Source organism: Zeus faber (genome assembly GCF_960531495.2).
Source record: "Zeus faber genome assembly, chromosome: 12".
Classification (NCBI taxonomy): domain Eukaryota; kingdom Metazoa; phylum Chordata; class Actinopteri; order Zeiformes; family Zeidae; genus Zeus; species Zeus faber.
The window spans coordinates 2,564,353-2,708,531 of record NC_137196.1 but is presented as its reverse complement, the minus strand read 5'-3'; the positions used below and the strand labels follow the sequence as shown (position 1 = coordinate 2,708,531).

The 144,179-nt window shown below is 41.8% G+C and overlaps 2 protein-coding genes across 2 annotated transcripts; both read right to left on the bottom strand.

Moving 5' to 3' along the window:
• Positions 1 to 53,396: 53,396 nt before the first annotated feature.
• Positions 53,397 to 54,359, bottom strand: ptf1a (pancreas associated transcription factor 1a; the record flags this gene model as incomplete). Its single annotated transcript, XM_080011708.1, has 2 exons — positions 53,397 to 53,599; positions 53,756 to 54,359. 2 exons carry the CDS (start codon positions 54,357 to 54,359, stop codon positions 53,397 to 53,399), a joined length of 807 nt encoding a protein of 268 aa, XP_079867834.1.
• A 14,424-nt stretch (positions 54,360 to 68,783) lies between these two features.
• dlgap1a (discs, large homolog-associated protein 1a) lies at positions 68,784 to 135,206 on the bottom strand (the record flags this gene model as incomplete). The annotated part of the gene is made up of 14 exons (XM_080010344.1): positions 68,784 to 69,011; positions 85,005 to 85,157; positions 89,703 to 89,794; positions 90,404 to 90,527; positions 94,996 to 95,280; positions 95,817 to 95,862; positions 99,554 to 99,636; positions 100,161 to 100,337; positions 100,932 to 101,057; positions 101,466 to 101,590; positions 108,675 to 108,981; positions 123,482 to 123,677; positions 130,300 to 130,514; positions 133,833 to 135,206. The coding sequence occupies 14 exons, from the start codon at positions 135,204 to 135,206 to the stop codon at positions 68,784 to 68,786; spliced, it is 3,531 nt and encodes a 1,176-aa protein (XP_079866470.1).
• Positions 135,207 to 144,179: the final 8,973 nt, after the last annotated feature.

The window sequence follows — 144,179 nt, the reverse complement described above, 5'->3', positions numbered from 1 at the left end:
TGGACTATTCATAACTTATTTCACAAACGTATTCGTACTGTTTAAGGGTTAGGGTAAGGGTTAGCGGAAAGCATCAGTGTATTATTAATCTATGTATTATTTTTATTTATGTGTTTATTTAGTTATTTTATTTGTTTGTTTGTTTGTTTATAATTATTAACCGTATGACGGATTGTGATCTGAGGTCACTGAGCTGTTTGAAACTTAAATAACTTAATCAGAAATATGAAATCACTTAATCAGATATTTTAGGAAAATCTGTCGTATACACCCCAAGCCCCTGCGATCCATTCAAAATGAACACACCCATGACCCAGTTTTGGACCGGCACCTAAAAAATTTAGAGGGTATATATTTTTTTACAATTACTACCACAAACTGTACATTTCTGTTCATATAAATGCAACACCCTCCCTCCGCATGCTCTCAACCCCCTCATCCCTCTGTTTAAAATATTGCGACATCATCATTGTTCCCTTGGTCACAGATGGCCCCATTGTTTGTATTAGTAGTTTGAGTAGCCCTATGCACCCCCCCCCCCCCAACACACACACACACACACACACACACACACACACACACACACACACACACACACACACACACAAAGGCAGATTTAATATTCGTTTGATACCTCTCATCTTGCAAATTTATTAGAAAATGTTTTACATAGAGGACTGACAATGTTCTAAATAAAAAATAGACTTGTGCCTATATGCTGAAGTGTGATGCTGATCTAGCGCTGTTGGAGTGTGGTGCTGACCTATACTGTAGATCTACTCTGTATTTGCTGGAGACCTAGTATATACCTAGTATATGTAAATGTCCCTGGCGGAATAAACTTTCTGATTTCTGATTTCTGATCCATACGCTGTATGTGATGCTGATCTGTCATCTGTTTATAAGCCCCATGGCTATCGCCTAAGTATACATATAACTATATATATATAAAACGTATGGAACAACAACAACAGTGAGTGTTTTATTTATTGTTTAAAAAAAAGACAATCAACTTAAATTAACTTAAAATAATCAACAGTACAATACCAACATACAGTTAAAATAATATTGGAACAATGGATGAAAAATAAATATCTTGAAGTTGGTTGCTGTATTTTTTGCAGGAAGCATTATCTGTAGTATTGTGTATTGTGTAGTATTGTGTAGTATTGACAAAAACATGTCATATTGAAAATACATTTTTGCAAAAGATTGAATCTATAATTCACCTGTTCTATAGGCCTACTTGCCCAAAATTGTATCTTTTGGAACAAAATAATGATGTTCTTCAAGAACCATTCTCAGTTTGTCATAGACATAATCCAGTTTGAAAGTGATAACAAGGCCAACTGTTTTATGTTAACCCTTCTCATACAATCAGGGAAGTTTCATATACATAAGGCAACATAGGGCGGTCACAATCATAACATCAATTTTTATTTTTATAAAAAAAAATTGAATTTGAAATGTAAGTCAGTGGAGTTAGCACCAATATACAAAAGGTCTACAAACCATGCAAATTTCTGAAGACTTTTTGTTTTGGATTTTTTTTGTATTATAATTTTTTTTTTTTGTATGTATATTGCATCATTGACATTGGCGATTTGTGTTGTCTGGCTGAAAATGATGCCTGAATGTTTGTAATCTTCATTGTATTTCAATTAAATAAACAAGCTGTCTTGTTATTTATCGATCTATCGATCTATGTATCGATCGATCGATCAATCGATCTATCTATCTATCTATCTATCTATCTATCTATCTATCTATCTGTCTATCTGTCTGTCTGTCTGTCTGTCTGTCTGTCTGTCTGTCTGTCTGTCTGTCTGTCTATCTATCTATCTATCTATCTATCTATCTATCTATCTGTCTGTCTGTCTGTCTGTCTGTCTGTCTGTCTGTCTGTCTGTCTATCTATCTATCTATCTATCTATCTATCTATATATTATTATTATTTTTTTTTTCATAATTCACAATATCACCAAAGATCGAACGGACCGATGTTTATATGGTAGAAACAGACAAAAACAAAATGAAGATTAAAAAAAATGAAATGTAATTTTTGCCCAGGTCCTAATTAAAAACAAAAACAACAAAAAAACCGCCATATTGTGTTCCCCCCGAGGGCAGACTCTTTACAGTGAAGCTTCATTTACAGCAGGGGGACTGGCGGGAGAGTCCCAACATTCTGATTGGCTGATCGCGAACCAATCAGGGCGCCGGATGGGGCGGTCTATTTCCGCATCCAGGGTTTATGCAACTCACTCATATTGACAGATTATGTCTGCACGCGAAATTAGACTCAATTCTCGGGGGAAGGAGATTAAAAAAATAAAAATATGTTCCAAAATGATTTAGGTGAAAATAATCAGCTTTGCGATTATAGGGCGAAAGCAACAAGTATCGGACCCACCCCCACTCTTCACCCCCCTCCAAATACACGCAGATGTAAAAGCGATCGTTTTTCAAATATAAATCCCTCTCGGTCTAATCTCCAAAACACTGGTTTCAATATGTTTGTTCAATTGTAATTGGCCCTATTTGACAAATCCCTTAACCTATCGCTGCAACTCCTTTCGCAATACGGAATTAGAAACTCACTCGTCGTGTTTGTCTGAGGCGCGTTTCCAACAAAACCCGTGTCGATGTCAGATTCGCGTCTAATCTCATTACATTTCGAAATGAACTCTTTTTATCTTTTAGGAAGTGTTCCATCTGCCTCACAACTATGATGTCTAATAATCCTCAACATTTCTCGGAAATTCGCTAGAGGTAGGATGTGGATCAAGTGTGAATTTGTGGAAATATTTAAATATAATTTAAATTGAATTTCACGATATTTTTTTGCATCGATGAAATAGCCTAACACGTGCCATGATCAAGTAATCTCAGAATCTGTAAAGTTACATATCAAATAAGACAATTCAATTAGCCTACGTCGTGATAAACCGCGTAGTGATAACTACAATTTAAACACATATAATATTATATTATATATCATATTATAATTACAATAAACAGGGAATATGGATATTTTATAATCGAAAAATGTTCAGTACTGTGTAATGTGTACACAGTATCGTCAACAACTTTAACTGTCATTGGTCGGTGGTGGCCACCGGTGCAGCCGTTACCATGACAACTACCTCAAAAGCGAGCGATGCCTAGGTCTAAACAGAAACAAATGACAAACAGTAATCAGGCAGTATATGGGTCTGAAATAATAACCACCTTATCATTATAATCACAACAATCACAATAAGTCAATAAGGTTTTGATGTAGTAAATACGTAAATTTTAATTCTTAGAGCACTACATATATATTTATATATAAACCAAATACTTCAAAGTGTCGGAAAATGCAATCACAATAGATAATAATTAAAAATAAATTGGCAAAAACATATTTCAACAAAATGGTCATACCAACAGATATGATTGTATGCAGAAAAGCACAAATACAATGTAAAATGGATTCAAACAAACATATTTGACACAAAATATAAAACAAACAAACAAAGTATTATAGCTATAGGAAAAGAAAGCCGACCTTTATTCTGATCATGGTTTTTAACCAAATTATGTGATTTATAACAAATGTTGTATTGCGATATATAACATATTGTTTTTTAATTTCACACCAAAAATACATTTTCCTTGTTTTTGTCATGAATAATCATATTTGATATTTGGTGAATAATTACATCTATTTATTAATTGATCAAAAATGGTACTATTTTTTTTTAATAATCCAATGTACACACAATTTTCAACGTGAGTTTAGTTTCATTTCAGCTAAATCAACAAGTTATGATCTGTCGATTTTTTTTTGATTCATGTTTATGTGTTCAATTGAATCTACCCTCGGAAACATAAAGCAACATTAATGAAAGTGACATTTCAGTGAACAATTACAATAGAATGTGTGGATTCAAATGAGACGAAGATGTGCATTCCACTTGCTCAGGCAGGGTGGGAGGGTTAAATTCACTGATGGTTTCCCCTTTTCATCTCATTAGTTGGAAATTCCTATAACTGTGTCTCTGAACGCATGGGCCCCCACATCAGGGCCAGCTCCCTGCAGGGAGGGCATATGGGCCCCTTTGTTGTGTATAAGGGTGTGTGTGTGTGTGTGTGTGTGTGTGTGTGTGTGTGCATGTGCAGGGTCCACCAATCACTGCCCTCTCCTGGGGAGTTAAACAAATTGATTGGCAGGCTGGTAATAACGAGTTACCAGCCTCACATTTACCCCTCCACAGTTTGGAAAAGTGATGTACACATCCATTTTCAAAGTGCTGAATGGACCAATTTACAGGGAGGCATCTGCTTCCACACACACATTTTAGTTTTCAAATGTCAACATTCGCTAATGTGTTATTCTCTATTTATTGGTGTACCAATTACTTGTAAAACCCCATGGAAATGTTGTCAGATGTTCTGCATCTAAAATTTCAATTTGAAAAATTAAAAAGTACTTTTCTAACTGAATTTTTGATGACATGGTGTGCTTCCAGTGTTGGTATCCAGGGGGACACAAGCTGGGGTTTTGTTTGACAACTCTGGGCTCTCCACTCCTCCCTTTGAAACATTTATGTTCTATTCTGTTCTTTCTCTCTATCTCTCTCTTCTCTCCCTCCCCGCACCTTTCTACCGTTTGATTCCATGCTCCTGCCATGCACATAAATGTGCACATGTAAATACACACTTATTCACACTCCTCTGAGGGTTGAAAAATAGATAAATAAAGAAACGAACTAACCTTTTGATTATCAAGTAGTCTTGGACAGGCTTATGGTCATGATGTAGTGCAGGTACCTACTTGTTTTTCACTCTGCATTGCATATACCCACTTCTAAATGCCCTCTTATGCGAACAGTAGTGTTCTGTCATAACTGAATTATGACAGACAGGCCGAGCACATGTTTTTCCCTTAAAAATGGCCACTAAATAGATAATCTTGACATATGCAGTAGCTAATCATGTAGTTGTCTTACCCTATAGGCTGTGGGTCAGTATAGATTGATTGCTCTTCTGGGGCTAATGTTAATTCCATAATGATCTTTAGTCAAGAAGCAGAAGTTAATAAAACATTTTTCAAATACTACTGGCCCATTTTTTGGTGAACTAAAAGTGCAAGAGTTGTCTTACATGTCACTGTTAACTGTAATAACACAGTGAGTTCATCCTTTGATGGACAGGCCGCTTCAAAAGAATAAGAATACTTTTTTGGAGAACAGTAAGAGTATTAACCACTTATCTCAACACCACTACACCACTTATGGTAGTGAACACAAATTGCTTTAGTCCCAGACCTGACAAATACATTTTCTCCCTCATTTCCCTGTTCATCTTTAATGCAGGAGAGGGTCAGCAGGTTCATCGATTCACTAACTCACAAATGAAGATTGATTCAGTTTCAGCACCACAATGTTGAACTATATATGGAGCACACATTTTGAACATGACTGTAAATTTGTCAATCACAAATTTCCTTCAACAATGCTGATGAGCTATGTTTAATACTAATTGGGTCGGTTTGCAGGCGTTGGATGTTAGTGGTGGCCAGTGAGGTGCACAGACACTATCAGGGGCAGGCGTCAAACACCTAGAAAGGGCATCTTCGTTGTTCTTGGAAGCACTGGGGCATAGAGGGCCAGGAAGGAGGCTTATGGCTGACATGCCACAAGGGGCTGAGAGGACCAAGGCAGGGCCGGTAGACAGGCCACTAGGGGCAGAGAGGACCAGAGCGGGGCGTATGGTGAGACAGGTCACTAGGGGCAGAGAGGACCAGCACAGGGCCTATAGTGGACAAGACACTAGGGCAGAGAGGGCCAAGAAAGGGCTTATAGTGGACATAACACTGGGGACTGAGAGGACAAGGATCAACAGACAACACTACATCTCAATCAACAACTGCCAATGCTCCACCACCTCAGTTACACCCTGGGGTGGGCATCACCTAGGGTTCAGTGCTTGGTCCCCTGCTCTTCATCCTGTACATGCTTCCCCTTGGTCACATTCTACACTGCCATAGCCTCCGATTCCACTGATACGCAGATGATGAGTCTGCAAGACTCTGGTCTGCAGATGCCACCCTCCTCCAAACCAGCAGGACCAACCACCTGACCTGCGATCGTGCCTTCACTGGTGCCTCTGGAATGCGCCCCCCAAGCACATCCACCAACACCATGTCCAGCTTCAAGAAGGCCCTCAAAACTAATGCTTTCACCGTTTATTGCATATTTTCACTTCTAAAATCAAAATTATTATTTTGTGTCTTTGTGTCTTGACCTGTAAAGCATCTATGGGTACTTAGAAAAGGACTATATAAATCCAATGTATTATTATTATTATGTTATTTTTATTATTATTAGTATTATTGAACTTGTAAAATTGTATTTTAAGTTATTTATTGTAATTGCTTTTGGTATTAAGCTGTTTCTAACATGAGTACACAATAATAGTATTTTTTGTTAGAATTGAAATCGTAAATCACCTGTCCTGAGACAGAACACAAGGCAATAATGAAGATGCTGTGCTCGGAGGGCGCTCCCGGAAAAACGAAGAGCGGATTCGAGATATTCAAGTACTGAATTTAAAGATAGTGTTCAAATACCTGAAGGAATAGAACAGATCGGAACAGGTTAAAGCAATTCACAATTAAATGAATTTAAACCTGTGCTTAACTTTGCAAAGGTATGGTAGTGGCATAGAGTGGTATCTCACGTTGCGGTACAATCCAATTAGGGTGGCTTAACTGGAAAAGTGCACGTACCATATAGGCAAAACTCCTGTTGCGACTGGGTCGAACCCCAGTCGCAACAGGAGTTTTGCCTATATGCCTATATATCCAGCCTGCAGCCATTGGCTGCGTGTCTCTACCCTCCCATTTCCTGTCTCTCTGTACAATTATTTTTAAACCTGTGTTTTCCGCATGCTGGGCATAGAACATGGAGTATTTGTATGCTATTGCATCTAGGACAGAGATAGTCTGCAAGTGGAGTTCAACTTCTCAACCTACAATGCAACTCTTCATTAATTCTTAAAAGAACTGCTGCAATAAGGAGTGTGACGGGCAAGATCGCAGCCCCCCTCCACATCCCCACCCACATAGGTAGCAACCTGCCTGTCCCGCAAAACATCAGCCTAGTGTGTGGTATGCACTCGTATGTACTGAGTTTGAGTTTTGGTGCTCGGAAAGACAGGAGAAGTGCAACTAGATCAACGCAGGGGCGCAGCAGGCTGGGGAGCGGCCAAGCGGACACCCCCCCCCCAGACCCGACTATGCCAATAGCACGCCCACCTCCCATACCCGGAAGCACCCAACCCACGGCAACCAGCCACGGGCGCAGAGCGGCCTGTCATGGACCTTCACCATACCGAGCAGCTCCGCGCCCCCATCCAGCCCCTGGTCAGCGCCCCCAGCCAGGAGCGCCCCGCGCACCGAGAGTGCCAGAAGACAGATACCCCGGCAGCCCGGTGCGACGACAGGAGTCCTCCCCCCACCGAAGGAGACCACATGGGCACCGAAGGAGACCACGCCAAGCACACTGGGCCAGGCTCAGGTCCCCACCCAAGTCGCTCTGTACAATAATTCTTTAAGGGCCAGCTATAATCAATAATCTCTGTACAATAACACTGTCCTAAATAAATATAACTTGCTTGTCCTGTATATTACAGACCACACGCAATACATAACTAAACTGTAGACGCTAATCGTGATTACAGTGATTATTCATATCATGATTGATAGTGATACAGTAGATGATTTAGATCTACTCAATGACAGTTATCAATGCCTTTATTAATGTATACTGTACATATGTATTCATTTTTACAGAAACATCCCATCTTTATTTATATTTATACCAACACCCGTACTAGCAACCATCTAGCCCCTGCCATAACCTTTAATAGACGGTTCTAGACATAAGACAGTTAATTACTGTAATTGTCTGTTCAGTAACGCACCAACCCTTACCATGACAAATAACAATCAGATCCTAATTCTGATTGATTTCCTGAAGCTGTTTACACTACTGATGTGCGAGTTTGGACGAATCATTTGAAACTAACGACTCTTTTTACTGCCTTGGGAGTGACGAGTCCTCATCTCTAATAACTTGTTTGCTGTCTCGCCCCTCGTACCTGATAATAGCGAGACAATGTGTCACTCACACTATTCTTATAATAACTGTATTTGTGGAAATGTATCAAGTTACTGTATTAACCTTGCCCTGTGAGAAAATACACCACTTTGGCGCTTCTTTCATCTCAGTACTCGCTTACCCTGTAACGGGTGTGGTTAGGACCCAATTGCAGCACAAAGACAGGCAGGGATATTTGGTAATGCCTTTTATTTGTAGAGCGGACGGAAGACAGGCAGGGGGCAGGCAGGATACATCGTCGGGTACAGTCAGGTTCGATAACGAGGAGTGCAGACAGAGGACAGGCGGAGGGGCAGGCAGGATACGTGGTCGGAGTGAGGCAGAGTCGTTAGCAGGGAATCAGTCCGGAGAACGCTGGAGAGTCTGGTGCGAGGATCGAAGACAATCTGGCAATGGGTGACTGGTGAGAGAGGCATATATAGTGGTTAGATTTCAGATCTGGAACAGCTGTGTGCACAGGTGAATAGAGTTGGGCTAATGGGACAGGTAAGGAGAGGGAGGGGAAAGTAGAAGAAGGCGGAGATCATGACATTCCCAGACCGCCACTTGCCCTGAGCTCGCTCTCCCTTCCTGCCAGGAGCTGAAGTCAAGGTCTGACACCGAGTCTGAGTGAGTTAGTGATTCGTGCAACCCAAGTCATTGACTGTTGTGTATCACTCACTCACTCAGTACACGCTCGCCCAGCCCGGAGCTGAAGGTCTGACATGAGCTGCAAGAAATCACTCACTCACTCATCCACAAATTCTATGCCACAGTGACAGTCAGTTACCGTCCATGAATTTTGATTAGTCTCTTTTAAGTAGTTTACTACTACTCAAATCTGATTGATCATAACAATTAAATTATTTTTTTTTTTAATTAAAAGTACTTTAAAGATAAACTCAAGCATTTGAGAACTCTTGGTCTTTCAGTCTTTTATCACAATGATATGGATTATTTTTGCAAATAGCAAATCGGTGGCCTGATCTTGTGAATCAGCAGGGAATGGGAGTGGGTGGAATTCGTTGGTTCAGTGGGTGCAAGTGAGTGACTGGATGACTTGATGCTCGGCTGTCAACTTGAGTTGAGCAGCTCTGACTTGTGAGCTTGTGAGTCGTGAGTCAGTGACAGTAGCTCTGATTGGCTGAGTGCTTCTTCTGAACAAGCCCTCAGGAACAGCGCCGTAATTACAATCGATTCCGACAGGGGCCAAAGAAACATTTTTCTGTAAAACGGTAGATCATTTGTTTAGAACGCCACCCCTATGAAATGACTCATTTCACGATCACAATTTGATCTATTCCGTCCGATAACACTTCGAAAGTCTAGAAGAGCGACACCATGAAGGTATTTTATCCCATTCAAGTTAGCGGAGGGCTAAACTAGAAGTAAGCCAGCTCGGCCAGTGGAAGTCTCTGGTGCACATGCTCTATGGACGCTGGGGCCAGTGGGCAATTTCCCATGCTCTTGGTGACTGACTTGGTGACTTGAGTGACTCGAAAACCCAGTCAGTAAAAAGAGTCGAACCTCCTATCACTAGTTAACACACTCAAAATGCATCCATCTCTTCATAGAAAATTATGTAGTTGGGCATTAAGCTTGAACTGAGTAAAATGGAATCTGATGGCAATTCGGAAGATGAGTTCATGAAAACTTTTCTATAAGGCTATCCTTGAGGTTTATTCGAAGACTCCGTGAAAGATGCATAGCAATATTCAATCAATACATTAAACCTTGCTGTAAAAAAATACCTTAACAGCCTGCAACACTCATTGTTCGCTGCAAAGTGATAATTATTGTGTTTGTGATCTCATGGGGAGCATGCTGTGATCTCGTGGAAGACGGAAGCGGAAGTGAGTAGTGAGTGGAGATCCAACATGGCGGCGCCCTGCTACACTAACTAACGCACCGGTAGCTCCACCTCAGACAAAATAACAAAGCGAATTTCAAATAATATTTATATATATATATATATATATAAAAAAGGGAACACGGCGCGAAACCAAGGTGGAGGACCTCGAGGATTATATCGATTTTTTTTATAACGCATGTTTTTATAACGATGGAAGATGACCAGGACCGCAATAATCCCGCGAAAAGGAAGAAGACCGACTCAGCAACGGAAACAGACGATCCCATACCAGGTGCCGTAGAGGTTAGTGTCTTGGATGAGCTTAACAAGAAGCTGGACATGCTCGGTCCACTTCTCCGAGATATTACTGAGATCAAAGCCAGTCTTGATTTCCTGCACCGCACGGTCGGCGAGATGCAAAAAGACAACGCGGGCTAAAAACCTCCACAATGCATCTCGCAGCAGAGATGGAAGTTGTAAAAAAAGAAAATAAAATAATGAAAGAGACTATCCTGGATATTTAATTCAGAAGTATGCGGGACAACCTCATATTTTCTGGGGTCCCAGAGAACAAAACCCGAATCCCCAGAAAATATGGTGAAAGACTTTCTCCGCACCGCCTTGAAACTCCCGACGGACACCGTGAAGCAGATCACCTTTCACCGAGTTCATCGACTGGGACACCGCGTGGGGAACCGTCCCCCCTCCATAATTTCTAAGTTTGAACACTTCAAGCACAAGGAGCTGGTTGAAAGCAAAGGACTGGAGATGAAAGGAACAGTGCTGGTTATGAACGATCAATTACCCCGGGAAATCAAAGACTGACGGAAGGTGCTGTATCCTGTCCTGAAGGAGAACTGGCAGAAGGGTAAACGCGTATTGATGGTTGTTGACAAATTAAATATAGACGGTCTGTTATACCGAGACTCCTCCACCACACCCTGGTTATTCTGATCATAATGTATGTTTTCTGGTAATTCCGGTTATTATATACTGCAAAATGTAGGAATAGGCATGCTATCTATGTCAGGATTTAAAATATCGCTAATTCTCATCTCACCTTCCTAATTCCCCCTCCATACTTCTTTCATCATCTCACCTCCCTAATCCCTCTCTTCTTACTTCTCCTATCACTCTCACTCTATAATGTCTTTCACTTTATGTATGTCTAATCCGCCAATGTTCTGTGTTTATCTTTGTCTACTTGTCATTTGTTTGTGTAGTTATGTATCCCTACAAACTTCCTACAATACAATGGCAGTGAAAATGAATATAAAGGAGGAAACCCCAGACTTATCTATGGGAAAGCATGGGAACGGTAGTATAACTATTGCCTTGGATGCACTGTGCCATCACCCCCTAACTACCTTCAATGACACCCATTAAGTTTGTTAGTTGGAATGTGAGAGACTTGGGCTCACATGCTAAACGTAGCAAAATCCTAACTCACCTCACCAAGATGAACCCCAGCTTCTGTCTACTGCAAGAAACCCAACTCACTGCATCTAGCACCTCAAACTCAAAGCTAAAAGGGTTAATCAGATGTTTTCCGCATCATGCAACTCAAAAAAAAGTGGTATATTAATATTGATCAATTAAAGTATGCCATTTCAAAATAAAACCACAATATCAGACCCAGAAGGGTGTTTCATAATGATTCATGGGATTTTAGGTAACATCAAATAAACCATAGCTAATATTTATGGCCCCAATGAGGATGACCCAAATTTTCTTTCACAATATATTTTCAAAACTTTTAGAATTCTCTGAATCAATTATCATATTGGAAGGAGACTTCAACACGGTACTGGATCCAAATTTAGACCGTTCTCAAGCCAGAAATATTCCCAAATCCTGGCGTTCATCGGACACTATAAATCAATATATGAGTGATCTTGCACTTGGGGATTGTTGGCGATCAAATAACCCACATTCTAGAGAATACACATACTATTCATTACCCCACCAAAGTTTCTCCAGAATTGACATTTTCTTGACAAGGAACTCCGCACTGTCCAAAATCACTAATCCAGAAATCCAACCTATTGTAATTTCCGATCATGGGCCGATTCGTTTCAACCTGATAAATAAAACAAAGCGGAACCCTCCAGGTGGGTGACGGTTTAACACCTCACTTTTGACAGGTTAAGAATTGAACCATTTATTTTCAAGAGAATGGACTTCCTTCATTGAAATGAATGACTCCCCAGATATATCAACATCCTTACTTTGAGAAACAGCTAAGGCAGTTCTAAGAGGTAATATTATTTCATCTTCCACTCACAAGAAAAAGAAAGGACAAGAATGCCAAAATAAACTCGAACAGCAACTAAAGGAGTTGCATTCCCAAGAAGCCCACTCATCTTCTGAGCAAATCCGAAATGAGATCAGGACAATTACAACTCAACTTGAAACTATCATCCATCAAAAGACACAATTCCTTATGCAACGAACAAGAGCAAATTATTTTGAATTCAATGACAAATCAGGTAAATTTCTTGCCAAGCAATTGAAACGTGATAGAGAAAAATCTTTATTACAGCCATCAAAGATTCGTAGGGTAGAATAACATACTCTCCGCAAGACATCAATAACATATTTTGATGACTCGGATAATGAATCGAATATATTAAACATTGACTCATTCCTTGATGATAATGACCTTCCTAAACTTTCGACGGAGCAGGCTACAACCTTAGATCAACCACTTACTCTTGAAGAACTCAGGAAAGCTCTCTTCTCTATGCCCAACAATAAATCACCTGGATCAGATGGCTACCCAGTGCAATTTTATGAACACTTCTGACCACTTATCTCCCCAGTATTCATCAGAATGGTTACAGAGGTCAAGTCAACCTCCACCATGCCTCCGCACATGAATACTGCTCTCATTTCAGTTTTGCTCAAACCCAAAAAGTACCCAACCCTCACCTCCAGTTACAGACCCATAAGTCTTATTAATTGCAACCTTAAGATTATAGGTAAAACACTAACCAACAGAATTGGAAAAGTAATTTCATTTATAATTCTCCCAGATCAAACAGGCTTTGTCAAAGGCAGACACTCATTGAGTAATATGCGTCGTTTATTCAGTCTGATGAGCATATCTAAAAGGAACAACTTTAATACTATTATTGCCTCTTTGGATGCCAAAAAAGAATTTGATAGAGTTAATTGGACAAATCTCTCTTCAATCCTCAATAAATTTGGCTTTGGAGAGTCCCTCATTCAATGGATCACAATCCTCTACAACTCTTCATCTGCTTCTGTTATCACCAATGGTTAACCTTCACAGCGTTTCACTCTACAACGTGGCACAAGACAAGGATATCGACTCTCCCCCTTACTATTCGATGGATCAACCTACCCATCTCACTAATTGGTAGCATAGCAGCATTGAAAATGAATATACTTCCAAAAATAAACTATATATTTTCAATGACCCCAGCGCAACCAACAGTACATTGGTTTAATACTCTCGACACAATATGGAAATGGAAATACAAGAAACCGAGAATTAAACTAGAAACACGACAGAAAACAAAGACTGTTGAGGCCTAGCAGCCACAAACTTTAGATACTACTATCTAGCAAACCATCTCCAATTTATAATTAAATGGTTACAACCAGAGCAACAATTGGCCCATGGATGGCGAAACATTGAAAAATCTGAATGTCAGGAGTAATCATTATCCGATCTCCCATTCCTTACTGAATCTATAAAGAAACATAAGCCATAAGCCATAAGCCATAACACATTTATCGCAACAACTCTGTCAGCCTTTTGGAAATTCGTCAAACTCAGTGGTCACACTCTATCTCCAAACAAATTCATGCCAATCTGGCACAACCCAGATTTCTTGGTTAAAAAACAGACCAATAATCTTTAGGTCTTGGAAAAGACAAGGAATTACTCATCTGGAACACATTTTTGAAAACAATTCGCTTTTGTCCTTCCCAACCTTAACCCAAAGGTATAACATCAGTGGCCACGGCTTCCTTCAATTCCTTCAATTACAGCAGTCTCTAAAAGATAAAATCAAATTGATGAACAACATCCTACAACCCCCTCAAATGATTAAACATCTCACTCATATCGGTCACTTGAAAAATCGCTATATATAATATATAAAATATATAATATACAAACTTTTATTAAAACAGACGACACCTTATCTTTACCTACAATGAAATGGGAAAGAGACCTTGCTGTTCCCACCGATATCAACCTGTGGAAGCTTATTTGCAACAACACCTTTTCTATGCCCCGCAACTCCAAAATGCAACCAATATAAGATTTTGCACAGAGCCCATATCACGGAACACAAAATGTTCAAAATGGGTTTTGTGGATGAAGACATTTGCTGTCACTGTTCCCTTGATACCAAAGAGGACTACTTTCATGCCTTCTGGCTCTGCCCACCTATCCTAGCATTCTGGACCAGGGGATGTGGTCCCGGGAAGTACCTGCAGTTGGTGTCCGTGTGTGGGTTCTGTGTGTGGTTGTGGGTTGGGGGCGAGGGGTGTGGGTTGCTGGTTCGGGTCTCGGGCCCTGTGGTCGGCGGGCCGGCGCGCCGCTGGGGTCACAGGGGTGGCTGGGCCTATGTGTGCCACATAGTAGACCCCGGGTTGCCGACTTGCCTGAAGGACCCGCACCCCCAACCCCGCAATTTTAACTGCAATTATCAACAGCACACATTGACTGGTTGCCGTTGTGGGTGTGGGTTGTGTGTGGGGGGCGGCTGTTGGCCTTTTGCCTCCGCGGCGCGGCTTCTCTGTGGCGGGTGCCCATGGTGCTGGGGGTGACAGAGGGGGGGATGTAACATCGAGGTGCACCGCGCTGGGTACACGCTGCTATGTGTATGGGCACTTGGCACTCACGCTGGGCGGGGTGTCTGGTCGGCTGCGGTGGGGCGGGCCTCCCCTTGTGCGGGGCGTGGGTGGGCGTGGGGGTCCTGTCGGCTCGCCCTGAGGGTGGGCGTCTCGGGCGGGTTGTTGGTCTGTTGCTGTGGGGCCGTGATCCGGGCCTGCGGTCCGTGCCTTGTGCCCATGGCCCCAGGTTCGGTGCCGCCGGCTGCGTCTTGTGCCTGCACCCGGGGGTTGGTTGTATGTGTGCCCCTGGGGTGCGGGGTCTCCTCGTGCTCGCTTGGACTGGGTTATGCTCCTCGGGGCTGGGCGTGAGGGTTGCGCCACGGCCCTCTGGCTTCTCTGGGGGCCGACATAATACCAACCTTTTACACCAGTACCAATGGGCATGTACACTCACTGGTGGACATCTTACACAAACACAAACACACACAAACACACACACACACACACACACACACACACACACACACACACACACACACACACACACACACACACACACACACACACACACACACACACACCTGCTTCAAGTGCAGCCCCAGCACCCTCCTGGTTGCATTCCTCTCCTTTCCTCCCTCATTTGCTGCCATAATTATGACAGGAAGAGGCCACGTGACCAGTTGTAGTTCCAGTTTTCCTGGACCTAATTCATTGTTTTTCAATACATGTTGTCATCCAGTCTTCATGTTTTTGTGTAAATGTTGTTTGTTTCTATCTTTATTTGTCTCAATGTGGTGAATCTCCCCCTCTTGGAGTAGTGGTCAGTTGTTTATAGACCCAAACATGATAAATGGTTCCCCAAAGAGGGGGGTTGGTGGTGGCTCTGCATAACCAAAAACTGCGCTCTTGTCATTCTACAGGTCGTCCACAGGACAGTGTTATTGCAGCAGTTCTTGATTATTTAAAAATTAATAAAGAGTTGCATTGCAGGAGAACTTGAACTACACTTGCAGACTAACTCTGTCCTGAATGCAATGGCATACATTTTGAGTCATCATGGTTTCAGCTTAGCCCCCTCTCTGACTGTGCCGATTGTTCCCACGCCACGCCGATGCAATGGTGCACACATGATCAGTGCGCATAACAGTGGGTTTTTATTTCAGATGTAGGATATTATATTAAATCAGTTTGCTTATGGAACGAAACATGCACCGTGCGTAATGGGGACACTTTATCTGTCAGTTTCTTTTACCTCCCCCTTTGACAGTTTGCCCAGAGCACTGGTTGGGCTAAGACCCTGATGTCTTTTCATCTTGGCCCCTAGTTTCAGGATTTTTTTTCTTCATAATTGTGAATTCGTACGGAGCTGATTTGGAACCAGCCTGATTATCAGAAATTATCTTAAGTTAGCTCGGACAATAATATATTACGGAAAACTGACCCTAGATCTGCCATAAATGATCCAATCACAAACTCTAGTTTCAGGGTTTGGTTTTCAACATCTGACAGCATTGATGTATGTGAGTGTGTGAAAAGTTTCTACACATTTGACAATTAGACAATTCCTTTGTGCTTTGTAGCCAAGTAACCGTCCAACATAGCTCAGGAAGGGGGAGGGTGCAGTTCAGTTGATCCGTAAGTTTGTAAGTGAGGTTTGGACAAATTAGGATATACTTTATTGATGGCATTCTAGTATCATGGAAAAGTCTAGCAGAGAAATTATTGCTCTGTAAGAGCAGTAATTGTCCAAATAGTATGGTTGCGACTGTAGGACAGCTGTAGCACTCATTTTGTGGTTGATGATGAATACAAAGACATCTAGACAGACGGACCCAGAGAGCCAGATAGAGGCCGTCGTATGGTGGTGCATTAGCTGTGTCAAGGGGAATGGAACAATGCCCACACAAATTAAGCAGAGCAGCAATTAGCTTAGCGCCGGTCCAGCCCTCAAGGAAGCCAATACATGCACAACAACAATAACTAGCCAAGTGGGCAGGGCATATAGTGGACAGGATGCTCTGACAGACACATACACGTTCAAATACATGCACATTCAAGCGTGGACATACTGTAAACACAAACTCAGAGACGCAGGGGTGTGGGTGAGAGTTGGTCTGCAATGCACAAACACATGCATAGATGCTGAACTGCTAATTCCGGGATGATTATTGCTTTTTGCAATATTTGCCTTTTTCTTTGTGGGATTATTTACGGCGTTCTGTCAAGCCTTGGCCTTTATACAGCCAGTCTCGTGAAGCATGACTTTTGATGCTGAATGAGTTGATTTTAGTTTTTTGTTTTTTTTTTTAATCCACATTTCAGTATCATTTTTTAAAATTTTAATGAAGGGAGGTTGGGAGGGGTGTGTATATGGGGGGGGACTGAAGCCTTTGTCAATTCCCAGAAAACTGCCCTGAATTGAGAGCTTCCTGGACGCCTTCCAGTTCAAGTAAGAAAGCAGTCCTTTTAAATTGTTTATAATGATAAAAAAGATTACTCCTTTTCTCAAGCAGAAATCTCCACTCGCAAAACCACTCACGCGTCCCGCTAAAAGGAGTCAATGAAAGAAACAAAACTGGTCTCGGGGGCAGAGGGCTGCACAGAGTCCTTCCTTCACGCTTAAACACACACACACACACACGCACGCACGCACGCACGCACGCACACACACACACACACACACACACACACACATGCATACAAATGCCTATCAGAAGATCAGGGCTTGTGTGTGTGTGTGTACACAGTATGAACACTGTTCTGTCGGGTTAATGTCCTCCATGCAGCTTTTGGCACAGCGCTCTGCAGTAGCCTGACGTGATGTCATTTACACACACACACACACACACACACACACACACACACACACACACACACACACACACACACACACACACACACACACACACACACACACACACACACACGCATGCACACACTCGCAGACAATTTGACATCTTTAAAGAAAGTCAAAGTCCACCAATATGTTAATGCAAAGTTCTGGATTTCGTGAATCGATTTGGTTTTTTCCCACCAACTACTTGACTATTAAAAAATACACTTAAGCACAATCCAACTTGACAGCTGCATATCCGTGACTATTTTGTTGGTCAAGATGGATCACGGTAGTCGCTTCATATTTTAATGCTATACCTACTATATAGTATGTTAGTGTTATTTTACTGATCCAATGGCACAAACAGGTATTACGTTATGTGAGGAGCGCCTGCACAAAGAAAACAATATGCAATGCAATACACACCAGACACCAAGTGGGTGTGCTTGTATCGGACTATCTGTGGGTGGACAGGCCCAGCTGCCTGCGTTGGCCTGCCTCAAAGCGCTGACCTGAGTGACAGCAAGCAGCCCAAACAGTATGAGGCGCATTATCCGCCTCGCCACAAACAGACCCCTTGAATTATGCTCTTTGTATCTAATGTACTGCTTTGATTTGAAAAGAAGAGCGAGACAGAGAGAAAGTGAGAGAGAGGGAGAGAGAGAGAGTGTAGAGGGAAAAAAGAGAGCTTTTTATTATTCATTGGAAGTGGTGGGAGGCAGAAAGTTGTACAATTGCTTTGTGCCAGAATAGAAGTCATATTTGCTACACAGCTTGAGTGGCGTGCCTTTTGTGGCTGGCATTAAAGGAAAGTTATAAAGGCATTGTGTGTGTGTGTGTGTGTGTGTGTGTGTGTGGGTGTGCGTGTGCGTGTGCGTGTGCATGTGCGTGTGTGTGTGATTCCAGTGGTCAGTTCAAGTGTCTTTGCTTGCATATGAGCCATGCATGCCAGATAAAGAAAAGAAGAAAAGGCATAGTATGCTTACTAACAAAAAGCCTTTCAGCTATCAGCTTCACTTCACTTTTGGGTTGAACGTGCGCAACTTCAAAAATTCAAAAAAGGTTTTCCAATTTGTAATTCTTTGTGCGTGTGTGTGTGAGAGAGAGTCAGGATATGTGAGATGATATTGATACCCTGTATGTTAAAATGATGCGGATTCAACATTTCTTGGACGCTGAATAAGTGTCAAGCAAAGTACCTGGAAGTAGAACAAGTAGAACTTGTCCTGCAAAGTACCTGGGTTGCTTTCATTTATTAATTTCATTGTTTTATTTAGGGCCGACTCGAATAGTTGTCTGGAAAGGCAAATGTCAGATATTTGTTTGACAGCGCAATATACACTCGACCTATCACCTATGCTAACATTATTTGTCATGTATAACGGTACTCCTGTCTGCACAATGCATTGTGGGACATGTTTGCCGGCATAGTGTGGATTGTTTGCATACTAATACCATTTTTACACCAAAATTATATCCAGGTTTTTTTAAATGCAGGTACTGTAGACCCGCTAAAAGCAGACGATTGACGCCTTTCCCATTGCCAAGACAAATGCAGTTATTTTCGTTTTTTCTGGTGTGTCATGTTCAACTTCACAAACATGGCTGAAAAGGGCCCTGTCATGGTTCCGCTACTGAACAAAACAATAGAGGAGACAGCAAATTAAACAAACAACTACATAAAACTGTAAAACTTGGAAAAAAATGTCTCCCAGCGAGACTCGGTACCCTCCGTTCCGTCCGTTCCCACAAAATAATCTTTCATGATCATTCATGAATGACCAAACACTACAGTCGAAGCAGCATAGAGTATCCATGCCCGCACCTGCGCATCGGGCTCGCACTGGGCACCGGCAGGAGAGACGCTCCTCCGGTTCGGAGACCGGCTTGGGGAGGTGCTGGAGTGACTCGGAGCCCGGCAGGACTATTCATGGTTTGCCAGGATGGAAAGAAGTCATTAACTTCTAATTTTGAGTTTGGATTCTAAATCGGATATAAAATGATTGAATGATACATGGATCTTCCTATCTATTTATGCGCTAACATCCGGAACTAGTGTGTCTAACTGGGTGTCCTGTTTCCATCAGAGCTGATCAAAGCTGGAGTGGATAAAAACCTGTGTCTATTGCAGTATCATTTCACCAGGGATTGAAACCCGGGCGTTACCTTTCCAACTAGTGACAAATGCCAGATGCGGGTTCTTCCGGGTTTTTGCTGCAATTAGAAAGGGGTTTACTCTTCACATACTACTTGAGCATGCTTTGGTTTCGGACACACTACACCAATTGGGCGTACTGAGTTGGATGCTAGTAATGTCATTTCAGATTAAGGGCTTGTCTTATAGAACCTAACAAGTTTTGATTGTACAGGCTTTTCCTTGTCCATCCACTAGATATCTACTGTAACAGTGGCTCTTTTCCCCACTTGGTCAATCAATGGCAAATCTACAAAACTAAACTCAACACTCAAAACAAAGAATACATTTAAAATAAATAAAGAAGTACTGAGTTAGTTACTTAGTTAATTTTCACTAGGTTGGCACAATGAGTTTATATTTAGTTTAAAAGATTAGTAAAACATGTGACTTCATATATTGACATGCTATCAACAAACCTTAGGCCGATTGGCTCATAACAAGAAACTTTTTTGAAGTGAAGTGAAGTGAATGTGATTGAAATAAATAAACTCAGAAATAAGTGAGACTGACATTTACCAGTTATGAATTTAAACGCTGGACACATGCAGACACCACTCTAAACGGTGTGTGAATATACAGTAAATTGAGTTCAAAATATTACCAGTAATCAAGCATATGACTTTGTAGACATTGGCTCAAACAGGAAGCATGGGAAGAACAAGACGATATTCACAGAAATGCCTGCCCCTTCTAAACTGATCCTTTTTGTCTGATGGCGTCCTAAAGGGATTCCGTTTTGAACCATCATCAAACCCAGACTGTTTTTACAATGAGCTCCACGAACCTCTTGTCACAAAGAGTTCCCTCAACTCGCAGATGGCGCATGCCTGTGTAGTGGACCTAAAAGTGACGCTGTAGTTCTGAGCAACAGTCCTCTGCAAGATGCATGAAAAGAACATGGACAGTGTTAAGGAAATAGTCTCAGTAGTCCCTAAAACTCCCTTTAGAATCTTGAATGTATATCGCCACAATTTAACTATCTAACCATTTAACAATCTGCTATTTTGAGACATGAACCAAACACCCTCACAGATCACATTGGATGTGTGATTGTGTATATATGAGTCCGGGCACAGTGTTTGACATCACTTATTGTATTTGCCTGTTGTCAGGCAGCATGTGGGAGCCCATTGGAGAGGAGGCAAACACCACACAGGTGTATTCATAAGGTTCAAGGGCTTCCTTATCTAGCACAAATGTTTGACTGCCATTCATTGTCCTTATGTAATTTGGTCACACACCTGAGTAGGCTCCACGACATCCAGTTCAGTCACTATCAAGGCAAATATACATTGTATCTTGGTGATAGATGGATTATTCACACCAGAGCCAGTGAGACAATGTTTATCAAGGTCTTCAGCAAGAGAGTGTTGATCTTTTGAGAAAAGTAATACATGCGTCTTACTAGCGTGTTTAGCAAATTTTCTATGATGCATTGTCTTCCAAAATGAGACCCAGTGCTAGTCATATACAACATATACAACATATTGAATAGGAATTTTCTCTCAATAAGCAATAACTATTTCTGTGCCATTTTAATTTCTTGTATGTGCTTGATGTTCGATGTTGAATAGAAACAGTATTCTGTCCATGCAAACCATTTAATAACTGTTCTGCACATGCTCTACAGCAAATTTTTATCAGTCACTTTGAATAGCTGTAGACAACCACTTGTCTGGAATTATTGATTATTATAGCTTAGAACTTATTAATAGCTAGAACACAGCCAGGGTAAGATGTTCAATTAACTGATGAACTCTAGGTTGGGGCACTAAAATGACCAGTCATAGGTTCCATTGGTGCTCCCTCATGGGTTATACTGTAAGTGAAAACTTAATTTACAAATAAAAGCTTGACTCAAAAGCTTTGAATGGTGATGGTGGAATTTTTCCATCAATTATTTGAGGGGTGAAAGGACAGACCAGCTCACACGTGTTAACTTTGCATCACAAGTGCCACTGCATGTTCAGCAATATTTCTGTTTACTAGATAGTGTCAAGGGGTTGCTTTTACGAGAGACAGAGCCGTTTATAGAATAGCGTACTTTCCATGGAACTGTGACAAACGCAGAAAATCTGGGTGCAAACATACAACAACTTTGAACCCCGTGGTCTGGAGGTCAGGCCAGGACGCCTCCCAGCTTGGAATACCAGGTCAGAAGCCCGGTCAAGACTCTGCCAGGACAAAGTGCGCCACTCGTGCTTCAAGTCAGGGACAAAAGCACCCTCAAAACACTTATTCACTGCAAGTGTAGGAACACACACAGCCAAACGTAGTGCACAAGTCCTAAAGTTTGGGGTCATTATCGGGTGTCAGTTTAAGAAAAAAAAATTGTATGCTTCATCAACCCCCACGATTTTTTTTTGCAAAAATTATTTTTGGCAACAACAAGAAAACTAAAGGGCACAGTGTTAAGAGTGAGTGAGCTGAGAGTGCAAACTATTACCAGTTCCCAACCTGGACATCTATCTGTCCCCCCATTCATGCCTCAGTAGACTCTCTGCTTTGTTCTGGGAACAGTGTTAAAAATACAGGGCATGCGCAGAATGGGGGCTTTTGTGTTGTTTTTCTTCTACACCAGGGTTTGTTAGCCGATTTTATCATAGTGCATTTGATTAACCTTTTGGGCAGTAGTATAGTGGTGCGTATACTAGGGGTTTGAATCGCCAGGATCTCACAATACGATATTGAGATTATAGGGACCTGATACGATAGTATTGCGATTCTTTATTGTGGTGTGGAGATGGGATGGTTTAAGCAGCCACACCTGACCTGGATCTAGATGATTGGGTCAGGGTGGCTGCATACCTGTGGCTCATTGGTTGGGCTAATGAGCGACAGGTTAAAACCCCCATCTTCACACTCACTCAGCATTGGAGCCCTGTCATGACATGTTCCATCTGCTACTGGCTAATTCCACCTAGCCTCCTCTCTACAATAAACTGATGTCTACAAACCATCGTCGTCTGTGACTGTGGTAGGTAGAACTGCCACATTTATGTTTTGAAATATACCACTTATTATGATACTACCATATATTATTAATGCGTTTCTCATTTCACCTCAGTAAAATGTTTAAAGCGCAAAGTTTAAAGAGAATTGGTCGATATGTGAGGACCCGTGTTATTTCACGGTAAGGGGGCGTGGCGATTGCGAACGCTAGTGTAGTGAATACTGACAGACTGGAATGCGACTATTTCTGAGAACGGTGATGTGCGATGGGATGCTTGACGCTGAGAAGCTGTGGTATTGTACACAGCACATAATACAGACTGGTCAGACAACTAGTCTGAACGGCCGTTAAACAGGTAGGTTGTTAAGTGAGGAGTACCTGTGTAAAATATATGCTAATATATCTCCTAAATACAGGGAAACAAACACTGCCATGGCATATGGTAACATCGGGAAATGTCATTGTGTACAGCCTCAGTGACAGTTCACCTCAATGGCTATGTATGTCTCTCTCTCTCTCTCTCTCTCTTTCTCTCTCTCTCTCTCTCTGTCACTCTCTCTGCCTCCCTGTGTTTGTACAGCTACCCCCCTCAAATAAAATGGATGCCAATGCTGTGGATTAAGGTTAGACTGCATTATCTGTAAAGCCAACAGGTGAGTGACAGAGAGAGAGAGCCTAAATTGTTTAATAGGGTGTTATCAGTTGTTGGAAGGGAGAAGAGATGTGGTTAATGACTGATGGACCGGTGCAAAACACATGGCGAGTGGGCAAAAAGTTAGATGGAAGCTTAGCAAGTGTTGTCTGTTTGCTTTGTGGCCCGTGCCTTTATGGTGGCACTTCTCAAGGCTGCCGGAAAGGCAACTGCAAATATTGATAATGGGTTACATTTACGCTATCGTGTGAGAACACTGGCAGTCATCAACAATAATTTGGTTATGGTAATGATGTTCCTAAAGGAATCTTTAGTTCCTTTTGAGCAAAACATTTAATACCAAATAATGACATTTTCAATAGCTTGACATTCCGTCATTGCACCTAATACAGTAGCCCAATGAAGACATGCTTGTGATTGACATGAAAAGATGAAAAACAAGGAAGTGAAAATGGCCTCTATCAGAAAGTTGCAGTTTGACAAAAAGTAGCTTGATAATAAATACTGAGCATCGTGTACCTTTTCAAAGAATCATTTCAAATTCCACCTGTTGCAGCATTTGTTGTTACGTAATTTAACTCCGTTTATATGAATGCACAATCCTTCAAACAACTTTCTCTTGTTTCGGCTGTTGCATGATGGTTCAATGATTTCTTGATGTAAAAATTAACATAAGTTAAGGTAATGTTAACATTACGAATAGCTGTCAGCGTTTTCGTGTGTGCGTGAGTGTGCACGTGTGCTTGCATACTTGCCCTCCCCTTCAATATAACCAACCAGCCGCCATTGCATTCAACCCTATACATTTATAGATTTGACTATTGTAGTCTAATATTGCCATTATGGTTTTAAATAGGGATGTACCGATCCAATATTCAGAATTGGTATCAGGTCTGGTATTGGCCTATATGTTGGAATCTAATACCATCATCTGATGAGGGTTAGGATTAGGATTACACCAAAATGCTACGGTGAAATGCGTTTGTAGGTGTTGCATTGTATACAAAGCTCATTCACAACATGCCGTAACGTTGCAGCAACACATCGCAACGTACTGTAAAGAGAGGCCGTGTGGTAACCAATAGCAGTAATATCATTTTTTGGGCGATACATGTCTGAGGTCAGGAATTATTTCAAGACGGAGTGCAAAAGCAACACAGGGCAATGCAATACAAGCAACGTTAGAGCTTCGAGGGGTGGCGAAGTCGTTGGAAATTTTAACACAACATGATCAAACACTTGCAGATATTTGTTATCTTAATTATTAATTAAGCATACTGTTTATCTTATTTTAGGAGTCCCTAAATAAAAGGAAGCAGTATTATTGTACAAGTCATGTTGTGGACTTTGTATTTCTTTCTTTGGGGGAATTGAGAGAAGTTTGAGAATGATCTTCTTTTTAGTTGGCTATCATAAGCAAATTAACAGCTTAGTAGTTGTTTGAGAAAAAAAAATATGGAGTGGAATCGGAAATGGAAAAATGGTATCATCCCAAAACTATTTTTATACATTGCAGAATGAACAGAAATCCTTTTGTTTCCTTTCCAAGCCATCCCTTGGGCCAGTGCATTTAAATTGAGTAAAGGGTTGTGATGTTGCTTATTGAAGGGTTATCACAAAGCCAAAGCAGATTGTGCTTTTTAATCTTTTTTTTCCCATTTTTTTCATTTTCAGCTGGGTAAAATTGAATGACGCCGGTGTCAGATGAGTCTAAGGCATTGTTCACAAAGCCTCCTTTGCAAACACACACACACACACACACACACACACACACACACGTTTGTGAAGGAGAAGAGGCCACTTCAACTTTACAAAGTGTCCTGACCTGACCCAATGTCTTGTTGCTAAGAGACAACAGAGCGACATCCTCAAAGCACCAATGTTGCGCTGTCGCTTCCTCCCAATGAGTATTTTTTTTGTTAGAAATACATTAGACTTATTAGACTGATATATATATATATATTGACCTAAAGATGGTGTTACTAAAATAAGTAAAAAATTTGAGCATTCAAAGTCAGCAGCTCTTTTCTGAATCATTCCACTTAAAATCCCAGACTTGTTCATTCATCTCAAATGAACCAAGTAAAGATCAGTTGTTTATTATAAATTATTATTTAAGTTTTTCTGGCTTGTTGAGATTTCATCTTCAACAGTGTGTATTAAGGTGAAGATTTCTTATCCATACGAAGCCCTCTTGACACCAGTGTGCGACACAAAGTGTTGGATGGATGAGACATGGTAGCAGCATGGTAGCAGATGTTTATAGCAAGCGTATAATGAAAAGTGGCCGCCCCGCTGAAAGATTGCCTGCTAATAAAGACTTTGCCACGACCAGGTCACTGCCACCCACCTATGAAAGCCCTCATCCATATTTTGTCTCATTAATTCAGTCACACTCCACCGCCCCAGCCCCCCATGCCACACAAATGCATACACCATGCTTCCCATTACTTTCATTGTCGTGTTTTAGATATTTATCTCTCACGTCTTTAACTTTGACACAGTGTCATCGGACTCAACATGTGAAAGGATGATAAAAAAAGCATAATTTGGGGAAGCTGGCTGAGAAGGACCCCCAGTGGGAAGGCCAAAGGTAGGATCTAACAGTGGGGAGGTGCAGATATGTGTAGGCCTATGTGACTTTAGCCCTCTTTAACACATTGAAAATGACTTGCCACCACACATCACGCCATTCATTGTAGATAGGTACATTGTCACCAGGGCAAAGCAAACCTGTTAGACATTCCTTATACAAGCATGCATGTGATTGTTCTTTGCAATGGCACTAATAAGGTATTTGTAGTATTATTAAAGGGCCAGGTTTTTCTCTTGTTCTTTTTGTCCTTAATCATTTTTTCAGTGTAGAGCACAGTTTTACCGGAAAAGTATATTTGTAGTCATTAACAGCAGAGCTGAGGCTGCTGCAAACTGTGTGTACTTCCTCCATCTCCTTATAGCATTAAATCCAAATTGAAATATAATACGAAGTAACAATTGCACAATTAAAAAACGAACTTCAACCAAATTGTTTCAAAATTGTTATTTTCACATGAAAATTGAAACATCAAAGATCATTTGGAAAAACAAAACAAACAAACATGACATAACATTAAACCATCGGAAAGTTAAGGTATAGGTCGGAATGACGGCCAACTCATTGAAACAATTTTTTCACACTCCTTCGGCCCCTATTGTAATTGACCAAGTGACTGAGGAGTGACCCACTGTATATATCCATCTCAAAACATATGTGTCAGTGGTCACTATTGTTTGCTATCAAAAGTCATTAATAACTAAGCATAGCAGTCAAGTGTCGGCGAGAATCTGCTTTGTTAATCTCTGGTTGATGTGGTGCTGCTAATACAGTACGTGACAACAGGTAATTCATTCACGAGACCCCTATTGATGATTTGGAGAGCAATTAAGGAGAGGGTGGTAGGGTGGCTGGGGGGGTGGAGTGAAATTTGCTCGAGGCGGCCTTTAAATGTGCATATGCTATACTCCAGTGTCTTCTTTATGGAGGTGCAGTAGGAAAAGCAGGTGCAGATAAAGCTCTGGTCACTCTCTCTCTCTGGCTTGTGTCTAACCGTAGTATTGTGTTATACCTTTGTGTCCACTCCCGGTGTCTTAATGATGTCTCTCAGTCGCTCCTGCACACATGCACACTCATGTCCAAGCTACCTGCCATATTAAGAGTTACAACAATAGCACTTTGAGCATAACCACCCCTTGTTGAATAATCAATGCCCCGTCTTACTTCTCTTGTGCTTAAATTACAACCTTTTCTTAATTGGATTCAAATGGCCCTCTCAAGGAACCCTTAAAGTAAACTACCACGTGCCTCAAGATCTTTGTAACCCTGTATACTTAAGGAGTATACAGAGGGCAATGTAGGCTTTCCTAATAGCAGTGCCACCTAAACAGAACCAAAAGGAAAAAAATAATGGAATGAATCAAATGTATCAATGGGGTGAGGACATTATCCTTTATAAGATTTCTTAAACAATGAAAAACATTTGGTGGTAGAAATGATCTTACATTCTTATAAAAAATTGCATTTTTACAATAAAGAAAAATGTGTGAGAAAATCGATATAATTGGGTACCCTTTTGATACAATATAGTATAACACATATTTTGAAGCCAGCTGCATACTATGCATGCATTTTTTGCAGTGAGAATGATGTTTTTTTTAGGGGTGGGGGTTCAAATTATGAAGTGAAAGAGAAACTATGTATTTCTTACTGCAGCTCAACAAAGAAAGAAGAAAATGTGATTAGGCGATTTTTAAGGTGAATTTAAGAATGTGTACACTATATGTCATAATAAAGACAAGTACAAAACAAAATAGACATCCAAAAATTATACTTACTAGGCATATCAGAAGAAATAAAAACAGAATAAAAATGCAAAACATAAAATATAGTAAGGCGGGGGCGGTTCTGAGCATGGACATTCTATTTTATTTTGTCCTTGCCGATTTGGCCAATCATTAACATGCCACATCTAAATTATCAAAATGTACTTAAATCCAGTGCTCAAAGTGGGCCCAAACTCATCAGAACGCGGTGCCAGGACTTCTACATTTAAATCTTTGCCATATTGTGACTTTTTCTTGTGCACCGGCACTTCTCACAAGCTGCCGGTACTCTGTTCTTCCCTCTAAAATGGACAAATCAAGACATATTGTAAAATATATGATAATTAATTGAGTCGGAGCTCTCTTTTAAATAAATATTACTCATGGCCATTACCATGACATCATTGATTATGTATGGGCACAGACGGGGGATTTCTTTAGATTGAGGGCATCTGTGTTTGCACGGTCAGAACAGCTGGTTTCACTCATTATCTATTCCAACAGTTTTGTATGCTGCCCACAATTCCACTGGTATTAGGTGTATTAGACTATGGTTTGATCTGCTGGAGGGCTGTTGTAGCACAGAGGGAAACATTTAATTTCATGTCATAATGAAAATCCACCAATCATAACTTCAGGTTCTTGTCTTGAAAGTCATAATGTCATTCTTTCAGGAAGCACTAGTTTGGCACATGTGTAGAAGACCTTGATCGGCATTGACATTCGCTCTCTATTACTGGAGGCAAGGATTTAAAGATGCTAGTTACAGGAGAAACTTATATTTTATGAAGTTTTTATGGATGGACCTTTTTACTCATACTCAGAGTGGTGGCAGCTAGTTATGTGTTTTAATGGGCCCTGCCTCACCCTGAGATGCACAGGTGCATTCGCACAAACACATACTGTATAACCTACATACACAAACACACATCATTAGTGTGTATGAACATGAAGCACACTCATACACATGATTATAACCATGTGTATATCATATAACATTGTTATAAGAATTTTGTATTTCTGTTTATTCTCAATTGAACTTATGAGGAATTGTGACATTATGTCCTAACGTGTACGTGCAGAACAACATGAACAGTTTGTAGTTGAACTAGTCACAAAAGGACATATGGATCACAAGAACTGTTTCCAACCAGAGGCGCTTCAGCAAGCCAATGATGCAACAACAGTCTCCATCCTATGAAAGTCTCAGCTCTCCGGTGAGAGTTGACCATTTCCGCGGTGACAGTGTTTTGTGTTGTTGCTCTCCTGTGCAAGATGTGCACCTCTTGCATGAGGTTAAATACTAAATACTAACCTAAAGTATTGGTCTCCGATTTACTCTGTAACGATTAGTCTGTCCACAAACAAAGTTCATAGCTGTTTAGCTTTAACAAACATAATTCATGTTTTATGCATGAATTTGTTCTTTGGTACTTTCAAAATGTACATGCGGGAAGACCTAACAGTAAGTGACATCTCTGGAGAATTCTTCATGCAAAATTGATTTTATTAGTTTTCCAAATGTGCCCGACCTTGTGTAACGATATATAAATAGATGGCAAGATAATGATAATCCCTGATTCTCTTCAAGTATAAGGGCCTGTGCAATTACAGTATGAAGCTAGTGACGTGTGGCGACCAACTGAAAGGGCACCCATTCGGTTGCTCAGGCCCGAGTTCAGCTGCCCGATGTGAGATGCCTCCTCCACTGATCATACTTGTCCAATTAATTTCAATAATTTAAACTCAAATCAATATTTGTACCTGTAATTAGGCACAATATTTGACAGTAAATCGTATTTGAGTATACTGTAGATTTTCAAACAAATCAAACAAATGAACCCACTCAATCTCTAAGGAGTCTGTCTCTCTCTCAATACCTAAAGACATGCATTAGTGGTAGAAAAAAAAGACAAGGGCTTACAATCTGACACACACAACAATTGTCTCCATTGATTTTCCAAGTTAATGTACACCTCTAGTTTCAGTGCTGTTCCAACAGCAAATTGCACTCAGGTTTTGTCCACTAAAACAACAACAGGAATGAAGATGCATGTCACCCAGTGTTAGAATGCAACAGCAGGATCAAAAAGGGTTGTTCCATACAGAGCTCTGTTGTATTAACAAAACTTAATTAGACAAACAAAACTGCAGTTGTCTTGGTGTTGAGGGCCAGGTTGTTATCGGTGCACCACGGCATCAGGGGCTGGAACTCCTCCCTGTAGGCTGACTCATCATTGTCACTGACGAGGCCCACACAGTCGTTTCATCTGCAAACTTGATAATAGAATTAGGATCATGTACAGGCGTGCAGTCATAGGTGATGAGGGAGTAGAGGAGAGGACTCAGCACAAAGCCCTGTGGGAGACGTCGGTGTTCAGGGTGAGGGTTGAGGAGGTGTGGTTGTCTAACCTGACAAACTGGGATCTGTTGGTTAGGAATTCCATTATCCAGTTGCAGAGGGAGGTGTTGATGCCAAGGTCACTGAGTTTGGTGATCAGTTTGGAGGAAATTATGTTGTTGAATGCTGAACTGAAGTTGATGAACAGCATTCTCACATAGGTGTAGTTGTTGTCCAGGTGGGAGAGGGCGGAGTGAAGCGCCTTGGAGACGGCGTCCTCAGTACACCTGTTCTGGAGGTAGGTAAATTGGAGGGGTCCAGTGTGGGTGGTAGGCAGGTTTTGAGATGAGCCAGGACCAGCCTCTCAAATAGTTTAGGCGCGTGGTGCAGGAGACTGTTAGTGGAATTTGGGGAGTACAGTCTTCAAGTTGAGGTGATTGAAGTCACCCGCAACAATAAAGGCTGCCTCTTGGTGTAAAGTCTCTTGTTTGCTAATGGCAGCATGCAGTTCTTTCATTGCAAGCTAAGTATTTGCATCCGGGGGATATAAGCTGCAGTCACAACAGTAGATGTATACTCTCTGGACAGACAGAGAAAGGTCGAAACTTAACCATGAGATACTCTGGGTTAGGGGTGCCCAATACATCGATCACGATCGACCGGTAGATTGCAAATGTAGTGCGAGTAGATCGCGCGCCATTCAAAAAAAATTATTTTTTTTTTAACCGATCTGACCAACATGTTGAATGAGCTTAATTTAGAGCTGCAAGGAAAAGACAAAACTGTGGTCAACATGATCAGTTCAGTTAATGCTTTCAAATTTAAAATGCAACCTCTGTCCTCAAAGGTGCAATGCTATGATTTGGGGAACTTTCAAAACCTTGCTTCAGAGCTGGAAAACCAAGGGAAGGCATGTGCGTAACGTGACAATGCGCAGATTTAAAATTGTCTGTCAGACTTTGACAAAGGGTTTCAAGACTTTGCTTTACTTAAGCCAATCGCTACATTTATGTGCTACCCATTTAGGGAAGATATTGAGTTTGATTCACTTGCATCAAAAATTGAAACACTGTTTCACCTAAACTCATCTGCAGTGGAGGATGAGATGTTGACACAACAGGCTGACATTCAGCTAAAGTCCAGGGCTCATGGACAGTTTTGGAGCTTACCCATAGAGGAAAAGTACTCAAACATGAGGAAATATGCTACCTCCTTGACTGCATTATTCGGCTTTACTTATTTATGCGAGTCAGCCTTTTCCCACATGAAGAATAAGTCCAAATACCGTTCCACCATGACTGATGATCATTTGGAAGCCTGCTTGAGGCTGGCTAACAGCAACTACTGTCCGGACTATGCAACCCTGGCCTGGCACTCCATTCGGTGCAAGTCATCAGAGTAAAGTAGTGACCATAAATTAATCAAATTGTATTGTGATGCAAGGTACGCCAACATATATTGTATATATACAGTATACTCAGTATATATATATATTAATAAATATATTTAGCATTTTTTAATGCAGGTAGATCATTTTGACCTGGTCATTTTAAAAGTAGCTTGCAGGCCGAAAAAGTGTTGGCACCCCTGCTCTAGGTTAACAGACTCCCGGTAATAGTAGTGTCAGTGCACCAAGCTATATTTACATAAAAACACCAGGAATGCTGCCGTTGAGCCATGTTTCCTTGAAAAGCATGCAGCTGTTGCAGTCCATAATTCATTTATGAGTGGTGATATGCAGCCACAGATCAACCATTTTGTTCGCAAGAGACCGAAAGTTTGCAAGGAAGATGCTCAATAGAGATAGTCGTGAGGAGTTAGCTCTAGCCCGTGCTTAGAGGGCCTTACTAACTAGGCAGATGATGGCTTGTAACCTATTATGATTGATTAACACCTACACATTTACTGTTCTGTCTTAACAAAGCCCATCAAGGATGGAAAAAGCAGGAGGGCTGCCTTTCTTTCCGTCACCATTTTCCCGCTGCCTATTCTGTCTTTTTTCTCTCCACAGACAGAAAAAGACACTGAAGGCCTCATTTTGACAGGGTTGTCTCAGCCAGAGCTAAACACACATCAGTAGAGATGCCCACTACACGAACCATGGCTAATCTGAAGGCCCTGCCTCCAATTGATCAACTGTCTCACACATTTACACTCCAGTGTGGGTGTGAATATGTGAACTTGCATGCATGTGTATGCACGCACACACACACACACGTTCTTGCTTGCACAATTGCAACACACACAAAAACCCAGATACAGCTGGCACTCCCTTACACAACTTTTGGTAGACACTGACTGCCATGTTGACAAAGGCAGTCATGAGCAATATTGCTGACGTGTCATGTTCTTAACACTATTTGTCAAAATTCAACCAGAACTCATTTGTAGTTGTGCATAGTTGTCCAGGTGATTTATAGCACTTACTGTAAACAATGGGGTTACAGTAAGCCTGCCTTTGATATCTCTTATGGATCAACCATGTTCAAACAATGATCTTGAAATAATGGCTTATGCACTTTGGCTAGGAATTTAATGAAATGTCTACAATTGATGTGTTTCTCTTGTAAACCTAGGAACATAGTGCTTATTAATCAATAATAATATTGGAAATGTGGTTTTAGCAGTTGTTTTCCCAATGGATTGACATGTGCTTTTTCTCACTTGCTAATTGAAACTTACAATATTCAGCGTCAGCAGCTTCAATGGCCATCTTTCCCTTAACTTATATTACATTACATTTTGTGTCATTTAGCAGACACTTTTGTCCAAAGTGACTTACAAAAAGAAGATTATGTCGGTAATATCAAACCACTGTAATTAAGGTAATTAAATGCAGCTCTATCTGCGGCTCTGACAGGCCGCTGGTTCCACTGGCAGCCCTCTTATATCCTAATGGTCATTACAGCTCCATCTCTTTGACTGTGGGCATATTGAAGTTGAGTAAATTGGATGTTCCAGGGTTGACCTCTGCTGCCCTGACTTTAACCCCCCACCTCGCCACCCCTCTGACCATAAGCTCTCCATCAGCCACAACAGCCCCCATTCATAGCACTTGTCCAACATAAAAAAAAAAAAAAAACACAGCATGCCCATTCATAAAACAATAACCACAGGGCCTGAGAAAAGGATGCTAGTAACCACGTCAAAGCAGGCCCTTTGTAGGATCCCAGGCTGATGGCACAGCAAGCTATAAAACTACACACAACATTATTCACTGAGATAGCGATAGAGGTCAGGATGCAGATTTCACAGGGCCACAAAGGAAAAGATGTGAGGTATAACTTCTATCATTTTTTTACATTCAAAGAGGAAATTTCTACAATCGAATTTCTACAGTTGGTAAGGCCATACGAGGGAACAAAGTTTTTTCAAAAGCGTGCCCTCCTCCTGGGAATGAGTGGGGTAAAGTGGGGATGCTATCTGGGTCATGTACAATTATGTGTGTTATGGCTTAGATACACACACATACTGTAAATATGTCTATGCTTTAAACCAGTTTGGTTTAAAGCATAGACATAGCATAGTTTTAGCAAAAATGCAACCTTTCTCTCAGCATCCAGATCTCACCGTTTGGTTTCTCACTTTCTCACATCAAGTCCCCAATCTGTCTCAATGTCAGACACTGGCAGTAATGCGTCACACTGAGAATAGGCTTACGTTGAGGGAACGGCAAAATCAACAATCTACGATCAAAGAAAGCTTCATCCCAGAAGGACCGACAAGCCAAAGCAAAGCAAGATGCATCGAAACCCATCCTGGTAAGTATAGGTACAAGTAGGTACAACCCTTTATCTGTGCACATTTAAAAAACATTTAGACTTTAAATCCAGCCCCTCAGCATGTGATGGCTGACTACAAAATGAGCAAACCAAAATCAATTTTGGGACACCGACATATACTCAGTGGACTCTTTATAAGGTACACATATGCATATTATGCTAATTGCGATACAAATGTCATCAGCCAATCATGTGAAAAGTCATTGACAATCATTGACAGTCATTATGCAATGACTTGAAAAGTCATTGCATAAAGTATTAGCTTGTAGGCATCGTCATGAGGTTATATTGCTGTTCAGACTAAACATCAGAATGGGGAAGATATCTGATCTAAATGACTTGATCGGTGGAATGATTGTTGGTGCCAGACGGGGTGGTTTGAGTATCTCAGAAACTGCTGATATTCTTGGATTTTCACACACAACAATCTCTAGAGTTTACAGAGAATGGTGCGAAGAAGAGAAAAACATCCAGCCATCCAGCTGTTCTGTGGGTTAAAACATCTTTTTAATAAGAGAGGTCAGAGAACAATGACCAGACGGGCTAAAGTAGACCTATCAAGCTCCTGTTCACGAAGTTAATATATGTCTCTGTGGGGATGGTAGCTCAGGAGGTAGAGCTGGTCGTCTAGTAATCTTGCTGGTTTGATCCCAGGCTCCTCCTGCTAGCATGCTGTAGTGTCCTTGAGCAGGACACTTAACCCCTAATTGCTCCTGATGGCTGCGTCCGTCTGTGTTTGAATAATTGTAAGTCACTTTGGATATAAGCGTCTGCTAAATGCAATGTAATGTAATCTGTGGTTCCCAAAACATGTTTTCAGAGATTATTGCTGAAAATGCCACTCAAATTATGCATTCGAGCCATTGAATGTTGCAAGATTGTCATGACAAACACACCTTTCCAACATCGCAGGAATGTTAGTAACAAACTGGCAAGGCCTATGCCAGGTTACTGTAACTGCGATAGTGTGACCTCAGTTTCAGGAGGAACAATGCAGATTCCATCCTGGCCTTAGCCCAGCAGACCAACTCTTTATTTTCTCACAGATCCTTCAGGAATTTCCATGGGAGTTTGTCAGACCAGTCTATATGTATTTTGTGGGCTTCAAAAAAAGCTTATGATCATGTACCTCAAGGGGTTCTGTGGGAGGGACTACGGGAGGCAGCTGTTGCATGCCATTCGGTGCTTATACAACCACACAGAGTTGGCATTCTCTGCATTAAGTCAAATCTGTTCGGCGTTGTGCCTTGTCTCTTATTCTGTTTATAATTTTCATAGACTGGATATCAAGGTGTAGCCAAGGAACAAAGTATATCAAGTTTGGGGTTGTAAGGGTGCCATCTCTGCTTTTTGCAGATGAGTGTGACATGGTAGGGATGAGAATCGCACCTCTAAAATTGAGGCCACGGTTGTCACCCAGAAAAAGGTAGCTTCCCCATCTGGTTCGGGGAGAGAGCAGCTGACCCAAGTGGAGGAGTTTGGTATTTTTGGGTGGTATTAACGAGTGAGGGTAAGAGGGAGCGTGAGATTGACAGACGGATGGGTGCAACATCTGTAGTATTGCAGGTGCTGTACTGGACCGTCTTGGTAGAAGAGAGTGCTGAGTCAGGAGGCAAAGCTTTCAACTTACTTGTCAATCTTTGTTCCAAGCCTCAACTATGGCCATGAGCTTTGGGTTGTGAGTGAAAGATTAAGGTCTTGGATACAGGGGGCCGAAATGAGGTTCCTCCACAGGGTTGCTAGGCTCAGCCTAAGAGATAGGGGGAGGAGCTTGGTGATCCGGGTGGACCACAGAGTGTAATCGCTGCTCCTCCACATTGAGAGGAGCCAGTTGAAGTGGTTAAGGCATGGGCCCTGGGCACTCCCTTTGGAGTTGTATTGGGCATGGCCGACTCTGAGCCGGGCAGACCTAGGAGCCGCTGGAAGGATTTTAATTCTCAGCTTGCATGGGAACAGCTCAAAATCCCCCAGGAAAAGCTGGAAGAAGTTGCTGGGGACAAGGACATCTGGGTCGCTCTGCTAAACCTGCAGCCTCCACAACCCAGATATCTTTCTTTCTTTCTTTCTTCCTTCATGTACCTCGTACAGACGCTGCACTGTTCTGTTACCATTCTGCATCCTAAAGAGTTTTTGTAATTGTGCACTTTACAACAAATTGTTACTCATTCTTCATTAGGTTCAACATTTTCAACCAAGGAAAGCCTTGTGAACATGTTGCTTCCCATCATTTATCACTGTTCATAGCCCAACCTCACTGAACACTTTATTATTGAGAAAATGACCGCTCTTCTGCAGTTTCTAACTGTGCTTAAATGCAGTCCAATTTGGCAAAGGTTTAGGGCTTGAAAAATTATGTTAAATCTCCTTTTTGTAAACCATGCCGCTTCCTACTGGCAACCGACTGCATCTAACATTAGAAGAAGAAGAGAACAATCTTTATTTGTCACACAGCACACCACATGCACACACATGCTTTTGGATGGTGGCCGGTGAAATGAGGCCTCTGCGTTTAACCCATCCTGGCTTGTTCTTCCTCTGGGGGCATAGCCAGGAGCTGTGGGCAGCATACGTGGACGCGCCCGGGGACCAGGTGATGAGTGTCCATCGCTGGTCAGACAATGATGTGTGCATGTTTTTGGAGGGGGGTCCTTACTGACGTTAGGTGGAGGAAACCCCATGTGAGCACGGGGAGAACATGCAAACTCCACACAGAAAGGCTCCTATTTGGGAGATAACCCACCAGAGCACATGCCAACAGCGCCCCAGGCGGGAATCGAACCCAGGACCTTATTGCTGTGAGGCATTACACTTTGGATGTATTGCAAATAGCAGAAATCCAATTCCAAATAGCAAAATGTGCTTCTAAATAAAACATATTATTATTGTTATTCAACATGCTCCAGGGACTGCATTTAAACACAGTGATGTATGGCAGCAGAGCGGTGTGTTTCTCAATAAAGCGTAAAGCATCCGGCATGGTCATTCTATGAACGGTTAGAAATTATTTGAATAATCAATCACCTTGTCTTGATTATTTTCCATAACTAGCTAATACGCTCCGCTTCTTTTGGACTTTCCCTCATCTTTCACAGCCTGACAGCAACACAGAGATTTTGACACAAGCAGATCAAGGTTCAACAGGTGCAGGTCTTATTAAGCCCTACTTGTCTCATCCAGCCTTTCAACCATCCTCTCGCTCATCGCTAATGAATATTCATACCGGCAGCTTAGGTTTTGTTGGGCCCTTAATTTGTCACCCTGGACAAGAGCAGGACACTGTTTTCACGAGCATGCACACAATCGTGCACACACACAGACGCATACAAAAACAGAAGTTGAAAGTGTGTTAAGGGTGCATGTTTAAAAGCTCATAGGTTTCATAAGCAACCAAAGGGAATTCTGTTGTAACAATGGAGAAGTGTAATTTAAGCTCCATACTAAACTGTGAACTACAAAGTTTAGTTGCCAAACCACAAAAATTCCAAGTCCCCAAGTACATATTGCAAATTTAGCTGTAGCACATAACGTATGCACCTTAGACATACAAACAAAAAAGTTGGGTAAACATTTTGTTTGAGCTGAAAGACTTTTTGAAAAATGGCTGACACACAATTGGTAAAAGCTGAAATATATATAATGTAAATAGACCATGCTCATAAACCTCAAGACCTCAGAAATAGTTTGATTTTTCATCTCAAAGTCAAAGTTCTTCATCTTGTTAACCTCCATGCAAATATCAATTAATTAATTAGTGAATAAATAAACCAGCTTATTGATCAAATTGAATTGAACATTTAATGTAATTGAATTAATTAATGAACTAAACATATAATTAACCAATCAAATAGTTAAAGAATTAATTGCAATGTAAGGACAGACTCAGGCTCAAAAGCTCAAAATACATCACAAAGGCAGTCTCACAAAGTAATTTCTATTTTTTATACTTTCACTTTATGCTCCTCCAATGTGAAAAAAGTTTCATTGAAAGTTAGTCATGAACTGAAAGTCCACAATCCTGTTCAATTGGGTTAAGTGGGTTAGAGAGGCCCATATTGATTGCACAGTGCTGGAAGAGGCTGCACTATCCTTCGCTCACACTGCCCCTGGTGGCAATCTCGTCACACATCCTGTTTCACAGTGCCTTTTATCATCCACTTTCCAAAATACAATACATTTGGAAGTATTGTTTATTCAATTTAAAATCACAGTGAAACAGGGATGAAGGCAAAAAAGAAACACATTCGAACACATTCAAAAATTTTAACTTTTTAATTTGAAGTTCCTTAAACTAAAGGTTTGTGGCCACTCACACAATTATACTACTCGCTGTTTGCGTAACTGTAATCCCTTAATTTTCCATATAATACATCCAAATACGTCAACCTTTACTCATGTCACTATTGTAAGATCGATTGTAAGACTGCTGTTTGGATTTAATAAAAAATAAATGTAACTTTAAAACTATTTCACATTTTTAAGTTGATATACACTTAAAATGGAAAAATAAAACATTTAGTCCTATGAGAAATAGAGCTTAATAATGAGGTATAGCAAGCTGCAAGTATAACTATAGCTTAGTGTAACTATAGCACCTTTGTATATTGGGCTGCACTGAGGGAAAACAGAACTGAGGAAACACTGTTCCGCATTTTCTTGAATTATTGATTGTGGGGAAAAAGAGCCCCAAATTGACAGAGAAGGCATTAAGGGCACTCTAATCTTTCTTTGTCCCTGGCTAGAAATCTTGCTATTGACTTTGTGATTATTAGTCTGTGAGCTTAATGAGCTTAGCCATGATTAGCACTGATAAGTCTAGAGGGGGGAGAATGATGTGGGGGTACCGGGGGCTTAATATCACAGCTCTGTCAATATGAAAGCTGGCAATTTGACGCACAGAAGCCAGACCATTAATCTGAGCAAATTACGCCATTGTTTGTTAAAAATTAAAAGAAATCAACAAGTATCATGATTAGTCCTGGCAAAAGTCTGCTTCCTCTTTTTTCTTCCTTAATCTCTAGGTTTTGCAAAGATAAATGAGCACAGGAGAAGGGTGATTAACTATAGCCTCTGTTTTTTACCTTGAAGTTCTGCTGGGGAGAACATTCAACAGCAATCAATGTAACCATAATCAAAAGTGATTTATTATATTTGGATTGGATGGTTTCATTTTTTCTTACGCCAATTTTCCTCTGGTGATAAATAAAGCATCTATCTTATCTATCTATCCATCTATCCATCTATCCATCTATATCTATCTATCTATCTATCTATCTATCTATCTATCTATCTATCTATCTATCTATCTATCTATCTATCTATCTATCTATCTATCTATCTATCTATCTATCTATCTATCTATCTATCTATTTATCTATCTATCTACATCATTACCAAACTGGACAAAAATCATTAGATAGATCTATCTATTTTTGTCCAGTATGGTAATGATGTTTATGTTCTGAGTGTACACTGGGATACATTCCAAGTGTGTGGTTGGTGAATTTGTAAACTCTTGTCTTTAATTGCTCAACTGAGTCAACTGAAAAAAGTCTGTGATAGCTGCATATACGTCCGATCATCTGTCCATTGACCTACCATAGCTTATTGTATGTCCAGGCCTGTGGTTTTTACTGCTCTGTTGCCTACTGGTCTGTTGCTGCAATCAAACAAAGTCAGCAGTGTTGACGGGAAGCGTGCAGGTCTAAAAAAAAAGCCATCGGCTGTCAACTGCTAAAGGACACTTAAGGTCACACACTTAGACTGATCGCCCACAACTCTGGACCCCACACTGGGACCCTAAGATTTGCCCTCGACCCCCCCTTACTGCTTCCCATGTACCCTCAGAGCACATACACATTTGCAGCCACTGTGACTTAACCATGTGGATGTAGGCCCACCTTCAGCCCGGCCCCAACCTCCTTGGCCTTCCAGCCTGACCCTGGGCCCCTCCTCAGATTTCGGCACAACCCATTAGAATTTGGACCCATACATCACTGTTGACATGTTGGTAATTGAGCCAAGACAGATAAATGTAGTGGTCAGCCATAGTGCAACTGCCAGGGTCCTGATACACCAGAAAAAGACCTCTTCAAACATTACCATGTATCACCATACAAGAATCTCTATGTTCTGTCATTTGGTTCACGTGTTTCGACTATTCCATAATAGCTTGGTTAGCACATTTTATCAGGTTGCAGGCTTAGTGCAGGGTCTCAATACTCTTTTTAAGAATGTGGCAGGTGTAGTGTAGCTGTCGCATAGAGATGCTAATTTTGCTCCAGTTCGCAAAAATAGAACAATTGTCTTGTATTGTCACAGTGCAGGCTCATAATTGTAACTTTGGGAAATTGTGTAAGGCGAGGGACTGGGAAATGTTGGCAGATGATGCCCCTCAACTCCACTTGATAACCAGTGGCAGTGATCATGCATTAACTGGTTTATCACTTTGCATTTATACATGGAATAATGGTAGGCTGAGGGTGCCAGATGTAGGTATTGATGGGGGTGGTTCTGGGATGCCAGAACTCTTGAACTGTTGAGCCCACTGGATTGTAGTGAGCCTAATTCAATGAAACATCATTTAAAATTGGGTACCCATGGAATAAACTCACCGGTTGTCACAGCTCGGTAATCCAGTAAGCCATTTGGTGTGAAGTAATTTAGCTAAACTGTGTGACTACAACCAAATTATAAGCACAAGGGAATTAACCTCAGATCCTGTGTATGATTAGATGGAAATGTAATATTCCTTAGATGAAATACAGCCCATAGATCTCTTTTTCTGGCAATCTTCATTGGATTTGTGTTAAATGAGCAACCATTTGCCTAGTTTCAGTTGATTGCCCTTTGTGAGAAGATGGTCATGGAAGTAACAGATTATGTCTGTACCATTTCTACTGATATCTACCCTAGTCAAAAGGATATTTTCCCGAGCATAGGGTGAAAGAAATGCTCTGTACAAACTCATTCCATGTATATCCAGCTCTCTCCTGTGAAAATAGCTTGCAGTTTGCTCCTAATCTGTAGGAAACTATTAGGCACAAAGTTTGACATCAGATATAATGTTCAGGCTTCATTTCCTTTTAAATTCAGATGTAATTAGATCCATGCAGTGAGGGTTCTTGTCACCCACTTGTAATGTTTATTTAACTGAGTGGAATTTCTCCACAAACACAGCCACCATTACATTATTGATACATTTTCCCTTCAACTTCAGCATTTAAAAACACAAATTAAAATGAGAAGGAAAACACGCAAAAAAGGACACGTTGTTAGCAGGACGTACAAGCGTGATAAATTTCACTTTGCCTTTTGTCAGTGAATACGTCTGGGCCCATATGCTTGACTACAAAGGTACGTGAAAGCAACATTTAAAAAGCCAGGCCTACCACATTAAAGCCTATAACAATCTCTGTTCATGGTGAGTTATCACTCTCAATTAATCACCTCCCACAATAGGATTTCTGATGCGTTCAAGCACCCTGAAAGCTGCAGGTCAGGGCGAGGGCAGACTGAGTCTTTAGTTCCCTATTCTCAGCCCTCTCTGCCCCTTTCACTTCATCAGATCTCTTGAACCCCCCCTCCCAGTAGAAACCCCCTGGACGATTTCTCATTCCCAAAGGTCTATGAAAGAAAGAGGGGAGAATCAAGCATCAAGCAATCCAAAAAGCAAACATGGCCAGATAGATGTGGAGGTAGGAATCAATGTTTTCAAGAAGAAGGCTGGGCCTGGGACCGACTAACTGACTGACTGGCTGGATCCTCACCCCTCCCTGGTCATTCTGCCAGGGCTGTGTTGGCCTGTGAATAGTATTGTATTGTCATTCTGGCTCCCCGTTCCAGCACTGCTTGAATGGGTTTAACCACTGGTTTAGATTTCGTTACACGGTTTCGGTTGAAAGTATCCCCCTCCCACCACTTTGGGATCCTTTGGTTCTCTTGGCTGACCTGTTAAGAAGCCACCGTGGAAATGTCATGTCGCCCCTCCCATGGGCCGGGCCCGACATTCACATTGATAGGTAACAAAAAAAAAGACTTGGGATGGGATGAAACCAGTGTCCCCTTATTGAAAATTGAATTGCCCATTTATTATGATAGAGGGCTAGCGAATAGAAGATGTGGAGATAAACAACACAGATAAGATACGGCATACGATGCATTCTGGGGAACAAAATGTACTCAAAGTGAGAATGAAGGGTTTTATGAAGTGATTGATTGGAAAGAAATTGCTATTTTATTTAGAATATACAGACATGATGTGATCTTCATGTAACCACAGATTACAGAGAAATTATATACTCTAAAACAATTGTACTTGAAATTGTAAATTTCAAAAAAGACAGAGCATACATTTCTAGAGTTCTTCCTCCCTTCTGAATGTCCCTAGGTACTAACTTATGTTATCCTACAAGTTTAGACCAGGCAAGCCAACCAGCAAGAGATGCGTTTCATAGATAGCTTCAATAAAACTATTTCCAGTTATTTTAAAAATCAAAACTCTCAAAGAGCTTTTAAATTCCCCTGACTTTACTCATTTGTTTGTGTCCTCATAACACAGAGGTTATAACACCAAAAGGAACAGGCTCTTTTGTATTGTGATGATGGGAAACTTCAAATGAATACAAGGCACAAAAACAGCACAGGAAGCCACTTTCTGACAATTTAAAGTCAAAGCGAGCTTATGTAACTTGACTTACAGAATCACACCTGTCTGGCAAAGATGAGGAGGATGACATTGATGAATTTCCCGGCATGCTTCCTCTTCCTCACCCACCATCCCACATCAGCCAACGTCTGGATGCCAGTCAACTGGATCCTATAGCCATTTTAACATTGAAATTTTAAAGTTTTATCATCTGATCTTTTTACACATCTTTTACAATTCCTCTGGGTCCTCATTAAGCTTTGCTGCTCCTTCCCCACTGGTGGAATCACAGCACACCAGTATGTCGTTCATAGTTATTGCACCTTAGGGTAAACAGTTAAATGATGAGATATCTATTAAAATTGGTAGAACCGTATCCTAACTTACTCTTCCACTGGCTGTTAAAGGTGTTTTGCACTGAGAGGAGAGCTTATCCAAGAGACGGCTGCATGCTTTGTAGCACACACAACACACAAAGGAATGCCAACTAGCCTGTTTGAAAGAACTTGCAATCAATAATGATTGCAGTCCATAGACTTACAATTAGGGGTGAAGGGGTAGGATTGCTGTGGGCCTTTATTTACATTTAGCCTTTTTGTTGGAAAGGAGTCTATAACAAGACCATTGAGTCCCACCTTCCCTGAACTAGAATGTATCTACACCACTATAAAAGTCGATTTTTTGCCACAGCCCTGGCTAGCGCTGGAGGATTATTCAGTTCTGAATTGCCACATTGACATCCAGTATCATACACCATCTTTGCAATACATTATGTAAATGCCACAAATGTATTGTAGTTTACTTTAGTGGGCTGGGCAGCAAAACCAACGCTACACAGATTTGTTGTTGTAGTATCACATAGTGTACCGCCTCGTGCTTTCCCCCAGTCTACTTTGCATCAAATCCCCCGGGTGCGTTCAATGGGACAAGCCTAAAATCAATTACCTAAGGTCTTCATGCAGCTGTCAATTAGGTTGGTCAATTATTGGGGATATGACCACTTTATTAACCAAGACTGCTGCCCTCCTCCTCTGATTATTGTATTAAGGGCTGTGTCATTTCACAACTGTTGATTCTCTAGAAACCTCATCAGAACAGTTTGACTTCACAGTTATGAGACAAACACTACTATGTCTAGATAATGGCACAGCATGATGGAAAAAGTCAATAAAACATTATACTTGACATTAATACGATGTGTTGTGACACTTATAAAGATTTCTCTTGGCATTCTGTTAGTACCCTAAAGATATTTTTTGTGAATTGTTTTCCATTAATACTGATATTGACAAATTGTTGGCTATGCCTTGACTGCTTTAGTGATAAATATAATTAATTATGAAAGTAACTTTAGTGATAAATTAACAAATATTGTAGGTCTTTAAAGTAAATAATATCATAAAACATTTGTAAGAAAAAAAAATAATGATAATAATAATAATAACAATTTAGAATGTATATGTGTATATGTATAAAATTATGTAAAAATAATTTAAAAGAACGACATTCTTTAGACGAGGCCACCTTCCATTGCTCCATGGTCCAGTTCTGACGCTCACATTCCCATTGTAGGTGCTTTCGTCAGCATGGGCACTCTGACTGGTCTGCAGCTACGCAGCCCCATACACAGCAAGCTGCAATGCACTGTGTGTTCTGACACCTTTCTATCATAGCAAGCCTGAACTTTTTCAGTAATTTCTGCTACACGGCTGTAGCTCTTGTGTGGGATCGGACCAGAGAGGCTAGCCTTCGCTCCCCACACCCCTCAATGAGCCTTGGGTGCCGATGACAACAACTGAACAACTGAAAACAGAAGTTTTAAATTAAACAAAATATTACAAAATATTGTTGTTGGAGTTCAAAATAATAAAACATTAACATCAGCTGCACATATTATTTTAAAGTCAACTGACTCATTTGCAGCAAACCACACTGGAAAACGGCTGCCAGCGTATGTGTGTTTGTATAGACACACTCAGTCCACACAGAGCTCATTACTGTGTGGCTGTTCAGAGTGTGTGTTCTGTGTGTTTGTGTGTCATGTGTGCATGTTCAGAGCGTGCCGTTCAGAGTGTGTTTGTTCAAAGTGTGCGTGTTCAGAGTGTGTGTGTTCAAAGTGTGCGTATTCAGAGTGTGTGTGTGTTCAGAGTGGGCGTGTAATAGCGCTAGCGCCTTCGTCTATCTTCCCGCCAGTTTACGAGTTGTCTTTCCTCGGACCACTATTGCTATGTACTAACCACTACATACCGGGAACACCCCACAAGACCTGTTGTTTTGGAGATGCTCTGACCCAGTCATCTAGCCATCAAAATTTGGCACTTGTTAAAGTCGATCAGATCCTTACGCTTACCCATTTTTCCTGCTTCCAACACATCAACTTCAATAACTGAGTATTCAGTTGCTGCCTGATATATCCCAACTTTGACATGTGCCATTGTAATGAGATGTTATGTTGATGAAATGTTATTCACTTCACATGTCAGTGGTTTTATACATATAAATAAATACAGTATATATACAGATACAATATCGTTTTAAATGTTCATCAAAACATGCTGCTTAGATGTTATGACAATTAATTAGGAAGTCTTCTTGGCATGAACTGCATGCCAAGAAAATGTAGGTACAGGACTTTCTAGGCCTATTAACAGTACCTGTCTGATGATTTCCAGGGTGTTTTCACTGGCATTCAGCATATAGATTCACATTTAAAAGATTGTTTGTATATTTATGTCACATGTCATTGGCATGTATCAAACACAGACGCAGTTTTCAATCGGCCACATGCATTGGAACCAAACTGACCCTCCCAGTCACCATAGGAACGCGCTTAGGGTGTATTTTACAGCCTGTTGAAGGAACGCAGGAGGGCTTCCTGCTCGAGATGTCTCCCCTCTCATTCACTGGTCCAGTCACACTATGGCTCGCTGTCTGCAAGTAATTGGTTTTCATTGGTAAGTGGATAAATAGCAGTGGCTGGTTGGGATCAGGCTCCTGTGGAGTTTGACGGCATTTGGGTTAATCACATTGCTGGAAGTCATCCCAATCACCCCTGGCATACAGCCACCTGAACAACGGAACTGCCAGTCGGTAAAATGGGGAGATGCCGTGATGCCATGGTCTCCTTCATAGTGTCGGCCAGATTTTAATTTATTTATTTATTATTTTATTATTATTATTTTAAGGTGAACATAGGGTGCTCGGTTCCATTCATATTATTACTATTATTATTATTATTATTATTATTATTATTATTATTATTATTATTATTGCTCTATTATTATCAAGCTTTGTCCTTGGAAGTCATTTCCCTGCAGCCACTTGCAGCATCTTGACAGTTGTGGTGGGCAGATCGATACCAAAAGTATTGATACTACCTACGCTACATCTCATTTTGAAGATCGATTGTAATGTCAATATAAATAATACCAAAAACGGGATCAGTTTCTTTCTCTAAAATAAGTAAAATTGTAGGAAACTCAGAAAACTGTCACTTGTGCTGCATTTAACAAAACTCCGAAAACTATTATGTTCTAAGAAGACAGTACACACCGCAGGAAGTCCAAAGAACCATTTCAGGAACCACCTTTTCTTTTTTCTCCGCACTGCATCATCCAGGAACGATCACATTCGGAGAGTTGCGCTGTGTAGAGCACATAGTGGTTGCTCTGCGAAACGAGCAACCAGGAGTCTATAGTGAGCTGAGTTCAAAGCAAACTCAGAAAATCGTGCTGCGTTTCAGAGAACCTGGAAAACTGTATTACGTACCATTCACGACTAAACTGAACCCTGTGTATTGATGCTTGAAGCTATATTTATTATTATTATTATCATTATTATTATTATTATTATTATTGTTATTATTATTATTATTATTATTATTATTATCTCGCACATAAGATTAGTGGTTTTCAGTATGCAATGGTGTGTAGGCAATAATCATCATGCACTGTATTTTAAAAATGTGCAAGTTTCAATTCCACAAAGTAGGGGTTTCTGCCGTTTTCTCTTTGATTAATTAGACGACCGCATAATACCGAATTTCTCCAGCTTAGTGCCACTCGAGTCCTTCACACGCAGCTGCGTTTGTCTTGCAAATCCATTCCTGCTGCGCAACCGTTTTTCAGAATAGGAAAAAGAGAGAAGCAGTCGGACATCAAGTGAAATTCAAGCGAGAGAACAAGTGAAGAGGGCTGTACCATAGACTGCCCCCCTTTTTGTGAATAATCAAAACGGGGGCCCCGCTGGTGAAAAATGATGCATGCTATTACACCTCTGGACCCTGGCAACTGAGGACAGGATGGATGGGGATAACACACAGAGGGAGAAGAGTGGAAATACTGTCCGGGAGGAAAGAAAATAAAGAAAGGAAATAACGTTTATTTCATTGCTATGAAATAAACTTTATTTTCTTTCCTATATATAATATGTTTTTCCATGCCTGATTTCATTACATTTAGCAGACGCTTTTATCTAAAGCGATGTACAATTATTCAAACACCGACGGACACAGCCATCAGGGGTTAAGTGTCTTGCTCAAGGACACTACAGCATGCTAGCAGGAGCAGCCTGGGATGAAACCAGCAACCTTTAGATTACCAGACGACCAGCTCTACCTCCTGAGCTACCATCCCCTGTCAGTTTTGTAGCCGTTTTTTGTAGCCGTTATATATATATATATACATCTATATAGATATATATATATATATCTATATATATATATATGGATATATATATATAAGGTGTTTCTGGGGGCGCGCCTGGGCGCTTCAGGATTCACCAGCGGGCACTGGCCTGCCAGGCCCCGAGACACACTTCCAAACCCCATGAGTGAAATTTGCATATTAACAATTTATCAAAATAGTCATTGAGGAATATCTGCTTTTTTAATCGAACACGGGCTTTTTAACCAAATTACACAAAAATGTGACAATTTGGAAGGATCTCTTTTCCTTGACTTGATCCTTTATATAACGTCAGGGGGAGGAAAAATAATAATTATAATAATAAGTCATCGTCTTGAAAAGACACAACGAAAACAGAACAAAAAACCCTAATATTTCATTTTGAAATAGCTGTGCACAATACCCCTCACATCCACCCTCCACTCATGAACAACAGAGATCATAGCACGACGTCTTTGTGGCAAATTAATTCAAAGGCACATCTCCCGTTCTCCGGTGGCGAGGTCAGCCCGCAGTGTATGGTCGCCGAGGGGGCTTTTCCAAAGCTCAGCACCGGACAGCTGGCCCTGACAGCCGAACTACCGGGAGACAACACACCGCTCGGGAGCACATTGTGGATGTGTCTCGTTTTCAAAAAAGTGAGCAGTTTTTCTCCACAACTGTGGGATTGTAATTAGTTAATTAGATAGATAGATAGATAGATAGATAGATAGATAGATAGATAGATAGATAGATAGATAGATAGATAGATAGATAGATAGATAGATAGATAGATAGATAGATAGATAGATAGATAGATAGATAGATTAAAAAACTCAGAATAACTTTATATATTGCTCATGCATGTGTTGAGTTTTTCTTGATATGGTGTCTTGGGTTTCTCTTTATTATCGTTAATGTTTCACTGCGACTGAGATAAACTAAGATCCAAGTTTACACGACGACTGCACAATTGTGACGAATTGCGCACGCAGTCGCTCCAAGCAACGGCCGCGCCCAATTGGTAAAAATGAGAGACGGTTGTTATTCTAAAAACCTACTACTCGTCGTCGCATGAACCACTTACTCCAACAGGCAAGGTGTGTCGTTTAGAAAATGTATTTTATTTCCCCCCGTTGCTACCTTCACATAAACGATCGAATTAATCATGTGCCATGGTCCATGTCTTTACAGATTGTGCTATAGTTTGTGTAAAACGCCTGTATTTTATATTATTTGGTCCCTTTGGAGCCAGGGTCCTCAATTCAAGTATGCGCCCGCACTCGTTGGAGGCCAACTCTATCCGTGCGTTATGGTGAGATTCCGTGCGCAAAATGGACACGCCGTTTGGAAAGCATGCACTTTTTTCCTCGCAAAAAAAATATAAAATAAATTAATTTAAAATTATTATTATTATTAATAATAATAATAATAATAATTTTAAATTAATTTATTTTATATTATTAATAATAATAATAATAATAATAATATATATATATATACATGTATACAATATATATCTGTATACATCCCTTTTCCTTTCGACTGTGTGTCAGCGTGGAACATATGTTTATTCGTTTTTTTATTTGGTGGGGAGCGGTGGGGGGGCGTTTTGCTTTAATCAACCAGCTTTTTATCAATGGAACTCCTTACCCGCGCGCACCGGAGCCACTTGTTGTCGGAGCCATTGAGAAGTTAAATATCCAGGAAAGAACACAAGTTACCATCTCAAGGGCTCCGTCAGAACAAAGGACCAGCGCCTTAGGACCATATGTTTAATGGCCACAGCCGTCCAGCCGCTATTAGAGGTAAAAACGTCGCCCTTTAAAAGTTGGAAAGGCTCCTTTATTTGAGTTAGATGGAGCACTTGCGCACAAAACCAGACGCGCGCCTCGCCATTGATTCGCTCCTTTTTTATTTCTTTCAGGAGTCTGGGGGCGGTCGCCGTCATCCCCGTTTTCATTACAACATAAGCTTTTCATCACCCGGCTTTGTTCACGGTGAAAGTAATGCTGCGAATCAAAGAGATGACAATATTTTCAATCAGCTTGGAGACCCTCGCACAAGGGCCCTCGAGCTTTGGCAAAAATCGGGGCCTGTTATTCATCTTGTCACTCCGCACCTGTGGTCCCTGCATTCAAAGTATACAAACCTGTCCCTATTAACATTAATTATTCACAAACAACACAAAGGCTGAAATAGAGCAGGTTGAAGTCTGTTTATGGCTCCAAAATGCCCCCCCCCCCCGAAGATGTGCCCAAAGCTTTTCCCCCTACTAAGTACCTGTCCATCTCTTTCAGACTGGAGTAGCCCGAGATTTTCAATTTTCAATCACGGCATCTGCTTAATCCTACCGATAAAATATGACACAATATATACCAAACGGGGGACGTGTTAAATCCCGGTAAAGAGTAATTAATGCTGGAAACAATGGCGCTGAAGAGCACAGCGCGGTGACTGGGGACTGGGGACTGGGGACTGGGGACTGGGGGCGGGGGGGCGGTCTCGGAGTTTGTTCTGTTGTGGAGAAAACGCCAGGTGATGGAGGAGCAAACAGCGTCCCAAGGAGGAGGACAAACTGAGTCCTTTCCCTCTTAAAATAATTTGCAGACATAAATTCAATTGGCTTACCAAGGCTCGGCAAAAGACGCGTTAGTTAATTGGCCGGGGGATGCGCTCAGAGAGGGACAAAACAAACCCAAGTAAGTAGACTGGCTCGACCCAGCTCCGAGTGTCACGTCAATGACAATATGTTTTATTTTTGCTAAACGCCCTGCTCTACAGTTCCCATATTGTGCGCCGGCACAATGGCCGATGGAACATTAAAGACGTAGAAAACGGTGCCAACTCGTCTGGAAGACACTGAGGGCCGGGGCCTCACTCTCTCTATCTCTATCGCTCTCTCTCTCACTTTCTTTGCTTGCTCTCGGGCAGCTGCTGTCCAGGGATTGAGACGCAAGGAAATGAAAAGAGGCAAAGTTTGCAATACCAGGTGCACGCCCGGGAGAACGGCGCGGGAGATTGATCTGTTACGCGACGGGAAAGGGGAAGCCTTGATGAAGATGTAGTTTATATTGCAGGGCGTTTCCAGGGACCTGAAGTGTTAGAGATGGCGCGGCGCCCGAGTATATAGGGTAATGTGCCTGCCCTGACTGCCTTCCCCTTTTTTTGTGTCTCTCCATCTCCTTCTCTCTTTGTGGAGCGTCTCCAATTTAAAGGTCTCAACTAATGCGCTTTCGAATTGTTAGCGTCCAACATATATATATATATATAAATATATATATATATATATATATATAGACAGATTTACCGACAGATAGATTGGTAGATATACAGACAGACAGACAGACAGACAGACAGACAGACAGCCGGACAGACAGACAGACGGACAGACAGACGGACAGACAGACAGAAGATTGATTGATAGACATACAGGCAGACGGACTGATAGATAGATAGATAGATAGATCGATAGATAGATAGATAGATAGATAGATAGATAGATAGATAGATAGATAGATAGATAGATAGATAGATAGATAGATAGATAGATAGATAGATAGATAGATAGATAGATAGATAGATAGATTTAAAAAACATACTCTGAAGTAGACAGCATCGTGGGCATTATGTAACTGCCCCAGGGGAGCGATAATCAAAGCGCGATAATCTAGGGATTAATCCGATTACCCATTAAGCCTTCGTGTGAATCCTGTTAGCTCCCTTAAGTTAAAATGTAGCTTTGATAGTTTGATAGTAGCACTGTAGCACATCATTGATCAATGAAGCGCCTGATAATTTCACGTTTGCGTTCAACATTGATATGTTCGATATGTTTAATGAACAATCGGACAATAAAAAAAAAAAGTTTTATATCTTTTCATCTATTTCAATTTGTAGTTTAAGGCATTGTTATACTTCACATCGATTTCCATTCACCGTAGACGATTATATACTATCTTATCATCGTGTTTAAATAGGTTGTATAGATAATTTTTGTTCTTCATTAGAATAATGCAGTATAGGCTGGAATTTGCCATTCTGTAGCGTGTTGTGTTGTATTTCTCTCATACACCCGGCTACACTTGACTGTCGGGTCTATGAGAGAAATATCCCTGCACTATGCGTGCATATAGTCTACTTGTCCGGCGCAATTACGAACCAAAGTTGGGCGTTCCTTCCTCCTTGTGTGCCAAAAGCGTCTTTTTCATTCTGCGACAGGTATAGTCAAGGGACGCCATGGGCTCCATCCAGTGCATTGACACCCCTTTCAGCGGCACCATTATGAAGCAAATCGCTGGTTTGGCATGGTCCCCTTAAATGTTAAACCGCCGCTCAGAGGAAAAAAAAGTAAATAAAACCTGTCAAAGAGAGTAAAATGTTTTGTGCCCTTTAAAGCCGTGCCAAGCCTGGGAGCGCAGATTGACAAGATACCCGGAGTTTTTCAAGCCTCCAATATGCCTTTCCATTCCGCTTGGCTGGTAACGCACCAAAGGATGTCAAAAAGTTGTTGTTGTTGTTGTTGTTGTTGTTGTTGTCTTTGTAAAATGTTCTTTTCACACAAAACCCCCTATTATCACAATAGCATGTAGGGTGCGTGGTACTGGTTTTTTTTTTTGTTTTTTTTTTAAGAAATCCCTTAGAAATAGATGTTACTAAAACTGTCGTTTAATAACAGAAGCTATAGTGTCTTATACGCGTCACTAAATATATAAGAAATAATAATAATAATAATAATAATAATAATAATAATAATAACTATTATTATTAATATTATTATTATTGTTATTATTATTATTATTATTATTATTATTATTATTATTACATCAAAATAAGTCGATGCATACCGGCCGGAGATTTAGGCTACTCATATATACTATCCAGAGCGTATAGGACTAAAATACAAACGTCCTTGGATAAACTTGTCCAGTCTGTAGTTAGTCCAGTATATGGCGGACTGTGTTTGCTCTCTGATGACACCCATGGGTTTGGTCTATATTTGTCCCAGTCTGTGGGCGGGCGTAAACGAGTGGCACGGGACCATGCCACGGGAAAATCTGACGTTTGATCACCTGGCTACATATGGCAATGGATGGCCAAATAAGCCTACACACACACACACACACACACACAAGTACACCCAACTCTTACATGGCATTTAATCATTCAGCCTTCAAACACCTTCAGATATATCATATTGCATATATATTAGTGGAAATTTTAAACTTTGGCCCCCACAGGCCAAACCAATCTTCTTTCTTTTTGATTTCAACGGTATAGGGCTTTCTTTCGAGAGTAAACTAATAACAACTAATATAGTAATTATCCATCACAATTACAGATTTAATTAATTAAATACACCTCCTTATGTGGAATTATGTAACTTAAATTATCAACCGTTTCATGTTATTCCTGTCGTAGTGAAGAGGCAATTGAACTATTAACTAACTTTCATTTTGTCATCGATGAAGAAGCATTTTTTCAAACAAAACAGTTTATTGTTTGTCATATTAGAACAATCCAGGGGCTCGAATAAAAGGTTTGTCGCAGGCAATGGAATGTGCGTCACTCAAATCTTTTTCATAAATGGGAGCTTGACAATGTAGACATGTATAAATATAAAATCACTGTACAAAAATATAAAAAATATATATATTTCGCACCTTGCGTTCATTAGTAATAAATTAAACATACATTACACCAAATTAAAAAATAAATTAAATAAATGTCTTTATCATGATTGCATGTTCCTCAAAATATACAATCACGTAATTTAAATATTTATTTTTTCTTTAAACAAACAAAAACACACCGAATCCACGATAAAATAAAAATATCAACGATATGCTCACACGGTGTTCACATTTTACAATGTGTGTTGAAACGACCAGAGGACATTAACAACCTGTCTCCACATTCAGTGAAAACTATTTTCAGATGGCGGTGGTGGGGGTGGGGGGTCGCAGTTAAATGACTCCATAACTGATCTTTTAGATTATCTTTTTTTTTTAAATGTATTCATTTGTTCAACCGAAGCTTCTCGACACACTAAGAAATACAGATTTTTACAATTAAAGGCATGTTTGGAACTCATAATGATTCGTTTCATTCATCTGTGTCAGTGTCTTGTTCTCTCAGAAAAATGTTTTTTGTATTTTTACGCCACCATATTGAAAGGGGGCTCATTTTCAATGTCGGTGAAAGACGATTTGATATGCAGTTTCCGTGGATCTTCCGGAGTCCAGACTTTCGCCGTCCGGATGACGTTCTGTTCCCTCAGTTGGTTCTCGTCTGTCCAGGACAATGAGTGACCGGCGAGAGGAGGTAGGCCGTAGTCCGGGTCGCTTGGAGAGGGAGACCCTGAAGAAGAGGAAGAAGAGGAAGAAGAAGAAGAAGAAGAAGAAGTCGTCAAGACAAACGACCAATTACAACGAAACAAATCGGTACCTTTTGTTAATCTATGTGTCTCAAAACGAGATGACGGGTTGGAGGGGGGAGGTGAGAAAATAGACTTACTTGTGCCTCGGTGACAGATGATTACTTTCTTAGGCTGTAGGTCCGCGTCGCTGTCGGAGCTCCTAATGGGCGCGTCGGACCGCACCAGCTCGGCGAGGAAGTTGATGTAACCGATCGCCAGACGCAGAGTGTCCACCTTCGATAGGCGCTTCTCGTAGGGCAGCGTGGGGATGTGGGAGCGGAGGCCCTCGAATGCGTCGTTGATGGACTGCATCCGCCGCCTCTCACGGACGTTGGCCGCCTGCCGCAGCTGCTGCATCTCCCCCTCGGAGCGCATCCGCCGCCTCCGCTTCAGCGTCGCCGCCGCGTCGTCGTCGTCGTCGTCGTCGCGGCGGCGGCGGCGGCGACGCGGTGAGAAGTCGGACGCGCTGTCCGCGCAGCTGTATGAGTAGGGAGAGGACGAGGAGGAGATGGACAGGTCGCTCGCATCGTAGTCTCCGTCGCGAGGCGTCTTGTAGTAGTCTTGCAGGTGGCTCGTCAGGAACTCGACGTCGTCGTCCAGGAGGTCGTCCCTGGACGACCCGTCGGTGAAAAACTCTTCGTCGTCGAAATAAGGCGACGACGAGAAAGACTCCAGCGCGGAGAAGGGGTCCAGGTCCATCATTTACGTCGTCGCCTTCTTCTTCTTCTTCTTCTCGCTTTCTTGCCCACTAGCTTACTTGTCCTCTGAATGGGCAACAGTTTAGTGTTGAGTGAAGGAATCGGCACGCGAGGCTCCTTTATAGCGACAACTATAGTCGCGTGCCTTTTTCCCCGGGAGAGCCGACCAATGAGAGCTCAGTCCGCCGCGAGCGCAGCGAGCTGGAATCCCAACAACAACTCCACGTGGGCCCGCCCACCTCACGCTCTGTACAGGAGGGAAGTTCTAGATCATGGGCCACAGCGTAAAAATACAATGTCAATCAATTACTACGACGACGCCTTAAAATGTATGTAATATATAAATACTGAAATAGAGGTAGATAACTGAAAAAATGCACACTATTGTGGATGCTATCCAACATATAAGTGGTCAAAATCCCTGAAATGATTAGATGCTCAGAGAAAGCCTTAATGCACACCTGTAGCCAATATTGCGGGACTAGACAACAAGAAGTAACAAGGCGGGAGTATGTGGTAACTGTGACTAAAGTTTAAAATGTTTTTAATACTTTTTTGGAGATTTGGAGAAAACAACTCTAGCAGTTGAATCGCTATATCTTTAATCAGTAATAATGAAAGTAATTCATCGCTTAATCGTCTGCATATCAAACGTTATGAGCTTTTTGTTTTATTTATAATCAAGCTTTTAAAAATGTAATCGACAAAAAAGTCTGTTTTTTGTATTGGCTAAATTAATGAAAATAAATTAGATAAAAGGCAGTAGTAGGCCTATTTTCTCTTTGAATTAACTCTTTGAAAAGGTACCTGTTGCTGTCAATAGCCTAGCCCAGTTCCCCAAGGGTTGCACACTTTCAATGAGCGACGGACAAAGAAGCAGCCCCCCCACACAGCACCTTTTGCAATGAATGACACGCACACACGCACGCACGCACACATTTTATTATAAATGTTCTTGATATGTATAATAATAATAATAATAATAACAACAAAAAAAACATTAATAATAATAATGATAGCCAGTATTTGTATCGCACCTTTCAGACACGACACGTAAGTCAAACTGCTTTGCATTAAAGATTATGAAATCTGATATTGTGATATTTCTTTAGGGCTGGGGGTGTAAACTTACTGACTATACACACACTTTCAGTTGCAGATGACAAAAATACATATAACATTCTTATGATGAGGACCACCAGGGATATACGAATATCACAATGACAGGAAAATGAGAAGGGAAAAAAGTAATAAATAATACCAGTCCAATGCATCGGCAACCATGTGCATTTTTCCTCCTCATAGAAAATAACACTGTTGATTGAATGAGTTAGGTCGATTTGGATCACCTGGAACACCTATATAGCCTGTGTTATAGATTTTCTCAACATAAAGCTTTTGAATTGTGAACGAAATAAATTTTCAGAAATTATCCAATCACTAACTTTTTTTAAATGTAGACCTGTACGCCCGTAAAGCTTTATTCTTTGAGTATATACGTTGTTTTGCGTCAAGCTTATATATCCTATCGTGGGAGGGGTCGACAAGGACATTATGACCATCCCGTCATTTTTAAGAGATTGGTTTAGCCGCGACAACACAAACAGCAGGTATGAGAGCATCACTTGTAAGAAAAATAAATAAATAAAAGCACAGTAGTGGCCCGTGGGGGTTGGGGGGACATCTCACCCGAGACAAATTCATTCCGCCCGGTACCTGAAGACACAAACCAGGTCGTACCAACTGGTCTGCCGCGTGTGAGCAAACAGCCATTCACTACACATAAAGGTATAAAGAATGGTCCCCGTGAGGGACGCGTGAGTGTCGAGGATGTGTGTTTTGTGGACGGAGGAGAGACGTGGCTGCGGTCGTGGGAAGGACACCACCTGCGTCCCCATGCGCCCAGCTAACGCAACACGCCGCGATATAAATTATGCCACTGCTGCCGTTCCACTGAAAAGACACCCCCCACGGCTGCATTGATGTAACCTGCTGGGATCGTATTGTAAAATGTTCCATGAACCTGTTTCCAATTTTACTTTTCTCCACAAACTCCGGTCGCATACGCGTGTCGTGTCCACGCTGCAGCGTCTGCGAACTACCTGAGAGTCTTAAAGCGCAATAGAATTGGCCGTCTCGTTCATCAATCCACCCATACATCCACCATGATCCATCCCTTCCACCCACTCATTTCCCGACTGAGTGTGAACCGTGACGGGTGGGTCGCGGTGTTTAAAATTCACGGACCCAGACGTGTGACTATGGGGCTGCCTATATATTCGGCCTCAAGGGGCCAACAAGCTGCAGAGCGAGGGGATGCTTGGGAATTGCACCACTTGGTCCTCCCGGCGCAGACGGCCGCCGCAGAATGGGCGCAGCAAAGTTCCTGAATGGGAAGTCGTGGAGCGATCGGTCACGGCGCGTTAAGGAAATAAAGTTGGCACGCACACACATACCTAACTCACGCGGAAAAAAAAACAAAAACTTGGGGGTCTCTTTTGGACCGGAGAGGGGGTGGGGGGGCCGGTAGCGGGTGGGGGTGCAGAAAGTGAACGGCGCAGCCAAAACGTGTTGCATTAATCAGAGATAATCCTCGCACAGCGGTGATCCAACTGTAATCCTCGTGATCTGCTGATTACACGGGGATTAAAAGACTGAATGACCGAGAGACAAATTAAAGGGATTTGGCGAGAGAAACAACTTAATACACTTTCGAATCTTTTCACGGACGATTTTGTAGTTCGCAATTTAATAAAAGAGTTGGTTGACAGATATGTCGTCACTTTTGGGAGGTTGTTTTTTTTCCTTTGTTAGAATTCTTAAATATTATTTTCCTGGATAACCCAATATTTAGTTACGTTTACCCCCCAACAATAATTAAATAAATACATATATAAACAAATTAATAAAGACACAAATAAATAAATAAACGAATAAACAAACAAACAAACAAACAAATAAATATTTAAATGAACCGTACTACCACTGATCTGTGTGGGATGTATACCAACCATGTATCCGGGGATCACTTGTTATGAATCTCTCACACCGCTGGCCCGCCACTGGGCGCACGGCCGGCCACAAGTTTTTCTTTTCTCCTGCCCACACGCCTATTTACTTTCAACCGTTTTCCATTTTGAGGTGAGTGCTACCTGAAAAGGGAGTCTGGGGTCGAAACAAAACTAAACAGAAAACTCTTGAGCGACACACAAACGCGACCCCGCACGTGGGTCGCTCGCACAATAAGCTCACGCAGAGCGGGTCAAAATAAAGGCTACGAGTGGTCCATCTTCCTTGCGCACATCAATATTCTAAATGGCTTGATTGAAAATGGGGGGGGGGGGGGGGGGGGATTACAGGGCGTCCGTGTGCAACTTGCTGGAACTCGAGGGGAGCCTGGGAATTCTGCCACATGCGCGCATGGACACGGATATCTGAAGGGAGGACGACACTCGCCCTCCATCTTGCAAATACAAATTAGAGTGGGTTCCCGTGGCGACTACCAACGCTAGTAAGGTAACAAAACAATGACGAATGACTGGAACATGTATACATATTTTTTTCGAAAACTGTGACTATTCCTCTAAAGAAGTTGACAGTGCAGTTGAGATGTTCGACGTTTCCATCCTCCTTTTTCCGTATCCCCGACACGAATGACCCACGCACTAGATAAGCTACATGGGCCGAACCAGAGTCAATTAAATATCAATGTCAATTATAATATTATTTCACGAAAAAAAAGAAAAGAAAATACCGCATATTTGGTACTTTACTAAACTGGCACTGCATAATAGCCGTTCATTGTTTATGCGCCTCTATAGCCCTATGTGCAGTCTGTGTCCATTGTTGGCTGCAGGCCTTTTTCAGCAAGAAAATAAAGATCGGGCATGCGGGAGAAGCGACAAGTGCAGCCGCTGGTATTTTGATAAACCAGGCTACCTTGTGGTGGTGGGTAAGCTTTCAATACGGATAGACAATAACAAACGAGGCGTTGAATTACAAATCAAAACAAAAAAATCACCACTTTAAGTGACCAAGAACCAGCCACTCAAATAAATCGATCAAAAGAGGATGTACTTTTAAGAAAATTATTTTACACTTTATATATACTCTTTATATGAAGTGAAAACACACACACATACACACACACACACACACACACACACACACACACACACACACACACACACACACACACACACACACACACACACACACACACACACATACACATGCACACAAACACGCGCCGTTAAATGCACATGATGTGCATCCACATTGAGTGAAATATCACTGTGATTTGGGAGAGCTTGATTTTTACAAAGGTACATTTCCAATCTCTTCCTGAGAAAAAAAGACACATAGCCAACTAGAAGTGCGTAATCAGTCTGAGTTACGTTGAACCCTTTGTGGATTGTCTTCCGGTAGCATTCCCACGAGACCTCAAGCGTTGAAGGCAGGTTGATGGGGAACCTGCCTCTCAATGAACCAGCACTAGTTTTAACGTCTTGACTTCCCAAACGACCAAGTCGGACCCATGTCTTATTGTTTTCGGGAATACTGTTCCATTTAAGGTAGATGTTTGTTTGTTTGTTTTTAATGCATCAAACTTTTTACTCAAACACTGAAAAATATGAGAAATAAAGATATATGTTCATAACAACCAACCTGTTCATTCCGTTTTCTCTTAATTTCCCTTAGTGATATGGATCTTACGTATGGCTCGTTGTCCTCAGAATTGTCATTGTCCTGTCCGTCCTTTCATTTTTATGGAATAAATTCTAAACACAATTCCAACACACACACACACACACACACACACACACACACACACACACACACACACACACACACACACACACACACACACACACACACACACACACACACACACACACATATACTGTATACCGTATATATATATTGTGCTATATATGTTTTTTTATTCAGCAGCAAGTCTTTGTGACTTGCTGCAGAATACCTGTCTGTCTTACCCTTGAGCAGCCTAAAGGTTTAAGTGAGGTGGTGAATAGGTTAGTTAAAGGGAAGTGATTCCAACTACCAGGGTGCTCAAAACGCTGATGCACGCACCCATCCCACTGTCCCTCTCTTTCACCGAACCCAGACACCGAACCGGGATTCTCAGAAGGTGTTGACATCACGGCCCCGTGGGAGCAAGGAAGCAGAGTTGATCTCTCGTTAAGTTTTTAGTCTAATTGAGTTGGTTGTTAATCTACCTAAACTATCTTATCTGAGACTGGGCTGTGCCTGGGGCTGTTTACTGTTATGTGTGTGTGTGAGTGTGTGTGTGTGTGTGTGGTGGTGGTGAGGGGGGGGGGGGGGGATTAGTGGAGATATGTGGAGCGTCCCGCAGCAGGACAGAATTGATGGAGTATTCCGGACGGTCAGAGAGAACAGCCCCTTCTGTCTGTACAGCCACCTAGGGACAGCACACTGGGTAATCCCCGATCTGGACGGCATTTCCCAGTGTGACGTCACCGAATGATTAATTTTTAAATTAAATGTGCTTCAATCTATTGTAACCTCTATACTTTTTCAGATTATCTCAGCTCAAGTTTCATACCTTAATTTCATATATATATATATATATATATATATATATATATATATATATATATATATATATGTCTGTGTGTGTGTATGTGTGTGTGTATGTGTGTGTGTGTGTATGTGTATGTGTGTGTGTGTGTGTGTGTCTGTGTGTGTGTGTGTGTGTGTGTGTAAGTGTATGTGTATGTGTATGTGTATGTGTATGTGTGTGTGTGTGTGTGTGTGTGTCTGTGTGTGTGTATGTGTATGTGTATGTGTGTGTGTGTGTGTGTGTCTGTGTGTGTGTATGTGTGTGTGTATGTGTATGTGTATGTGTATGTGTATGTGTATGTGTATGTGTGTGTGTGTGTGTGTGTGTGTCTGTGTGTGTGAATGTTTTTAACTGACTCCAATGCCCTGTCCAGTATGTGGGTGAGTGCGCTGTCACCCTCTACTGTTAGGATTGGGTATTGACCATACTTGATAGTATGACACAATGTGACTGAATTGTGATTGATTTATTTTAGGCTCGGCAAAACATATTTAGTATAGTATTGAGTATTTGGGTTTAATTATTTTATAATTTACTAATTATCTGTGTCACGACAAAATAACACACCAGAACAGGCCAGATTCAAGCTCACTGAAAGACAATAAAACAAACAAAAAACATGTTTATATATAATTAAATGAGATTTGTGAAGCGAATAAAGTTGTGCCCATAAAGCATATAAAAAAATGATTTGGCCAAATATTAACAGAAACGCGCCGACTAAAATCACCCTGACACTCTATCATATACAATAACGATTCATAAATTCAGATGTAAAATATATATGTAACAATATATATTTTCGAGACTTTCGACTATTGCTTAATAAAATGTCATTTAATTGTAAAAATATATTATTGAATGATAACAGAGCTTACATGTCCACACGTCTTATAACATATAGGGTATTTTTTTAACACGTTAAGATGCAAAGACTGATTCTTATTCTTCGATTTATGATAATTAATATTGCTGATTATGAATGCAACCAAAATAATGCCAAGCGCTAATCCTCAGCATATATTAATTACTATATTCGATTATAATTTTTTTTTTACAAATTAATAATGGGAATCTAATATTTAATAGATTTCTGCTAACAAATAGAATCAACAGAACAATATGTATGTTGTCAGTCCAATATCATAGCGAAAAAGGAGGCCAGGCCGTATGGTGTCTTAACGTGGCATGATTCTCAATACTCAAACCTACAGATGTCCCCATGCGGCCAAAGTAGAGAATACACTTACTCAGACCTTGGTGAATAAATATTCTGATTATCGTTGTGCTTCAAAGACATTAGAGGGAAGTTCACAAAATAGTGCTTTAATGGTTAATTTAATTATGTGTTTAATATGTATGGACACACAATAATCTCTATACAAATACAACGGAAAATAAGAAGAGCCTGAAGGACAATTTAAACAGAACTCAAAACAGTAATAAATAGATAAATAAAAAAACAAAAAACAATTAATGAACAATATAATAATAAATAGGCTGAATCAACACAACTGAGATATCGATTTATAAGTGATAATATTGTGTCTGCATGCATGATGAAACAAACTGGACATTATTTTCAAGTACGAGTTAGGAAATTATGGTAATATACAGAATAACTATATGAGGCTACTTAATCATATTGGGGAAAAAAGGCCTGACAGAGAAACCAAGGAACTTAGGAAGCACTTAGTGAGACGACACTGTGCACCCACACATACTCTCCACAAAAAAAAAACACATGCACACACAGCTCTACAAAAAAAAGAAAAAAACACACTGTGCCTCTCTCACGTGTGAATATACAAATGTATAAATAATGAACTTAAGTTTAAGTTTAAATGTACCATATGTATAAACCCTGAAACAAACCCACAGAATTTAAAAGTCTAGGTTTGCTATTTTGCAACCCAGGCCTTATTTAATTGCTGTTTCAACATTCAAAAGAACATATCTGTATATACATAATAGTCTGTCCCATATACATAGTCTATTACCTTTATTTCTATTTTGTACCCCCACTCTGCATTACCTTTGAGTTCTTATTTTATTTTATTCTATATTATTCGACTTACTTACTGCATCACGTTTTAGGAATCAGTTAGTTAGTCAAGTAGAAAGTTTTAGGTATCTATTGTGTTCAGACTAGAACATATTGTGCGTAATCACCGGGTGCGATACATTGACATTTAACTGCATATATGTATGGAAGTATGTATATGTATGTGACGAATAAACCTCTTGAACTATGAATCTTGGTTTCCATTTACTGTTTATTGCACAGTAAAGCAACACTTTACTTTTGAGAAACGTACCGCTCTGCTGTAGTTTGTCACTGCGCTTAATTGCAGTTCAATGGTGCAAACGTTTAAGCCGTAAAAAAACACATTAAATCTCTCTCTTCGAAAAATGTAAACTCATGTTATATTCCCACATCTCTTTGTGTATGTATTGAACATACATGGAATAGCAGTTATATATAATTTTATATGGAAATACAATTTGCAATTGCTACATTAGGTTGCAATTGCAAGTGAAGCGATACAGTGTCCTGTTTCTAGTCCCTGACGGCAGCACAGATGTAGCAAAAAGAAGTGGTTCGCGATAAAACCCTAAAATCCTATTGTGGTGTGGGGATGGCATGGTGAGCAGCTACACCTGACCTGGATCTAGATAATTAGGGACCCGGTTCAGAGTGGCTGCATACCCGTTTCTCATTGGTTTGTCAAAAAAGCAACAGGTTAAAACCCCCATCCCCACATACACTCAGGATAGGAGCTCGTGTCATGGCATGTTCTATCTGCTCCTGGGCTAATTCCAGCTAGCCCACTCTCTACAATAAACTGTTGTTTACAACCCCGCGTCTTCTGTGTCTCTGTGCCGGAGGGCCCTGAAAAAGCTACTTGGGTGACGTGTGGTCTGAGAAACTGCCACACCTATCAAGTTTATTTTGGCGGAATTACATATTAAGACTGTCTGACTATGGTTTCTCTTTCTTTTTTCAAAAGATTGAACATGTTTTTTAAAGGGCTTAAATATTTGCCCCATTGAATTGCATCTTAAGTTATAGTGAGAAGCTGTTACCTTTCTGAAAAGTAAAGAGTTCAGCGAGGTTGTGCTCTGAACAGTTCTAAACAACGGGAACCAACATTTTAAATTAGGCCTGGGCTGAAAAATAAACAAAACAAACACACACACACACATGCACACAAACACGCCCCGTTAAATGCACATGATGTGCATCCACATTGAGTGAAATATCACTGTGATTTGGGAGAGCTTGATTTTACAAAGGTACATTTCCAATCTCTTCCTGAGAAAAAAAGACACATAGCCAACTAGAAGTGCGTAATCAGTCTGAGTTACGTTGAACCCTTTGTGGATTGTCTTCCGGTAGCATTCCCACGAGACCTCAAGCGTTGAAGGCAGGTTGATGGGGAACTTGCCTCTCAATGAACCAGCACTAGTTTTAACGTCTTGACTTCCCAAACGACCAAGTCGGACCCATGTCTTATTGTTTTCGGGAATACTGTTCCATTTAAGGTAGATGGACAGATTTTTATGTTTCTTTGTGTTTAATGCATCAAACTTTCTACTCAAACACTGAAAAATATTAGAAATAAAGATATATGTTCATAACAACCAACCTGTTCATTCCGTTTTCTCTTAATTTCCCTTAATGATATGGATCTTACGTATGGCTCGTTGTCCTCAGAATTGTCATCGTCCTGTCGTCATTTTTACGGAATAAATTGTAAACACAATTCAAACACTCACACACACACACACACACACACACACACACACACACACACACACACACACACACACACACACACACACACACACACACACACACACACACACACACACACACACACATACACAGTGCCATTTTTGTTTACAAAATAAATCTTTTTCAATTGGCAACACTCAAAAAAATTCCTCAGATTTATTAGCCTGATCATCCTCAAAACATTTAAGATCAGACCGATTATTTTTTTTTTTTTAGGGGGGAAGGACTGTCAAATGACTGCAGCATTTAAACTGCAGCCATATTTGTTTACAACAGCACAACTCCCCCACCCCCACCCCCAAAAAGGTCATATAGAGAACTATTATAAGGAACTGAGCGGTGGTTGCTAAGGATTATCAATTTGCATCTATACATGGAATAGTGGCAGGCTCAGGGTGACTGTTGTAGGTATGGAGTGGGGTGGCACTGGGAAGCCAGAAATCAAAGCTGCAATTGTACATTTGTTGGTCATAATTTCACATGACTCTGCTCATTAGCAAAAGCATTAGCATTAACACCTGTGTTTTGCTAAGTTTATCCCTGGTTTACGCTCACCCCTTGTGTAGTCATCAGGGGTCACTCGGGGTTGAGTATGACTGTCCTCCTTCTTGGGGGTCTTCAGGTGGGCGAAGAAGCTGATCCTAGAGCAGCCTATTTTGGTGCAGTGTGTGCAGGGGTGAGCGGTGGTGGTCATGGGTTTAGTTTGGGCCTTTTTGGTGGAAGCTCTCTCCTTTCTGAGTCTGTGCTTACCTTCTGCAGCACGGCAGAGATTGTTGTTATATAGTGCAGGACCTTCCGAGACAAGTTTTCTCCAAGACACCATATTGGTTGCTATGTCCTCCCAGGTGTGGGAATGTTAGCCTCCTCCAGGACGCTAGTGTTGGTGCGACTATCTGTGCATGATCCAGGTTTCTGATCCGTGCAGCAGGGTGGGCAGCACTACAGCTTTGTAAAGCAGAATTTCAGTCCTTGCCTGGAGGTCGCAGTTTTCACAAGACCCTTTCACAACTGAGGCGGTGGTGTATTTCATCATCAATGTCAGCTTTGGAGGATAGGAGGCTGTCGAGATATGTAAAGTGGTCCACATTTTCCAGTCTGGTATTGTCAACAGAGATGGTTAGGGGTAGGGCAGGCGTATTTCTGTTGGGTGGTGGCTGATAGAGGATCTGAGTCTTTTTTATGTTAAGAGCCAGACCAAGCTGCTTGTATGTCTTGACTAAGGAATCCAAACAGAGTGCACTGTAGGTCCTCTTCTGAAAGGACCACGAGGGCATTGTCATCAGTATACTGTAGCTCCATGATGGATATGGTGGTGGTTCTGCCTTTAGCCCTGAATCTGTTGATGTCACAGAAGTTGTCCGCTGTTCTGTACATGATTTATCAGTTTAGATGGAGGATAGCAGCAATGAAAATGGAGAACAGGGTAGGAGTAATGACACAGCCCTGCTTGACTCCAGTGTCAACCCTCAAGCACTTAGTACTGTGGCTGACATATTGTCATGCAGCAGTCTCCGGATGTATTTGTCTGGGCAACCAATTTTTGCCAGAACCAACCAGATGGTTCACAGAGTCAAAGCCTTTGGTGAGGGCTATGAAGGCCATGTATAAGAAGAAGTATAGTGTTGTATAGTGTAAGTATAGTGGTTGATTTAGTTAGGTAGTTGTTAAGCCACACCCTGTGGGACCCAAAGCTGGCTCCTTCCTGTGGCAGCGCACCTGTATCGAGATGGGCTAATTGGACCCCTGGGGGCCGGTTGCTGTTTCAGTCATTCATTTATTAATTCATTCAGTTTTATTCTGGAGTTTTGGCCAGCGAGCCTCTCTGTTGAAAATAAAACGACGCCGCTGAGGCAACTCACTGTCAGTCCGACTCCGTCTCCTTCCTTGGACCCAAACCTGTGGAAGGGGAACTGTCACACTCTGTTTGGGGAAAATCAACTCAGACACAAGAAGAATGTTTTTCTGACAGGGGGAGGAGTCTTTTAGCCAAAACCTGAGCTAGAGTTTTCCCAGCGGTGGACAGGAGGGAAATGCTACGGTAATTTCCGCAGTCTGCCTTGTCCCCCTTCTTAAATATTGAGACAATTAGGGCATCCCTAAGTTGTGTAGGGATTTCCACCTTTTCCAATATTTTGAGGAACAGGACATAGATGAGGCGAAGGAGATCTTGCCCACCTTCCTTTATGACTTCTGCTGGGATGCCATTAGGTCCAATGGCCTCGTTGTTCTCCATCTTCCTTCTGGCATCCTGGACCTCTCTCCGGCTGGGTGGTGCTCGCCCTCATGTAGTACCACCCGGTCTCATGCTTTTTCGTGCTCATAGTCACGAAAATGAATCTACTGAATCCTGTCCCGGAGTACGATTGTCTGACTTTTTTCTTGCTTAACATATCGAAATTATGTGTCATTTATATAACAAAATTAAACCAATTCACTTGAATGGGGAGATTTTCACAGACTTTACCAGCGGGGGAGCATGGGGAAGGTGGGGGGTGCTGATACGTACGCTAAAACTAAAACTAACCTGACGAAAGTACGCCACTGTGGGGAGGTTGGGGGTGGGAGAGGGTCCATTAAAATTTTAAATGCATTGGTTTAAATTTCCTTCAGACTATCACAAACTAAAAGCGAGATACCGGTTTAATTTTTTCTCTATTGAATGGACAGGACTATAGTGATGGATGGAATGGACTATAGGGATATAGGGTCATACCCTCAGAATTAATTTCATTCATAGATACGATTTAACTGGATGTAAATATCAGTCTTGCATGCCTGTGTACCCATCAGCCAGTGCAGTTAAAATTTCCAACAGCGAACAGCGATCTACACCAATCAAAGATGTCGCTGTTACACCTAGGATTATGGTCAGGGTAGTCTCCATGACATTGTTAATAAAACATATTTTTCTTAAAACAAGGTTGATATCAAACGGCTTCTACAGGAACAAAAACTATTATTATATTATTATATTATTATATTATTATACAAACCCTACTGTTAACCCTTATCCTACAAACTACAAAAACTACAATTCTGTGCATTTTATTCATGTGTATTGATGCAATTTCCTCATGGGTAAAGTAGTTGTATTATTAAAAAACAAACACCAAACCAATTTATTGGTGAAAAACCACATGCATGTGTTACTAGGGGTTAATTTGATCAGGGAATATACCTGCGTTGTAAGAATTTACATAATTAACAAATTTACCACCTCCCCACGGGGGCGTGCTTTCATCAGGTTATTTTTAGTTTTGTCGTAGGTATCTGCGCCCCCCTCCTTCCCCCTGCTTGTAAAGTCTGTGAAAACCTCCCCATTCAAATGAATTGCTTCAAATTTTGTTTTAAGTAACACAAAAAAATCTCCCCATTCAAATGAATTGGTTTAAATTTGGTAATGTGTAGCACGAATAAAGTCGGACAATCGTACTCTGGGACAGGATTCAATAGATTCATTTTTGTGACTATGAGCACTGTCCTTTTATCTTCGTTCACACTAAAATATTAGTTACCCACCCACAGGTCACCCATTCAGGTGTAACAACACCCGGTAACAACACAGCAATGAAAATAGAGCCAGCAAATAGAGGTTTTACCAATAAAACCGAATCTATTTATATTGCTGAATTTTCTATGTAGCCTGATGCCTGTGGCATCAGGTTTAGTCAGCGTTTCCCGAAATATGTAGCATGTTTTTGTCCTGAATGAATTTGTCCCACATTATTAGCATTGAACTCCTGATTGGGAGTACGGAGGTGCGTGTCCAGTACATAGAAAAGGCGGGACTGCTGCGAAAAACGAAACCTACCTACGTACTACATGTGGGGCGAATATAAAACAGGGATAAACTTGAAAAAATAAAAATCGGAATAATTCCTTTAAAACCCATCACCTCAAAAAAAGTCACAGATTAAGTTATCAAAAAGTATAACTCCGTTAAAGTGGTAATCTATGAGATTATTTTGTTAGAAGAATCCACACAGTTGATTAAGCTTCTTTTAGCTGGCACTTTTTAAAAAAGCAGCCACTGAATGAGATAATATGTATGCGTTTCTCTAGATGCCATTTCCATTGTTGGCTGTTCACATTAGAACAATGGTTCGGACACATTGTTATATCGCATCCAATTAAAACAGTAAGTCTTGATAATGGCTTGATTCCCATCCTTACCATCCTGACTAGGAACTGAATAATCACAATTAAAATTATTCGAATTATTTTGGACAATAGAAGACGGGCATGCTGCCGAATAACTAACCGTGATAGATAACATTCGTTGACTGTCCATGTAGGCTAAAAAACACTGGCATTTTCAATGGAATTCTGGGACTCGTAGTTAAATCCACCCAACACGTGTGATTTTTTGTTACAGATGACCACTTTAAAGTACATTTTCATCATCTCCATAACGCGTCTCCATCTACGGAATGTGGGCCACTCTGGAAGTCTACAGCAACAGAGATCAACACCACTTGCCATACTTTCCATGGTGTGTTCAGTTGGAGAAAAACTGTAATGATGGCCGCCGTCTCCAGTTACTATTGCATATTTCTTTTCAATGTACCCTGTTGTTCGGGGATCACATGGATGGCCACGGAATTTCAGAAGAAGATAAGAAAAGAGAAGAAAATTTAGAAAGGTGGTTAGGTTGTGAATATATAAACACTCCATTCATATTAAGGAATGGACAATTTTCTTTTCCTTTTCAAAACCCTGTTTATCCAAATAGTTGTTGTTTATATGGCGCTACGACCCAAAATACTTCTGTGTGGAGGGACTTTCTGTGTGTGTGTGTGTGTGTGCATGTGTATGTGTATGTGTATGTGTATGTGTGTGTGTGTGTGTGTGTGTGTGTGTGTGCGTGTGTGTGTGTGCATGTGTATGTGTATGTGTATGTGTATGTGTGTGTGTGTGTGTGTGTGTGTGTGTGTGTGTGTGAATGGGAGATTCCCGTCCTGTTTCCCATAGCCATGTGGCCTTGCCATGTTCGGTGGCAAACCCTGCAGGGCAGATCCCTTTATTCCTCATAACCTGGTCTGGGCTTCTGGGATGTAGATCTCAATGCTGTCGGCGCTCTCAGTGGCCGAGTTCTGTCGGACGGACGCCGCTCGCTTAGCCGCCATCAGACGCTTTCGTGCCCCCTGCCGCTGTTTCTCGGAGCTCTCCAGGGAGTGGTCTCTGGCCAGGGGAGGGTGGTTGGGGTGGGAGCCCTTAGGGGGCTTCTTTGGCACGGGGGGCGGGAGCCGCCTCTCCTGCTTTGTCGGGAAAGAGGGAGGAAGGGAGGGAGGGAGTGAAAGAGTTTCAGGAAATAGAGGTTAGGTTGGTTGTTGTATGAATTGATGTATTCATTCATGTTGCCTGTTAAAACTGCACTGCAAAAAAAATAAATTCAATGTCAACAAAGAATAATTAAAAATGAAAGGTACATCAAGTAATATATCGGCAGGGGGTTCTCAAGTGCCAATCAGTCCACTGTTAATTTTATGGTCACTGGGATTACAAGCTCTCAAAGCAGGCTGACTCTGCGTGGAGGAAAAAATACGCCTCACCCCAAGACCCGTCGATCTCTATTGAATTCCCACCCAACAAACTATGCAGCTTATTTCATTGTAGATGTTCAAAAGTGGATAAAAATTTCACGACCAAACGAGCAGTGTTGCTATGAAGCCCAAAGGCTGGATCGTCCTTCTCTGTCTGCACGTGAGCAAATGTGCATGGGCGTCGTTCAGAGATGTTCTCATGGCTTTGTTGCTGTGATGGCTCTAACACTTGTACGGATTTTCTGTATAACCTTAACATGTCCACCAGGGGGCAGTGTCAGTGGTACTGAGTGAACCGCAATGAACAGAAAACAGAAGATATCATTTTTTTTTCCAACTGTCTTTGAAATTTAAAAATATGCAGATGTAAAGAGAAATCCACTTTGGAACCTCATCTGCAAAGTCGCGCTTCTATCTATTTATGTTTTATTTTCCGTTTCGAACACGCCTCCTGATATGAAGTTGGACAATTCAACCAACCAAATTTTTTGTTGAGATTTTTGGAGGTGTGAGCTTCTGCAAACAACAGTTACCCGTAACACCGCTGTGTAAGTCCACGGCGACCCTTGTGTGTATCTTTACAGAAGCATAATCCAGGCTGAAGAGGTATAGAGGAGGAGCAGTCACAATTGGCAATGTTGGTGTAATTTGTATGGGTTCCTTTAGCAGTCTCAAATTGTTGCCAATTGTCCAATGTTATGGATTGCGCCTTTAAACTTACAATGTGTACAATGCTTTCATGACGAGTTTTGGTGGAACACATTGACTCATGAAACTATAAGCTTTGCTGGCTTGTTGACATTTTTTTTTTTTTTATTTGCAGTGTTCTTTTCTGAAAACCGAACGATTCTGCAGTAAGAATTAAATCCCTTCGTACATTTTTGGTGTGCGTGTAGAATAGACAAAGTGGTGCTTAGTGACATATTTTATTGTCCGTGTTTTATAAATGTGTGTTTCATGAGCCATGTAGACAGCTGGAGAGGGGACACACATCCACACATCCACAATGCTGTGGCAAACTCCTGATTAACTATGAAGGAAGAATGAGGTACAGAAAAGCGGTGGCAGCAGCAGGCGGCAGAAGGTAAATCATTGACTGATGGGCGACACACGGATGCATAGTGATGTCATGATGGTTTCTATGGTAGTCAGGGCCCCGTTTTGGTGATGATTGGGATGCTTGTTTGATGCGTGGGCTGATGCAAAAGCGGCTCTCACTGTCGACAGAGACGACAAAAAGAAAGGAAAAAAAGGTGACAAATAGAGCTTCTGAAGCAATTGTCAAAAGGAAGTCAGCAAGTCAAAAGCGTTGAAAAGAGCAACTATCGGGTTACATTTTCTTATGGATTTACAATTTGGGGGCTTATGAAGAAGATGATTTAAAAAATAAATGATAATAATAATCATAAAAACTTTTTTACAGGCAGCATGGGCAAAAATATAGGAAAAATCTAGATGTTTTAAGCTTGCGTGTACATAAAAAAAATCTTGGCTGGTGACATGACTGGTGTGAGACATCATCGGCCACAGCGCAGTAGCAGGCAGACGATGTGCAAAATCCCAAAATACAAATACAAAGCTTGTTTCATACAAGTAGGAAACGAACGGAAATAAATCTAACTCTAAAATAAAAACACACTCTGAACATCTCTCTGCATACTTCTATTTGCCACTGTCTCCCCCCTGTGGCGTCACGTTCAAGTTTGCGGGCAATGTCCAATCTTTAGGTGGGCATGGCTAATTGCATCACAAAAATGAGTCCAGCTGCAATTCGAATTTGGGCAGATGTGAATAAGTGGCGTGCCAGTTAGTCAACCCTGCAGTTACAGGAAATGCACTGTTGAGGCCCCTCTCTCTAGTCGAGGCACCGTTTGAAAGACTCAGTATGGACCTCGTTGGGACGTTAGATCGCAATGCTATCATTTTGAGTTAGTCCTAGTGGATTATGAAACCCGATACCCCGAGGCAGTGCCACTGCCCAGTATTAGTGTCAGTATTAGTATTATTATTATTATTCCCTGATTCTCCCATCTCCCGCAGTGCTACCGAGTCAGGATTCCGAAGGACATCGGCTACATGATTCGGGGCTCGACTCGGGCTCGACTCAGGGAAGTTGCACTGGGAGACAAAATGTTGCTCCCTACATCCAGCTCTAAATTACTCGCAAAGTGGCAAGGACCCCTTGTGGTCACATGGCGGGTTGGGTTAGATTATGATTATGAGGTTGAGCGGTCAGACAGGGGAGGGGCAACTCAGATTGATCCCCTTCACCTTCTGAAGAAGTGGAGGGAGAGGGTCTATGCGTCTCCACCACGGTGATCGAGGGAGATGAGGTTGAGCTAGAGGTTCCAAAAGCGACCGATCCAACCCCGGCCTTGTCCAGTAACCATCTCTCGCTGGGTCAGAGCACAGACATGGCAGTGTTACAGCATCGGTTCTCTGACATCTTCTCCCCCCTGCCAGGCTGCACATCCCTCATACACCATGACGTTGCGATGACCTGGGGGATAAAAGTACGCTCTCGGCCGTATCGCCTGCTTGAGCATAAACACAAAATCATGCAGGCTGAATTAGAGGCCATGCTGGACATGGGGGTGATAGAGGACTCTACAAGTGACTGGTGTAGCCCAATCGTGCTGGTAGGTAAGCCTGAGAGGTCGGTCCGGTTCTGTGTAGACTACCGAACAGTCAACGAGAGTCCAAGGAGAAATCGGCTTTCTCCACTCTGTTGTACCAAATTGTTACACTTCCGTTGGGTTTTGTGAACTGTATTTGCAGTGATAATCTTCACATGAATCCTGGGTGATCTAATTGGTGTCTGGGGCGTGTGACCACCTGGCCAATAGATCACTCTGGAACATGTATGGATGAAAAGAGTTTGGAGGGATTTTAACAGCGTGGGGTATGCTATCTACCTGGCTGCCTTGATCCTGTCTATCTCTGTCTCCCTCTAGCCCTCTCTAGCTCCCGCTGTCTGCCTCTAGGTCCCTCTGTCCCTCTCTGGCTCCCTCTCTCTGTGTCTGGTGTCACTTCATGTCCCTGTCACTGCAAACCTGTGTCCAGTCAGTAATCGCACCACCTGTCCCCACCTTCCTCGTCACTCCTCTTGTATTTAACCTGGTCCCATTCACTCTGTTGGTTTTGTGGCATGTCCTGTCTCTTGCGCCATGGCCCTGCATGTTTCCCTAGGTGTGTGCCCTGAACTATTGGCTCCTGATTCTCTGCTGGCTCCTGTAGTTCTGGATTCCCTGCCTAGTTGTGAGTCCCTGTCTTTCCTGATTACCCCTGTCTTTTGCCTGTTCCCGATTCCCTTTGTCTTCTCGATAAACCTCCTGTATATACTCCGAACACTGTGTGTCCTGCATTTGGGTTCCTCCTCTTGACCGCAACTTAACAGACCAGCCATGAACCCAGCAGACCCGGATATTATGGCATTCATGTCATTCCTCACCCGGGGTTGATCTCTAGCCCTGTTAGAGATTGACCCCTCTAGACCTGCTGGTTGCCAGCAGGCTTCCTGGCCTGAAGGTCCCCTCCAGGCAGCCAGGACTGCTCGCCCTCCGCCCCAACTCCCGGATATCAGATGTGGGTTTATGAGCCGGGCCTTGGCCGAACCCCCAGGCCTGGTTCCTGCCTGGTTCCTTCCTGCCTTCCTTCCTGGGGATCCTGAGCAGTTTCCCTTCTGGGGGAACCGGCTGCCTCCCCCAGGGTCCAGCCAGTTCCCGCCGCCTCCGCCCTGCACAACGCCGCCCCCCCGCCTTCACGACACCAGTGCCTGTCACCACCTCTGCAGAGGTCCGGCCTAGCCCCCTGGTCGCCTTCTGGAGCTGCCATGCCCATTTGCATTTGGGTTCCCCCTCCACTACCTAACAGAAGTGTTTGTGTGTTCAAATGCTTACCGGTTACTTTTTCTGTCAGGCTGGTAATTGTTTAAGTATAATCGAACAGTTTAATTTTTTTACAGCATAAAACTTCACAAGTAGGTTAACAAAGAGGGATGATTGTTTTGTACACTAGAGAGGTAATGGAATGTGTACGTTTACTGACTAAACATTTAAACACTAAAATAAATGTGAAATATGTGGTTTGTTTCAATGGCTTTTAATTTTGGCGTTGTTTATTTTAATTTAGAAATATCTTGTGAAACAAATGTTGTGTATTGCTGGATATTAACCAACCTGTCTATTCAGTGTTATTTCTGCCGCTTTTAAACATCTGAACAAGAATCCGCTGGGCTGCAGTGTCACTTTTGACCAGTGTGACTGTCTGATTGGGAAGACCTGAAGGATTCACAACAGAATTGATCAGAGAATTGCTCTAATTGAGTAAGGCCATAACATGTCCAGCATTCAAAGGTCCTTGTAAATTGTTATCTGTCTTTATCTAATTTACAAATATGATTATTTAATAGGCTCAATAGAGCCTATCAAGGTCCACCGTCGTTCCTGTCCCGAAGATCACCTCTCCAACCTGCCTGAATGACTACCGTCCGGTGGCCCTCACCTCGGTGGTCATGAAGTGTTTCGAGAGGCTGATTAAGGATTAAATCTGCGCCTCCCTCCCCCGCACCTTGGACCCGTTGCAGTTCGCGTACCGGCAGAACAGATCCACGGATGACGCGGTCTCTCAGGTACTGCACACCACGCTCACGCACCTGGATGGCCAGAAGGGGGCCTATGTGAGAATGCTGTTCATTGATTATAGTTCAGCTTTCAACACCATAGTCCCTACCAGACTGGCTGTCAAGTTGTTGGAGCTAGGATTGAATGCTCCTCTGTGCACCTGGATCCTGGACTTCCTCACAGGCCGCCCCCAGGTGGTCAAGGTGGGGAAGAACATGTCAAGCTCCCTCACCCTGAATACAGGATCCCCCCCCAGGGCTGCGTCCTCAGCCCCCTACTGTACTCCCTGTACACACATGACTGTGTGGCCAGGTCCAGCTCCAACACCATCATCAAGTTTGCTGACGACACCGTGGTCGTGGGCCTGATCACCGACTGCGATGAGAAGGCCTACCGCGAGGAGGTGGCTGACCTGTCACTCTGGTGCCAGGACAACAGCCTCCACCTGAACGTCAGCAAAACCAAGGAGCTGATTGTGAACTTTAGGCGTGGATCACAATCGAGGACGCACGCGCCCTTGTGGATTAATGGGACTTCTGTCGATAGGGTGAGCAGCTTCAGATATCTGGGAGTCCACATCACAGAGGACTTAACATGGACTGTTCATACAGACACTCTGGTGAGAAAGGCGAGGCAGCGTCTCTACCACCTCAGGCAGCTGAGGAAATTCCGGGTCTCGGTGAGGATCCTCAAGTCCTTCTACTCTGGAGCAGTGGAGAGCATCCTGACAGGCAACATCACTGCCTGGTTTGGGAACTGTACTGCCCAGGACAGGCGGGCCCTGCAGAGGGTGGTGCGTTCAGCTGAACGTACCACTGGAACTACCCTCCCCCCCTTGCAGGAGTTATACACCAGGAGGTGTAGTAGCAGAGCCCGTAGGATCATGAAGGATCATCACCCCAACAACGGACTGTTTCAGCTGCTGCGGTCAGGCAAGCGCCTCCGCAGTCACGCAGCGAGAACAGAGAGACTGAGACGGAGTTTCTTCCCTCAAGCCATCAGAACTGTCAATGCTGACCTCACCAGGGGTCCTAACTGAGCCATGCACTAGGCTCCACTACCTACTGTACTGTATGTAGCATACTGTACCGCATACTGTGTCACTGTTCAGGGTTGTTCGTGATGCCGTATTGCTGCGCCGTACTGTTGTATACTGTGCTGTATTATCCCAAACACTACCTCATACTATTCACATTCACATGCCACTTTAATTCACATGCCACTTTAAATGCACATATCTGTATATACATAGCCATATTCCTTCAACCTATTCCATTTTATTTCAATTTATTTTTTATTGTATTTTATTCTATATATTTTTTATCTTATTCTATAAGTATTCCACTTACTGTATTACGTTTTAGGAGTCAGTTAGTCGGTCTATTAGAAAGGAATTTTCTACTTTTTATTTTATTTTATTTTTGTACTTTTTCCTAGGACTTCTTGTGTGCTATCACCGGGTGCGTTGCATTACATTTCACTGCATATATGTATGGAAGTACGTATATGTATGTGACAAATAAAAATCTTGAATCTTGAACTATAACAAAAACCCAAAACACCATAAATAGGAACCAGAGTACTAAGTGTATTGCACATACCTTGACACGTTGCACATCAGGGATTGCACTTTTTTTATTTTTATATACAAAAGTATTGTATTGTCTCGGTGTAAACTCTGAAGACTTTACACTGAGATCCAGTTTGGCCAACATTTAATATATATATTAAATGGAGCCTCCGGTAATGATTTTTCTGCCACATTAAACATATATTTTGGCTGATTTTGAGTTAATTAATGGCAGCACATTTTTAATGTCGATGGTATATTGATCTGCTTTTGTTGTGGAGGGCCAGAACTTCCTAAAATACTTAGAACAAGATGGTCACATAGTTTATTTTTCCCCCCTTATAACTCCAGCCAGAACAAAACAACATTGACTATTTCAATCATGACATTTATTTTATTATCTTTTTCCTTTTTTCTCAGGGTCGCATCCTGGCATGGCCTTTCTGGGCTGTTGTAGTTATTGTTATTGGCCGTTCCAGTCATTAGACAGGAGAACGTTTTTGTTGCTTTCAAACAAGCTTTTGCACCTGCTCATGTTGGGTTTGCTGGATTATTTTAACTGTGGATGAGGGGGATGGGATTATGTTAGTTGTGTTGTTATGGAGATGAATTACGTCTTGTTGCATACTATGCTCAGAAACTGGTTGCCGGGGTAATTGGGTTGATTACATGCTGTAGCCTTTATCTTGCCACAGAGCAAATCGGCTTAGTTTCTCTCCGGCAACACCTCTCCATCATCAACATGTACAACTTTCACTTCACTCATGTCACTTTGAGGTGGTGCACTGCTCGTACTCCAACATCTCTTCCTCCCTCTTATGGAGATTCACATGACTGCTTGGCAGCGATAGCCGTTGTGGCTTCGCCCCGCCCAGATCTTGCTACTGAAGCTCTTGAAGTTCAACTAAGATGATTTAGACACACAAGTACAACTATTAGGAGGGTTTTCATTTTGTCCATCTGGCTGTCATTTGTTTTTTGTATAAACGTACATACAAAAAAAATATGCGAAGGGCTGGGCCACTCACAGGAGGTGAAGTTAATCGCCTCACCACTAGTGTATTGAAGTCAGCAAAATCAATGAAATGTAGGTAAAATTATGTTTGATAATTGAATATGCTTAAAGAATAAAAACAGCCTACATCACAGCTTTCCATTAATGAGTTTTCATTTATTTTGTTACAAAAATGGTTGGCAGCACATTCTGAAAACAGCAGCCTCAGATTGCTTCTCAGTCAGGATGGTGATTCCCCTTCACAGCCCTGTATAAAGGCGTGGAAAAAAAGGGGATAGGTATATTGCATGCTTTTTATGCAAATTTGTTATTTGTTATTTTATTTCAACTTTAATTGACAGAATTAATTTAGTAATTGGGCTTATTAACACATGAATACTATGTAATATATTTTTCACTCATCTATAATGGGAACAGCATTGCACTCAGTGGGAGCAGTGATGCTGCGCTTTGGACTGAAGGATGGCTGGCATGTCAGGAGAAAGTTTGGTGGTTGAGATGCGAAGGACATCACAGAGATGGCTGTCGGTCATTTTGGTTTTCAAACTGCGTTTGTTCAGTAAACAGAGAAAATGTTTTCTCACATATGTATGTTGAGCCAGCTTGTTGATGACAGCTTGGGGAAGTGTGTGACATTGAAGTTGCATAGTTGTATCTCAAAGAAACCGAGCTTCACACAGAATACGTGTGCATTAATGTGTGCATAAAGTTGTGGAATAAGCTGGTCTTTGCCTTGTAGGCTCTCATTCAGTGTGTTAAGATGATAAGATCAGCTAAAAAAGCCAGGTCGGTCCCTCTCTTTCAAAAACTGGTCGATTTCAAATCTTAGGGAATTAAACCACTGCAGCCAGGTGCCACGACTTAGCCAGTGCACATCAGAATGAGAGAGTAGGTCCCCGTATTCAGCATCGACATCAGATGGGCAAGCTTGAAATTCTCTGTGGTAGAGCCCTTGTGCTCGAATTATGATGACAGTTTTCACAACAGTGTTCATCACATCGCCAAGCTGGTCTGTCTTGGCACAGAGGGGTTCTTGGTGGATGATACAGTGTATTTTAACAGCCTCACCCCCACTCTCTTGTATCTTGGCACACACCATGGAGGCCATTCCTTGGCGCTCGCCTGTCATTGCTGGAGCCTCATGCGTTGTAACCCCACTTGACTTGACCTATTTAAGTCCCATCTCGTCAATTGCATCAGACACAGCTTCAAAAATGTCCTTATCCGTTGTTGTGCGCTTTAGACTCCTAAGATCAAGCAGCTTCTCCGTAATACAAAAGTTATCGTCAACACTGCAAAAAAATTAACAGCTGTGCATTGTCTGTGGCATCTGTGCTGTCATCACATGCAACTGAGTAAAAATCAAAAGCACAAGCTTTATCTGACACTTGATGTTTTAAGTTAGCTAACAAGTCTTCGATTCCCCTCACAACTGTGTGTTCAAGACAGTAGCTCCACCTAGTGTTAAAACTAAGAAGTACAATACAGTCAAGTGCAAGTTTCATGTGTGGGCCATATTCCATTATATTTTAAAAATATGCTGTGGCCAATTAAAAATAGACCACGGGCCGCAATTGGCCCGCAAGCTGTAGTTTTGACACCTGTGCTCTAAATCATTTTCCGGACCTTGATCTGACCAGTGCGATACATCCAAGTCAGTGTAAGCAGCGCATACTGGACTTCATTTTCCGCGATGATAGTCAGTACTTTGACAGCGACGCCGAGAACGTCAACGATGCTGAATCTGATATCATCCCGGACTTGGAGAACATTTCAAACAGCGGAATTCAACCTGAATGTGACGATGAAATACAATAATTTCAAGAATGACCAGAGGATACCAATGACACACCCGCTGTTGTTACAATGGAAGAAGTCGATGACCTGATAAAGTCCGTTGAGGTTAGTGATGCAGATTATTAACAAGTAGCAATGGATAAGATTCTCAAGTTTACCTGCAAATGCAGCCAGGAGTGAAAAGAAAATAAAGAGGGCCCCCAACAGGCTCTCGGAGTGTAGCTGGGGTAGGGTTGGGGTTGGCCCACAAAATAACTCCAAGAAATGTGAAGATATTTGGCAAGCACACATTTGTATGTATAATGACACACCAAGGTTTATATACAAAGACTAATATTATTGACAGACTGTACATTTTCTTGTGTTGTACGCACTTTTAAACTCCGAAACAATTCCACTTTCATGAAACATGTATATTCTTACTATTTAATAAAAGCTTTTAGAAGAACAATGCAGAGATTGCATCATTCAGCAGGGTGTCAAGTCCCCATTCAGCAGGGTGTCAAGTAGCCATGTGGCTCTGTTGGTCCTCCAAACCATTTGCATTCAGGGAGCTGGCTGAATAAAGCCAAGTGTGGGGGAAACCTTGAGGGTGATAATCTCAGAAACACGGTTTGCCGCACCCTCGTCGTCAAAAAGTCAAATTTGAGAAAAAGTACCTAAAATCTGTGGTGCGTCACATATGGTAAGTACCATTTATAAAAAAAAAAAAAAAACACGGATAGTTAGAGAATCAATCAAACATTATGTTGTGCTCAGAACAATGCAGGAAGAGGTGTTTCTACCGCAAGTTTTCTGCATTCTGTTCCAAGGCTCCCTTTCAAACACCTCATGATGACACCTTGCTTTCAAGCTGACATCTTGTCATAGTTAAAATATTGTTTAGTGACATTTGACATGTTTTTCTTAATGTAATCCCAATGAAGGTAAGCTCGACTGAATTTCATTCCTGCCATTAGTGATCATGGGAATGCAAGGACGATCACAAGGTGTGACCGGACTGTCCCAGAATGAAGTGCTGACCAGGAGATCAATGTGATTAGGTCTTAGGTCTGTCTGTTAGGTACACGCTTGAATTACATCACATAAACCAGTTATGATCAGATTGTCCAGTTAGTATTCATCACTTTTCAACGTAACTTTTTTTTACGATTTTTACCTGTGCTGTCTGCATACTGCAAGTGGAGTTCAAGTTCTCAACCTGCAATGCAACTCTTAATTAATTCTTAAATCATTAGGAACTGCTGCAATAACTCCTGTGGATGTCCTGTGGATGACCTATAGGATGACAAGAGCACCGTTTTTGGTTATACAGAAACACCACCAACACCGGGAGAACTATTTATCATGTTTGGGTCTATAAAAAACTGATCACTACTCCAAGAGGGGGAGATTCACCACGGGTGAGACAATTAAACATAGAACCAAACAACATTTACACAAAAACATAAACACTGGACAACATTTATTGAAAAACAGTTATAATCAGATCCAGGAAAACTGGAACAACAATTGGGCATGTGGCCTCTTCCTGTCATAGTTATGGCAGTAAATGAGGGAGGAGAGGAATACAACCGTGTGTGTGTGTGTGTGTGTGTGTGTGTGTGTGTGTGTGTGTGTGTGTGTGTGTGTGTGTGTGTGTCTTAGTCTTATCCCAATTGGGTCTGGTCTATAAGGTCAGTATTATGTCGTGGCGCCTCCAAGCAGCGGAAAGGGCCCCAAAGCCCTCCCCGAGCTCCACAGCCGCGTAGACACCTTGCGGCTGCAGGAGAGCCGTAAGCACCCTGCCTTGCAGCCACAGAAGACCAACAGGCTGCGGAGAACCCCCCACGCCTGGCCCCGAGGAGCCAAACCCAGTCCAAGGGAGCATGAGGAGACCTTTTTGATTTTAATTAATTAATGGATTGTGTAGACAGGATTATGACAGGTTCAACATTCGAGAAATGCATTCTGGGAAAATTTGAGAACCCTACATGATTTATTATGCAGTTAATTTGTAGCCTAAATGATATTTTATTGACATTATCACCTAGATATTGGACATTGTGATAATATCATTGTGTTACACTAGGGTGCATGCATTTATTTTGATATTATTTATTTATTATTTTGATATTTTGATATATTTTGACTGTAGTTGGCTATTTCAACATACAGTAACTGTTAGGGAATAACAGAATTATTCCACATTCCCCATTTTACAATCGTGGACCTAGACCAAACAATGTTGGCATAATGTGTCTCTCACCCAAGTGTTTAAGTCTATGTGCCCTGGTCAAAGCAGCCCTACCCGTCCCACTTGAAGGACCACTACCCGACCAAGTGACTGGTTGGTGATCTGTGATTCTGGAGGAAAACCTGGAGCTCTGTCAGATTCCTGGGACCGTTCCAGATCCTCCTCACCACCGCAGCAGCAGACAAGGTGGCAGAACGACCAACGTGGGTACACGCATCTCATTGCAAGAAAGTCCCCAACTTTCCAGAGGACCAGATAAATGACAACGGCAGAGAATCATCAGAGGTGAACTGAGATCACAATCCCAATAGAGTTAAGTGCTGGTAACCTGTGTCTCCACAAAGAAGATTTGCCATTACAGTGGCAAAAACCTGTATTTGAAAAGGATGTGGCCCCGTCAACAGGAAAAGATTGGTCACATCTGTGTGATCATCTTTCTCATCGCCATCATCCTGTTGATCACCCAACCCTGGAACACCGTTCCACAGCGGGACTTAAATAACAGCCGCTACCCCAACCCACTCTCACAATATATCCAGAAGAAGAGCCCCAAGTGAGAAATGAACATTCTGTCACTAACGTAGTCCACCCATGGTTAAATGTTGACTGCACTAGAAGATTGGAAACCAATTTATGATGATGACGGAGATGTTGAGACATGGAGATGTTCAGATGTGAAGATGGTTGTCTTATTATGTTTATCCTTACTTATAGGATGTGTTAGTCATTATGCTCACACAATGAATTTTGTTATCATTATTAAGTGATAACCATTGTTTAATCTGCATAGCATTATGTAGTTGTGGAATCTCACCATGTTCATTTATTCCATAACCAGATTCATGACTTTTTTGTTTCTAGTTAGAATTGGAGAATGGCTTCACACAAGATTTTCTCCTTCGGTGCCACTTGGGTTTTTTCCAGTGCGTTGTCATAATATAGTGTTGATAAACCCATAGTGGTCTTTTACTCTTCTCTAGTTAAATGTGGGAAGAGAGTTTTGGACAATTTGGGGTGGAGATGCCCTTGGATTCTGTCTGGGGTGGGTTTTTTTCATTTTTATGTTTAGGTATCTCTGGTTATGAGTTTTTATTAGTTTGTTTTCCCAGTTGATTCCAATGAGATAGAACTCTTGGGATATCACTGTAGGATAATTGTATTATATTCAATTTATATGTCATTTTCAGATCCCTTTGCCTCAATTGTATGACAATTTAGAATTATTGCATTTTCCCTGAGGTATTGTTCCAATCATCCAATTCATTGAATGATGTTTCACATGTTTTATATAAGACAATAGCTTTTTTGTATGTTACGTAGCTTTTAAAACATTGCCTTGTCTTTATTAGTCTCTTAGAGCTCATATGAAGAGACACTGTTCTTTCAGATAATGCCATATTGTATTGTGAAGACCAGATCACGTTCCATCTTCACTCAACCTTGTGTGGAGATAAGGATAACCCCAGGGGGCTTGACAGAGCATTGTGGTTTGTTTTATAGCACAGTAAGATTGTATCTGTGACCAGAGTTTGACTGTTGAATCCTTGTATGAGAGAAACAGCCGGGGATATGATTGGGGGGCTAGTCCTGTGAATGACAACCTGACCAATGGTACACTACCTCTCATCGGTAGAAAGCCATCTTCGGCAGAAGCAAGTGCAGACTGATCAGATCACTGTTTTGAAGTACATCTGTATCTTTCTCTTTATTCTGCAGAATAAATATCTTTAATACTCTCAGTTTGTTTTCCTGTAGCTGGCAGATTAACCTCACCGATCACGCAGGGAGAATCCTCCAACACGTCATGACAGGGGCTTCTCCCATGAGTGTGTTGGGATGGGTGATTTAACCTGTGCTTGTTGATTGCTCTGACAAGCAGCAGGCATACAGCCACCTGTGATCATGTGCCCAATTAACTAGACAGGTGTGGCTGCTTAAATCACACCACCCCCACACCACATACAGTAGATATCAAAAACAAAAGTTCTTGATATCAACTAATTTAAACTGTTTCCCATTTAATGCAGTATCTTAATTGTGATATTAAGAATATGTATTGTTGATATAAAGAATTCCAAATGTTATATAAGAGAGGTTATTTATGATATCAATATTTAAGTTTTGATATCAAAAGATGCTATTAAATTTAAGAAGTACATTTCTCATATCAACAATTCCTATTGTTGAAATCAAGAATGGGAATTGTTCATGTCAACAATAAAACATTTGGTATCAACAAGTTGAATTGTTGATATTAACAATAATATATTTTGAAATTAATTAAACACATTCTTGATACAATTACAATAGTGATTCTGCATTGAAAGTGGAAGTGATTAAAACATTTTGGTATCAAGAATTGGTAATGTTGATATCAGACATGTGACCGAGTCCCTGTTATCCATGTCAAAAGTACAGTAAGTCCAAACAAGTCCAAAGTCATTTTTCCTTGGGCAAGTCAAGTCACAGGTTATGTCAAGTCAAGTCAAGTCCCTAGTCAAGTCAGTTTTTTTCCCCATGATAGGGCAGCGTTACCTGCAGTATCCGGCATTTATTAAAAGAAAAGACAAAGAATTAGTACCTGTCTAATCATGATAGTATTTGCCAATCTATCTAACCTGATAAAAACACTGAAAATCAGTGGAATAAATGTAATAAAAAAAAAATATATATCTCAATAAAAGCTTAAATTTCTTAATTTCATCTCAATGAAAGAAATTATTTCCCTCCCCATTACTTTAAAACAATGAAATACTGACAGCCAAACATCAAACTTTGTTACATTCCACCCCTTTCAGTCCGTCTGCCTGCTCGCAGAATATCTCAAAAAGTTATAAACAGATTTGCACAAATGTATTTGATTGAATGAAAATTATTGAATTAAATGTTTTCATCCGAAAGTGATGACTCTTGGCACAGTCGCGGCTGCCATGATGATCTGATCTGATCATACTGTGCATATGTAACCAGTGGGAGGGTAACGAGTGCTTCTGGTTGAAAAAGACATCAGGTAGCAAGGACCTTGACTGACACAGTAGTCACCCAATCATGACAATGCCCAGCGTGCGCTTGCATACCGGGTAACGTTACACTGACACTTGTACTGTGAACATTGACACCGTTGAACATTTTAATGTTTTATTATTATATTAGGGCTCTGCAATATGACAACATAAAACGTAAGACGACAGAAAAATTGTATCGTCTATATATATTTTTTGGAGCCCGACCGATGCCAGATTTTTGGGTCCGATGCCAATCCCAATTTTGGAGAGTCCTAGCCCACCAATTACCAATGTTTTGGCCGATATCTTATCAAAAGGTGCAACATTTTTTAATCAATTTGAAAAACGTGTATTTTAATTTTCTATTATTGAGAACATTCAACTTATAATCAAACAAATAACTAAAAATAAACACACAAATAACTTTTTGATTGAAAAAAAAATTTAAAAGATGATATTAAATAAAAATAAAAATTCTGAGTTCCAGTGAATGCATCCTCACTTCTGAAACAAATTTTTATTGCGAGTTTCCCATGAACACAGTATCGCTCTGTCGGGTTTTGATACCGTTTCTATCACTATGTCGCAATTCAGCAGTAGAACTGTTTCGCGGCAATATGTGACGTGTCATTTGGGGTCACCGTGTTTTATGTTATTTGCCTGTGGGAGCGAATGTAAACAAACATGGAGGAGTGTGGCACTTCGCGGACCAATCATGGTGCACAGAGCTTAACACGGATGACAAAAAAACAGTGTCCCTTGTTTACAACTTACAACTTTATAAACAACAACTTGTGTTTGATAGGGAAATCAAAAATTCCACGATGGCACCATTCATGGATTACTACAACATTTGGCCATCTGTTACTGAGCCTAACATAAGGTGAGGGGGACTATCGAGCCAAACCAAAATAACTTTTTTTTTGCGGATCGTGTTTTAATTCAAGGTTTCGGTGAATGAAAGTATACACAAACAAGTAATTCGAGTCATCATGTCTCAAGTCAAGTCAAGTCACAAGTTTTTAACTTTCAAGTCCAACCCTAACCCTAACCATAACCCAAGTCATTTATTTTTTATCAAGTCAAGTTGCAAGTCATCAAAACAGTGACTCGAGTCAACTCGAGTCCAAGTCACAATGACTCAAGTCCATATCTCTGGTTGATCAAGAATGCCCTTTCTTGATATCAAGAGTTGAATTGTTGCATATCAAGAATGTTTTTTATTGATATCAAAAATGCATATAAAACTAGTTCAATCAGAATTGCAGCTAGAGAAAATTAATAAAAGTTTTCCCTCATATGTGACACATATCTGATGTGACTTGGGCCACCGAATGTCACCTGGGCTACATTATTATTACGTTTTGAAAAAAACAAAAAAAATAAAAAATAAAAAATAAAATTAAAAATACTACCAAGTAAACATTGAAGGACAGACCACTTGGCCTGTGTTTAAATACCTTTCTCTCTGGCAGGTCGAGAGGCCTCCAGTTGTTGGCACGAAGCTGGTGCAGCTCATCGAACTTGAGGCTGATGTTCTCAATGGAGAGCTGCAGCATGTCCCAGAAACCTGCCAGGTCTGAAGACACGGGCCTTGGATGAGCATTTGGGTTCTGAGGAAAAGGGAAGAAACCAAGAAGTCAAATGTAGTTCAAAAAATGTAAAACAAATATTATATATACATATGTAAATTATATATAATATATATCAATTATTTGCTGATATGAGGGGGGGATATTAAACTTAATGAGATCTCATAAAACAAGAAGATAAATTTATGTCACCACAACTTATATTTTCTTAAAATATGAACATATTTTGTTTCAAAGTGAAGATCAAAACTCAGCTATTCACTTTAAAAAGTTACTTTATTTGAGAGAAATTCCCAGAAAGATAACTGAGGACTTATTTTCTTAAAGATACTGTAGCAGTATATTGACAATTCTAGGCTGGTCAATTTATCTCAAAAGCAACTGTTTATTTTCAGGAGGATCTGGCTGGCCAAGATTTCTTATTTTTCTGCAGTCGAAAAGACATTGTGTGTGTGTGCCATTTGGAAATTTGGTCAGATCGAAGCCTATTGGGAAACAAAGCTCTGAATTATCCATGGTAATTTGCCTTGGAGCAGCGCACATGCAGGATGAGCACTTTCTAAAAGAGGTGTAGCTGTAGGATATATATTTATATATATATATATATATATATAAATATATATATATATATATATATATATATATATATATATATATATCAGATGGCTGGACGACTGGTTCAGAGTATCTCCAAAACGGCCTTGTGTGGTGTGCCCGGTATAAGGTGGTTAGTACCTACAAAAAGTGGTCCAAGGAAGGACAACTAGTGAACTGGCAATGGGGTCATGGGCACCCATGAGCTCATTGATGAGCATGTGAGCGAAGGCTAAGCCGTCTGGTCTGATCCCACAGAAGAGATACTGTAGCACAAGTAACCGAAAAAGTTAATGCTGGCTACGATAGAAATGTGTCAGAATACACAGTGCATCGCAGCTTGCTGCGTACAGGGCTGTGAAGCCGCAGACCAGTCAGGGTGCCCATGCACCACTGCCAAAAGTGCCTACAATAGGCACATGGGCGTCACAACTGGACGATGGAGGAATGGAAGGTGGCCTGGTCTGATTAATCTAGTTTTCTTTTGCCATCATGTGGATGGCTGGGAGCTCGTGTGTCATTTACCTGGGGGAGAGATGGCACCAGGATGCACTATGGAAAGAAGGCAAGCCGGTGGAGGCAGTGTGATGCTCTAGGCAATATTCTGCTGGGAAACCTTGGGTCCTAGCATTCATGTGGATGTTATTTTGACACCTACCTACCGAAACATTGTTGCCCGTGAAGTACACCCCTTAATGGCAATGGTATTCCCTGATGGAAGTGGCTTCTTCCAAGAGTATGTGTCTTGCCACACTGTGGCGGCACGGTGGCGCAGTGCGTTGCACTGCTGCCTCACAGCAAGAAGGTCCTGGGTTCGATTCCCGCCTGGGGCGCTGTTGGCACCGTGCTCCGGCGGGTTATCTCCCAAATAGGAGCCTTTCTGTGTGGAGTTTGCATGTTCTCCCCATGCTCACATGGGGTTTCCTCGACCTCCTGTCAGTAAGGACCCCCACCAAAAACATGCACCCATCATGAGACATCATGACAAAGAGTTTAAGGTGTTGACTTGGCCTTCAGATCTCAATCTGATCAAGCATCTGTGGGATGTGCTGGAACAAGTCCTATCCATGGGGGCCCCACCTCATAACTTAAAGGATCTGCTGCTACTGTCTTGGTGCCAGAAACCACAGGACACCTTCAGAGGTCTTATGGAGTCCATGCCTCGACCGGTCAGAGCTGTTTTGGCGGTACAAGGGGGACCTACACAATATTAGGCAGGTGGTTTTAATGCTGTGACTGATCGGTGTCTGTATATAGAACCTGTAAGCTTTGAAAATTCATACGACCGGAATATATATTTATCTGACATATTGTAGTCCCTTCATACACCACCTGGCAATAAAACAATAACTCTGGTTGAGACACTTGAGATATGTGTAATAACAGACTTTAAATTCAAAGACATTAAATTCAAAAAAATCTTTGACTCGACTGGCATTTTTACATTGAACGTGAGGGGTGTTTAAAGGATACGTTTTTTAATCACCGGGTGTCATGACATTTCACTGTATATATGTATGACCATATGTATATTTATGTGACAAATACCCTTTTGAATCTTGAATCTTGCTATTATTAAGGCCTTAAATTAAAATGTTGGATCCCATCAGTTATTAGCCGTGTGATGTCACAAGAGGCTTATAGCTTCTAGTGTTGTCTTCCGTAGTGTGGGTGAGGTTACAAAGAAGGAAGCAAAATGGAGGTTCCAAACAAAACTGGTTCTTCTTTATTTATTTCTCACAACAAAAGGAAAAGGCAAAATGGACAAAATGAGACACTTGTCTGTCTTAAGTTGATTTCACACATGCACTCCAGACAACATCCAGATAATCAGGTCAGGACATTGTCCGGAGTTACCCTCCCACACATGTAGCTCACCACCGAAGATTACCCATTTGGACAAATGTGATTTAGGTGAGAGGCGGAGCCTGTGTAGAGCATGCAGGAGGTTGGATGTGATGCAATGACGCAATGATACTGCAGAGTTTTAGCACACCAAAGATGGCGGACGAGGCTACCTAATTATCTTTTTGGGATTGATACTCCATGTATTGGGACGTAATATAAATGAAAGAGAGGATAGGAATATAATGGAAAGCAGAAAGGTAACTGGTGCATGGTAGAGACGTCATCAACACGCGACATGCTCACTCGCTCGCTGTGAATGCTAGGGACAATTACCTGCTCTGTTCACACATCAGACACTCAATCAGACCTTACGCAGACTTTGTACCAGGGTGCTGGCTGGGTAAATTCTGGGTAATGTCCTGTCCAAATGATTCTGACATTTGTGTTCACACATACAGCTCCTCCGGGTAATGTCTGGTTAATTTCAGGGTTGCAGTGCATGTGTGAAAGTAGCTTTATTCAACTAACTCTTTCCCAAACACTTCTTCCCTCATTATGCTTACATCATATTTTATATATATACTGCATGCACCACCTGTGCCACTCCCATCACCCTGTTCCCTTATGGCTGACTGTATGAGGTCAGAATTATATTGTAGTGCCTCCAAGCAGTGGAAAAGGCCTAGCGACCACCCATGAGCCCTGCAGCCGCACAGACATCCCATGACCGCAAGAACATTTTGGTGCCCTAGGCCAGACATCCACTAGCGTCCCCCTCCCACAATCCTGATTTGTAGCCAAGCCAGCAGGAGGGAACGTAGCATCCATCCATCTCCAATCCTGACATTTTGACATCACAACTGTTACATCACAACCTTTATGAATGGTTTACTCTTGAGAAGCTGACCATTCTGCAAGTTTCTCATTTTTGAAAATGAAGCTTCAAAAACGTGTTTTTAAAGATTAAATGTTTACTACATTGACCACATTTAAGCACAGAGAGAAGCTGTAGCAGTGCAGTATGTTTCTCAATAGTAAAGCATTCAGCGAGGTTGCACTATGAACAGTTTTATATGATGGCAACCAACATCTTCACAAGGTCTGGGTTGCTAAAAAGAGACCCTATCCTTTAAAACATGTATTCTACAATTCCTCACCCTTTATTGGCGCACACCACTGTTTTTCCACCTGAGGAGCCCCGTCTATATAACCTATCAAATGTAGACCTTTTCGCAGACTGCCTTGTTGTACGCTGTGAAAAATCGGAGATATATCTTGATAAACAATTGTTTGCATTATTGTATTCTGAGACCAAGGTTATTTTTAAGAGAACCCAGACCATGAGTTCAGCACCTCACCCAAAGTAAGTCTGATTTTCCACAACACTAGCTTACAGTAGATAACTGCTTGACTCTGTTCGTGTTACTGGTACATATTGAAGGCTGACCAAATCTACCAAAAGCTTGATTTACCAAAATCATCTGTTTAATGATTAATTGTGTTTGTAGTGGTACTTATAATTGTAGTTCTCATAGTAGTAATGGTCTAGTCTGGATTCACATTTTTATACAATTAGTTATGAAAATATAGATTTATATCTGTATACATTCTTTAAATTGGGACTTATCCATATCCATCAAAAACAAGAATCAGGATATGCTGAGCACTCATCTGCAGAAAACAACAGTACAGTTGTACTGTTCATACACAATATGACAAGTACTTTTAATACTTTAAGTACATTTAAGAGCTAGTACTTATACTATACTACTTTTACTAAAGTAGAAACGTCAACATGGTACTTTCACTTTTATTACAGTAATTTTGTATGGGTATATGTACTTTAACTTAAGTATAAGCTCTGAGTAGTTCTTCCACCACTGGTACTACAATGGAAGTGATAGCATTAGTATTCTTAAAATTCAGAACAAAATGTCCAATGATGTGACTCCCGATGTCGCTTTCTTATTGAATGCTTTACCGAAGATGATGATTATTTGCTGCTGCTGAAAAAATTGACTTATTGTTAATTGCTAGTTCTCATTGATTCAATGAATGTGAAATGTACTACTTTTTTAAAATCATTTTTATGTGGTTTAGAAGAGATTTGGGGCGAAAACGCACCAGGTTCTCCTCGCAGAGTTCTCTGAACTGCTGGAACTTCTGGCTCATGAGCAGCTGGGCACTTCCAACTGCACTTCTCATCTTCCCCAGAACTGCAAGAAAGAGGACATGTGTTTTTTTTAATATTCTTCTTCTTTTTTTTTTCTTTTTTTATGAATAAATTAAAAAAATATATACCAAATATATATATATCTATATATATATAGATATATATAAACGCGCCAATCAGCCACAACATTAAAACCACCTGCCTAATAATGTGTAGGTCCCCCTCATGCCACCAAAACAGCTCTGACCCATCGAGGGATGGACTCCACAAGACCTCTGAAGGTGTCCTGTGGTATCTGGCACCAAGATGTTCGCAGCAGATAATTTTAGTCCTGTATGTTGAGAGGTAGGGCCCCCATGGAATCGGTCTTGTTGTTCCAGCACATCCCACAGATGCTCGATCGGACTTCTCTTCACGTGCTCGCTAATATATCCCACCCCTTGGCAGGTGCCATTAGAATGAGATGAGCAATGTTATTCACTTCACTTGTCAGTGGTTTTAATGTTGTGGCAGATATACAGTATGTATATATATATATATATATATATATATATATATATATATATATATATACACACATACACACACACACACACACACACACACACACACACACACACACACACACACACACACACACACACACACATACTGTCATCCGTCAGGTCGTTTTCCTGTTGGTCCAGCTCCATCTGCCGACACCAGCCCTCCATGCGGTCCGTCTCAGCCTGGAGAAGCTTCAGGAACCAGCGTCCGTCTCTCTGACAAACTGCCCGCTGCACCACCATGCAATGAAAATACATTTCTACAACATTCTGCTCAACGTTCAATTTGAGCATCAAATTTTAATCACATAACCTCCTACCGTCACATTGTTAGAATTTGCGTGATGGTGAAAAACATTTTTAAGGGAACATTTCAGGTCCTACTTTTGTTGAACTTCATTGTAGACGACGCATAAAAAGAACATAAAAAGAACATAAAAAGAACATACTCTATATGACATTATTTTTAGTTGTACATTGCAATGTAGAGGTAAAGTTTGGACATTTTTTTCTATTAAATTCCCTCATGGAAACAGGAAGCTCACGTTATAGTTGCCTTATAGTCCTAAACATTTAAACTTTAAACTTGAACTTTTTTTTGTTTGTCTACTGTAGCCTGCACCACTGGCTACAGTACGTTGCCTTGGGGGGAAGAAATAAAGCAGTGCAACTTATTTTTTCTAGTCTCGTTTTTTGTTTCTTATCTCTTATGTTTGCAGAGATATAGAGAAAATTAATTTGAAAATATGAAAAAATACTAAAAAATGTGCCTGGAATTTTAAAATACCTGCATATGTAGTACAAGTGCTGTATGTGTATGTTGTAACGAGAGGCCGTCTGGACTTTGAGAGAGAATATGCTTCCCTCCCTAAGACACCCACAGTAAGACAATGATCTTGGAAGATCAAACCGATTTAACAGTTGGAACTGGCCAAGATAGCAGACACAGCCATCTCTGACCTTTGTCTCCTGAACACTTCCCTTGCTATGAACTCGAATGCACCACGAAGAAAGGGGAATACTCCTTTTTCATGGCCGGTCTACAGAAAGTCTCGCAACAATGATGCCAAACAATGGCTGTCAAAGAAAGTCATTTCCGGTCCCACCTCCCTACTAAAGGAATAAACAGTCCAAACCGACGACCACTTGCTCTCTCTTGCGACCATGAAATTTACCTGAAGAACTTTACTTTACCTGCCACTGTGGCAGGCTGTCTTTTCTTTGTTCTCTTTGAAACCACGTTTTCCGAACCGCGAAGCAGCCACATCGCAGAGACCCTCAGGTAATCATCCTAGCTTGAAAGCCGTTCTTCCATTTACATTCCCTTAAACCCCGGGTGAAGAACCACCAGTTTTTAAATTCCTCTTTTCGGCTCCAATTTTCGGCTCATTCCCATGGTGAAAGTTCGGATATTTCCAAACCAGAAACCGTGGGTTGATAAATCCATCCGCTGCGCTCTGGATGCTCGCACGGCCACTTACAACGACGGTCTTGTATCCGGAAATATGGATACAAGACCGTCGTAAAAAGCGTCGTAAAAAGCGTCGTACAATCGATGAGGGACGCTAAATGGGCGTACAGAGAGACCGTGGAGCTACAGATGGAGCGGGGGGACACAAGACGCTTGTGGGAGGGGCTGCGGACAATAACAAACTACAAATACAGCTCCTCCCCAGCCACGAGTGTGGACGCCCCCCTAGCCAACCAACTGAACTCCTTTTATGCGCGGTTCGAGTCTGGCAACAGCACCGCTAGCTCGCCGGATAATTGGAGTTACACCGCTGGGGATGAGCGCGCACTCTCAGTGTGAACTCCTACGCGCCTCGCCGTTCCAGGACCCGACAATACGGAAAGATCCCTGATTCTCCTCGACGTTCCGGAACGACAGCCCACAGGAATCCTGAGTCGATCCGGTTACAAAGGCGAACGACTCATCAGAGCCCATACAGTGATCCAGAAAAAGGATCATCCTGTAAAGCATGGCTAAGCGGACAACGCCATCACCCTGGCAGTGCACACGACCCTCTCCCACCTGAACAAGAGCAACACATACGTGAGGATGCTGTTTGTAGATTTCAGCTCAGCATTCAACACAATTGTGCCCACTAAGCTTGTTCCCAAGCTCAGGATCCTGGGTCTTAACACCTCCCTCTGTAACTGGATCCTGGATGTAGGCTATGTGGGTGGGGATGCGGCGGGCCTGTCACGCTCCTGCCGAAGCATGCTTCTCGTCCGTCCCAAAATTTTAATCCCACTCACATTAGCTTCGAACACACACGCATTGGCACACCAATCCTACTCCAAACAGCACTCCATCGAACCAGGGTCTGCGAGACAGGAGGGGTGCGAGTGAGTTGGGTTCGACTTGCCTGAAGGACTCGCAGCCCCAGCCCCGCAATTTTAACTGCAGTTACCAACAGCACACATTGAGCACTGGGGTTTTCCGGGGTGGCCGGTCGCTGGCGGGTCGGTGTGGTGGCGTGGTTGGCCAGGGGGCGGTCGGGTGGGCCCCTCCTCCCGGCCTGGCTGGAGTCCTGACGGCTTGTGCCTGGTGGCTTGGCTTGTGATGTGCTGGGACCTGGCGGGGCTGCGGAGAGCTCCGCGGGGTCCCTTCTGGGGCCCCTGGGGGGACTGCCTGTCGTTGGGGGTGTGGGTTGGGGTGTGGGGTGCGGCTGTTGGCCTTTTGCTTCTGCGGCGGTGCTTCTCTGCGCCGGGTGCCCCGGGTGCTGGGGGCGGCGGAGGGCTTGTATACCTGACGGCCTGCCGGCATAGCTGGGGGGGGGGGGCGGGGGGGTGTAACATCAAGGTGCCCCGCACTGGGCACTTGCTGCTACGTGTGTGGTCACTTGGCACTCACGCTGGGCGGGGCGCCTGGTCGGCTGAGGTGGGGCGGCCCCCCCCCCCCCTTGTGCGGGGCGTGGGTGGGCGTGGGGGTGTTGCTGGCCCGCCGGGGGTTGTCCGCGGGGCTATGGAGTTCGGGGGGCTTTGGGGCCCCTTGCGCTGCCTGGAGGCACCGCAACATAATACCGACCTTCTACACCAGTATGAATGGGGATAAGTCATGTACACTCACCGGTGGACATCTTACACACACGCACACCCACGCACGCACGCACACACACATGCTACGGACTGTTCACGCTGCTGCCGTCTGGTAAACGTTACCGGAGCATCCGGACACGGACTACCAGACTTACAAAGTAGTTACCCTCAGGCCATCAGGCTTCTCAACCTGCAACATCTGTAGTCAAGTTCAAGTTCAAGTTCAAGTTCAAGAGATTATTTGTCACATACATATACATATGGTCATACATATATGCAGTGAAACGTCATGACACCCGTTGATTACGCACAATAAGCTCTATAAGCTCCAAAAATACTAAAAAAATACCAAAATGTGCGTAATCGACACAAGGTGCTCGCGCAGGCAGCCGCAAGGGGAGGCGCCACAATCACGATTCTGGGTTCTGTAATTATATAATATAATTAATTGACTGTGTTATATGATGTTATGTAGTAATAGGAGTATTAAAACTACAATATATAGAATATATTATGTTTTTACTGTTGGACTGCTTATTGTTTGTATATATTGTGAATTGAGTGTACATTCCCCTCTTATTTCTCTGTACTTTATGCTTCCCCATTGAGTTGCTGCAACGCCTGAATGTCCCTCACCTGGTACCAGAAAGGTACCCGGTACTTGTCAGGAAAGGGAATTCTCTGCTCGCCACAACAGACAAAAATACTAATGAAGGGCGCAACACATGTAAATTAAATTTACATCACAACAACTACATGTACATATCCACCGGCACTCCTTCCCTTTATATTTATATCCATATCTTGTGCAACAGACTGACCTATTTCTGTTGGAACTGCTACAATGTTCCAATTTTTTAGTTTCCGTTCTAGGATTATTTTTCTTATTTCAATTATATGTACATACACTGCACCCTCTTGCCCGTATTTGTAACAATCGACTCTTACTATTTTTATATTGGACTCTTATTTAAAAAAAAATAATTATTATTATTTCCTCCTTATATTTGCGTTATTTTATCTTTTCATGTCCACTGTGCAGTTGTTGCCTGTCATGCCCCATGAATTTCATTGACCTGAATGACCTTGTGTTGTACTGTAAACTTGACAAATAAAACACTTTGAACTTTGAACGTTGAACTAAGTGATGTTGGAAAGGCAAAGCGATTCTTTCCTTTCTATTATTCAGTATAGAATACGTTAGTTGCGCATTAACGCGCAATCAGATAAAATCCCTCTCAGTCAATATCCTCCTCTTCCCATAGCAGCCACCATTTAATTTGCCGGATGTGTGTTTATGTTTTAACCTACTTTGTCTCACGATCTCAACCTTATTACCATATTATAAGAACTCTGTGGTTTAAAATAAACATTGACTGTTTGATTAAAAAGTAGTCATGTATTTATCTGATATATAGTGTCGGAATTTCGGAATGTAAAATAACCCGCTTCCCTGAGAGCCAAGGACCTTTGTCACTGCCTGTGAACTATTTTTTTTCCAGGTCTTATCAAAACCTGGTGGTGCCCAAACTAAACTAAAATAAAAATAAAAATATGAATTATAGGTCACTCTACAATGTGTATCGTAGACCACCAGCATAATTATCTTGAAGTGATTTTTACAACATCAATGAAGACACAATGCACAAGTCCATACCTCCAAGATGGCGGAACTGTTGAAACTAATCTCTAGCGGGTCGTCGGTAATGTTGTCTATCCACGGGTCCGGCGGGGGCAGGATGGATGGGTCGAAGCCCACATCCTCATACTCGTCCGAGGCGCAGGCGTGGTAGTGGTTACCTGAGCCCTGGATGCTCACTGTGGAGGTGGCGGTGTCCCGAGAGTACTGGCGGGAGACTGTGCTGGAAGACCTGTAGTCCAGGTCAGTGCCCAGGTCAGAGTCAAGAGGTGTGTCCAGCAGGTCCGGTAAGTCCAGATCCGCCTGGAATGATTGATATGGTTGCTAAAATAACTGATTGAAAAAAATGTATGCGAAAGAACTTCGAAATGAACCGAGATTAAAGTCAGATAACATATCAATTCTTGAACGCACATAGCAATTTAGCAATGAGGACACACTCATGGGTTTAGCCCAAAATAATATCATCATAAGCAAATGAGCATAAGAGTATGGCACCTGTGGGGTATGTGTAGCACCAAGACATCTTACAACCTGTTACAATGCCAGTCTGTGTGGACATTTCCCATATTTGAGTGACTGGTTCCCCTTTACATGACGTGACATAAATTCTTCAACCCCTAAATTTTATTTTGGGTGGATCTGCTATTGGATGTGGCCATAATGACTAGAACAGTGCTATGTACATGCATGGTCCATTTTGAATTAATGTATTTTTGTTTAGCTGCATATCATATCTGAATATATGGTTCTGATTAAAGCTGTAAATTTATGAGTTTAATCTCGGAATATTACCACCTACTACCACAATGTCTATAAGATGTAACATTTCAGCGTACCTGCACTGCTGCAGTGACACTGTTGGAGCGCTGGAACCGGCGATACCTAGCCCAGAGAGGGAGACAAACACAACAGTAAACACTAAAGTGAATGGTCTCACTTCATATGACCTCATGTAGCCTGTTGTGCTCCTTCAGTTTGTTTTAATCCACACATTATATATATATATATATAGATATATATATATATATATATGTGTGTGTGTGTATGTATGTGTGTTTATGTATGTTTGTGTGTGTGTGTATATATATATGTGTGTGTATATAGTATATATGTGTATATATATATACAGTATATATATATATATATATATGCGCTATTTGGCCCATTTCAAAACAAAAAGAACACAAGTTCTAAGTCACAATTTGAATCAACCAGATATAGTGGAAATAGAATACAGTGGTACCTCGACTTACGACTGTAATTCGTTCTATAAGAACGGTCCTATGTTAAAACAGTCGTATGTCAAAGCAATTTTTCCCATATAAATTATGAAATCATGAAAGGTGAAAATACACAAACTACACAGCACAAACACAGTAAATATGAAAAAAAGATCGATGAGCCATGAACTAAGTGCACACGCGATGTAGGTGCCCGCTGACTGACTGCTGACTGACTGGCTGCTGACTGGCTGCTGACTGGCCGCCGACACGCCAACTGCAAATTTCCATGGTCATATCTTGGAGCAGTCGTCGCAAGTCGATACAAATTTTCGTGACTATCGCTACTCATATCTTTACATTTACATTTAGTCATTTAGCAGACGCTTTTATCCAAAGCGACTTACAATTATTCAAACACTGACGGACGCAGCCATCAGGAGCAATTAGGGGTTAAGTGTCTTGCTCAAGGACACTACAGCATGCTAGCAGGAGGAGCCTGGGATCGAACCAGCAACCTTTGGATCACTAGACCACCAGCTCTACCGCCTGAGCTACCATCCCCCATCTTGGATTAGTCGTAAGTAGATGCGGTCGTAATTCGAGGTACCACTGTATTAGAAAATAATGCAGTTTTATGAAATGTAGTCATATGTAATAAAAGTACATTATTGCTAAATTGCCTGCAAAAAAATACTGATAGACAGAACTCCAAAGCACTTGTAAACTTCTAATCAGAACTTGTTGATTAGTTGGTAAATAACACCAACCAGCGACAGCTCTGAGCTATTTTTGAACACAGCAGTGTGGAGTGGAGTGAAAGGATGTGAAAGTACATAGTTGGCCTGGCAGGCCCCCGGACTGTGGGGAGCAGGGGATGCTTTCATCAAAACCTGAAAATGCACTATATTCACAAATACTCTAAATAAATCTGAATGTAATCAAAACACTGCATATCAGCTTATATCATGTGGGGAATCTACTGGGAACGTCTCCTGGGACCCGAAGACCAGGAGTTTTCAATCTAAGGGAATTGTTGGCATAGATTATGTATCACACCTATTCGTTCTGATTTCAGTCTTGGCGGTTTGTGGCACTTCTACTTTATGATGCGAAGGAAAGAGACAGCGAATGAACCTCCACCACACAGCACAAACTGTGTGGGAGGCAGAGCTAAAAGAGACAGCAAGAGGGAGAGCGTAGGCAGCAAACAAGATAGAGAGAGAGTGAGAGATAAATAAATAAGATAACGCACTTAATTTATCGCAATGCCATGGGAACGTTGGTCCTCCAGGAAACAGAAATGTTGAGGAAACCATGAATTCAAATACGTGAAAAATTAAAAAAAAAACGGTTCACGGTATGAGCAACACATTCAAAATAGTTACATTGAACTTCTGAAATAAACACTAATGTCTGTAACTTTAACTGTAGCCTGTGAGTCCTGTAAGACACAGAGCTGTAAAGTATTCGACGCGCATTTGAGAAAAGACGTTTTTCGGTGCTTTGTTGTCAAGACTGCCTCGAACTGATTGATGGAACTGGAAGGAAAGGTGGAAAAAGTTGTTTGGGTTGACTGATAAGTGATGGTTGTAAGTGGTTGGTTGGTTGGTTAGTTGGTTAGATGGTTGGTTCGTGGGTTGACTGGTAAGTTTCTATAAGTGAGGAATGGTTGGTTGGTTGGTTGGTGGGTTGACCAGTAAGTTTGGATAATTGAGGGTTGGTTGGTTAGTTGGTTGGTTGGTGGGTTGATCGGTAAGTTTGGATAAGTGATGGTTGGTTGGTGGGTTAACAGATAAGTTTGGATAAGTGACGCTTGGTTGGTAGGTTTGTGGGTTGCCTTGTAAGTTTGGGTAAGCGAGGATAGGCTGGCTGGTGGCCCCTGGCCGTGCCCCCAGGAATCAGTTTTCCTTGTGTCTCTGGGCTGTTCCTCTTCCCTTGTGTCTCCTGTCTCCCCCGTCTGTCTCTGTATGTGCATGTATGTTGGTGTGGGCCAGGCTCCCTTCTCCACTCTCCCGTCTCCTGGCTCCAGACTTGCAGGCAATCCACACCTCATCATTGTCTTAGGGTATGAACCCTGGCTTCTCACCCACTCAATGCAAGATTGTTGCTTAACCTCAGTGGTAGTAGAGCCAACCTTTTCTCTGCGAAATCCTTCTGTCCTGTCCTTTAGATAATGCTAACCCGTCTATCTGTGTCCCAGAATCATCTTGCCCTTACCTGCCATCCTGCCAGCCTGCCTGCAGCCATATCGCTTCCACGCTACACCCCAGCTACGCATTTCCACTCCCCTTCTTCCCTCTTGCTGCCACTGGATCCCTTTCCCCTTCTTCGCCATGCCAGACCTAGCCCGCAAATAAACCTTTTTCCTTCTCACACTTCTCTGAGTCTGTGTCCTGCGTTTAGGTCCCCCCAGAATCCATAACAAAGTGAGGGTTGGTTGGTGGGTTTACCATAAAGTTTGGATTATGTAAGAGTTGGTTGGCTGGTTGACAGCTAAGTTTGGATAAGTGAGGGTTGTTTTGGTTGGTGTATTGATTGGTACATTTGGATAAGTGAGGATTGCTTGGTGGGTTGACCAGCAAGTTTGGATTATTTGAGTGTGGGCTGGTGAACTGGTCAGTAAGTTTGGATAAAGGAGGATTGGTTGGATGGAAGGTTGACCGGTAAGTTTGGATAAGTAAGGGTTGGTTGGTGGGTTGACATTTGGATAAGTGACGGTTGTATGGTTGGTGGTTTGTGGGTTGACCTGTAAGTTTGTATAAGTGAGGGTTGGTTGTGTTGGTTGGTTTATTGGTTCATTGGTATGTAGGTTGGTAGGTGGGTAGGTAGGTATGAACACTCAGGTTCAGTGAATCTGAAATAACCTTAACCTACTCCTCCATGCCAGAGGACAACCTTGACAAGAGTCTGTTGACAGTTTTGTACAGAGACGAAAGACCAGTGACAAGTGACTCACATGATGGGTCACATGACATCAAGTTCATTCATCAGCTGACCAATCATGTCAAAGAGGGCTGGCGGTTTGTTGAACAACAAAGATGGAAAGATGCAATAAAGTACATCATTGAAAGGTTTGTTTTGCGAGTAAGTGAATGTACGGAGCTTTATGTCATGTCCGATTGGAAGTATTCCAATGGCCAGCACAAAGAAGCAGTCTGGAGTCAAAATCAGGCATTTGTTAGGATTATCAGATAAAGTAGCTGACCCATAGGATCCATGACCGAATATAGCACTGGTGACAGCACTTTTCTACTCAGTAAAGTTATGTTCACACGAAGCACAGAAAAGTGATTGATGTGAACGTACCCTTATTGAAACAAACAACTAATAGAAAATAAAGGCTGACTGACCCTCTCTCATCCTCCACCTGGACTCCTATGGAGGTGAACTTGGACAGGTCTTCTGCATCTTGAGTCTCCTCAGAGCCATCAACCTGCAGGGCGAACAGAGTGCAGACATTAGATTGTCAAGTGTCTGTCTGTCTAATACAATTGGAAACACCATAGAAAGCGTTAATATGGAAGAGACAGAGCACGCCATTAGTTTGAAAGAAAATCCACCACACCGTGGATTCAGGTTCACGCTTGTCTTGAACATCCTAAAGAAATTCTTGCAAGGTGTGCTGCATGTTTTGAAGCATTTTAAGTTGATGTTGATTTGCAGATCCTAAAAAAACTTTTTATTGTGTTTTTCATGTGGCGATGTTGCATTGTTTACTACAACCATTACCCAATAACCTCTATAGTTGCTAGAAAAAATGTTATTTTAAAAGATAGAAAGTTCTTCGAAGGCAAGAATGCGAATATGTAAGACTTTTTATATGCAACACACACACACACACATACACAAACACACACACACACACACACACACACACACACACACACACACCCATACACACACACACACACACACACACACACACACACACATACAAACACACTGCCTCTCTTTTACCTGGATCCCAATGGAGAGACACAAGCCCATCCTGAGTGCTTCCTTGCCTTCAATGCCCCTGTATAGATCCCGATGGTCTTCAACCATCTGGCCCCTGCTCAGGGCCGTGGAGGCAGGGGTGCTGACTGTGATAGTATTGTTGCTATTAATGATGTGCTGGCTGGCTGGTCCGTGGACCTGGGGGAGTTAAGAAATTAATAATTGACTGTCTTGAGTCAAATTCACCGGCTGAAATTCTCGGTCTATTGGTCTAAACATGACCTATTTGTTGGATTTAGAACAACTGGATGCTATTGACAAATGTGAGCTTCAGGCATGAGCTGCTTTGCATTAAAGCTTCTGCTAGATAACATTGAAAGGATAGTGTTGAAAAGGCTCAAATATTTACATCATCATTTAGCAGAGGCTTTTGTCAAAAGTAACTCATAATTATTCATAATTCATCACACACTGATGGACGCAGCCATGTCTTTCTAAGGCACTTGCTGAGCTACAACCCCTGCAATTCTGGAGACATATGTCCTGTCCCTTGCTCTAACATAGGCTACAGTGGGTTGCAAGTCGGAAACAATGCAACTTCTTGTTTGTTGTCTCTTACACAAGCTGAGATGAGGCCAAAAGAGCTGATTTGCTGGGAAGGGCAGTCATGGGAACCAACACTGTAATAAAACCTGGGTTGAAAATTGTTGAACCTATGCTTCAAGCCTTGAAGTTATAAGTATATTTGTGTCCGCCTGTAACCCCCCCCGCCCCGACTGTGGGAACACCGACCTGTGCATTTGCGGCTTCAATGGCTGCTGTCAAGGCCTTCATGCTGTCAATACTTTCTGTTGAGTTACTAAGTCCCGATTGGATGGTCATATCGCCTCGTGGCCCCTCCCCTTCCATGTAGGCGTCCTGGTGAATAGTGAAATCAATGAATGACATGATGTGCAATGAAAACAAAAATGCTTTTTTGTCTTTAAAGGTTTATGAATTGCAGTAAGTATGTGAATCCTTGGAATATGTGCACAAAGGGAAATACACAGAAAAGACACAAAAATCTTTCCAAAGAATAAGAATTTTACTTGATAATAATTTTTGAAAATGTATTCCAAAAATAATGAGGCATCTTCAAGTTTCATTCTCTTCGAAGAGGTAGCTTATTTAAAATAAAAATAAAAAATAAAAGTAAGATTTTTGCAGCCAGCTTTTCTCAAAGCTAGCTGCAAAAATCATAAATTTTCTTTTTTTTTAAAATACATTTTCAAGATATTTTGACTTGTCATTGTGATATAGCATTTTATTGCACGTCGGGAGAGATACCTGCGCGGACTCTGTGCTGCTCTGCGCTGTGATTGAAATGTAAGGCTTGGAGGCCACTGAGCAGGTAGAACTTCTGGGGGGCACTGGAGGGGGCGTCTTCTTATAGGTGGTGATGCATGATGAGACTTGGAGAGGGGGAGAGAGAGGGAGAGAGAGAGAGAGAGTGAGAGAGAAAGAGAGAGATGTTAATGACAACATATTTATTTTTGAGCTGAAATAAAATCATGCAGTGACACGTCTGAAATGGCATGGTAATATGCTATATGCCAAAGTGAATTTGCTTAGTATGTTTGAAACCATAGTATGCGCTAATAGTATGGAAGAAATACCAAGATGACGTACTAGATCTTCGTATGTAAACAGCAGGTGAAACAATTACCCGTCATAGTTTGCATTGGATCTCAGCTGCAAAAGCAGCTACACTGCTTTCAACATAAAAAAAATATTTGTATAAAAAGGTGAAAATTATGAACCTCATTTCCCTCTCCTTCCTTCCCATCTTGAAAACATTATTCATTCTATATCGCGCCATATGAGAGAAAGTCCATTATTTTCAATGTATTGTTTAGGGTTGTCTATGACTTTCAATCATGAAGGAATTCACCTGAAGGCATTTCTTATGTTACCACAGTCTTTTGACCTATTTCTGTCTTGATTTGCTTAATGTTTGTCATGATTGCTTTTTCTTTTGTTTTTTTGGGGGGGACGTAGAAAAACATCTTGAAAATAACATTAAATCATACTTTTTTTATTTCTTAAGTTGAATTAAATGGCCGACAACTGTATTGCTAAGATTATTCAGAGAGCTTTGAGGAAGTATGTCTTCGACGTATTTCGAGATTAGAATCAAATGTTGCTTCCAGGTATTGGGGATGAGAGTATAAGGATATGAGAATTTATGTTTGTCTTTTTGTTTACAGTGGTAGAGTTTTGCAGCAGATCTGAATCAATGGAGGGTGCAAGTTCAACGTTAAATATCTCCGTAGAGGGGTTCAGGGACCTGGAGCAATTAAAACGTAATACACTAAATGTATCCATTTTGTGGCTAAGTCAAACAATGGAAACGGTGGTGGACTTTCACAGGGGTATGGAGGACGCTCCTCTAATAGTCATAAATGACCAGATTGTGGAGAGGGTGGCCACTTTAACATTTCTTGGCGCCACCACAACACCAGCTTCCTACTTAAAAAAAAAAAACTACCAGAGACAGAGACCAACTAAAAAAAAGTTTGGGGGGACTGAGGAGGCACTTTTACAGAGCCGTGGTAGAGAGTGTTCTCACCTTCTCAGTCACTGTGCAGCAACCCCACCCCTTGTTAAAGAAAATAGTTGGAGAGGGCGTTCTATGTGTGTACACATTCCAATCAATTCTGTTGACATACCAATGAAATTATTGAATCTTGAATCTTGGATGTGATTGTGGGCGTCTCTATCCACAGATACAGGTTAAGGGAGGAAGACGAAGTCTTTCTGGCAGTGGGGTGCCAACATGGCGTGAGTTTTTATTAATAACTACTAACAGAAAGGCTTGCTGGGCAAAACGGGAACATAAAATAGCAGAGCATTCATCTGGTTCCGGTTTCTGCTTGGCCTTTGTCTGATCCACAGGTTTCCAGGTTCCTGCACCATGCAATCTCCACTGCAAGACAAAACAATACATGAGCAAACTCTCCTAGCCGACCAATCAGTGCTAATGGGGCTGATTAGGCGGTAATTATGTACTGCGGCGCCGCGGTGGTCAAAAGTCAGTGCCTTCACCTGCAGCCCTTGGCTTAACCATGCCCCCTGTCTGCCACAGTGGAGAACGAGGAGTGTCTCTGAACAGAACTTGAACATCATTTGACAAGAGACAAGGAAGCACATCTCTGAGGATCAACCTACTACGCATGGATCTGTCCTCATTCCACTGGTACATTCCAACTCTGAATAGGAGAAGGATTTTCAGCGAACCATATCTTTGCAGTTTTAATATCTGCATGCACACTCCGCATGTAGCTACTGGCATTATTAATCTCAGCATAGATGCGAAATGTCATTTATTGACGCCTGCTTCACCATACACATAAAGTAGCTCCAGGGTGAGACTGAGAACAGATTTCTCGCCGAGCATCTAAGCATCTCGGCTAAGCAGGCCTTACGGTGAGAAAATCCACTCTAGGACACATCCATGTATACAGATGGGTGACAGATTTGCACACTTATCCTGAATTTTCTCAACCAAGGCTGTATAAAATTGTCAGTTCCCATCATTTGTAACTGTTTATAGCCTCCTTACACGCATTACTTAGGGCTGTAATGATAACCGCATTAATGCAGTACCACGTGACATCACCGTGATATTGAGCTCATTACCGTCATCAGTGCAAAAGATATAAAGTGTGTGTGTGTGTGTGTATGTATGTATGTATGTATGTATGTATGTATGTATGTATGTATGTATGTATATATATATATGGGGTTTTTTTTGTATTTAATTTTTTGCTGGTGGAGGTTACAGGATGATATGAAATATAAACATAGTAGTCATTAGTTATCATCATTGACTGTCTCCCATCCTATGTCCAAGGAGTACTGGGAAACTTTTCAGTTGCTCCGCTCCTGCTCATCACTTCAGCTTTGGGTGCCGTGCGCAAGGGTAGGGTGGGGTAGGGTGGGGGGGGGGGCAGTCCATTAAACATATCGGGATTTATTTTATGTGTCAGATTATTTATCATTAATTATTATTAATCAATTATTTCTGGGGCTGTACCCAACTCAGAATTTTGTCAGTCGAATCAGATTCAGCTGTTTAATACAAATATGAACAGGGCACAGCTCTCTGCTCTTCGGGGCACACGGAGAGCTGTTTCCACGCATATAAAAATACATTTATGATTATCCTCATTTATAATTCCTCATTGAAATGTTATGTTACCAGTAGTAGTACCGCGGTTATATGTTGCTTTTCACCACGGTAAGAACATTTTCATACATTTTCAGCATCAGCACCTAGCATTACTATTGAGAAACATATCACTGCCATTGTAATTAAAGGTTGTTTTTTTAACACACTATGGAGAGACGTAGCCCTCTGCAGCAGCTTCTCGCTGTGTGTAACCTCAATCCAACAGGGCAAAGAATACTCAATGTTCCTGTAGATGTTGCTCCAAAGATATTGAAGGGGTTCCTTTTCAATGTTACCATATTTGTTCTATATTTTCTCTATTTGAGGACCTGCTGTAGTTAGTGAAACCTGAATTCAAGATTCAAGAATTTCAAGCAACTGCTGTGTCCTCACCTGTGTAGCTTATCTTAAAGCATCTTCCTAAAACTTTACATACCCTTTTAAGAATGGGCCATTAGACTAATGGTGTCTGCTAATCTGGCTAAGAAAACAGTTGAGTCCGGTAAACCCCTTGAGTAACCTGAGCATGTGAACGTGATTACCCCCCCCCCCCCCACAACCGTTCTCAGCCACCTCTTCTTTTTGACAATACAACAGAGCCCCTATACACAGAACGGGATAGTTCCAGGGAAGCCTGTAATGGCGCTTGTTAACATGAGTCTCCAGGAAATGGCTAATGCTTTCCTAAGGGTGACAAAAAAAGAGGGATGAAAGAGCAAGTTAAAAAGGGCATAAGTGTGAGGGAAGACAAGTCCCTCTCTTCCGTCGTCTCTTTGAGGAAACGGACCTGTCATGTTTTCGAGCAGTTTCAGCAGAATATTACAGTCGTTATAAGATGGGGGGTCAAGGCACCTCTGTGCTGGAATTCGGTTGACTAAGCAGGAAGAGCCGAAGGTTTTTTTGAGACCCTTCCATTCATTGGCTGGACACACTTTTTGAATAATAAGCGAGGTGTCATTTCATATCACTGTACTGTATAGCTCGCTTTTTGACCTGATGGTAAAGTGAGAGCATGTAAAAACAAGATATGGGGGCAGTGACAGTGTAGGAGCGTGAAGAGAGGAGATAGAGATTAGTGGGATTACCGCCCTAATATCTCAGCTCTGCTTCCAAACGCGATCATGACCTTGTTTATGTTATTAGTGAGAACCCCTATGACTCACTGTAGAACTTTCTGATGCAACTTCTGCGTGTCTTTTTGACCTTGTTTGCTCTCTAGTGAACTGAATACAGCTAAATGATCCGCCTGGGGCTGAGATTGTTTGACTCGGATTTCTGAAAACAAACAGGAGGAAGGACATCAGGTGGAGGGCATCTGTGGCCCAGAATTAGAAACTTATTTTAAGGTTGACCAAAAAGGTTATGGTTAAATGGTTAAAATATTCAGTTCCTGATTGTACGTGGTGCTGACTTTCTCCCTTTCCCCATCCGGTCGGAATGTCTATACTCCCTCTGTAGTCTTTTCCATTCGACCATTAATTTATCCTACCTACCATACCACCAGGACAAGGATTTAAAAGGACAAAATATTAAAACGCAACATTAGTCACAAGCAGTATATTATACAGCCTTAAAGGGCAGGGCCACAATACTGGTTTACCATCATCACCCATTCATCTAGATGAGTTACAGGACCATGTCCAATTGAGTTTTAGCCCATTTACTAATCAGCACACATCATTTACATTTCCCTGGACCATTTTCCAGATGATAGCTCACATTCTTTATACCGTCTCTATTTACCCTTTTTTGAAGATTCTACTGATATGGTAAGGAACCTACCTCAAAATAATCTCCTAGCTGTGCTGACAAAGGCTTCATCACACATGTATGTTAAAGTTACTTGATTATTGTCAGAGTTCAAGATGCAACTTGAGCCACATGTTTTTTTTCTCTTTTCTTTCAATTACAACATTCTTGTGTGAGTTTATTTTTATATATCATGTCCACTTTACTTAAACTTGATGTGCAAGTTTGCCCATCTATAGTCATATTCGTAATTCTCAGGGAACTTAACTGGCAAACATGTTGACATTCTAGCTTTTTCTTCTTCACTGGCCAGAAGCTCGATACTAAGTCTGACAAAGGCCCTTCTAGCTCTCTCTGGCTAAAGGATGTCATGTTATTTCTTCATCTTGAGAAGATCAAGTTCTCTCTAAAAGGTTTTAATAAAAAATATTTTTGATAAATGGAAGACCTTTATTTCTTATTTTGACAGCTTCTCCCTTCTGATTAACACTTGTCTTTTCTTTGTTCTTTTTTTCCCTCATCTACCGATTTATTATTATCATCATTATTGTTGTTATTATAAGGGTCCAGCACCAAAGGGCCAGGAGCCCTATTGTTTTTGTTAACGAAAAACTGATGTCAGTGGTATATGGATGTCATTGATCTGACGCACTCACAGACAAGATGAATAAAATGCGTATTCGGAGCAGATCCAACATGCCATTGTCGAAGTTTGATCCAGATCGGTCCATTATTGTGGAATAACTTAATAAAAAACTGTAATTTTTCATCATTGCCAAAATGTGCACGCATGTCCAAATGACAGGACATGTGATAAAATTGTGGTCTAGTGATTGGTCAACAATCTGCACTTCACTAAGGTACATGCAGATGTAACTGACCTCAGAACTTTATGGATGTCATGGATCCGTCGAACCCACAGACAAAATGAATAAGATGTGTATTCAGGGCAGTTCCAACATGGCGTCATCCAAGTTTGATCCAGATTGGTTCAGTAGTATTGTGGAAGGAGTTTGTGATCAACAATAACAACCTCACCAAGATGGTGCCACGCACAGATGTATGCCGCAACAGAAAAATCCTTGCACATATGTGCAAGTTGACAGAGCACACAGATCAAGATGATAGCACTACAGTATAGTGATTAGTCAACAATTGAAACTTCACCAAGATAATTCTACGCACAGATATAGTCGCATTTGGACTTTAACTAAAGGAATATGAGATACAAACTCTTAACCATACAAAATTACAAAGTGACAGGTATTATTTCATTACTATTAACCCTTATTATGTTTGAAAAAAATGAATTGAAATTATTAACAGAAGACAACTGGAAAAGACAACTGGATTAAACTGTATTAAACTTCATAAATATTTATGCTTCTGAGGACAACTGACATGCACCAGAGTAAGTTCTACAAAATAAAAACCCAATAACATCATTTTCAGAATTAATAAACACTCCAGCGAAATCAATCTATACAATCATCCTAAATGATAGTAACTGGTAACAATAAGCAATTACATAATACAAGGAACATATGTACATTTATTGTGTATGTGTTTTGAAATAAGAAACAATGGGCAGAACATCCTGCTTTCGAGGTCAGCCACCCTCCTCTGAAAAAAATACAAAAATACTTTCTGAAACCTCTTGACAAAACGCCGGAAACTCTGGACAAAACTCTAAAGTAAGGACTGCAAAAAACTCAGAAAGAACGACTGGACAAACACAGAGAGAAGTTGCTGCAAAATCGCTGACAACATTAAATACAGATGAAATTCCTTTAAATATAACTGTGGACACTCCACACATCTAGGTGTTAAGAGGCCCATTTCATCAGGGTGATGCACAGTTTGGAGACTCCGGGAACAAGCAGTGTGTAGCTATCAGGTTGACAGCAGTACTTAAGAGCAAGACCCAAAATGTTTTGACATGAGCAGCAAGCGACCTAGATGATGTTTTGATTGAAAGAACTAGCCTTTATCAGGACATGAAAACATCTGGTAGAATAAAAGACTGTTTTAGAGATTATATTGCAATATCCGAATTGCCGAGGCAACACACATTCTGTAAGACAACAATTACATTAATGAATGCTGAAGCGGATACTAGTTGTATTGGTGTTGAAAATTATGACTGATTAGAATAATTGTGATTATGATTTAAGCCGAACTCAGCAGTCCTACTTCAGAATGTTAGTTGCAGTGTAGGAAACCCACCCACAGCTGCAAACACCACCCGATCATAGAAGTACCACCAGTATCATTGCTAGCCAACCAGGATCCACTTTGTTGATAGAGGATAAATCTTTTATGGCACATGAAGATATAACATTTGAACGCACAGTATAATGGAAAATGTATCAATCTTCTAAATGCTATACAATGTTATTTTGCTTATAGACAGTTTTAAAAGGCAGGTGACGTGATTTCTTATGAATAATAATTTAAAAGACGAGGGACCCCTGCAAGATTGTTGGTGGATGGCTGAGATAAGGCAGGTGTTGAAGGGACACAACAAAAGCAAATCTTGTTTGGATGATCGAGGGCAATGCATGGAATAAGAGTACCTGTACTGCTCTGGATGGTCCTGACCGTGGTCGCGATGGTGGTGCGCGGTGGAGAGGAGGGCAGCAGGAGCAGAGGGCGACCCCCCTCACTCTCCTCCGCCTCCCCATCCTCCCCGGCGCAGCCCTGATCAATGGCCCGCACGTAGCTATGGCTGCGCATGCGGAAGCAGCCCGGCATGGGCAGAGCGTCGATGGGCAGGACGTCCGCCGACTCCGTGGGCATGGCATCCATGGCCTGGGACTGCATCTCACTGTAGACCTGCTCACACACCTGCTCTATCTGCCCATTCACCTCCACTTCGCTCACCTGGGTGGTGAGAGTGGTGGTGGTGGTGGCGGAGTAGACAGCAGATGGACAAGACCCAAGTAGGGAGAAGGGCAGAGAGAGGAGAGTGGAGGACAGTGTTCAGTTGGGAAAGAAAGAAGAGAGCGCAAATTCAGAATAGCTTCACAAGGGGACACTTTCTGTTGACCTATGTGCAGGAAATCTTCTTCCCTTTGATTTTGAGCTGTGTCGTGTTTGGCCAGGGCACTCCCTGCTCTGGTACAACACAGCACAACACAGCAACACAACAATTCTTCACTTATTGTCATGCAATTTAGTCGATGAACTGCTTTTGAGCACCAGTAGATAAACATTTCAAGCTGTAATTAAACAGTACTTTGAAATTTTGTGCAAAAAGTCATTTTCCAAGCTGGCTTACCCGCTTGCTGTGAAATAAAACTACTTATTTGGACTACAGCCTTTTGACACATGAAAGTGCCAAGTCCGGCACGTCAGCTATCTATATTGAAAAATCGTCCACCTCAATATTGATGCTAGCTAGTTGCAAAGTGTGAGAATCTGCTCATTCACTACTCATCACAGGTTGGTGATTTCCATGGTGTTGCTAAGATGTGACATTCAATTACAAACTGCATGAACAGTATCTGATTGGAGAAAAATAAGGTAAAAAGCAGAAAATGAAATTGGTCTGAGGTGGCCTTTAACAGTTATCATTTAAAGCGATATACTAGGTATGCCTACCGTTGTGAAAATGCACATTGGGCCTAGCCTTAAGTAAATAGTGTCCCACAGCAATAGGGCAGGTCTTAGAGAGTCATTAGAGTCCCGGCTTATGGCCATCCAGGTTTTTAATCACGATTCTATATGCATACATTTAGTTTGGTTTCTCAACTTAAAAATCGTGTAACAAAGGTTATTGTTGGACAAATGGCTTCTTAATAGCCAGTGCATACATGCACTTGACTCTAATAAGCCCATTATAATTGGGTTAATGCAATACTCCAACTACTGCAACTGTCATGTAAACACCTTAACAAGATTATCTTAATCAACTGTAAAGCTGCCTAACCAATAGCCCGATTAACAGACCTGGATATCGCCTTAATTATTCAATTTATTGTGGCATGTAAACACCTTAATCCGCTGCATATATTGAACCCGGAAAATAGTTTTTTGGGCAGATAGACAACAGACACCATGGTGACCACCGCCATTACATCTAGGACAGAAATCGTCTGAAAGTGGAGTGTGAGTTCTCAACCTCCAATGCAACTCTTTATTCATTCTTAAATCATCAAGAACTTCCGCATTAACTCTGTCCTGTGAGCGACCGGTAGGATGACAAGAGCACAGCTTTTTGTCATACAGCACCACCACCAATCCCCCTCTTTGGAGAACTATTTTACCATGTTTGGGTCTATAAACAACTAATCACTACTTCAAGAGTGGGAGATTCACCACGGGTGAGACAATTAAACACAGAACCAAACAACATTTACACAGAAACATCAACATTGGACGACAACTGTGCACGTGGCCTCTTCTTGTCGTAGCTATGGCAGTAAATGAGGGAGGAAAGGAGAGGAATGCAACCAGTGCTGGGGTGTGTTCAAAGCAGGCGTGGTGATGTGTGCGTGTGTGTATGATGGGATCGCCTGTATGTGTGTGTGTGTGTGTGTAAGGTGTCTACCGGTGAGTGTACATGACTTATCCCATTTGGTTCTGGTGTAGAAGGTCGGTATTATGTCGTGGCACCTCCAAGCAGCGGAAAGGGCCCCGAAATCCCCCCCCCCCAAGCTCAGCAGCTGCATAGACACCCCATGGCTGCAGGAAAGCCCCAAGCACCCCACTCAGCAGCCACAGAAGACCCCCAGGCCCTCAGAGAAGCCAGAGGCCCGGGGAGCAATCCCCACGCCTGGCCCAGAGGAGCATAATCCAATCCCAGGGAGCAAGAGGAGGACCCCGCATCCCAGGGGTACACACATACAACCCACCCCCAAGTGCAGGCACAAGACGCAGCTGCAGGTACAGAACGCGGGCTGTGGGCGTCAGGGACGGACGAGAGGCCCGAAGCCAGGCCCCGCGCCTACAGACCAACACCCCGTAGGTGAGTCAGTGGGGCCCCCATGCCCACCAATGCCCAGCCCAAGGGCAAGGCCCCCCCCACCACAGCCCACCAGACCACGAGCGCCTAGCGCCCATCCACACAGCGCAGTGTGCTCAGTGCAGGGCACCCGGATTTTAGTCCCCTCCCGACACTGGCACGCCGCCAGATATATGGGCCCTCCACAACCGCCGGCACCCTCAGAGAAGCCGCGAGAAACAGCAAGGCTTCTTTCCCATTCCATTGTAGGTAAAGATAAAGTGTCATCTGTTTTTGATAAAACTTTGTATATTCTGGAAAAGGGATTTTTTAAATTACCAATATGAGTAAGTAATGTTCAATCATCGGAGGTGGTCGTATGATGTTGTTCGTCAATTTGATTCTAGCATTTAGAGACTGCTGTATTTGAAGGAATTTGAGGAAGCCGAGGCAACCGATAATATACCTTTGGGTTAAAGTTGGGAAGCATACAAGCGAAATGTTTTCAAAAATGTGTTCCAGATGAGTAATTCCTTGTCAATTCCAAGACCAGAAGATTATTGGGTTTTTTTTAACCAGAAAATCTGGGTTGTGCCAGAATGGTGTGACTTTGTTTGGAGATAAGAGTGTGACCACTGAGTTTGAAGACTCTTCACCAGGCTAACAGAATCGTTGTGATGAATGGGTTTTTAAAGCAATTATGTTTTCTTATTGATTCAGTAAGGAATGGGAGATCAGATATTGATAACTCCTGACATTCTGTTTGTTCAATGTCTCGCCATCCTTGGCTCAATTGTTGCTCTGGTTGTAACCATTTGATTATAAATTGAAGATAGTTCGCTAGATAGTTGTATCTGAAGTTTTGGGCTTCTAGGCGTCCATAGTCTTCATTTTTCTGTAGTGTAGCTAGTTTACTTCTCCGTTTCTTGTGTTTCCAATAAAATGTTTTGACTATTGGGTCTATAGTATTAATCCAATGTGCTGTTGGTTGCACTGGGGTGATTGAAAATATATATAGTTTATTTTTGGTGGTATATTCATTTGCACCGCTTCTATTCTACCATTTAGTGAGATGGGTAGAATGTTCCATCGAATGAGGTCTTTTTCAATGGATTTGAGAAATTTGAGTAAAGTTAAGGGTAAACAAATCTGACAGATTGGTGGAGATATCAATACCAAGGAATCTAATGTTGCACGTTGTGATGGTTAAGGGAAGTTTCTGGGTTACAGCAGTGCACTGAGTGGTAAGACCGTGGTCTAAGTACAATATATTGAATAGTCTGAGATGGCTGAGAATTTAAATATAAGATTGAACACTTCTAGAAGTGATTATATTGGGTTCCGTAAGTGCAAGAAGATATGGTCTGCATACAAACTGATTTTGTGAACAGAGTTTCCTGTTTGAATGCCAACGATATTACCGTTTTGATGGATGGCCACTTTGAGGGGTTCAATAAAGATAGAGAATAGTAAAGGGGAGAGCGGGCATCCTTGTTTTATGCCGCGACGTAGATTGAAACACTGTGTAACCGTTGGTGATGACAGAAGCCGAGGTTGAGTTGTACAGGATACTGATCCACCGAATGAGTGACTCTCCAAAGCCAAATTTGTTGAGGATTAAAAAAAGATATGTCCAACTAACTCTGTCAAATGCTTTTTTGGCATCTAAAGAGGAATAACAGTATTTAAGATGTTCCTTTGAGATATGCTGATCAGACTGAATAAACGGCGCATATTGCTGGATGAGTGTCCGCCTTGGACAAAGCCTAATAATCTTGAAATCACAGTTCATAAGGATTATGGGTCTATAACTGGAGGTGAGGGTTGGGTCCTTATTGGGTTTGAGTGAAACTGAAATCAGAGTGGTTGTCAAGCCCCTGGCCTCCTAGTGCCACTAGCGGCCGCTCCTGCCTCATCTGCTGCTCCTTCCTCCTGCAAACTCCACACACGCATGAGACCCATCATCATCAACCGCTGTATTTATTCTCTGGCTCCCCAGTCACTCATCGCCAGATTGTCAGCTAACTTACTTGAGTTTGTATCCCTCCTGGCTCCCTCAAAGTCTGAGTAATCCAAGTATCTTGTCCTTGACTTAACCTGCCTGTTTCCTCTCCTTGTTCAAGTCATTCCCGTCCTGCTTCCTCCAGCCTGGTTCCCCAGCCATCCACCTGGAACCTGGACCCCTCCTTCCCAGTCCACACCGGCCCTGTCCTGTCTTGCTCCAACTGGTCCAATAGTTCTGCCAGCCTGACCCGCTCCAACCCGACCGGACCTCTCCCGTCATCACCACTGGGAATAATACTCCTTTGCTTACTCCTGTCTGCCTACCATCTCTGTGTCATGCATTTGAGTGCCTCCTAGCCTTGGTCGTAACAGCAGTATTCATGTGCGGAGGCATGGTGGAGGTTGACTTAATTTCTGTGACCATTCTGATGAATAACGGGGATATAAGTGGCCAGCAGTGTTTATTGAATTCCACTGAGTAGCCATCAGAACCGGGTGATTTATTGTTGGACATAGAGAAGAGAGTTCTTCTAAGTTCTTCTAAGTTCTTCTAGAGTAAGTGGTTGATCTAATGTGCCAGCCTGCTCTGTGGAAAGTTTAGGGAGGTCGATATCATCAAGGAATGAGGTAATGTTGTCTTGTTTGGTATGTTGTCCTAGCCTGTGGATCTTTGACAGCTGTTTTTTCTCTATTGCGTTTCAATTGATTGGCAAGAGTTGAGATAATTCAAAAATAATTTGCTTCAAAATAACTTATTCGTTGCATGAGGAATTGTGTCTTTTAATGGATGATATTATCAAGATGAGATGTAATTGTTGGGATCTCATTTCGGATTTTCTCAGTGGGTGAGTGGGCTTGTTGGGAGTGCAAGTCTTTTAATCATTGTTCGAGTTTATTTTGGCATTCTTGTCCTTTCTTTTTCTTGTGAGTAGAGAATGAAATAATACTAACTCTTAGAAATGCCTTAGCCAGTTCCCAGAGTAAGGATGGTGATATTTCTGGAGAGTCATTAATTTCAATGAAGGAAGTCCATTCTCTGGAAAATATATGGTTAAATCCCTTATTTGTCAAAAGTGAGGCGTTAAACCACCACCTGCCGGGAGGATTCCGGTTGTTTCATTTATGAGGTGGGGGTACAAAATAGAAGTGAGAGTTATGTGTATGGAATAGGATGTTTGCAAATACAGATATGTGCAGTTAAGTACATGTGAACAAAGTGTGTATGGAGATTTACAGTACATTATACAACAGTGCGACACAGCAATGCAGTAAAATCGAACTGAACAACAATACAGCGCAGAATGCAGTAACCCAGAACAGTGATACAGTAACTTGCAGCACAGTATGCTACATACAGTACAGTCAGGCAGTGCGGCCAGTACAGTTCCCAAACCAGGCAGTGATGTGGCCTGTCAGGAGGCTCTCCACTGCTCCAGAGTAGAAGGGCTTGAGGATCCTCACTGAGACCCTGAATTTCTTCAGCTGCCTGAGGTGGTAAAGACGCTGCCTCGCACTCTCACCACAGTGTCTGTGTGTGTAGTCCATGTTAAATCCTCCGTAATGTGGACTCCAAGGTACATGAAGCTGCTCACCCTGTCGACAGAAGCCCCAATAATCACAAACGGTGCATTCTTCCTTGGTTGTAATCCCCTCCTAAAGTCCACAATCAGCTCCTTAGTTTTGCCGATGTTCAGTAAGAGCCTGTTGTACTGGCACCAAAGTGAAAGGTCAGCCACCTCCTTGCAGTAGGCCTTCTCATCGTCGTCGGTGATCAGGCCCACCACGACAGTGTCATCAGCAAACATGATGATGGTATTGGAGCTGGACCTGGCCACACAGTCATGTGTGTACTGGGAGTACTGAACTATAGTCGATGAACAGCAATCTCACATAGGCCCCCTTCCAGCCATCCAGGTGCGTGAGCATTGTGTGCAGTACCTGGAGACCGCGTCGTCTGTGGATCTGTTTGGCCAGTCCGCGAACTGCAGCGGGTCCAAGGGGAGGGAGGCGCCGATGTAATCCTTAATCAGCCTCTCGAAGCACTTCATGACCACCGAGGTGAGGACCACCAGACGGTAGTCATTCAGGCAGGCTGGAGAGGCTTTGGGACAGGAGTGACAGTTGACCTCTTGAAGCAGTATGGGACCACCGACTCGGCCAGGGATACCTTTGTGTACATCGGGGCTAGCTGGTTAGGACAGGGCTTCAGTACTCGCCCAGATATGCCATCTGGGCCCGCAGCTTTCCTGGTGTTCACACGCATCACAGACCTCCTGACGTCATGCTCGAACACAGAGTGCGTGCTCATCCCCAGCGGTATAATACCAATTAGAAGGTGAGCTGGCAGTGTTGTCGCCAGACTCAAACCGTGCAAAAAAGGAGCTTTGTTCATTGGCTAGCAAGGCCTCCACACTCGTGGCTGGGGAGGAGCTGCTGTTGTAGTTCATAATAGTCCGCAGCCCCTGCCACAAGCGACTGGTGTTACAAGCCTCCTTCACCACCCTCCGCAGATTGTACTACACCGCTTTGTTATTGTCCATATTTCCGTGATCGAAGATTACAATAGGGTGAATTTCAGGATTAGTGATTTTGGACATTACAGAGTTACTTGTCAAGAAAAGGTTGATTCTAGAGAAGCTTTGGTGGGGTGGTGAATAATATGTGTATTCTCTATTATGTGGATTATTTGATCACCAACAATTGCCAACAGCAAGATCACTCATATATTGTTTTATAGTGTTCAACAAACAGCAGGATTTGTGATTATTTCTGGTTTAAGAATGGTCTAAACTTGGATCCAGTACTGTGTTGAAGTCTCCTCCCAATATAATAATTAAGTCAGAGAATTCTAAGAGTTTTGAAAATATATTGTGAAAGAAATTTGGGCTGTCCCGTCCTCATTGGGGCCATAAATATTAGCTAACTGGTTAGTTTGATGTTACCTAGAATTCCATTAATCATTATGTAAAGCCCTTTTGTGTCTGATATTGTGTTTTATTCTGATATGGGATATGGGATGATTATTGATCAATATAGAAACACCCCTTTTTTTTGAGTTGTATGATGCAGAGAACATCTGATTAACCCATTTAGCTTTGAGTGTGAGGTGCTCGTATGCAGTGAGGTGAGTTTCTTGCAGTAAACAGAAGTTGGGGTCCATCCTGGTGAGGTGACTTAGGATTTTGCTATGTTTAGCAGGTGATCCCAAGCCTCCCACATTCCAACTAACAAACTTAATGGGTGTTGTTGAGGTTAGTTAGGGAGTGATAGATGTGGATTTGTAGTTTTTCCATGCAGCAGCACAGTGCATCCAAGGCAATAGCGATTGTACCGTGCCCATGTTTTCCCATAGATAAGTCTGAGTAATCCTCCTTAACATTCCTTTTTACTGTCTTAGTATTGCAGGAAGTTTGTAGGGAGACATGTCTACACAAACAATGACAAACATAGAACATTGCAGAGTTAGAAATACATATAGCAAGAGACTGAATAGAGTGAGAGTGATTCGGGAGGTGAGATGATGAGAGTGAGCAATATTTTCAATCCTGACATAGATAGCATGCTAATTTCTACATCTTGCAGTATATAATTACTAGAATTTCCAAAATACATGCACAGTTATCAGAATAACCAGGGTATGGTGGAGGAGTCTCAGAATGACAGACCATTTATATATAGTTTATTCACAACCAGCGATACGCTTTTACCCTTCTGCCGGTTCTACATAAGGATGGGGTACAGCACCTTCCACAGGTCGTTGATCTCCTGGGGGAATTGATTCTCCTTGTGCTTGAAGTGTTCAAACGTGGCAATGATGGGACGGTTCCCCACGTGGTGTCCCAGTCGGTGCACCCGGTGGAAGGTGATCTGCTTCACGGTGTCCATGGGGAGTTTCAGGGCGGTATGGAGGAAGTCTATCACCATATTTTCTGGGGACTTTGTTTTGTTCTCTGGTCTCCCAGAAAAGATGAGGTTGTCCCACATACTTCTGGATTGTATATCCAGGATAGTCTCTTTCATAATTTTATTTTATTGTTTTAGAACCTCCATCTCCGTTGTGAGATGCTTCGCGGAGGTTCTTAGATCCGCCTTGTCTTTTTGTATCCTGCCAACCATGGACCGCAGGAAATCAAGGCTGGCTTTGATCTCGGAAATGTCTCGGTGAAGCGGACCAAGCATGTCCAGCTTCTTGTAAATCTCATCCAAGACACTCACCTCTACAGTGCTCGGGAATAGATTGTCTGTGTCTGTTGCTGAGTCTACCTTCTTTCTTTTAGCCGAATTGTTACGGTTCTAGTCGTCTTCCATCACATACTCGTTATAATAAAAATCGATATGAGCCTCGAGGTCCTCCACTTTGGTTTCGCCCAGTGTCTTTTTATATATATATATATATATATACACACATATATATATATTGCAATTAACTTTGTTATTTGTCTGAGTTGGAGCGGATTGTCTGTGTTTTAGCAGGCCACCGTCATGTTTGATCTGTACTTCCGTCTTCTCGCGAGATCACAGCATGCTCCTGTCAGATCACAGCATCACTCGGCACCACGGAATCCTACTGCTCAGACAGCTCACTCGGATATTCAATGCCTCCCTGGCCGAGTCCGTGGTCCCGTCCTGCTTCAAGAAGTCCACCATCATCCCTGTGCCTGGTCATGAAGTGCTTCGAGAGGCTGATTAAGGATTACATCAGTGCCTCCCTTCCCCGCACCATGCCTCCGCTGTAGTTTGTGTACCGGCCGAACAGGTCCACGGACGACACGGTCTCCCAGGTACTGCACACCACGCTCATGTACCTGGAAAGCCGGAAGGGGGCCTATGTGAGATTTCTGTTCATCGACTACAGTTCAGCTTTCAATACCATAGTCCCCACCAGACTAGCTGTCAAGCTGCGGAACCTAGGACTGAACACTCTGTGGTGTGCCTAGATCCTGGACTTCCATCCAGCCAGGCCCCAGGATGGTTAGGGTGGGGAGGCACACATCCAGCTCCCTCACCCTGAACATACAATCCCCCCAGGGCTGCGTCTTCAGCCCCCTACTGTACTCCATGTATACTTATGACTGTGTGGCCAGGTCCAGCTCCAGCACCATCATCAAGTTTGCTGACGACACCGTCGTGTTGGGCCTGATCAACAACGACAACGAGAAGGCCTACCGGAAGGAGGTGGCCGATCTGTCACCCAGGACAAGAGCCTCCTCCTGAACGTCAGCAAAACTAAGGAGCTGATTGTGGACTTTAGGAAGGGATTACAACCGAGGACGCACACACCGTTGGTGATTAATGGGGCTTCTGTCGACAGGGTGAGCAGCTTCAAGTACCTGGGAGTCCACATCACAGAGGACGTAACCTGGACTATACATACAGGCACTCTGGTGAGAATGGTGAGGCAGCTGCTTTACCAGCTCAAGTAGCTGAAGAAATTCACGGTCTCAGTGAGGATCCTTCTACTCTGGAGCAGTGGAGAGCATCCTGATAGGCAACATCACTGCCTGGTTGGGAACTGTACTGCTCAGGACAGGGTGCGTTTAGCCGATCGTACCACTGGAACTACCCTCTTCTCCCTGCAGGACTTATACACTAGGAGGTGTAGTAGCAGAGCCCGCAGGATCATGACGGATCCTCATGACCCCAACAACAGACTGTTCCAGCTGCTGCGGTCGGGCAAGCACATCCACAGTCACACAGAGAGAACAGAGAGACTGAGACAGAGTTTCTTCCTGCAAGCCATAAGGACTGTCAATGCTGAACTCACCAGGGGCCCTCACTGAGACACTCACATAGGCCCGTATGTGAGCCTGTCAAGCTGACGTATTAGGATTCCTGGAGCAATCTCCACTTCTTTAGCCTTACTGAACTGTATGTTGCAGACTGGACTGCATACTTTATCACTGTACTGGGTTACTGCATATTGTGCTGTATTGCTGTGCTGCTCGGTAGTACTGTATTGCTGTGCCGTACTGTTGTATACTGTACTGTATATCTCCACACACACTACCTCACTTTATTCACATGGCACTTTATTGCACATATCTGTATAAACAAAATCGCCTATTCCATATACATAATAGTCTATTCCCTTTATTCTGTACCCTCACTCAGTATATTACCTCCTATTTTATTTGTTAATTGCATTATGTTTTAGGAATCAGTTAGTTTAGTACTTATTGTGCATAATCTCCGGGTGCATTGCAATGACATTTCACTGCATATACAGGTACATGGTCATTACACGTGGAGTGAAATATTTCAAGCCTTTATTTCTTGAATGTTGATGATTGTGGCTATAGATAATGAAAATCCAAAATTCCATGTCTCAGAAAATTTTAACATTACATAAGATCAATAAAAAAAGGATATTTTAAAAATAAATGTCAGGCTTCTGAAAAGTCTGTTAATTTCTATGCACTCAATACTTGGTTGGGCCTCCTTTTGCATGAATTACTGCATCAATGTGGGGTGTCATGGAGGCGATCAGCCTGTGGCACTGCTCAGGTGTAATGGAAGCCCAGGTTGCTTTGTTAGCATTGTTGGGTCTGTGTCTCTCATCTTCCTCTTGACAATACGACATAGATTCTCTATGGGGTTCAGATCAGGTGAGTTTGCTGGCCAATCAAGCACAGTAACACCATGGTCATTGAACCAGCTTTTGGTACCTTTGGCGGTGTGGGCAGGTGCCAAGTCCTGCTGGAAAATTAAATCAGCAACTCCATAAAGCTTGTCAGCAGTAGGAAGCATGAAGTGCTCTAAAATGTCCTGGTAGATGGCTGTGTTGACTGTGGACTTCAGAAAACACAGTGGACCAACACCAGCAGATGACATGGCAGCCCAAATCATCACTGACTGTGGAAACTTCACACTGGACTTCAAGCAATGTGGATTCTGTGCCTCTCCACTTTTCCTCCAGACTCTGGGACCTTGATTTCCAAATGACATGCAAAATTTACTTCCATCTGAAAAGAGGACTTTGGACCACTGAGCAACAGTCCAGTTATTTTTCTCCACAGCCCAGGTAAGACGCTTCTGATGTTGTCTCTGGTTCAGTAGTGGCTTGACACGAGGAATTCGACATTTGTAGCCCATGCCTAGGATTCATCTGTGCATAGTGCCTCTTGATGCGCTGACATTTCACTGCATATATGTATGGAAGTATGTATATGTATGTGACAAATAAAAAATCTTGAATCTTGAATCTTGAATCCAGCCTCAGTCCACTCCTTGTGAATCTCCCCGAAATTCTTGAATGGATTTTGCTTGACAATCCTCTCAAGGCTGCGGTTATCCCTTTTGCTGGTGCACCTTTTCCTACCACACTTTTTCCTTCCACTCGGCTTTCGATGAATATGCTTGGATACAGCACTCTGTGAACAACCAGCTTCTTTAGCAATGACCTTTAGTGGCTTACCCTCCTTGTGGAGAGTGTCAGTGACTGTCTTCTGGACATCTGTCAAGTCAGCTGTCCTACCCATGATTGTGTAGCCTACTGACCCAGACTGAGAGACCATTTAAAAGCTCAGGAAACCTTTGCATGTGTTTTGAGTTAATTAGCTGATTACACCATGACTTTCCAATATTGTACTTTTTCACAATATTCTATTCTTCTGAGACACTGAATTTTGGGTTTTCATTATCTATAGCCACAATCATCAAAATTTCAAGTAATAAAGGCTTGAAATATTTCACTCCACTTGTAATGATTCTATGTAATATATGGGTTTCACTTTCTGAAATGAGTGACAAAAAAAATTGAACTTTTTCATGATGTTCAAATTTTATGAGATGTACCTCTATGTAGAATTATCTTTAATTGTCACACAGCACACACATGGTGGCCAGTGAAATGGGTCCTCTGCATTTGACCCATTTCACTGGCTGGTCCGTCCTCCCAGGACCTTCTTGCTGTGAGACAGCAGTGCAATGCACTGTGCCACCATACCCACCCTCCCATGTATATGTATGTGACATATGTGATATCAGTTTGTTTCCTGAGGCGAAACAAGTTAACCTCACCGACCAGGCAGTGAGAATTCTCCAACAGTGGCTATTTCTGTCAGATACACCTACAACAATATGGTGACTGACATTACCAAGTTAGAGAAAATGGTAAAAAACAATAAAGTGAATAATATGTTTTTTTACCTCTCTTAAAATGGCTTAGTTTATATACCAGATACATGAAAAATATCAAGCTGTCATTATAAAAATGAACAATATAAAACAATATAAAAACATTGTTTTCTTTCGTTAAAAAACTACATATGACACAATGTTGATAAACATTGTTTACTTTGACAATTTTATACAATTTGTCTATTTCTCATTGAATTCATTTTCTAAAGATTGACATTTTAATAACATTTATTGATTATTTGACATGTGATTTTTATGAATACTGTGATTTGTTTGCTTATTTTATCCAGCAATTTTGGACAACTGCTTAATAAAACAATTATCTGACTTGTTTTGTCATTTGTTGTATGAATTTACTAATTAATGTATTTTGCACTTCCAAACAATATCAAAAGTATAAACTGAACAATTTGGACCAATTATTTATAACTGACCTTTGTCATACACCTATGTCAAAATCATAAATTAAAATCAATGTTTGATGTGTCGTTGAACTTGATTTGTTTCATCCATAATGGCATAAACGTTAGATTCATGAACGTTAATGTCATAGACGTAACTACATTATGTTTACATGCCCAGGTGAGTCTGAAGGTCAGTAAGAAAATTAAAAAAAATGTAAAAGTATGTAACTACACAACATAACTCCACAATGTTTGATGTTTATACGTTAAGTAAATTGTGATGCACTGCACATAATTATCAAGAAAACTGAAGTATTACAGTTTTCTTGAAAATGATATGCACCTCGAACTTTGGTATTGAATGGTGGTTAATGTGAATGGTAGTGAATGTTGAAAACTGGGAAATTTTAGTGTTTGCATGGACTGGGGTGTAGTTTGGTTATAGCCTAACATTAGCTTTTTATATCTGGTGATTGCATTTTGGCCTCAAAAAGCATAAAAGTGAAACAAAACACATGAGTAACATAAACTTTTGTTTGCCACAGAGCTTATTTTCTGCAATAATCCAAAATCAAATGGCTTTTTGTCAAGGGAACCAGGGCGATGCTAACTTTCGGGTAGGCCTACAAAAATACGTCATCACTGCAGCACTCTATTATGTTTACAACATGCACAAACAGTGAACTGAAACTTAACAAGGGTATAGCAAGACAGGAATGTTGGAAGTTGAGGTTGTTTTTTGCTCACTCATAACCCTGCTGTCGGTCAAAGGCGCAAGGATATCTGTGGGAACAACGTCCACTAGAGAAGATTAAGCATCTTAAGCATATATAAAGGAGCTTATTGTAATCATAGTAATTTCAATAAGCTGTTTAGGGTTGAAAGTGCTTTTGGAAAGAAAGTCCAAGTCAAGCATTTATTGGTCTCTCAGAGGTTTAGCACACCATCATGAATAAGTGCTTTCATGAACTTATTTGTTTTTAAAAATGTGGCCTCAATCCATTCACTCAAGTCGCGCCTATAGGCGATGCAAAATCGCAATGCGGACAGCACAGTTTAGCATTAATTATGTAAAGAATCTGGCATTCATGTTCACTGATTGTATATGAACAATGAACAATCCAGATGGGTTGGTTGTCTTAAATATATACAAAACATATCTTAAAATGGCCACAAATCAGATTTGTTGAGACTTGACTCAGACTCTTGACCTGCATTTAATGACTTATGAACATGGTAAACTGTGATGATATTAACTTCTCCGTCCTACTTTTTGATATTGCCAAAGAAAGTTTAAAATTCATCCCAATTTAACCCAACACTAGTAAGCTGTTGAGTTTGATGTACACTAAAAAGGAAGAAAAAGGGAACGGATGCATTTTCTTCTGTCAGACACAGTGATTCTCTTTCCCCTGGAAAAGCATTTATGGTTGGAGCAGGCAGGTGAGGCCCTCCACACAGAGCTGGGCTCATATAGTGTTTGAAACCATTAAAATACGGCTGGTTTAGCATTCATATTGTGCTTTTTTTGGCACTCAAGTTTTACTTGAGCAAAAACCAAATTCATCTTATTGGATTGCCCTCAAGGACAGTGAGAAGCTGCAGCAGAGCGGTAAGTTCAAAAACAGGTAAACAGGTAGTATAGTGTACACATGTACACGTGGTGGGATCCAACATTTTAATAAGGCCTGGGTTTAAAAGTAGCAGACCTATTTTCTGATAAAGAGTAGCGTAAAACGGTAAATTTCAATTGCCATCAACGTAGACAGCTACCTGCCGCTCCGGCAAAGCAACATTAAGAAAATTCCAATAATTTCAAACACCCTTATTCTGTCCGCAAGGGAAACGGCAGAGTACGTCAGAATGGGGTCGACGTTGCACCAACACCAACCTGACTGATGGTGCTCATGGCCCTCATGTAGCTTTCATTGCGCGAACGGTATTGGGGCGAAGACAGCAGCGATTTGGGGTCGAGGAGGGTTTTGGTGTCCAGGGTGTCCAGACTTCTATTGATTGAGACCTCACTCACCGCACGCAGGTAGCTGTGGCTCCGAATCTGCAGTTTGGGGGAATGCTCGGACGAAATCCTAAGGGAGAGAGAGAGAAAAAGAAAACAAATTTAAACAAACATTGATTTCTAGTCAGAATGATAATGCAATCATAGAAACTCTAAAACTCTAAAACTATCTCCTAATTAAATTTTTTTTTTGACATTATTAGATGTACATTGATTTACATGTGGCCACATGTGAACTTATACGTCTTAAGAACAAATTGCATGTGATAACATGTGAATCACTTATAAAATCACATGAAACCCATGTATAACACATTTGAAACTCAATAATTTAATGAGACTTATTAAACACTGCAGACACATTTTTTTTCCTTTTTCGATGAATTGACTGGCCTATCGTGACAATTTTTTCAGTTGGCTTTGAGAGAATATGTCTTTGATTATCTAATATATAATACCCAGGGAGTTCTTTAAATGACTTGAAGTGACTTGTTTTCAAAATTGGAAGATGCCTGGCTACCTTTCCTGGATCAGGTAAAAACAAAGTCTGTAACTTGATAATTACCTTTTATTAGTGGAACTAATAATTCTTATATGAGTTTTTCTCCTTTGAGTTTTTAGCTTGTTTGTTTTTTTGTTTCGTTTTTTTAATGTAATGGGAGGGAGGGGGCTGGGGGGGTTGAATTATTTGGGTACCATAATGTTAACTCATGTATATTCTTAAAATGTAAAATAATAAAAAATGGAGTCATAAAATTTGTAATAATAACATTTTTTTTTTTTTGCTTGGACTTTTAAAAATCATATCCAATACCTGTATCCCTCTATCACAAAAAAAGACATAGAGTTACTGAGATCTGCAATGGAGAAAACTTTAATAAAAGCCTCTCTCTCGCTTCCTCACACACACACACACATGCACGCACGCACGCACGCACACACACACACGTTTTTTAGGGACTTGAGAGAAGAACGGAGAGAGAAAATTAGAATATGTGGGTAAAATATTGCGGAGAGAGGTGAAATAAATGAAAGTGAAACAGAAAGACCTGAAAAGTTCCCCTGAAGACCGACAGCTTTTTGGCGATTGAGCCCCCACAAGCGATAAAATAGCTTTAGGGGTGAGCGTACGGTAAAGCTTTGCTTTGCTGGACTCAATTCTTAGTTGTCACGAGGCACCCTACAACGCAAGACATGGCTATGGTTGTGCCTGGAGGGCGGATCTGCATTGCCAATCAACCAAACCTACCAATTAGCCTAACTAAACCTCTTCAAATGTACAACAATAAATTCACACTCATCATCTACACCAAATTACGGAATATATCCGAGCAATGACAAGTACGAATAGCAAAAATATTTACTTTTGATCGGATATCATGACAAAATGTGTGTGCACACATACGTACAGAAAAAGGACGGCGCAATATATTTTTATTAATATTGAAATGATCCACCCTGCATCTGCATGTAAGTAAGTAAGAACTTTGCTCAAAACGCTGTATTGTGACACTGGGAATTCTGACTTAGCCAAAGCAACCATTATTACATGTTTATTAGACAGACGTCCCATGTTTACAGCTATATTCCTACAGTCATTGTTCCATCTATTTGAATCAAAACAATATCCCCTGGACAGGTTGTACAGCTCTGGGGAATACATAGACATACATTTCACTGCACATATGTATGGAAGTATGTATATGTATGTGACAAATAAAAATCTTGAATCTTGAATAGAAGTCTGCCGCTTGCATGGACAGGATGTTGTGTCAGAAACTGTGGCTGATGGGTTATTTCTTGTCACGTAACATGCAGTCCACTTGTGGCTTTCCAAGAAGTTGAAGTATTTTTTATCTCAGGGCACTTACCATGTTGCTCTAGCTTTTGAGCAGGCCTACAATGAAAACAATGGGTTTGCGGGCTCAAAAGACGCTTCATGTGAACCAGCCCTTAATGGGCGTAATTATCTCTAGTCACTGTGGAGTTGCATTTCTAACAAGTGCAATTTTTCAACGAAGGGCTTACTACATTGTTACTTCTCATTGTTTATAACAGGGTGGGTATTGAATGGTTTAGCTTTATGTAGCGAGCTCCATGCTAAGGCCGGTAGCCGATCGGTGACATTTACATTTACACCGCGTTCCAAACTATTATGCAAATGATATTTTTCTCTGATTTTCCTAAATAGTCGATGAAAATGAAAGTCGGTATAATTTTCAAGTCATCAACCGTAAGGGTATAATTTGAATGTTATTGAACAAACATCCCAATGATAACAGTATTTTTTTCAAAAAAAAAAAACTCAAAATGCACTGTTCCAAATTATTATGTACATCAGAGTTTCAAAACATTTTATAGGTTGTAAAGAAGAAAATGGTAATTTGTCGAATTTGCAGCATTAGCAGATCATATTTACTGTAATCAAAAGCTATTTCAATCAAAAATATCTTAACAGGCCAAGTTACATGTTAACATAGGACCCCTTCTTTGATATCACCTTCACAATTCTTGCATCCATTGAACTTATGAGTTTTTGGAAGTTTCTGCTTGAATTTCTTTGCAGGATGTCAGAATAGCCTCCCAGAGCTGCTGTTTTGATGCGAACTGCCTACCACCTTCATAGATCTTTTGCTCGAGGATGCTCCAAAGGTTCTCCATAGGGTTGAGGTCAGGGGAGGATGGGGGCCACACCATGAGTTTCTCTCCTTTTATGCCCATAGCAGCCAATGACACAGTGGTATTCTTTGCAGCATGAGATGGTGCATTGTCATACGTGAAGATGATTTTGCTACGGAAGGCACTGTTCTTCTTTTTCTACCATGGGAGAAAGTGGTCAGAAACTCGATATACTTTGCCGAGGTCATTTTCACACCTTCAGGGACCTTTTTTGGGACATGGTGGCCATCCACCAACCATCCACTACTCCATCCATCTGGGCCATCCAGGGTTACACGGCACTCATCAGTAAACAAGACTGTTTGAAAATCTGTCTTCATGTATTTCTGGGCCGACTGCAACCGTTTCAACTTGTGAGCATTGGTTAATCGTGGCCGAATAGTAGGTTTATGCACATCTGCAAGCCTCTGGAGGATCCTACACCTTGAGGTTCTCGGGACTCCAGAGGCACCAGCAGCTTCAAATACCTGTTTGCTGCTTTGTAATGACATTTTAGCAGCTGCTCTCTTAATCCGATGAATTTGTCTGGCAGAAACCTTCCACATTATGCCTTCATCTGCACGAACCCATCTGTGCTCGGAATCAGCCACAAATCTCTTCACAGTACGATGATCACGGTTAAGTTTTCGTGAAATATCAAATGTTTTCATACCTTGTCCAAGGCATTGCACTATTTGACACTTTTCGGCAGCAGAGAGATCCTTTTTCTTTCTCATATTGCTTGAAAGCTGCTTAATAATGTGGAACGTCCTTCTTAAGTAGTTTTCCTTTAATTGGGCTCACCTGGCAAACAAATTATCAAAGGTGTCTGAGATTGATTTCAGTGGTCCAAAGAGCCCTGAGACACATTACCATCCATGACACATCAACCTTCGCATCGCGCATGCGTCAGGGACCTCCAAGCGATAGGACGGTTGTTATCTGCGGTGTCGCCATTCAAAGTTTAGAAAGTCTCTCCAACTTTAGGAATCACGCCAATACAGTGTTGTGTATGAATATTATGAAGAAGCCTCAATACACACGCTACTAATGTTCTTCTGAGGTGTTTGACATTGAGTATTATGAGATATTATCGCCCCTACTGGCCTAGAATTATTTTTTTCGTTTTTGTGCTCTCATGTGGATGGAGATTCTGTTTTCTTTTTTTTTTACGTCGGGGAAAAATGCATTTTCTGAAAAATCTGTATATATTTATACAGGGCCTTATATAGCTTTTATGTATCTTTTTTAAGTAAATACAGAAAACAATCAAAACAGGACACAAAACAAAATGACTAAGAGCGCTTTCATACCTAGATACGTGGTTTGTTTGTCTTGTTCCGAATCATGGGTTTAACTGATACAAAGCAATTACCTCTGGGTTCTTTTTGTGTTCACACAGCAACATTTTACAGCGACCAAAAGTTGTAAACAAACTCCACACGCAATTAAACTGACCTCTCATTGGTCTGATTTTTTCTTTGAAATTTGGACAGTTTAACAACCTTCCTGAATGTAAACAACAGTATCAAAATTGGAGCATCAACAGCATATACACCAATCAGCCACAACATTAAAACCAACACTAATAACCACTAATATTGTGTTGCACCCCCTCGTGCGGCCAAATTAGCTGTGACCCGTCAAGGCATGGACTCCACAAAGCCTCTGAAGGTGTCCTGTGGTATGTGGCACCAAGGCGTTAGCAGCATATCCTTTTAGTCCTGTAAGTTGCAAGGTGGGGCTCCCATGGATCAGGCTTGTTGTTCCACATCCCATCCCAAAGATGCTCGATCAGATCAGACCCTAAACCCGGCAATCCACATGATGAAGCAAACATGATTCATCAGACAAGGCCACCTTGTTCCATTGCTCCATGGTCCAGTTATGATGCTCACATGCATTGTAGGCACTTTAAACAGTGGACAGGGATCAGCATGGGCACTCTGACCAGTCTGCGGCAACACAGCACCATACAAAGTCAAAGTCGCTTAGATCCTTAACCTTGCTAATTTTTTCTGCTTCAACAAACCAACTTCAAGAACTGACTGTTTACTTGCTGCCTAATATATCCCACCCTTTGGCAGGTGCCAATGACTCTCCATTCTCATCTTTCCTCATTTTCCTCAATTCAAATCGTATCCGGCAGAGTTTTCTCATTCCGTTGATAGATTATTTTGCTTGACTGCTGTAGCTCCTATGTAAATGTTGTGTATATATATATATACAGTGGGGCAAAAAAGTATTTAGTCAGCCACCAATTGTGCAAGTTCTCCCACTTAAAAAGAAGAGAGAGGCCTGTAATTTTCATCAAATGTACACTTCAACTATGAGAGACAGAATGGGGGGAAAGAATCCAGGAAATCACATTGTAGGATTTTTAATGAATTAATTGGTAAATTCCTCGGTAAAATAAGTGTTTGGTCACCTACAAACAAGCAAGATTTCTGGCTTTCACAGACCTGTAACTTTTTCTCAAGAGGCTCCTCTGTCCTCCACTCGTTACCTGTATTAATGGCACCTGTTTGAACTCGTTATCAGTATAAAAGACACCTGTCCACAACCTCAAACAGTCACACTCCAAACTCCACTATGGCCAAGACCAATGAGCTGTCAAAGAGCAGAAACAAAATTGTAGACCTGCACCAGGCTGGGAAGGCTGAATCTGCAATAGGTAAGGAGCTTGTTGTGAAGAAATCAACTGTTGGAGCAATTATTAGAAAATGGAAGACATACAAGACCACTGATAATCTCCCTCGATCTGGGGCTCCACGCAAGATCTCACCCCGTGGGGTCAAAATGATCACAAGAACGGTGAGCAAACATCCCAGAACCACACGGGGGGACCTAGTGAATGACCTGCGGAGAGCTGGGACCAAAGTAAAAAACACTATCAGTAACACACTACGCCGCCAGGGACTCAAATCCTGCAGTGCCAGACGTGTCCCCCTGCTTAAGCCAGTACATGTCTAGGCCCGTCTGAAGTTTGCTAGAGAGCATTTGGATGATCCAGAAGAGGATTGGGAGAATGTCATATGGTCAGATGAAACCAAAATAGAACTTTTTGGTAAAAACTCAACTTGTCGTGTTTGGAGGAGAAAGAAAGCTGAGTTGCATCCAAAGAACACCTTACCTACTGTGAAGCATGGGGGTGGAAACATCATGCTTTGGGGCTGTTTTTCTGCAAAGGGACCAGGATGACTGATCCATGTAAAGGAAAGAATGAATGGGGCCATGTATCGTGAGATTTTGAGTGAAAACCTCCTTCCATTAGCAAGGGCATTGAAGATGAAACGTGGCTGGGTCTTTCAGCATGACAATGATCCCAAACACATCGCCCGGGCAACGAAGGACTGGCTTCGTAAGAAGCATTTCAAGGTCCTGGAGTGGCCTAGCCAGTCTCCAGATCTCAACCCCATAGAAAATCTTTGGAGGGAGTTGAAAGTCCGTGTTGCCCAGCGACAGCCCCAAAACATCACTGCTCCAGAGGAGATCTGCATGGAGGAATGGGCCAAAATACCAGCAACAGTGTGTGAAAACCTTGTGAAGACTTACAGAAAACGTTTGACCTCTGTCATTGCAAACAAAGGGTATATAACAAAGTATTGAGATTAACTTTTGTTATTGACCAAATACTTATTTTCCACCATAATTTGCAAATAAATTCTTTAAAAATCAGACAATGTGATTTTCTGTATTTTTTTCCTAATTTTGTCTCTCATAGTTGAGGTATACCTATGATGAAAATAATAGGCCTCTCTCATCTTTTTAAGTGGGAGAACTTGCACAATTGGTGGCTGACTAAATACTTTTATGCCCCACTGTATATATATATTGTTTTTTTTACAGCGTACCACTGCTAGCGCTCAACAGTGCCCATCTGTCTGTTTAACTTTCCTCCTCCTTTCCTCGAATTAGCATAACATCCAAATATGTCTGAAATGCTGAAGCCCGAAGGAAGAAAGGAAGGAGGGAAGGAAGAGGAAAAAACGGAACAGAAGGAAGGCACAGGAGTTACAGGATGAGCGCCTTACTGTAGTGTGGTCATCTCTGTCAGTGAGGGCTGCGTGGCCTTCAGGTAGCTAGCGCGTCGCGCTTGGACCTTGGACGAGGGCTTGGGGCTCCCGTCCGAGTCCTCGCTGTCATCCTCTGCCATGGCCTTCACGTAGCTGCCACTCCGCATCCGCCGGCAGGGGATGTCGTCCTCTTTCCCCACGAGGGAAAACCCGCTCCATTCATCCTGGGGTACCTGATCAGAGAAAGGTACCAGAAGAGTACTGTCAGGAAGCTCTGCGGGTCGTCTGAGGCCCCTGCAAATGGGTCGTCTGGCCATGTACGGCATACACCAAGTCCCGTTTCAATGCTCTGGCCACCCAATTTGCCTTGACCATACATTGTCATGGTCATGGTGAACTTCCATGCAACAGAAAGAAATGGATAAAATAACATCCAAGTTGGACACAGCCGACAACGTAGGCTAGTCTAGAATGTAGAATCTATCTATCTATCTATCTATCTATCTATCTATCTATCTATCTATCTATCTATCTATCTATCTATCTACATAACTACCTACCTCACATACACACAGATAAACACACAGATAAACACAGACAGACAGACAGACGGACAGACAGACAGACAGACAGACTCCACAGTGTTAGTAAATTAGCATGGAGTTCGCTTGGTTACACATGTAATTTGTCCTTGGAAATTCACACATCTGCTGCTCAGAATTTACCCAGGTTTGGCTAAACACAGGAAAATAGTTTTAACAATAAAGCCAAATGTTGTTGAGAAAAATGGGTTTTAACCACCAGATTTTTTAAAACACTTTCAAAACAGGTTTTCAACAACAAGGAACCATCTAAACCTTGGGGTGCCAGGCAGATGATTACGCCTTCTGCAAATTCTATACTGAATACAATCAGCTTTTACAGTATAGTGAATAGAAATTGGATAGGTGTGCTCAGATCAGATGCTCCCTTGCTTCAGACATCCCAAAGCATCCCAAAGCTATTGTACGCCTTCAGTCAGAGGTAAAATTTTGTTGTGGATGTGAACCTCATTGCCCAGTTCAAAAGTAGCAATTACAGTAACTTTATTGAGTGATGAATGCATTCAAGCACAGTGTGAAGCTCGAGCAGAATAGTACGATTTTCAAAGCTCTCATCGAAGTGATGCTATGAATGTTATAAATGACAGGAAAAAAAGGACAGATAAAGGACAGATAATAATGTTTAACACACATATGCGTGTGTGGTGTTAAATCGAACCCACTTGGCCACTTGAGGGTGATCTTTTTAAATGTATTCCAAAATTAACAGATAACAATTGAAGGCTGCTTTACAAGCTGAGCAATATGCCGGCTCCTATTTGAACCTAGTAAAAAACCTAGTAGCTGCCTTTTAGAGGAGCTGACAAGAAATGTCTTTTATTCCGGTCCTATTTAGAGCGGAATAAGGGGAATTACGGCCGTGTGAAAAATCATTTTCAAGCGTGAAATGTAAAAAGAAGTAAAAAGAGGCCCCTGGCCCCTGTTGCGTGCCCATACTGTGGGAAAAGAAGAGATATGAGATAAGATATAATGTATAAATAGTATATAGAGAGCAGTACTAATTACTGTATAAATCATCTATAGACAGTAACCAAATGATGTGTGTGCACGCACGTGTGTATGTTTCTGAAGCGTATATGACGTCAAGCAGACACAAATGAGCAGGTTGTCTATAAAAAGAGCGCGCGAGGAAAAGACCAGCTGCGCAAGCCTCTCTCTCTCTCTCTCCCTCTCTCTCTCTCTCTCTCCCACGCACAGGCCGCAATTTCACTGCAGCTCAACATCCATTTGCACTGTAATGGCTCAGTTCAGCTCAGAGGGTTTTATTCTGTATCAGACGACCAATTTAAGGAGACATTTCAACACAGGTCTAATAAAAACTACTATAAAGACTTCACTCCACTTCAGACACCCCCATCCCCAACCTGCATATTCTGCTCTTCTTAAAGTCAACTTTGTTCAGATCAATTTAATACGATCTTTTGTAGTATGTCTCTGTAGACATTGTAGTCCTATGCTGGGGCGTGAGCTCACAGAGGCTGAGCGTATATATACAGTACAGTGTACCAACTGTGCATCGTGACCCTACACAGATTAGGTTGTTTCCTTGGCAACACTGGGCCACTCTGATGGCTTAAGGCAGCTGCGTTGGAAATAACTCATAAGGAATGGCATCGCCGGTAGGCCTGCTGTTCTGCCTTATTTTGACAATGGAGGAAGGAGCCATACGAGTGCACACCGAACTGTGTACCAACAACTGTCTTACTGTTTCACGTTAGGGAGAGGAAGAATGATATTTATTTGTGGCTGAACTGTCGTTGAAGTGGTAAATTATTTTTGTTCTTCTTCTGACTTGTTGCATGTGAGCTTAAAGAGTCTCATTAGATATATTACTAATTTTTTCTAATAAGTCAAAACCTAAACCAAATAACTCCAGTGTGATCTTCAAAAAAAAAACGTCCTAATCATTATATCATGGCAGTAAATAGGGCTGGGCAATACCCATAAAATCAAATATCACAATATGTTTGAATGAATGCCTACATTAATTTTAATAATATTTGGGGGATGGCTATTGGGACTTTCGTAAGATTCATAAAATTCACACACAAGAGAAACAATCATTAGTCATTTAAGTATTATGACCAAGCAGGTAGACTCATTGATTAGAACGTCTAGAACAGTCTGCGAAGTTCAGAAAATTGCATTACCTGTTACATTACTGTAATGCAGCCTAAAAGGCAACATTTAGTATAATCACAATATTACAATAACCTAAATCACAGACAAAATCTCCTCTCATATCCTAATATGGACATTATATTATAGGCAGGCATGAATTATGAGCATTATGCAAAGAGCTATGAGCTGAATAAACAATCACATCTGTATCAATCACTTTCAATGCAGCCTGCATTCGCAAGGATCATGAACTAACGCAGTTCTGATTAATTGGGTTCTATTGTATTTGTAATGTTGTATGGCACAGAGCAGAAGGCATCATGACACAAAAGCCTACACTTGTCACTACAACATCACAAGAAAACGCAGCACAGCACAGCACAGCACAACATTGCACCACAGTGAACCAAATGGCCACACAACAGAGCAGCAAAAAGAAAAAGACATAAGGCATGAGGGCAACAACAAATAGAATGAAAAGAGGAGTAAAAAGAGAATAAATGATTCATGGTTCATAAATCCAAACCAAATCAATGTTTTTTTTTACCTAGCATTCAGAGATTAATATTGCTATTGCCTCTGCTCTTACTTATTTCTCAAACTTAAAAAAGGGAGAAGGGGGAAGAGGTTGCTTCTCAGAGGGAACAGTGGGTGGATAAGAGTGGTGACCCAGGTGACCTGGGTAAAAAAGGATGAGGATGTAGTCTAGTGGGCAGAACCGTAATGTGGGATAAAGGAGAGGAGTGGGAGATGTTGGACGTGAGCAGGAGTTGAGGGAGAGAGGGGAAACGGAGAGTGAAGTGTGGGAGAGGGGGGGGCGTTAGTTACCTGGAGGAAATGGCATGTGCGATCCTGCTGCTTACTGCCCTTAGATTTGACTAGCACTCTATCTAGGTTAAGGTTATCGGTTCCTGCACCGGCTGAGCGCGGCTGGCTGGAGCCGCCGCTGCTGCTGTTGTTGTAGACCTCTCGGGCCCTGCTCACCGTTAGGCTGGACGACCACGGCCCTTTCTTCACCAGGGGCCCATCCGGCAGACCCAATGGGAGCAAGGCACCACCACCTCCACCTCCTCCTCCTGCATTGACACCGCTGATGTTGCAGCTGTTAGCAACTGGCTTAATATCGTTGTTGCTCCGGGAGGCCTTCAACCCGGCATGGTGGTGCGAGTGGCCTTGGTGCACGTGCTCACTGAACGTGCTGTACGGGTCCACCATGAAGTACTGCTGAGACTGCGAGGTCAGAAGGGGGCTCTGGGGTATGCTGACACCAGGGTGGTGGGCCACAGTCATGGTAATGGGAGATGGGGAGAGGGACGGTGATGTCGGGGGGTGGTGCGGATGGTGGTGGTGCGGGGGCTGGTAGAGACAGAGCTCCCTCTCCAGGTTGTCATCGGAGCTCCAGTAGCCAGAGCCGGGTGCTGAGGCTGAGCCGTGCAGCCGATGGTGATGGTGGTGGTGACTGCGGTGCTTGGGCTCTGCTGACCTGCAGCGCTCACGGCTCTTGCTGTGCTTCCGGTGGCGTGATCCCACTGGAGGGGTTTCCCCTTCTTCAGCGCTAGTCCTCAAACCCCGGCCACTGCCCCCGTCACCGCCACCGTTCGCATCGCCGTTACTGCCTCCTTTGGGGGGCAGAGTGTGGTTTGGCCCCTCCAGCGAGTGTGATTTGGTGAAGAGTTTTTGGACTGAATGGACCAGGTGGCGGATTCTCCCAGGGCTGTCATTATTGCTGCTATTGGCTCCTACCCCACCATTCTGTCCTGGAATGCTGCGGTTGTACTGCAGCGTGTGGTAGCCATCTCTGGCGAATGCAGACTGCCGCTCAAATGGCTCATCAAAATTTGCCTGCACCCTCATGGGTATTTTGCCTGTGTAACCTCTTCCTCCTCCTCCACCACCTACATACGGCACCAAGGCCATACACTCATCCTTCTTGTCTGTATGGTGGGAGGATGAAGTGGAGTGACAACGCCTTGGGAAGGTCCCATAAGGGACCACACTGCTGCTGTCCCAAGGGTGCTGAATGTGCTGATTGTGGTATGGTAGCTCCGCTGGGTGGGGAACAGGCACCGGCAGCGGAACTGACATATCCATCTGGCTGAGCAAATATGGCTTGCGGTCAATGTGATGGTGACCCAGTGGCTCATAGCACTGGTCATAGGAGACCAGGTGGTTGTGGCTCCGACTACTGGATAGTCCCTTCATGGTGGGAAGAAGGGATGCGATTCAGAGCGATGCAGTGAGGAGGCTTACAGTTTCAGGCAGGCTTGTCTTCAGAGAGGTCCCCAAAAAGAAGACCCTGAGTAGAGCTGGAGCCTCTGTCAAAAATGGGGAGATACGAAAAAAGATCATATTAGCAATATACATGCTAAATTAGTTGAAGAAGATATACTGCAAGAATTACATCTCATTAAGAATAAAGTGAGGTTTTCTTTTTCAAAACCATTAACCTTCATAGTTCACAGTCTTACAATAAGATTGTAAGATTGTGATACGAGTTCAAATACATCTAAGATCAGATAAGATAAATTAGATAAAGATAAAAGAGATAATAATTAAAATTAGTTATAAAACAACACATATGTACACAGCAATATGCTATACACATGCATAGCATTATGCTAACTAGTGAGCTCAATATAGGCAAGTGGCATCTGAGGCAGTGTTGGCAGTAACGTGTTACTATTAACATGATACTAGTAATGTGCTACAGTAATAATATTACTTTCCAAAGTAACGAGTCATGTTAAGAATTTCTGATAAAATTTCAGTAATAATATTACAGTTACCCCCAAAATAAATTACTTGTTACAACCTTACTTTTGCTGATCATTTCTGTAATCGTTGCACGTGCACATCCGGCATATACTGTCGATTACCCTGGTATTCACACTGTTAAAGTTCCATATGACTGGAGGACTTCATAAATGAGAAGGATTGGTGAGAGGACATGAGCATGCTGTGATCCCGCGAGAAGACAGAAGTGGAAGTGAGTGAGTGGAGACCCAACATGGCGACGCCCTGCAACACTAACTAACACACCGGCAGCTCCACCTCAGACAAAATAACAAAGCGAATTGCAAATAATATTTATATATATAAATATAAAAAAAGGGAAAACTGTGCGAAACCAAAGTGGAGGACCTTGAGAATTATATCTTTTTTTTTTTATAACGAATATGTGATGGAAGACTACCAGGACCACAATAATCTGGCGAAAAGAAAGAAGACCGACTCAGCAACGGACACAGACAATTTCATACCGGGTGCTGTAGAGGTGAGTGTCCTGGATGAGATTAACAAGAAGCTGGACATGATTGGTCCACTTCTCCGGGACATTACCGAGATCAGAGCCAGCCATGATTTCCTGCACCGCACGGTCGGTGAGATGCAAAAAGACAACATAGATCTAAAAACCTCCGCGAAGCGTCTCACAGTGGAGATAAAATTTGTAAAAAAAAATAATAAAATAATGAAAGAAACTATCCTGGATATACAATCCAGAAGTATGCGGGACAACCTCATCTTTTCTGGGATCCCAGAGAACAACACAGAGTCCCCAGAAAATATAGTGAAGGACTTTCTTCGCACTGCCCTGAAACTCCCGACAGACACTGTGAAGCAGATAATCTTCCAAGAGGTTAATCAACTGGGACACCGCGTGGGGAACCGTCCCCGCTCCATCATAGCGAAGTTTGAACACTTCAAGCACAAGGAGCTGGTTAAAAGCAAAGGACACACGCTGGGCATGAACGATCAATTCCCACGGGAGATCAACGACCGATGGAAGGTGCTGTATCCTGTCCAAAAGGTGAACCGGCAGAAGGGTAAACCCGTATCAATGGTTGTTGACGAATTATATATAGACGGTCTGTTATACCGAGATTCCTCCACCACACCCTGGTTATTATGATCAAAAAGTATGTATTCTTGTCATTGAAATTGTTATTATATACTGAAAGATGTAGGAATAGGCATGCTATCTATGTCAGGATTTAAAATATTGCTCACTCTCATCTCACCTTCCTAATTCCCCCTCCATACTTCTCTCATAATCTCACCTCCCTAATCCCTCTCTCCTGACTTCTCCTATCACTCTCACTCTATAATGTCTTTCACTTTATGTATGTCTAATCCGGCAATGTTCTGTGTTTATCTTTGTCTACTTGTCATTTGTTTGTGTAGTTATGTATCCCTACAAACTTCCGACAATACTATGGCAGCGAAAAGGAATGTAAAGGAGGAAACCCCAGATTTATCTGGTGGAAAGCATGGGAACGGTAGTATAGCAATTGCCTTGGATACACTGTGCCATCACCTCCTAACGAACTTCAATTACACCCATTAAGTTTATTAATTGGAATGTGAGAGGCTTGGGCTTACCTGGTAAACGTAGCTGAATCCTAACTCAACCCCAGCTTCGGTCTACTGCAAGAAACTCACCTCACTGCATCCGAGCACATCAAACTCAAAGCTATATGGGTTAATCAGATGTTTTCCGCATCATACAACTCAAAAAAAAGAGGTGTCTCTATATTGAACAATCCCATATCAAAATAAAACCACAATATCTGACCCAGAAGGGTGTTACATAATGATTAATGGGAACATCAAATTAACCATAGCTAATATTTATGGCCCCAATGAGGATGACCCAAATTTCTTTCACAATATATTTTCAAAACTCTTAGAATTCACTGAATCAATTATCATATTGGGAGGAGACTTCAACACAGTACTGGAGCCAAATTAAGACCGTTCTCAAGCCAGAAATATTCACAAATCCTGCCGTTCGTTGGACACCATAAAACAATATGAGTGATCTTGCTCTTGGGGATTGTTGGCGATCAAATAACCCACAATCTAGAGAATACACATATTAGTCACCACCACACCAAAGTTTCTAGAGTCTACCTTTTCTTGACAAGTCATTCCGCACTGTCCATTTCCGATCATGGGCCGATTAGTTTCAACCTGATAAATGAAACAAACCGGAACCCTCCCGGCAGGTGGCAGTTTAACACCTCACTTTTGACAGATAAAGAATTTAACCATTTCTTTTCCAGAGAATGGACTTCCTTCATTGAACTGAATGACTCCAAGAAATATCACCATCCTTACTTTGGGAAACAGCTAAGGCAGTTCTAAGAGGTAGTATTATTTAATTCTCCACTCACAAGAAAAATAAAGGACAAGAATGTCAAAATAAACTCGAACAGCAACTAAAGTAGTTGCACTCCCAACAAGCCCACTCATCCTCTGAGCAAATCCGAAATGAGATCCGGACAATTACATCGCAACTTGATACTATCATCCATCAAAAGACACAATTCCTTATGCAACGAACAAGAGCAAATTATTTTGAATTCAATGAAAAATCCGGTAAATTTCTTGCCAATCAATTGAAACGTGATAAAGAAAAATCACTTATTACAGCCCTCAAAGATTCACAGGGTAGAATAACATACAAGACATCAATAACATATTTAGAGAATTTTATAATAACCTATATCACTCGGATAATGAATCGAAAATATCAAACATTCACTCATTCCTTGATGATATTGACCTTCCTAAACTTTTGATGAAGCTGGCTACCACTCACTCTTGAAGAACTCAGGAAAGCGCTCTTCTCTATGCACAACAATAAATCACCTGGATCAGATGGCTACCCAGTGGAATTTTATAAACACTTTTGGCCACTAATCTCCCCATTATTCATCAGAATGGTTACAGAGGTCAAGTCAACCTCCACCATGCCTCCGTACATGAATGCTGCTCTCATTTCGGTTTTGCTCAAATCCAATCAGGACCCAACCCTCACCTCCAGTTATAGACCCATAAGCCTTATTATTTGCGACCTTAAGATTATAAGTTAAAGACTAACCAACAGAATTGAAAAAGGAATTCCATTTATAATTCGCCCAGACCGAACAGGCTTTGCAAAGGCAGACACTCATCCAGCAATATGTGTTGTTTATTCAGTCTGATCAGCATATTTCAAAGGAACAACTTTAATACTGTTATTGCTTATTTGGATGCCGAAAAGCATTTGACAGAGTTAATTGGACATATCTCTTTTCAATCCCCAACAAATTTGGCTTGGGAGAGTCACTCATTCAATGGATCAGAATCCTCTACAACTCTCCATCTGCTTCTGTCATCACCAATGCTTACACTTCACAGCGTTTCACTCTACAACGCGGGACAAGACAAGGATGTCCGCTCTCCCCTTTACTATTCGCCATCGTTATTGAAGCCCTCGCGGCGGCCTTCCATCAAAACAGTAATATTGTCGCAGATGATATCTTGTTGTCAAAACAGAACACATACCGGAGGTTTTCAATCTTATATCTAAATTCTCAGCTATCTCAGACTATTCAATAAATTGGACTAAAAGCACAGTCTTACCACTGGTAAGTCTTACCAGTGGGGCGGTCTGTAATGCTGCAACCCAGAAACTTCACTTAAGCATCACAACGGGCAATATTAGATACCTTGGTATTCATATCTCCCCCAATCTATCAGATTTGTTTACCCTTAACTTCACTCCATTGCTCAAATCCATTGAAGAAGACCTCATTCGATGGAACAACCTATCAATCTTACTAATTGGTAGTGAGTACTCTAGACTCAATAGTCAACAAATTTTATTGGAAATACAAGAAACCGAGAATTAAACTAGCAACACTACAGAAAAACAAAGACTGTAGAGACCAGCAGCCCCAAACTTTAGATACCACTATCTAGCAAACCATCTTCAGTTTATAATTAAATGGTTACAACCAGAGCAACAATTGGCCCATGGATGGCGAATCATTGAAAAAACTGAATGTCAGGAGTTATCATTATCTGATCTCCCATTCCTCACTGAATCAATAAGGAAACATAATTTCTTTAAAAACCCATTTATCGCAACAACTCTGTCAGCCTGGTGGAAATTTCTCAAACTCAGTGGTCACACTCTATCTCCTAACAAATTTACACCAATCTGGCACAACCCAGATTTCCTAGTTAAAAATAGACCAATAATCTTTAGGTCTTGGAAAAGACAAGAAATTACTCATCTGGAATACACTTTTGAAAACAATTCGCTTATATCCTTCCCAACCTTAACCCAAAGGTATAATATCGGTTGCCACGGCTCCCTTCAATTCCTTCAATTACAGCAGTCTCTAAAAGATAAAATCAAATTGACGAACAACATCCTACAACCACCTCAAATGATTGAACATCTCATATCAACTCATATCAGTCACTTGAAAAATCTCTTTTCCAGAATATACAAACTTTTATAAAAAATAGATGACACCTTATCTTTACCTACAATGAAATGGGAAAGAGACCTTGCTGTCCCCACCGATATCAAGCTGTAGAAGTTAATTTGCAACACCTTTTCTATGACCCACAACTCCAAAATGCAACTCAACCAATATAAGATCTTACACAGAGCCCATAACACGGAACACAAAATGTTCAAAATGGGTTTTGTGGATGAAGACATTTGCTCTCACTGTTCCCTTGATACCAGATATGACTACTTTCATGCCTTCTGGCTCTGCCCACCTATCCTAGCTTTCTGGACCAACATCACCAAGAAGCTATCAACCCTTCTGGGTCGCAGCCTTCCATTCTCCCCGTCTATATGTCTTCTCGGTGACCTCTCCTCAGTCGACCCACCACTGAAACACCACCAATCCATTTTGATCGCCTTAACAATTCCTAAGAAAACAATATTACTCAATCGGAAAAAGAGAGAAATCTCACCGCATCCCAGTGGATGCAGTTATTAATGGATTACATCTCAATGGAAAAACTATTGGCAATAAAAAAAAACTGTGCTCTTGTCATTCTACAGGTCATCCACAGGAGAGAGTTATTGCAGCAGGTCTTGATGATTTAAGAATGAATAAAGAGTTGCAATGCAGGTTGAGAACTTGAACTCCACTGGCAGACTACTTCTATCCTGGATGCAATGGCATACAAATACTCGGTGTTGTATGCCCAGCATGCTGACAGCACAGGTAAAAAATAAATAAATAAATAAATAAATAAATAAATAAATAAATAAATTAGAAGGATATCCAGGGACTTGACTTTAGCTGCATGAGCTAAACATTTATTGCATCACTCGAACACCGCGTCCGCATTACACACACTCTGAGCTTAACCGGACCACTCCTTATGTTACTCTGCTTCCATATCAGTAACTTTATCACATACAACTTCATCAGTGCATGGCACTATACACTCCTCATAAAAAGTTAGGGATATTCGGCTTTCTGGTGAAATTTCAGGATTAACGTAAAATGCACTATAACCTTTACAGGTGAACATTATTTGACCTTCTCTAAACTTTTGAATGCACATGTCAAACTGTTCAATGTTTCAGTACTTTTTGCACAACTTGCTGTTCTCTCACAAGGAGCTGAACGGCAAAATTCACAACAGGCGTTTGATCCATGAATCGACCAATACATTTCCTGGTTCAATTAGAATTGGTATTCAAACAGTCCTCTTCATCATGCTGTTCACATTTTGACATCATAAGACCAAGACAACACCTAACAATTGATCAACAGTACCTCACCATTGCGAAGCTTCAAACAGGATGTTCTCAGAGGGAAGTGGCCACTGAGTTTAGAGTGTCACAGAGTGTCATCAGCAGGTTCCAACAGAGATACAGAGAGACTGGAAGAGTCACAGAAAGGCATAGAAGTGGACGTCCTTTGGCCACATCCCACGCTGATGAGCGCTTCATTGTGAACAGTGCCCTGCGGAACCGGATGGTGAATGCCACTCAACTCCAGGCACATTTAAGGGAGGTGAGAGGCACCCAAGTGTCACGTCAGACCATTCGAAACCGTTTACATCAGCGTGGTCTACGTGCTAAACGACCTGCAAGGGTACCTGACCACACCACCAGGCACAGGCATTGTCGTCTTGCACGGGACAGGGAGCATTGGGCCTCAGTGCTGTTCTCTGATGTAAGTCGATTCACGTTGAGCAGAAATGATGGCCGCCAATGATGTTGAGACGTCAAGGAGAGTGCTATGCATCAGCCACTTTTGTTACCAGACGAGCCTTTGGTGGTGGTGGTGTTAGAGTGTGGGCAGGTGTGTCTAGTCAATACAGAACTGCCCTACACTTTGTGAATGGTACAGTGACAAGCCCATACTACCTGAATAACATCATTAATCCAGTCATTGTGCCCCTGCATGAACAACACAGGCCTCATTTCATCTTCATTGACGACAATGCTCCAGCTCATCGAGGTGGCATCATTAGGGAACGGCTGCTGGAGACTGGGGTACCTCAAATGGAGTGGCCTGCACTTTCTCCAGACCTGAATCCCATGGAAAATCTATGGGATCAGCTGAGTCGCCGTGAAGAGGCTCGTAACTCTGTACCCCAGAACCTCAATGACCTGAGGGCCGCCCTTCCAGAAAAGTGGGCTGCCATGCCTCAGCAGACAATAAGTTGACTTGTGAACAGCATGAGACATGGTTGTCAAGCTGTAATTGATGCTCAAGGGCACATGAGAAGTTATTGAGACATTGACTTTTTTTTGTTGTGGTATACCCACCACTGTTGTTGGCTTTTGTTTCAATAAATTGTTTGAGATGAGGAAATCACCATTGCATGCTTCTACTTAAATGCCCTACTTTCATGATATAATATCACTGTCGTGTGATCTTTTTACATTTTCCATAAATTTCACCCGAAAGCCAAATATCCCTAACTTTTTGTTAGTATACCACTCACACAGAGGCGCACATGTGAAGTCTGAATTTTGAGGAGAAAGGACGCAATTACAAATGTTGTGGGGTGTAAGTAACATGGAGAAGTAATATAATGTATAGTATGAAAAATTACTGGCAGGGAGTAATAAGTAAAGTAATAACATTACTTTTGAAAAGAGTAACGAGCAATAAATAAAAATGTTTAAGTAACGAGCCTTACAGTGATCTGAGGCCACCCAAACTAAAATACAGTGCACTTGGTTCTGAAAGGATTTAAACAACAGATTTCAGGGTTTGTTTGTTACACCTTACTGGTCTGGTTCTCACTGGTGTGCAGGTGTACAATGCTATGTTTAAAAATGCTGGAAACAGTTAACAGAAGGAAACGTGAATGGAAGAGCTATCCATTAGGTATTGTTACAGAGCTCTTATTGTGTATTCTGTGTACAAGGATATTATTGGCCGGTTGCTAATAGCTTAGTGGGCGATAACTTAGTGGCGTAAGGTATATAGTTCAGGGGGTCTAGGACTGGTTGCAATTGTAGGTGTATGACAGTCATATATATAATTGGATATTGATATCACTCTAAGCCTTGTGATTATGATTAGGCTGAATACAAAATGAATAATTGGAGTGATATTTCATCTTTTTAAAAGAAAAATGACTGGTAAAATAAAAATTGTTGAAATAGTTGAAAGTTGAGATAATAAATCCTTCCTAACGGATTGAGAAAATAAATCAATAAGATAAGGCCTTTTCTGTAACGGGTGTGGTTAGGACCCAATTACAGCACAAAGACAGGCAGGGATATTTGGCAATGTCTTTTATTTGTTGAGCGGACGGAAGAGAGGCAGGGGGCAGGCAGGATACGTGGTCGGGGCGAGGCAGTGTCGGTAGCGGGGAATCAATCCGGAGACCGCTGGAGGGGTTGGTGCAAGCATCGAAAACAAACTGGCAATGGGTGACTCATGAGAGAGGCTTATATAGTGGCTTGATTGCTGATCGGGAACAACCGTGTGCGCAGGTGAATGGAGCTGGGCTAGTGAGACAGGTAAGGAGAGGGAGGGGAAGGTAGATGAAAGCGGAGATCATGACATTCTCTCCGGCCTAGTAAAGAAAAACAATAACAATGAGGCCATTTCAGGTTTCAGAAACTCAGAAAAACTGATAAATTACTCATTGGAAAGGAATGGCCAGTGTTAATAACAAAAAAGGCAACGTCAGTGCTCGGTGGATTAGTTTCATGTCCATTATTGTCACACGTGTGTGTGTGTGTGTGTGTGTGTGTGTGTGTGTGTGTGTGTGTGTGTGTGTGTGTGTCTGTTTCTTTGGCCATATATATATATATATGTATGTATATATAAATCAGTGGCAGTACCAGTGCTTCTACTACTATTACTATTATTATCATTATTATTATCATTTATATAAATA